Source organism: Enoplosus armatus, chromosome 4 (assembly GCF_043641665.1).
Source record: "Enoplosus armatus isolate fEnoArm2 chromosome 4, fEnoArm2.hap1, whole genome shotgun sequence".
NCBI lineage: Eukaryota > Metazoa > Chordata > Actinopteri > Centrarchiformes > Enoplosidae > Enoplosus > Enoplosus armatus.
Genome location: NC_092183.1, coordinates 3,010,065 through 3,129,802, shown reverse-complemented (window position 1 = coordinate 3,129,802; position 119,738 = coordinate 3,010,065). Strand labels below are relative to the sequence as shown.

The 119,738-nt window shown below is 43.1% G+C and overlaps 2 protein-coding genes across 5 annotated transcripts; one reads left to right on the top strand and one right to left on the bottom strand.

The window, feature by feature from the left end:
* Positions 1 to 4,347: 4,347 nt before the first annotated feature.
* rasgef1ba (RasGEF domain family, member 1Ba) lies at positions 4,348 to 114,029 on the bottom strand. 4 transcript variants are annotated; one of them, XM_070903900.1, is made up of 16 exons: positions 113,961 to 114,029; positions 93,949 to 93,996; positions 81,416 to 81,469; positions 24,316 to 24,498; positions 23,793 to 23,915; positions 23,547 to 23,684; positions 17,761 to 17,976; positions 16,640 to 16,714; positions 15,122 to 15,217; positions 14,522 to 14,624; positions 12,784 to 12,863; positions 10,936 to 11,031; positions 8,121 to 8,216; positions 7,361 to 7,484; positions 6,451 to 6,523; positions 4,348 to 4,493 (listed from the first exon to the last, which is right to left on the bottom strand). In XM_070903900.1, exons 1-16 carry the CDS (start codon positions 114,027 to 114,029, stop codon positions 4,469 to 4,471), a joined length of 1,599 nt encoding a protein of 532 aa, XP_070760001.1. In that variant the 3' UTR covers positions 4,348 to 4,468. The 4 variants fall into 4 exon arrangements, with proteins under 4 accessions (XP_070760001.1, XP_070760002.1, XP_070760003.1 ...); XM_070903901.1 differs by lacking the exon at positions 81,416 to 81,469; XM_070903902.1 differs by lacking the exons at positions 81,416 to 81,469; positions 93,949 to 93,996; positions 113,961 to 114,029 and adding an exon at positions 31,828 to 31,885.
* On the top strand, positions 68,487 to 69,636 carry LOC139283695 (M protein, serotype 5-like). Its single transcript, XM_070903720.1, has 2 exons — positions 68,487 to 69,460; positions 69,552 to 69,636. The coding sequence occupies exons 1-2, from the start codon at positions 68,487 to 68,489 to the stop codon at positions 69,634 to 69,636; spliced, it is 1,059 nt and encodes a 352-aa protein (XP_070759821.1).
* Positions 114,030 to 119,738: the final 5,709 nt, after the last annotated feature.

Below are 119,738 nucleotides of genomic sequence, written 5' to 3'. Positions count from 1 at the left end.
TTTGTCTGTGACGCCGGTCTGAGCTGCCCGGCCTGCAGCAGATTTTATCGACAGGCGCAGAACAACAATGGCAGGTGGCCAAACCTGATTCATCTGCAGCACTCGGACCACAACAAAATAATCCAGGTCACTGACTCCCAACATGAGCCCACGAGAGGAATCTGAGAGGCTGGCGGACGATCTGAGGACAGAGTTCGAATGAGCACACATGTTTACACTGAAGGCATTCAGCTCGACTCTGTCGCGCATGCCTTCTCCCGGTGGCCGAGTAGATCCTCAGCCACTTGCTCAAGGGCATTCTGGCATGACACGTATTCAGAGTGGAAGAATTGACTGTTTTGGCTGCTCCACGGCTCAGTTTTTAACCCTGCGACCTCGCAGCCGGCAGATCTGGGTCTAAACCAGCTGGCTTTCTGTTTGCATTTGCATGGTCTCGTGTTTACGCGTGTTTCCTCTGGTTGTTTACTGTGTTTACGTTCTTAAAGTGCCGGTTATCTGACAGGATATTACACTATATGGTTCGTTTAGTGGCAAGATGACATCATTGATTTATGGTGAGATTCTGATGAGGACACGTTGCTCAATAGTTTTTGACCTCCAGTTGCCAGTTTTCATATTCGAAATGTCTCTAATTGTTATAGCAAGGCATCATTTTAAAGTTGAGTGCAGTGGTTCCCCCTGAAACACACCAATGTCTTGTCCTGTGACCCATTATCATGTCTGGAAATGTAAAACTGTTCAGTAATTCACGAGAAAATAACATTTAAGCTTAGAGGAAGGTCTGAAGAGTAACAATATGATTCATGTACGTAAAATATACGTGTGTTTCTGAGCCCAGGTGGTTCCGAAAAACTGGTTTAGTGTGACTTGTTTGTTTAATGGCACTGTTGTTCTTCAGATACCGTATTAAAGTACTGCACGTGATATATTTAGTGGTATTTAGTAGAGGTTTACTGGTGTCTTTAATATGATACGTGTGTTTTCTAAATGTTACACACACTGTTTATATTACAGCAACTTTCTTTCTTAATAGTATTTGTTTATATATATGAGTACATCATAATGTATGTTGTCATGTTTAACGCTGGAGTATCTCAGTAGTATGATCGTGTACTTTATTTTGAAAACCATATTGTAGGATGATAGTGCTGTACAGGAGCATCACTGCTGGATTCAGGGAAACGTTAACGCTGAGCGCCATCGAAGAGGAGACGTGTTGCACGCTGTTCAAGCTTTAGCAGCATGTTAAGCCTGATGTGATCGTGACAGCTCTGCTTTTGCATGAATGATGGTTGATTTAATAACGATGATTGTTTTTCCTTCAGATCTTTGTGTATTGTCGACGTGTAGTTCAGGAGCCATCACTGTTGGTTGCATTAACTCCATTTGGTCACTTGGTGGAGCCAAATATGTATTTTTATTTTCTGCCTCTATGCAGAAAAAAACGACCACATCACATCACTGACTTCCTCAATTATTGATTGTGATTGATTTGTTTTCTAATTTTCTAATGTTGTCCCTCCGTATATTTATGATTTACCTTCAAGAAAGTTCTGTAAGTTCTGTCTTTTCTATGTTACACCTTCAGTAAGTCTGTTTCGCGTAGGTTTGTTTGATTAATACTGAATTATGTCGTTACGTCACTTTGTCTAACATTATTAATTAAGCTTCGGCTTGATTTGATGATTTGGTTCAGGCTTTATATGTCAGCGTTTAGGTAATCAGTGCACGGCAGATCCAGATTTTGAATGCACCTCACCAGCTTTCTGTCGTACTGTGTGTCTTTCCAGCAGCCTGTTCCTGTGTGTTGTAAAGTGCCAGAGTCCAGCTGATCTGTGGTGCTTCATACCAGAGGAACCAGAGAGGCCATCCACCTGTCTCACTGCTGCTCTGACAGGTTTGCAGTGTTGCTTTTAAACTTTTTGACACATGGCTTAATTGAAGAGCACCAGAAACAAACCTACAGTGTCTCAGCTGAGGGATTTTACAGTGTTTGTGACAAATAATAGTAGTGCTGAATATTAATAACATTGTTTTTTATCATGTTTGTCCATCTGTAGTATCCAGTATAACACAGATCAGAACAAACAACTCCCAAGGATTCAAAATGAACACATTAATTTACTGTGAAAAATTAATGGTATAAAGCCTTAAAGGTACACGTCTTAATTTCTGAGTTACGTTCAAGTGTCACTCCGCTGTGTGTGTGTGTACGTTCAGTCTGTTAAGTTTACCCTGATCCTCCCTTTTCCCAAACAAACACAAATGGGTAACGCTTTATATTAAGGTCCTTGTTATAAGCGTTGGTTAATAAGACCTTATAAGATATGCTTATTAACATTATTATGCATTAATAATAGCATTCAATATGTTTAATGTTAGATTATAAGACATTTATAAGACATTTGTAGACTGCTTAAGACTTAATAAAAGCCTTATGTTGCCTCATTAAGGTTAAAAATCTTTTATTAGGATCTATCATAATAATAATGTTAATAAGAATCTTATAAGGGCCTTATTATCTATTCACTAACGCTTATTACAAGAACCTTAATATAAAACGTTACCTACCTTTTTTTTTTGCAGTTTGATCTGTAGCATGTGATCAAAATAATTTTAAATACACTAAATTGACTCTGAGATGCGGTAGAAAGCTTCAAAAAGCTAGTAAGTGAACCCATGAGTTTAGATTTTAGTTTTCTGTTCCCACACGTCGAGATTAAAGTTAAACAACATTTAAAAACATTTAAAAACACAAGACATTTAACAAACCCCACAGAGTCACTCCATAATTTTAAACATTCTTTATTAACTCTCTCTTAAACACTACTAATTCATTCATAAACGGTTCCTCTATTCCATTTCAACAGTCCAAATACAAATGAATGAACACAGGGGGGGAAAAGAAACACAGTATGTACACAATAAACCACAACAGCACTCTGTGTTGAGGGAGGAGCAGTCAAGGCAAAGCAGACGTCAGTCAAAAGTGTTTAACTTCATACTCTGAGATAGTACCTTGAAAAATAAGTGTCTCATACAAACTTGTATAAAAAAAAAAAAATAGTTAAGCCAATATCTGAGTACTACTTAAGCATGTTATGTACCTAGTACAAAATTAAATAACAATAAAATAATAGTAAATATTGGCATGAGGACATAATGTGACTACACAAATAGATTTATAAATAAAACAAATATGGAGGAAACTGTACTTTTAATAATAATGTGAAAAATAAAAACATAAAAAGGATATTATTTAACATGTTTAGGGTTTAACAGAAATCCTCAGTTCACATTATTCAACCACACGAAATCCATTCACGTTTCTGACCGAACCACCAGGGGGCAGCGCAACCACACATCTTCTGCATGAGAGCAGGAACAAAAGGGGGAACTGTGAATGGTACGAATGGTAGCCAACAGCCTGGCTTATCTTCTCAGCAGCAGAGGGCTATTTTAACACTGATTATCAGGAACAATAGGAAACACACTATCATCACACCTCCCATTTAAGCTCACTGCTAAATGCCTCAGTATGCTTCAAATGGAGTGATGGCCGGGGCGTCCGACAGCGTCTTTACACCCCCAAATTCCTGCGTCAGAGATGTGGAGGGTTTCAGATGCTGCTCAACCACACGAGAAACACTTGGGTTGAATTAATTCGCTGGAAGCACACTGAGGTACTTTAATGTGTCAAAGATAAGAAAATCACAAAACTTTATACAACACCAACAAAAAACAAACAAAAAACAAAAAAACTCAATTACATCTTTAAACTGCAGCCAGTGCACTTTTTTTCTTACACGTCACGATTAACAAAACCTTCAGAAACATGAAGAGAGAGACACTCCGGTGTCGTACAAAAGGAACGAGACGAGACAGAACTACAAATAATGGCTAGCTTAACGATAAACAACAGTGTCGCGGGCGCGGTTTGAGTCGTCCATACAAAGAATTGCTGGCTTATGGAACCAGCAAGAGTAGCGTGTCTGTTGAGTTAGCCAACCAGCAGCTAACTTTGTAGCTTCAGTGGAAAAAAATGTGTTGAAAACTAGCGGGGGGGGGGGGGCGGGAACAAACAACCCCAACGACTCCATTTACTCACAGAAGGTTTGTCAGGGCGAAATGCTTCAGACGAGAAAAAGCACCGTGGCACCCCTTGGCTTTTACTTTGAAGGTTTGTAGTGTTTCTTTTTTTTAAAAAAAGACTACAAAGTCATACAAACAGATGAAAAAAACAGCTGTCCTGAAATATACAGCACAAAGAGCAAGAAGAGGGTAAGGAAAAGCACAGCTTAATAGAAATCTGAAGCTGGGGGGAACAAAAGATCCTCGCCAGCCAAAGCAGAGATTGTCGCTTCCCTTCCAACACGGGGATACTTCGCTTGGACACCAGCGGCGTCGACGGGGCGCGGCTCGCTTGTCCGGGGGTTTGTCTTTATTCTGGTTTCTTCAGTTTAGACGTTTAGACCCTGCTTAGCAGAGTGGATCTGTGGAGAGGAGAAAGAAGCAGCTGTTAACATCACAAGATAAACCTGAGACCATCAAATAATTCACGGTCCGCCCGCCACGGCTGCAAAATCCTCTGAATGAGTTGGTTTTTTTTAACGACAGAAATGGTTTTGATTTGTTTTAAAGACCTCTTCACATTGCAAGACTTGGTACGCTGTAAAAGATTAATTCTGAGGTTTAAGCCAGATGTGACAAATGTTCAGCATCTGCACAGATTCATGAAGTAATTCCACAAATATTAAAAAAAAAAAAAACACACAATAAAAGAGAAAATTAAACATTTCAAGGCAAATCACTTCATTAAGCCTTAGATTTCTGAGCAAAATTATAACAGATTTTTTACAGCGTACCAAACTGTGCCCAGTGTTGAAAATCTTTGACGACTGTAAAAAATGTCGACGACGTAACAGCAGAATCTGAGTGGCAGCAACAGTTTGTATTTAGTGGATTTCTGGAGGTGTGTGTGTGTGTGTGTGTGTGTGTGTGTGTGTGTGTGTGTGTGTGTGTGTGTGTGTGTCTGCAGAGCCGAGCAGCACATTCTGCTGACGCGGCTCAGCTACAATAAAATGACAGATTGCGTCGCAGCGGAGGGAAAGCTCAGGAGGACGCAGAGAGGGCTGGCAGACCACCAGGAAACGTGACCACACACACACACACACACACACACACACACACACACACACAGGCTGGGTTTAACCCAACACTCAGGGCTCTGGATCCAAAACCTGCTCTCACCTCTGACCCCTGCCAGCAGGTCTGATTCATGCATGTGGGTGGGGTCAGTTTTTGGCAACTTGCAGCATGAATCATGTGTTCACTGTCCATAAATAATATCTGTCTCTATGTATTTTTACATCCCAGTTTCCATGTTTTGGGGTTCTTTTTCCAATTTTCACTCTTTAGCTGCTGGATTTTTAAAATATCTTAAAAATGATTATACAGTTTCTGTAGGTGGCGACATTGTCTTTGTACAGCAGCGGCTGCTGCTTCTGCTGGCCACCTTAACTGCTGTGTTCTTCTTCTATTTCTTCCACATAAAATCATTAATGTTAAACGTCGTCACGTCTTCATCACTCTGCCAGACAGAGAGGTTAGGAACGTAAAAGCTTTCATGACCCGGTGAAACTACTGTTATAATATCATCTATATAAAAGACGAGAAACGCGGATAGTTTGTTGTTACACAGCTGGACTGCATTCTTGTTCTGAGGACTAATGCTCCAAATGTGCTGCTCATCGTCTGTATGAATATCTTGCAGCTCCTCTGTGTGGCTGGAAATCCACAACTCCTCGCACAAAAAACTTTTATTCCACTGAGTTAAAAAAAAAAAGCCTGAAAGCTTTTAATGGAAGTGATGCACCAGACAGATCTCATGATTGCGGGTCGACCCGCTCCGTCACTGCGGGAAAAAAAAAAACCCCCAACGCGTCCCAGACTCCACTTGTGTCAATTAAACATTAGCGTGTGATGCTGGAGCAAGAGGAAATATCACTCCGTCAGCTCTCCGGGGGCTTCCTTCAACCAGTTGGAGCCGACTGAACAAAGACGGGTGTGATAAGGGGGTACGGTGTGTGTGTGTGTGTGTGTGTGTGTGTGTGTGTGTGTGTGTGTGTGTGTGTGCGCAGGATGTAATTGTGTGAAAATGACTGATGTCCTTTGCCTGCGTCTTTGCAAGCGATGGTGTGACCAAGAAGAACGATGAGCACCTGTGTGTCTGTGTGTTTAATGCATTTATTGAATAGCATGCAGGTCAGCATCAGCGTGACCTACATCCCTCTGGGGCTGCCTGGTCAGCGGGGGGGGGGGGGCAGGAGGGGACGTTGGGGGTGACAGCCGTGATTGAAAGACTCCAAACCCCTGAGGGTGTGTGTGTGTGTGTGTGTGTGTTCAAAGCGGGAGACAGAGGGAGGGGGGGGGGGGGGGGTTCATACACACCTCAGAGACTTCCATCTGTCCTTCTCCATGTTGTTCTCAGGACCTTCGCTCTCGTATGAAGCCAGATACAACGCTGCAACGACAAAATCACACACCATCATTAGCTTAGAACGACTTTTTGGAAACGTGACATCCACCCTGAACGAGTGACTCCAGGCACGAAAGAAAAGTCTGTGTCTTATTGACACTTACACGCTCACGATATTCAGGACAGTCAGTCAAGCTGAGTGAAAAATGGAAGGAATATGTGAATAGACTGCTGTTACTGGAAGCACGTCATGTGATAAACTGTGTTTTCGCTGTAGGAAACACAAACTGTTTAAACTGCTGTGATCCTTTTCCCCGTAGAAGCTGAAAACCTGGTTCAATATTCACGACGTATTATTTTAAAACTCCAGTATTGAATATTTGTTATTGAGATAATGAGGTTTTTGGCTGAGACCCAGATGATGGGACTTCTTTAAAATTGAGTTGCAGGTTTCTGAAGATGTATTTTTCGTCACAGCTGATCGGTCAGTTCGGTCGGTGCGCTTCAACGTCAGGAGGATTTTTACGGACCTCCCTGTCTCTCTCCGATAAGACGCTGATAAGAGGCGGAGCCAGTGACACGCGACTCTGATGTGGATTAAAGCGGACCGAAGCTATCAGCGCTGAGAGGTGATAACAAGGTGTGTGAGGATTTGAGGCTTCGCAGCTAAAGAAAGTCCTTCTGTTGTCTGTGGTGGACTATATGTTATCAAGGACGGTGAACCAGAGGACACAGAGGACATCGCTGTGTCTGCCGTTATTTATATCCACACCAATCTGAACTGTTGGCTAGAGAGTGAAGAAGCATATTCTCCCAAACGTCAAACGACGAAACGGTCTCCTGCACAACCGTCCGCCATCATTCATTCACAGATAAACGTACCATCTTCAGTGAAGGCTGGAGCAGTCAGCAGGTACTGCAGGATCTTGCGATCCTTCTCAAACGGACACTCCACTTTCTTCCAGGTCATGAACTCGCTCACTTGTTTGGCGAATTCCCAGAATTTCTGCAAAATTAAACCAAAATGCAAGACAATGCAGGTTAATATTCAGAGGTCTGTCAATGTTTAAGGGTCTACACTACACAGTTTATTCATATTAACTTGACTATTACTTCTTTACTTCATGCTCCAACGAGCCAGGTGGTAAAACTGTATTACTGTCACACTGCTTAGTCAGGAAGGTGTACAGCCCTGTAGGGCTGAAGTTCCTACGCTGTGGTTATAGCCAGCTGTTCTGAAGTGTTAATGTGTTCAAACGTTCTGTATAAAAGTCACAACAGGGCAGGACAGAAAAAGGAATCAGCTGAGTTTCCCAGGATAGAATGAATCCTTAAAATAGTGTCTGATTCAGAGCAGTTGTGACCAAAGACCAGTGGAAACACTTGTGAGTCTTTGCTCACTGGTCAGTGTGTGTTTGTTCCATGGAAACACAGCTGAACTTTACACACTCGAGTCTGACTTCTTCATTCTCTAACACTCTTTAGGGAAGTGGGAAGAAATAGCATCAAATCCGTTGCCATGTGTAGTAAATACAGTGACGTTTCCTGGCGTGGAGAAGTCAGCTGTGTGTGTGTGTGTGTGGGGGGGGGGGGGATCTGTAGCCGAGGAAACTCCCTCTGGGGAGTTTAAAATTCAGTTTACCTCAAAGTTGATGTGGCCGTTCTGCAGCCTGTTGACACATCCCTCGTTGAGGAAGTAGATGTCTTTTATGAGCAGGCTGAAGAAAGGGATGACAATCTGCAAGACAACAGAGAGAGAAAGGGATTTAATTTCACTGAGAAGATGTGAGGGGGGTTTCCACACCACTCCCAGGTGTGTAAGCTTAATAAACATTGACTCAAAGGAAAAGGATTGCAATTGACAAACAGGATCATTTCCAGGGAACAAAAACAGACTCTCTTCTGTTCTGATCACAAACACATTTTCATCAAAAGACGCCCATTAGCTTCCCTCTCTTACAGGCCTGTAGCAGCATGTACGAATACAAAACAAGTGAGACAAGAGCAAAGAGGACGTTTTTCCAGAGAAGAAGAATTCCCCTTTAAAGTCCCTTAAATAATTCATCGCCACCCTCATACAATGATTCAGGTCACTGCGTATCTGGGCGCTAACAGATGTCGACTGAGAGCAAGAGGAAGGAAGGAGCACCAGACTCCATTCAAGTAATTCAGAAAATCAAACTGGCCGGTTACATCTGACATTTATCAGTTGCTATGGCAGATAAATAAACACACACCAACACTTTTGATCCGCGAGATGCCGCAATCTGGCACAGTGACCTATAAAGAAACCTCAGCGCGTCACCTCTTCCCGACAGTCCCAACACGTCCCCACCCGAGATTATCAAACATTCGTGATGGTGGAGCTCTTAAAAGTTGAGATAGCAGCACACGGAGCAATTTATCCAACGCACACTTTGAATTCTGATTGTGTCAGAGGTTGAATAAACCGCACACACCCTTTCCTCATTAGCTCTTTCTACAAGATAGCTGTGTTTCTCTTTAACGCCGTTCTTGGCTCACTTGTGTGAAATTGTCTTCACATTATCCTTCAATAAAATTTGAGTGCAGCTGCCAACCAGTCAGAAAGTCTGCACATAGTGTGCTCAGAGGGGTCTGCGGGACTGTTGTCATGCATGCACACACGTCTGTACACACATGTTCTGCTTTTAGAGGAAATAAGTGGCCAACAGGAGCAGAGAGGAAGTCGTTTTCACAGCTGGACACATCTGGGATGTTGAGGGTCTGGAGCCAGAAGGGCGCCGGGTCTGGACGTGAGGCAAAAATTACATCTTCTGTGCTAGTATCTATTTGTGTTTATAGATTTGATTGTTATCATCATCAAAAAGATGTTTAACAGCCGCTCAAAGTTATTGTTTCCTTATTTCCTCATAAGGATCCTCATTAGCCCATTTTTAAGTCTTCAAAATTGTAAATATTTTTTACTTTTCATTGTCATTTATGAAGCAAAAACACAGACGCTTTTAGAAGTTTTATATCATTGTAAACTGAATACCTTTGAGTTAGTTGGACAAAACAAGCGGCGAGAAGACGTCACCTGGAGCTCTGGCGAACTTGTGATGAGCCTCTCTCATTCATTTTATAAACTAAACAGTTAAGCAGCCATAATTCTCAGAAATCATATTTTCATTCCTGATATTTTATTGGCTCCTTTTTCCTGATTTTATTCTTGTTACCTGATCACAATCTTTAATCTGTTTAATCTGTACAAACCAGTGATCGCAAAGTGCTTTACAATAGGCACAAGTTCACTTTATTAGCATCCATTATAAAGTAATGATGCAGCAACTGGGTGTAAACTGGAATATTTTCTACATTCTTCTTCGTGAAAATGTTATTTCAAGCAAATGAATCAACAACTGTCAGATCATTTCGATGCTTCTGTCCTCACAGCAAAGAGCAAAACTACAGCGAAACCGGATCGAAATGGGGCATAAATGGTGGCTTTGTTGATCCTCAACAGCACAGGACAGGAGATCATAAACAACCCCCCCCCACACCACCACCACCACTCCCTAAGAGGAGAGGTCACAAGGGCAAGAACATACCAGACTTCTTGGGAACTTTCCGTTTCATGACCCCGACCTCTTGTCCGGGTATGTTTGCATTTCTGAGCTCCAAAAAAAAAAACCCATCCCTCACAAACCTCCGGGGGGCAGATACATATTGACGGTACACTCTGTCTCCGTACAAAACACACTCCTTCAGCATGTGACGTGTGTGAGGAGAGACTAACCACGAGCGTCTGGCAGCACACGAGCTCTGCGCTGGTTCACGCTGGGTCAGGACGGGCAACTCAAGGAGCAGCAGAGAACACTATGTGATCTGGCAGCCGACCGTGTTTTCTCTTTCCTCCCTTGCTCAAGAGAACACAACATGTTTGATGAGGAGGAAACCGAGACCCTCCTTGTATCTTGACCCACTTATAACTCGACCTCTGTGTTACACTGTTATGCAACCCCCCCCCCCCCCCTCCCATCCCCCCGTCAAAGTGGCTGCTGATGCTGTAAACACGATGGGAGCGCAGCTCCCAGACGATAACAAGGCACAACGAGTGGCAGCGCTGCTTTGCCTTCCTTTCCTTCAAGTTCGATGATGCAGTACGTGAAGATAAAGGCGGCGTGATAACCGTCTCAACTGTTTACATTTCAAAGTGTCTCCGCTGTAACATGCGTCACCATACTGTGTTCAGGGCGGTCCTGTGGTCAAAGTGCTGAGAGGTCACTTTCGACTCCTCCAGCAGCTGCTAGCCCTGATGGCTCAGGATGTTAGCTGCAGCCAAAGTCTGGAGTGCAGATGTTCAGACTTTTTGGGGTTTATATAAATGGTGGCTACTGGACGCTTCAGTACAAAAGAAATGTTCGCCGAATTTTTGGCAAGCTGCACTCTAAACGCCAGTATCGCACGGCGTGTGTGTTGCTGCGTCGAGGCCTCACCTTCTCTCGGCTGCTGTTGGCGGTGATCGATCTCTGCGTGGCTCCTCGCAGAGCTGTCCTGTAGTTGTAGAAGTTGCTGGAAGGATCCATCTGGTGCTGCGGAGAGAAACAAATACAGCGTCAGTTTGAGGACAAGCTCACGTCTGAACAAAACAAAGACACGAGGGGAGCAGCCGAGTGGATCTGAGGGGCCGACGAGATGCCGATATATTGAATCACGTAATACTGGTTTGTCAAAGACGGAAAAGCAAAGCTCATAGCACACAAACTTTCACGGGTTTTCAAATCTAAATTTTATATAAAAAAAAATGTGCAGTCAGTAGAACCTGAAACAATTAGCTGACAGACTAAAATAAATAATGCTGATTGATTAATCGTCATTTATCAATCAAAAATGCCAAATATTTGCTGGTTTCAGTTTCTCCGATGTGAGGATCTGATCATTTTGAAAAGAATGCTTTGGTCGGACAAAACAAGGAATTTAAGACTTCATTCGGCCTCTGAGACCTTTTAAATTTAGCATTCTACACATTACTTTGACATTTCTTACAATAAATGATTAATTGAAAGCGTAATCATTCATTGCATAATGAAAGAAAAAAGTAAATGTGTTACTTCCTCAAGTTTAATACCTCCATCCTCCACAAACAGACTAACTCCTGTCGCGCAATAATTCAAACCCTCAGTGTTGAGAAACCAGCGTGTCTCGAGTCGTGTGATGGAGGAATCAAGTCTGTGAGCATCACAGCAAACAATGACTCTGTGGGACAGAAAGTTCAGGACGCACCTCAGACGAGGCTCACAGGAACAAACAGGAGGGTAAAAGGAAATGAGACACGAAGGGAACCTAAAGATCTGAGTCTTTGAAAGCCTTCAGATCCCACAGAGGCCCCCAGACTCCTCTCGACCTCAGGTCTCCTCTTTCAAAAAGGGCCAGCTGATGGTCTGAGAGAGTCCTCCCTGCAGTACCTGTCCCTCCACCTGCCTTCGTCCCCGTGGACTCGTCACTTCAACGCGTTGGCTGTCAGATTTGCTCGTTTGTTACCATTTCTGACGCCTTATTCTGGGACACGTCTCTTTAGATTATCGCTGCTCTGTTTTGTTCACTTGTTCCTTTTTTTTGTTTTGTTTTGTTTTACTTTTTAATAAAAAGTGAAATATTTGGGGACTTAAATGCAAACCTTTGGCGATGGATCAATGTCAAAACAACAAAAACTCATCAACTATTTGGGCCAAAATGAAAGCCGAGAAGATTTCTCAACATCTTTCACTTTTCTTTATGAATGTGTTTTTTAATTGTCTTTGGAACTTGAAAGCAATTGAGAGGATGATTTCTAAATTGTTTATCATGTATTTCTAACGAGTAATCATATAAAACTGGGAGAAAGTTGTGCTTTTTGGGCTGAAACTAAACCCGTTTGTCGTACGTTTCCTATAAAGTAAAATAAATACTTCAGTACGGCCTAATTATTTGAACAGTAATGGCAGAAGTTCAGAATATCAGTGTCTTTACATGTTTAATTACGCCGTGTTCATCCATCTATGTGAGATCTGCGGGAGTCTCTGCTCCCCCACTCACACCCATGTTCACCAGAGCTTTCTGCACGGCCGTGTTCATCTCTGTCATTACATTTAACCCGACAGTTCGCTGGCAAAAGAAGAAGCTGCCCCTCACGCCCGCAACACAGTTAGTCATCGGTGTCGAACGCAACAAAACAGAGCTGCTAATGTGAGTGGGCAACCAGGAAAACACACACTTAGTCATCTATCATATCCACAGACATCCACGTTTGTTGAGTTTCACGACCACATGCGAGTCCAAATTTCAATCTCTGCAGGCAGACTTACTTCTAGGATGTCAAACTTGGCCGTTTTGACTTTACTCCAGGTCTTCTTGAGCCGAGACACGGGACTCATGTTCATCCCAGCTGCAGGACGGACACAAGAAGAAGAAAAGACAATGAGGGGGATATCACACATCCAAGGAAACACCCAAACATGATCGCATTAACACATGGCATTCTCCCATTCAGCCAGACAGACAGACGCACCCCCCCTCTCCACCTTTCTCCCACGACAGTCATCCTTTAACCCCCCCCCCCCCCCCCCCCCCCCCTCGCCATTTCATTCTTTCTACTGTTGTTTCTTCTGATGCAGCGAGGCAAAAGGCCGCAGGAACAATGGAGTTAACACACGCCTCGTTTCCCCTCCCAGCGCTCTGCTTCCCATATGGTAATCCTCTGTGTGTGTGTGTGTGTGTGTGTGTGTGTGTGTGTGTGCAGGTTCAGGCACCGAGGGTCACCATCAGAGCAGAACAACAACACAAAACAACCCCGGAGTAAACAAAAGACACACACAGAAATATAAAACTCTAAACCGCTGAACCTCATTTTCTTCCTGACACTTCGCACATGGCGACATGTGACGGCGTGTGTGTGTGTCTCAGAACGTGTCTCGCCTCGGAGACGACTCTACAAAGACACCAGTGTGTGTGTGGAAGGACAGGTGCTGGCTGTGGTGGACACACTCTCCTCTTTGTGAGAACATCAGTGTGCGTGTTTTTCCTTTAATTTAAAGGGGTTGGTTCACCGAAGTTACACACTCACTCAGTTCAGTGGCATCTAACCATGCGGATGGATTTGGTTTTATTTGCCAAGTTTTGAGACATACGTCTGATCTGGGGGGTCCGTATTGGATCAGGTCTGATTTGAACAGTGAGACACAGACAGATTCCTCAAACCAGCCTGGCCGGACACATCTGAAGGTGAATAAGAAAATGTGCTTTTGGTCATTTGGGTGAACTAACCCTTTAACAACATCACTAACAGGCTGTCTAACCCCGGTGGTTCCCTGGAGATGGGGCTGGTGGAGAAGAGATCTGCCTGTGGCGTTCTCGCTCTCTCTGGGGAGAAAGATGGAGAACAGCTGGCACTCCAATATCCACCGCTCTGCCCCCTCATCATCCTCCCTCCCCCTCCCTCCCTCGTGTGCTCTCACTCTCTCTGGTCAGTGTTGACCATCTGCCTGGATGGTTTGTTCTGCGTCCTCTTCCAGCTGCCCCCTCCCCTCTGCTCTGGACACACAGACCCCCTCCCCAGCCCCGTGAGGACGACCAGATGCCCTGTCCTCTGATCGCCGGGTCTCTGTCTGAGGTGCTTTAGCGCTCCTCTACATGGGTCTGGATTTTCTTTATTCGTTATCTAACCCGGTGGTTTCGCTTCGTCTAATGCCATCTTTGTTTTGTTTTAACCAGAGTCTGATCGGCTGGCCACTGAGCAGCTCGGGGGTTTAAGGGAAAGAGGCAAGAACTCCCCCTTTTCACTTTTCCCAGATTGAACCAGCAACCTTATCCTGCCATACGTCTACTTCTCTAAGCTTTAGACCACAGATGCCGCTGAAGGCCAAACAAATCAAATACAGCCAAATGAAGGCTCTGCACACTTGGGTTCAACTCACGTATTTAACCAGAGAACAGGTAGACTACGTTAAAACACGAAACAACTCCAGTCGCTGTCCTGTTTGACAGTACAATAAATCATATGTCTTATAATCTGAGAGGGAAGGAGGAAGAAGAACACCAACTCACATATGATGGCCATGAGGGAGTTAAAGTTGCCGATGTTGAAGCATTCGCGCGCCACGTCGATGAAGAACTCGATGACTCGAGCTCGGTGCTTCTTCTTCACAGGCTGTTAGCAAAATGGAGAACATTAAACAACTGCATTAGCCCCGAGGACTGACTGCTCTGTCTGGAAAATGGTGTTTTCTGGAAATCACTAAAAAGTGTATTATCATTACTTAAGTACTGTGCAGAAAGTACTAAAGTTTGCTGGTACTTTACGGGACATTTGGGTGTTTTGTGTTTATTGGTGATCAGACAGTGCAGCCTTATTGACCCACATTCTAATTAACAATACATGACTAATACTGTTGCTTTTAATACCCTGTTCATGCTGAATCAGTCAATTTAAGTCATTTATTAAGCAAAAATGACATTGAGGTGAAGATTCGCGGCTTTTCTCTGTTTTTAAACTGAAAATCTTTTGGTTTCAGACTTTTTAATCGGACTGTTTTATGGATTAAACTATTCACTGAAAAATAATTTGATGGAGACAATAATCAGTAATAGCAAAGCACTAAGGCTCCGTCTTGGAGAGTGAACCCGGGCCTCGTGTTCATTACTCACCATGCAGATTTCTGTCGCCACCAGATAACTGAGTCTGTTGAACCATTCGACATAAGCTTCCAGGTTGCTGGCCTTCTTGTGATCACTGAAGCAGCTCTGCAACAACAACAGACTTTCAATTAGCATTCAAGCTAATTACAGAGCAAAAAATTTAATACCGAACTGGAAAAATAAAGCTGATATTTGCTTCTTTTGTTTGTTTTTTTTTGTCCTGCCATCAGTCAGTGCATCACTGAGCATCGTAAATGAACTCTCGGCTGAGTGGACCCGTGCAGCCAATCACGCTCAACTGAACTGTTCTTCACATTATGCACGCTGGTCCTTTGTGTGGATTCCTCTTGATCTAATTCCACACATTCCTTTGGCCTTACGCCACCCGCCCCCATGTAGTGTTTCCCGCCAGTGGACACGTCGCAATTTAACATGCAAGCAAACACACACACACACACACACAGTTATTCCCGTCTTTTCCAAGTGGCTCGTTGGGGGTACGAGGGAGGCTAGCCTGAGGCACAAAGGCAGCCTTAACCCCCCCTCCATCACCTTGCTCCCTAAAAAGGGGCTGTTGCCTAGCAGCCGAACGCCAGACAAGAGAACCCACCGCCAGACACACACACACACACACACACACACACACACACACACACACACACACACACACACACACACACACACACACACACACACACACACACACACACACACACACACACACACACACACACACACACACACATCCCAAAACAAACCCTTGGCAGCAGCGGTTGCTAAGAGATGAGGTGCATGCATGCCCTGCCCGTCCAGACACCAGGATGGTTTGAGGAGATTGTGAGGGGTGTGTGTGTGTGTGTGTGTGTGTGTGTGTGTGTGTGTGTGTGTGTGTGTGTGTGTGTGTGTGTGTGTGAGGAGCAGATATTTGGTCTGCTGCTACAGTCTAGAAATCACCTGCCCTCACTTTGACCTGAGCCGTGACTTCTGTGTTGTGTAAACTGAACATCTGTCTGGAAGAGAAACTAAGCCGTCTCACTTCTAACCTATACCAGACAAGAACTGGGGGGGGGGGGGGGGGTAGTTTCTATCTTCATATTGTCCAGATCGCCGGGGGGGGGGGGGGGGGGGGGGCACCAGGGTTAGACAGTCTGTTAGTGATGTTATTAAAGTTAGTTAGTTCACCCAAATTACCAAAAGTATAAGTACGTTTTAGATTTCTAAGAATAAGTAAGTTACTTTGATCACTGTGAACCGTTTATGGACTCTCTAGGAGCATCTCTAAATGCACAGTAAGGTGCAGATTCTAGAGATTATTTTTATATTATTTATTTATTCTAGTTTCTAGTTAAAGCTGCCTTAATATCGGCGTAGGAAAAACCAATCGTCGATATACAAGCCTACACCGTACTGTGAAAAATCAGGTCTGCACACAGGATTCTAGCCACAAACAGACTGCATGACTCGTGACCACTGTAATATCCCTCTCTTATCTGGCGATTTATTCTTAGAACAGCGTGCAGACGTTACCTTATCGTTGTCCAGAGGGTCTTTCTGGACGAAGGCCTGGACGAATTCTTCAGGTCCGATGTAACTCAGTCTCTCCTGAGAAGGAAGGAAAAGGGAAAATCAACTCCCCGCATCTTTACTTGGTGAATGTTGATAACCTTCAACATCAGCAATTTAAAATGGCATGGCAAAACGGCACTTAGTGGATCCTTTCTATGGTTGAAACCTACGATTGATACGTGCATTTCCACTGAAATGTTGCAAAACTTTTAAACAAATTTCTGAAATTATTGCCAAATAAAAATGAGAGTCAGATCATCAACTATCTCTATGCGAATATATTCAACAGGACGTGACTAGAAGCACCAGTAACTCGGATAAATCATGGGATTTCATTGCCGCCTCACACCTAAGAGGGCGTGTGCGTCACTTTAAGGAATGGATTTGTTTCCTCTGATCATGTTTTTATCAGCTAGGATTTCATGCTACAGTCAAGTACTTTCTTTTTTGGGCTTTCTGGTGGAGCGTAGTTGCAGCAGGACGTGGATACTTCGACTACAGTAGAAGCAGCAGAAGATTACTCCAATGTGTGGAGGTGTACTGGACATTTCCATCAGTCTTTTTGATATTTGTTTGCCCTTGATCAACCAGTGTTTGTTTTTTTTTTGTTTGACCGATTTGTTTTTTCAATGGCAAACGAACATATAATGAATATAAAGCTGTGGTCAAACACCACTGTTTAAAATCAATGCTGTGGCGTTGGGTTCACCTCGACCACCACACCGATTTCTAATCCATCATACGTGTCACTTCTCTCTCACATGTTCTCCAGTATTGATTTGGTCTGTTCCCTCTCTGCTCATGTGCTGGTATGAGTGTGAGTCATTGGCAGGATTTCTGATTGTTCTTTGGAAGATAACATTTACGTCTTAATTTGGTTTGAAATACACAACAAATGATTGATATGATGTATGATTTTAACTGATTTTTATGATGAGACAGATGAAAATTGGCTCAATTACAGGTTTCTGTAGATCAATGGGAACTGTCCTTCACAAAAAGGGAGTAAAAATAACAGATCTAAATAAAAAAATAAACACAAATATGTAGAAGAAGTCCTGCAGCGTCTGGGTTGCGCTCACCAGTTCTATGTGCGTGAGCTGTTGGGCGACAGTGAATGGGTCGTTGCAGATGGACAGCATGTCTCTCTGGATGGACGCCTGGGGCTTCGCTTTAAGAGCCGTCAGCCGCTCGGACGCCGTGGCGTTGATCTTGACCAGCGCCTCCTCGTACTGGCTGAGCACCGTCAACCTCCTGATCAGGCCCTGGCTCATCTGGCCGACCGCCTTCCTGTAAACCTGGACGGGGGAAGGACAGAGCAAGGGAAGGGGAGAGAGTCAGTTAGTTAGACTTCGACGTTTAGGAGCTTCAAAAGAAGTTTTATTTTATTCTGCCATTACTGGGGGCTCCAACATGTTACTTGATGAACACCTTCAGAAAAGGGTTGATGATATTTTCACAAAACTCCAGCACATGAAGGTTCTCTTCACATGACAAACTCTTTGGGTTATTGAGCCACTTTGTTTAGCTCAGCTGTAGGCATTTTAGGTTAATTGCTAACCACTCATCTGTGGCAGAGAGTGGTAACAACCTCAGTGGAATTTACAACACACATGTTGACTACAAGTCAGCAGAACTGACTGCAAACTGATGCCAGCCCTCAGCCCAAACCACAGAACGACCCTCAAAATGTGACACCTCCGGGATTTATTTAGCAGAAAAGCATCCTTTAGGTCATGCACTGGACGGGTCACTCATAATGTTACGCAAGCCTCTTCCTGCCGGGCTCATTAAGAGCCTCTCAGCACAACAGGGGCAGGGGAGGGAGGCTCTTGGCTCCCTGTCCCCAGAGGTTGAGAGGTCGTCCCGTTTTGAACCTTCCCCTGGACTCAAAACGGGCCACGGTTAGATAATTGTTCCCTCACTGACACAGTTTAGCACAGAAGTTGCATAAGAGGGTCTGTAGAGGGAAGAAGGACATGTGTGTTTGATTTAGTGTGTGGAGGAGACTGTGTGTTATTGTATGAATGTGGAGGATCCTGTTCGTGGCCTCAGTCCATACCACCGGTATGAGCTGCCCAAAAGCTCTGGGGTGACGAGGCCCCTATTCTCAAGACCACATCCCTCCTTCCTGAACTTGCTGCCAATTCAGCCTCCAGAATCTGGGTTCTACAAACAAGACTAAAGTCCGACAGGGTGGGAAGAAATACAGCTAGCCTCATGATGGATGTGGAGGCCCGGTACCTCGACAGCAGTCAAGTGTGAGGAGTCGGCGCTCGGGCTCTCGTCACTCTGCTGGAAACAGCCAGGGCAGAACCTCTCCTGAAATTCACTTCCCAGGGCGTGACTAATGCGTCTGCGTCTGTCGGTGATGTGGCGGTGATCGGTGTGATGGCACACGAACACACACATTCACCCGTCAGCCAACGAACTGTGGCTCTGTGGATATCGCAGTTTTGGCAAGAGGTGAGTTCAAGAGGGCAGGACGGAGAGAAGAAAAATGTTGTAGAAGGAAAAACCAGGATTCAAATAGCAGTGGGCGTCTAGATGGACTGGAGATCAGGGAGAAAACTTCTTTTAAATAATCTCTGCTCCTGCACATTGGAGCAGCTGGAACCAGAAAAGTTTGGCTTGAAAAGTGACTTAAACGAACAACTGAGTGTCAAAATATTTGTTGATTAATCTGTCGATCATTCAGGCATCAGATCTTTCAGCACTACCAGTGCTGGAAATTAATGTTTAAAACATAAATAAATTTAGTTTTCTGATTCTAATAATTTAATTACTTGTTGAAGTCATTAAAAAAGCAAAAATGTCAAACCTTCTCTGGTTCCAGCTTCCACTTTTCTCAGTTTTATATCACTGTTAAATTGAGTATCTTCTCTTTTTGGGACTGTTGGTTGGAGAAATCGAGCAATTTGAAGGCATCATGTGATATACCTTTTTTTTTTTTTTTTTTTTTTTACTATTAAAGGATTAATCCAAAAAAAAAAAAAAAACATGGAGAGAAAATAATCATGAGTAGCATATTATACCATCAGTGTAAACACACTGTACACACTTAGCTAATGCTTGACCACGCTCCTGCACAGTTGGACAACAGCGAGAAACGCCACCAGTGAAAATCGCTGCAGTTGCCACTTCAAAGTCAGCCATCTGTCGGAGCTTCTGTCCCCACTACAAACAGAGGACGGGCCAGGGTTGAATAAATATAGTCACAGATCTTGGAGACAACAGCATGCCTGACATTTCAAAGCAGAGGGAGTCGCATTTGCTCATCAGAACTATTGGCGTTGCGAAAGAGGGGGCCTAGCGGGGGCGCGCTGTTCCCCGAGCTCTCGACCCTGGCAGCGATCCTGAGGTGGCAGACGGCTGCTCGGTACAAGTCACCGCGACTGAGGCGTGCGGTTGCTTCGTGCCATCGTATCACTAGAGGTCCTGTTTTTCTTGGCTGAGTGCTGTTGCTTCCTGTGGAGCTCCACCTGACCCACACGAAGGGCCGGACTGTTTTTAGCAGGTTAGCCGCGCAGCACTAATGAACAGATAGTAAAAGGTGCACCGCGCAGGATTATTGTATCTACAAACACGCACTTGTTGCCAAGTCACGATGCCAAGAACGGGTCACAACTGATCCTTGTCAACACTCACAACTCTGGATCAGTTAAGACCTCTGCTGCAACCCCATTGCACATTTGCACAATTTCTTATTTCTTTGCTTTTTTTATTGCTGTCTGGATTTCTATTGCGTTCATTTGTAAAATTTATTTTCATTCATCCGCTCCACTTCTTCTTCGGCTTGCTGCTATCCTGTAACACCCGAAAAGTTTGATCTTTTCTCATCTTATTAAGTCTCACGTCATTCCAGACAAGTCAACGTCAAGTCACTTGTAAGACTTTCAGGTCTCTGGCTGATCACTATTTCAAGTCAAGTCTTTAGAGAGTCAACTTTCAAAACAGTCTCAAGTTCTTGTCTCTTTAACTTAAAGGGTCTCAAGTCGAGAGAATAGCTGACTAAAGAGGAATCGGCCTCGCAGTCTTTTATTCAAAGTGCAATGAGCATTTACATACTTATTAAGTAATTACAACCCACACAAAAGACAAGTGTTTAATCTAATATTAAATATTAAAAGTTACTTCTATCTGCCATTGGATGGGACTGCTTTGTAGATATTGAACTTCCCAGATCAACTTTAAACATATATACACTGCAGAGGCACCTGTCATGAAAGGGTACAGTCTGCCTTATATCAAGCGTACCAGGCATCCAATCTGGACATATAATGTGGGATCTATTAAAATCAACCCAACTTGTCATAATAAAGCAAAAAAAAGAACTGCAAAATAAAAACTGCACATTTGGAGGGAAGAACTCGGTACCACCAAATGAGGTCAGATCAAGATCACAGCGCTTGTTTTCTCCTCGGCTGCTGCTTCCCTATATATCCAACCACATCCATAATGACAGTCTTACTACAGAGATCAAGGTCCTGGGATGTTGGGAGTGTGGTCTGGACACGACTTTGACCAGATGCTCAGGACATCTATTCTGGACTCAAACCCTTTCCCAGAGGGCTGCGGTCGACGCTCTGAAGAATCAGCAACTAACTCTGTGCTCAAGACCTGCTTATGGTCCCACATTTGTGTTTTGTTTTCTAAACATGATTTGGAGAATCTGTGAGAAACACGAATTGCAAATGAGTTCTGATCAAACCCCTGCTGTTGTCGTCAGATTACTTCCTTAACCTTAAACGGCTGGACCTCTTCGAAGAAGTGTCCCGGGGCGTTCGCACTACCCACAGCCATGAATCATGTTTGATTATCACGGGTTATCATCTACGGATACATGAATGAACAATATGACAACTTTACTTCCTCATCATTTGTTTGTGGCAATGTGTGAACCAGAGGCACCAAAGCTTCCCTAAAAAAAGAAAAACCGCACATCTGCAGGGTGTTCAAGTGTTGTAAAGGGCTGCTTTGTCAACACAGTACTTGTGTCTCATGTTCGTAACCTTTATCTGTTCACAGAAAGAGCTTTTTCTTAGTTAATGCCATGTGTCAAAAAGTCTGTTAATACGGGGTCAAGGCAAGGCAGCATCCTGCTCAGTTAGGTTTCCCACACAAATTCTTAAGGACAGTCCATGACTTTAAGGAAAACTTGTGGTGTTTTTGAGAAGCCATCAGTCCTATATGATAACATTTTAATAACCAGGTTTATTGCTGAGGTCCGAGGACTTCACACAGCTGTATTTAGTAGTGAAAATGATTACACAATCTGCCCGCTGCATGTAATGAGTCACTTTCACTATCACCTCTAAATAAGTGGGTTAGATAATAAACATTTCCTGGCATGGTTTGGATCCACTTGTCCACATAGAGGTACGGCTCACTGCAAATCAATACGACAATATTCTGTTACACTTTCTGTTGCCTTTTCCCGTAATTTCTACTCCATCTGAGGAAGAAATGTCTGACTAATTACGTTCCTTGTCGTGTTCAAACTTGTTTGTAGCGATGATCACTATTACCTATTACTTTTGTTAAACGTGCCGAGCATGATATCACCTCAAGGGAAACTACCAGGGGAATCTTGTGCTGAGTGGCTTTCTGTTGCCTCGAGGACAGAATTGATTTTAACCATCAACAAGATCTTTGGAGCGGGGTGGTGTCAATGCCAACTGCAGCCAATCTACTGTGAAATCAAAAGATGTCCGTGTGGCCAGCAAACGACCGAGAGAGCGTGTATCACTGGAGGTCTTTACGTCCGGGGGTTGCACAAGGAGAGTAGATATGTGAGAAACGTATTGATTTCTAGATTAAATCAGGATCAATACTCGTGCTTGTACTATTGATGAGTCATGTGAAACCTGCATTAAACACTGATGAGAGGGCCGTGTTTTTCTTGAGCTAAGCGGTGAAGGAGGGATGTCTTCTATCAGGACAGATGGGTGTTTGTGTCCTCCATCACTGTCTGGTCCTAACAAGCCCCTGCTGCCGTATCATTAACCCCCCCCCCCCCCCCCAAAAAAAATACACACACTTAACTCAAACACGCAACTCATTCCCCGGCAGAGCACATCGAAACACATGTGAAACCATCAGGACGTGCACTGAAAGACCCTGGCTCAGGAAAACTAACTAAATTATTTGTCCAGACTGAAGAAAATTGAAGTGGGAACGTTACCACTGGTGACATGGAGGGAAAACAACATTTGATATGTAGTCATTCTAACCTCATTGGAGAAGGAAAAGATAAAAAACTCTTTCTCTAATCTCTCTTTGAGTTTAAATCTCCTTTTTAAGAAAGACCCGGCCAAAAGGGCATGATGTCGATGTTGAACTATTCCATTAGGTGCACCATTTTATTGTTACATTAACTTGCGATTTACACCATGAGAGGAAACGCGAACATGAGTCACTGCTTGTAAAAACAACTTTTCTATATCTGACTGTCTACCAGTGGAGGGTCTGCATGTGCAGCAAAGATAACAGAGGGCGCAGGACAACAACAGATCTAGCCCACTAAAATAACTTTTATCCAAAAAGCGCAGCGATGGCTAATGATGCGCTAAGCCAGTGACATTCAGCTCAGCAGCGGTGGAACAATTCATATGCTGCCTAGGAAGGAGCGCCACAGAGACCACAAAAAAGCCACCTAGCCCGTGAACAATGGGGCTTTTCTCTCAACTCAGCCAGCCCCAAAAACTGCTTTGTTGCCAGAGATACCCCCTCCACCTCCCTCCACTGCTATCAGCAAAAATCTGCCTGTGCCAGTAGCTTTGCTGCATGTGCGGCCTTCAAAACAGCACTCTACTGCTTATATACACCTAAACTAAACATATCATCTCATCAGCAGGCAATGACTGACCTCGTCTCCACTTGCCAGCCGGTGGGTCAGCTCCTTCAGGCTCCGCATCATCCTCTCGTCCCTGAAGTCGTATGGGAAGGTTTCCGTCCACTCCGTCAGCAGCTGGAGGATCTTGGGCGAAATCTTCCTGACTCTCATCTGACAACGCAGGACAAAAAAAACATACAAGTACTGAGTAAAGGTCTAGATTTTGTAGGAGGCAGAAAGCTAAGACGGGATATATATTTTGGTTGTTGTTTTGCGTACCTTGTCAGCTTGGGGGTCGCTGAGTCGCTGCTGCTCCATGCACAGGTGACACACCTTCGACATGAGCTGATATGGGTGGATGAAGAGGCGAGAGCTGAGCAGAAAGGTGAAGATGTACGTCCTCTGTGGAGAGAAAAGAAAAGAAGTTTACTACAAAAGCAAAATCACAACATGACAAATTGATCATTTACGGTTGGAAATGGGCTTTAAAACCACATGAAATCAAAAGTCACAAGGGGAAATGATACATAAACAACAAAATATATAATCAGCAAGTAAGGGGAGTTTTTATCCCTTATGTGCGTAAAGATGAGGAGATGCAAGAAAGAAAGAAAGACGAAGACAGAAACTTAATCAGAATCAGATACTTTGCTATTAACGGGGTCTCAAAGCACCGGAGCTTCTCAGACACAACAAAAGGAAAGAAGGCTTTACCTCCTTACTTTGATGAAACTGCAAAGGAAAAGAAACCACCAGAGATAAATAAAAAAAGTCAAATGTAAACGTAAGAACCAATACTCACATCTGGATAATAATCGACACTTGGGACCAAGTGGTGAATGAGGGCCTCCAGGGACCCGGACACCAGGTTGTTGTCATGATAATAGAGGCCGGGGTAGCCTTCCTCCTTGGTCTGGTACAGGTTTTTGTTGTACCCGCTGGTGTTCAGCTGCCCCGTGAACGGTGGTGTCTGAGGCATGTTGTCCTGCAAAGAGACAGAGGACAAACAGTCAGTCAGTCAGGACTCTTGAAGTTCTCCTCCGACAGATATTTCACCGCAGACGCTGATGCAGGACGGCCAAACAAATCCAAAATAGCTTTCAGACAAAACACAGACGGCAAAGATTTGTTTGGGAAATGGTTTGGACGCGGTCAACACCCTTCCTCCTCTGGATCCCGACTGTCCATTTTAAGCTCTCTGGGTTTGGGTTTAGTTTATTTGAATGTACAAATGGTTGACTGAAAAAGTTGAAAAGCAAACTGTGGTTGAGACACAAAAAGTACGAGAGAAAAGAAAAGCAGGAGGTTTAAGAGTCACTAGGACGCTAGAACAGACGTCTCACGGACGCTGACCCCACTGGGCTTTACAGGGAACTGAACCCTTGACCCTGGCTGCGTTAGTGCCTTGCTCTACAGAACCATGGCAACTGCACAATAAGCAGCAACCTTTCACTGTTGGAAATAACTCAATTCTCAGAAAACGAAACCAATGGGATTCGGTTTGACGTTTGATACTTCTCTGACTCACAAAGAGCTTGTTTAATGTCCGCTCACAAAGAAAGTTCTGTATGTGCTTAAACACGCAGACATAAAAATGAAAGTACAACTAAAACGTGTAAGAGCTTGTGAGCGACCCTGGACGTTATGATCACGTTGCCTGTTTACTTCCACTGCTGCCGTGTGTGTGTGTGTGTGTGTGTGTGTGTGTGTGTGTGTGTGTGTGTGTGTGTCAAAGAGGCAGAACAAATCGTGATGCAGGGCAGAACATGACCAGTGGAGGAGCACGTGTGCAGCCCTGTGCTAAGGAGCTGGCGTCATGCTAACATGGATCAAAACATGACACTACTCCTGCAGCATAATCCATGTACCGACAAAATATCAGAAAACTGCAGAAAGTTTCGACGCCTGGTTTATAATCCTGTGAACTTATAGTTTCCAGTTTAAGTTTAAAATGTTCAGTCGTGTGAGAGTGACGCGAACACGAAGTCAGTTAACGTTCATCTAAAGTTTTCATTAGCTTCCAAAAGCTGGTCATACCAGAAGTATGAGCAAAGGTTTTACTGCTTGTGTCACTTGTAAGAGAACTCATTTGTTATTTCTACTTTAGAGTCGTACTTTAGTTTAGTAAAGTTACATCGTCTGGCTTTAACCCTCAAACAGCCCTTTAAAAGACCTGAGGACCATCGTAATGCCCCCCCCTCTCAGGTCTAAAACTCAAAACTGGTCCTCACAAAGATAGAACAACAAGCTCAAACACACTTTCCTCTGCCAGCCTCCTGACCTCTGAACCTGGCACTTTAGCTCCATCCCATGCCAGGCAGACTTATGGCTGCAGAAACACAAAGGGCCTTTTCACACTGGGAGGGTCGGTGCAGGGGTGCAACCCCCCCACCACCACCACACACACACACACACTGTCACAACCCTCCACAGCCCCACCTCCTTGACAATATGCTACCCCCATGGCTGCCTGCAGAGTCAGGAGGCCTTTATGGCTGATGCATTGCAGTGCTGCCAGGGACGGACACGGGGATGCCAGGAGGTGTAAACTGCACCTGCCCACACACACACACACACACACACACACACACACACACACACACACACACACACACACACACACACACACACACACACACACATAGCATTTCATGGTCTAACCGAGCTTAAGTCTTGAGTTTAACCTTTTAAAAAAAAACAAATCACAAGACACGGTTCTGTTTGCTTTTGCAGGAACACACAGCTCGATACAGCTCCCAAAACAAACCCTGTTTATTCATAAAGTGCACTTAAAGCCTCCACCCACACGAGGCAAAAACCATCCACCCTTCCCTTTCACACGCATGCCGCTCCATAATGCACGCGTGCACACACAGAGCATCGCTATTATTCAGCCAGACAGCCGAGGCCATTTCCATGAGAAAGGCGAGTGTGAGGAGTCAGAGCACAGCGGCCCGAGCATCTGCTGCACCATGTGGCTTCAGAGGGGGGGATCACGGGTCCGATGGAGGCAGAGAGGAGGGACGCCCTGATGAAACTCTACTGTTTTGGGATCTTTGTTTACTCCCCGGAGGGTTTGCGCTAAAGTGCTCTTTTCTTAGCAGTGCTGCACCGCAGACTCGCTTAGTTACAGTTTCTTACTTAGTAGCATCCAAGTACAACAACAGACATCCACTGTCCTCAGAGCAGCTCTAAACACTCCGCTGGGGTTCAGATGAAGAGCACATGAACAGCAGCAGGTGATCAGGGACTGAGAACGTGTCTCATTCGCTTTTCCCAGCTGGGATCTAAACCACCAACTCCCCAATCCCACGCTTGTTTTTCTTCCCATAAAAAGGGGGGGGGGGTCTCAAATGAATAGTCCATCAATATAAAATTAATCTATTTTAATACCTCACTTCATTGTTTTCAGTAATTTAATCATTTAATTTACTGATTTAAGTAAACATTTATAGGTTCCGGCTTCTCCAATATGAGGTTTTGCAGCTTTTCTCTATCTGACAGCATTATTAACTGAATCCCGTTGGGTTTTTAACTGTTGTTCAGACAGAATAAGGAATTGGAAGAGGACATCTGGTGCTCTGGGAAATTGCCATGGGCATGTGTACTTATTTTGTAGGCTAAACAATGATTTGATGAAGCAAAAAAGAAATTAGTTGCAGATAGGGATGGGGCCGATCCTCACCTTATTAAAGGGTTTGGGTATCAGCCAGATGCACCTGATCTACTTTAAATAGTTTCTTTGTGAATGTAAAATTCTGTACTTCCGCATTCTTGTACATTCATTCAGTCATTGCAGCTCTCAGCAGTCCCTGAACTCATCTTACCTTCCTTAAAAGTCTTAGTTTGCCAGTTTTAAATATGGGAAAAAGGAGAGCACCGGTATCAAATCGGGAAATCCGATGACCTGAGTTGAGGTATCGGAATCTGTATTGGGAGAAGAAATGTTGGACTGGTGCCTGGCTGCTGCCCTACTTGGATGCCACATTCAATTATTTCCACCAGTTTAGTTCAACCTTCGTCTACTAAACTACTCAAATCCACACATTCACATCCTCCACAGGTGCAACTGAAATGAACCTCGGATCACGGTGAAAGAACTGGGGTTCAAATCTAAGTTGTATTGAATCTTCAGAGTTGTGACATCACTCTCTGATGTCTTTGAAAAGACGAACAGTTTGGATTAATCTCATGCTGCCAGGGGCAGGTGGGCTTCTTTGAAGATTAAAGCCGCCTCTAATACAAAAAAAAACCTTCGACAGAGGACACCATGAGATCAGATGCTGCACTTTGTCCTCTTTTCTAATCTCTCTGTCTCTTCTATCAGAGCAGCACTTTCACCCACCAGCACAGGCAGCTCAGTATCCGGTGTTTTAACACATATTTGTACTTTGAGGCGTTTCATTGATGCTCTTGCTCTCTTATTTATATGGCGCTTTTCAAGACGTGAGCTATAAATGTCTTCTGAGAAAAAAAAGAAAGTAGGAAAGAAAAGAGAAAGTTTTACGTACTTACAAAGATTACTGCGACTACTCGAATGAAAGAATGCTAATTCATTTGGTTTTGTGCAGCAGGAGGACACATCTACTGTCACCACCATCACCACCAAGAGTGTCTGCACATGCCAGCTGCAGCCTTCACCACAATCCTAAAAACAAAGCACACTGATTTACATTTGGCTTCCAGGTGTCATGTGTAGGCTAGCAGTAGTTGTGGGGTTGGGGGGGGGGGGGGGGCACATGTCAAGTCCTTGGGGCTGACAAAAGCAAACTCTTAGCATGATGCTGTTGGTTTAGCGTGGCCGCTGGCTGGGTGGCAGCTGAAGGTAAACAAACAAAATGCCACAGCTCCCCAGTTTAGGGGGGGGGGGGTTTGTTTAGGTTGGATGGATGGTTTTAATTATAGCCTTGCTGGTTGTGTGTGTGTGTGTGTGTGTGTTTGTGTGTGTAGCCATCTGCCCCAATGTGTAAAAAGAAGTCTGGCTTGGACTTAAATTGGATTTAAAAACAGAGGACATTCAAATGTCTGTCTGTTTCTGCTCATTCGTGAGTTAAAATATGTTTTTGTACTCGGCTAAAAGCATCAAGCTGTAAACAGAAAAACACAAATTGTTCTTAGTCACCATGATATTCTTTAAATATTCAAACTCAAGCCTATTTTTACGCTCACGCAGACACCGGTCCCACTTTTTTTATTGGCTAAAGACTCGACTGCTGACTATCACATGGCAGTGAGTCTCTCTGGCTCAAGAGCTGACTTAGGGGTGTCTCGTGGTAGTCTTAGGGGGGGCTGGGACTTTCTCTCCTTCTTCCTAGTATGTACACAGGGAAGTGTAGTACACTCAGCTGTAACAGACAACTTAAAATGAAACTGAAAGACATCACTGTCAAACTGATCACGTGTTGTAGCATTTGGAGGTGAAGCAGAAGGAAAAAAGGGGAATTTTTAGTTTCAGGCCGTAATTCACTGAAAGGTTACAGCAATGTCAAAATATTTCCCTTTCTTTGCCCTGTGGGGGAATTTTGAAACAAAGCTTAAAAAGCACCAAACCTCCCCGGGGAAATGTCATATTGGGAGTAAAACCCCGCATTTACCTGAAATTACCTTCAGGCTGCAGAGCCATCAACGACACAAGCTTGCAGGTAATTTAGTCTCTAAACGTTTGGGTGGGGCCGCTTCCCCAGAGAGGGAATGATGGAGTCTGCTCAAAATACAAGCTATCAAAGAGCCGACGGAGGCTCTTCCCGCCCTGCCCACAGTGTTAACGACCGCTCCTGATGAGCGCCCATCAGCAGTTCAGAGGCCGTAAAGAAAGAAAAAAAAGCCTGAACACACAGAAAACCATTCCCGTGGTCCACGAGACGCACACAAGCAGCCAGACACGCACCTTTACTGTTTAAGCACTGGTGCTATTTCACTGAGACGTTTCTAAGATCTTCCTGCAACTGCTGAGGAGGACACGGGTCAAAGCAGTAAAGCCCTGAGATTCGTGATGTAAAGAATTGAAAGCTGAAAGTTTTGTTTTCGCTTTATTGGGTCTGGAGAAGGAGGCTATAGCAGTGGGGGAATGTGATGAAGGCACAGAGACACTGGGGGACCGGCAGTAAATCAACAGCCCCACCCCCCCCTCCCCTCCACTGCGTAAACACTGAAAGGCATGAGGAATCTCACTCATCCATGGCTTGAGGAAATGAGGGTGAGAGATAGCGGAGTGGCTGCACAAGAGGGTGAAGAGGCCACAGTGGAATAGTGGAAGTAGTCTAAATGAAGGCGGCTGGTTGGTCGTGTTGTTTGAAGCTGGTGTGTGGTCAGAAGTACTTCAAAACTAAACTAGGCTGAAGAGTATCGAGTAGAAATACACCCATCTTAGAAAAGGAGGAACGGGAACACCACATCCTCCCATCCAGCCCGTTAACACATCACCGCAGAGGAAGAAGTGACATGTCACAACTTTAGAGTGAAAAACAGCAGCAAGAACCTGCACAGACCAGGAGAGAGGGGGGGGGGGCGCACCAGTCTGACCCGCCAGCACGAACTCACACCATGCAGCTACACTTTGTTCAAACGTACAGAACTTTATTTTAGGAAAGATGCTGAATAAACATGGGCGTCTTGAGTTTGAATATTTGACTCTGTGTGAACATCAAATAGCTTCAATGAACAGCTGAAACATCAAATATGTGATGCTGTCAGAGAAAATGCTTGTTGTACACATTTAAAGACACTTCAGCGGGAATAAAATATAACAAAATGTGTGTAACAACATATACCCATCTGCTAGCCTGAGTAGCATTTACATGCTATAGTATCACCGAAAGACTATAGCTCCTTGTCTACAAGCATTTCCACAAAATGCTGCAGGATAAACTTTTCTTTTCTTTGCATCTTATGATGAAGAACACGAACCTTTTCCAGGCGCCTCCTCGGTGCAGTGCAGTGCAACATCCACACCGGTAATGAGCGTTGTACTACCAACTGTGTTTTGACTCGGGGTAATGTTTGCAGCTGTTGCACCGAGTGGGAAAAATCACAGCTTTCATATAGGATTCTGTCACCTGGCGTCATCCGTCCTTGACAGCCACATGAAACCCCCACCCCTCCACCCCCACCCCCTGCAGACACTAAAGCATCCTGCACAGAGGGACTGCAGCAGAAACAACACCTTCATGGCTTCTGATTCTGAGTCTTTAAGAAACTGAGTATGGAAACGTCAAACAGACAAATTTCGACTCGTCAAAAGACGTCTAGGCATCTATGTTGAAACTGGGCTAAATTAGGCTGAAAAGCGGATGTTTTTTTTGGACGTCCGTGTTACAAATCTCCACTGATTCACCACATTCACAGTCTGTATTTCAACTTGTAGTCAGAACCTGCTTCACAGTCACTTAAACACCATCAAAACAACAGTTCAACCAAATTTATAGTCCAGAAAGTGCTCTTTGAAACGGTGAAGATCATCAGATATGATTGAAATCAAAACAGCCACTTTTGTCAAGATTATCTTAGTTTTAATACTGCAGCTGGAGCACACTGTTTAATTCCCTCTGCAGGCGACACACATCAGGCTCCTGCGACCTCTAAGAGCCATATATCATGATGGGAAACTTCCCATTTCCCCAAAGTCTGTGTAGTTTGTCTGCATTTGGTACAAAGACCACCACAGCCACTACAACACAACCAGAGTACAGCAGCAGCCATGTAATCCACAGCAACCAAGTCATTCAAGTGTTCAGGGGAGGCCCCCCCCCCTCACATTGTCAGCCTCCTGCCAAATCACCAATAAACGGATTTAACTTGTCAGCACATTAAGGACAAACACCGATGCATGCTTGTAACACAGAGCAGTGGCACGGAAAGCCACAGAGAACCGGCCAGAGTTATTCAGGAGAGATGCGGGATTAACTTCCCTGATCCCTCACTGTCTTGCAGGGGAGGAGAAACGGGGGGGGGGGGGGAATCCTCTTAGCCAGAAGGTAGTGGGGGTTAAAAATAGTCCGCCATTGACACGGATTCCCCAAATCCCATTATTGGGGTACATTTCAGGGGTCACTTAGGCCAAATGAAGAGACAGAAACAGCTACTTCAGCACAGCACGCGCACTGCAGCACCGGACCAGTTCAAACACAAGAACCTGCGATCTTCACGTGCTTAACAGAGCCGCAGAGCATCCAGTCGGTGGTCGGTTTACTGACAGACACACAAAGTGCGCTCTCTCCACCACCTGCGCGCATTTCCGACTCCGTGTCTCCAAGACGCACAAACAACACAACATTCAATAAAAAGCCCCTCCCACAGAATAATCCTCACAGCTCACCTCAACAAGCAGTAATCCAGGTGTGAACTCCGCTCGTATCCTTTGCCAAAACCTGAGAAACTGCCTCCCAACTGCCGACACTTTCTCCCGTTTTACATGTGAATGAACCGGCGCGGTGAAACCCAGCAGACCCTCCCGCTCCGCTCCGTCACTGCAGCATCGTTCAGCTGCAAACGGACGAAGGTAAAAACGTGTGTTGTGGGTTTCAGAGCAGCAGCAGCAGCGGCGGGTTCGGAGGAGGAGGAGAAGAAGAAGAAGAAGAAGAAGAAGAAGCCGAGTGAATGAATGACAGCTCCGGCCGTGTCGCTCCGCCGCCGCCTCCTCCGGTGTGTGAGCTCCGGAGCCGCGAGCAGCCGGAGGACTTCACTGTGAGGGAGGCGGCAGCCAATCAGAGGAGAGAACGCACCCCCGCCACACCCCCCCCCCCCCCCGTCTCTCATCCTCCCCCCTCTTTTCACGTTTTCAATTTCATTTCTCTTTCCCTTTCTCCATCCGCACTTTCAGTTCTCTGCTCACTTCGCTTTATGTCGGAATTCCAGATGAAGTTCAGCCAAATCATCGAAATTCAAAAGAAAAATTAAAAACAGCATGAAAAGCACTTTGGAAACTTTTGTGTTTTCTCAGGCTGCAGACTGGTTACTGTATGTGTGTGTGTGGGAGGATGTGGGGTTCTTCAGTGTCTCTTGTGTTTTATTTATTCTTCAAATGTTAATAAGACGAGTCGACAGTCACAGCAGCAGCTCTCATACTGACGTTCAGCAGGTATAATGTTCACCATCTCAGTGCAGCGTGCTAGCATGCTAACATTTGCTAATTAGGATTAAAGCCAAAGTACAGCCGAGGCTGATGGGAATGTCATCAGGTCTGCAGGTTGTTCATGAACCGAACTACAGAAATGACAAAATTAAAAACTGCGACTTGTTGACGGCACCAGATGAAAAGTCAGGGATCACCTGAGGGGGGGGGGCACGAGAGTCTGGACCAAATATAATAACAATCCGTCCCATAGTTCTCGAGACATTTCACTCTGAAAGTCAACCTCAGGGTGGCGCTGGAGGAAAAGTCAGGGGATCGGCGAAGTCAGTAGGATTCATCCTCTGGGAACCATGAACGTCAGTTGATTCAGTCTGGACTGAAGAGGTGGAGGAGGACAAACCACCACTGCCATCTCTAATCACCCCCCAGCTCTAATCCAATCAAAACACGTGACAATATTAAAAACAACTGCAATAATTATAATGAATTTATTCTGTCCACCTCCCTCTTGAACCCCCCCCTCCTTTCTCTCATTCTCTCTCCTCTCCATCCCTCCCCCCACTCTTTGTCTACGTTCAGGTCATGTAAGTTGAAGCTTCATGACCGCAGACAGAAACAAATTATAATTGTATAAATGATATCAGTGAAAAAGCTGTCGCATTAAAATGAAGCCGAGCGGCTCAGTCCCCCCCCCCCTCTCTCTCTCTCTCTGTGTCCCCGACGCAACAAAACACCCCGTTCGGGTCTTCAAACCAACACTGATGTTCATTGTTTGTCCAAATAATTGGAGGTGACAGCTGTTTCTAAGTGGTCGACACATAAAAAGGAAGCTGCCTTTTGTAGGGAAATGAAAAACGTTGATTCACATTATATCAAAGTCCAGAATGAGACCGAATCATTGGATTTCTAAAAAAAAAAAATGTGTACATATTAAATGAAAAACCACAATCGTATTTAAATGTCAACTGTATGAAATCCTTTGACGCAGTGTTCTCTGGCAAACCCTAATCTTGGCAGGGTCCCCGTGTTCTTTAAGCTGAGTTATAGAGGGCCATTGTGTGATTATTAGTTCAGTCATTTTATGCATTTAGCTTTTATCTAACCAGGCGGGTTAATTAAGAAGGAATTCTCATCTCATTATGGTAACCTGGAAAGAGGAGAAATTGGGGTCAAAAGACAAAAAAAAAAAATACTAAAAGAACTCTTTTAAAGCTGCAGAAAATACGTCATTCTTCAACACAAAAGCCTATTTTCGTTTGTTTACAACAGCGGTTCTGTTCATCTTTAAACTGAAAATAGAACAAGACCATAGATATTTTTTTCCTCTCTTCTTTAAGCCTTCATTGTAGTTCAGTTACTCTTGACAGTGAAGACATGTGACTTATACAAAGTCTACATGCTGGATGTTTTGTTTTCGCCGTAGAATGGTTTGTGCTTGGCCGAGTAATAAGCCACGGTAAAGTAACGACAAATCATCCCAAATCTCATCAACGTCCAGCGGTGTTACGTAATCTGGTATTAGCGCAGATTTGCGTATATGCGCTAATCCAGCTTTTCTCTCGCTGAAATGACTGCACAGAGTTTGACCACGAAGATGAGGAGCGCAGGCATTACGCCGGACATCATGGGACACAAACGCAATGTGTGTCGTCGTCAGACAGCACAAACAAAAGGTCACGTCTGAACCAGGTTTTCATTTCAAGTGGAAGTCTTTTGGAATTCAACAAAAGGTTCAAATTTACGTTTAGAGCGGATGAAGAAACATCATAACTGTGTGTATTTGAGGTTAACAAGAATATCTTCTATATTTTCAGTTTGGGTCTTCGTCCGACTCTAAATAAACTGGACTGTGTGTTGATTGTAATGAAGGAACATGTCACCCAATGCAAAGGCGTGGCTCACTGTGTGTTTTTAATATTTGGACAACAATGGAGCTCTAAGGCACAGAGGAATAAGATACATCAGGCTTTGGACACACGGACAATACTTGTAAGTAGGATCATTTCATTGTTGGTTTCAGTCTTTTCATGGGGCGTGTTGTCACCAGCCGTATCCTTTAAATAGTCCTGTGTCTGGTGTCAAACATGCCTCTATAGCAGAACACCAGCCGGACCAGTGTTGGTTACAGTCTGGTTTCAGCATTTCAAATGCTAGATGAAGTGGGGCTTTGCCAATTCTGTACCTTCAGGGCAGCCTGTGTTGAAAGGCTGAGTGAAAGATTTCCAGTTTGTCTATTCAGGTAACAATCAGCATGGGGCAGCTACGGCCTGGAGGTTTAATAAATAGGATTCCTGTAAGTGTGAGTGCAAAGCAGGAAGTTGCAGGAAGAAAAAAAAAAATCCCCATCACGAAAAAGTGATATTGTTGTGTGGCTCACTTGATGAAGCTTACAGCACTGAGTGTTAGAGATTTAACCCCTGCAGCAGCCAGGTGTGCAGCTCATGGACACAAACACCCTAAGAAATGATAAGCACTATTTAGACGCTGAGGGAACTAAACGTGTGACCTCCTAGTTGAAATAATCACAAGCAATAAATAAACCTAATAGTCAGGATATTTAGATTTTACTTCACCCCATGAACTGAACTGCCCCACACAGTTGACTTGCAGTGACACTAACAGAAGTGATGAAGTCGTCATTTGAACAGATTCCAGCACAAAACAGGAACTGATTCAAAGTCAATGTTTTAATTTATCCAAAAGTGCCTGAAACAATTCCATTACATTTGGTACAATCAACTGACACCTAGGGGCTTGTGTCCATACGGCGTTGTTAAGCGTCCTTTTTCAATTGTTCCCAATGAGGAGAGAGCGTACGTGGCAGCATGCGGCCTAAAGAAACCCGGCGTCTTTTTTTCCAGAGCGCGGCCGCTCCGAGCGCTTCCAGTTGAAAATCTCTGAACTTCTCAGAAAGGCCCATTTGTAGGAGATCAAGCGGACGCTGAATGCTGCTGGTGAGTGCTGTGCTTTCATCACCCTACACGTTGTTAGCTTGTTGTTAAACCCCTTAACGTAGCGTTAAGATACCGTTGTCATGGAAACAAAACCGACATGCACCATTTTTTCTCTCACCACACGAGCGCTTCACCCTGCCAACGCTTCTCTGCCAGAGAAAAAACGCTATGTGGACACAGGCCCTAAGGAATCCCCTCACAGATGTTGTGATTGAGAACAGAGGACAGAGTTTCTTCTTCTAAGCTCTCTGAGTGTGACTGACCACTGGCTGTCAGTCAACAATCCTCTTCTTTCACTCACAGACTCTTTCAATCAGGTTTGAGGCCTAAACCAAGCCGCCCTGAATGTGGCCGTTTGCATGATCAGTTCTGTTATTTGGTTCCACCTGAGGATCTTGAATGCCATCCCACACTCTGGGTTAACCACTGTAAAAGTCCTTGGTGTGAGTGCGTCCTAATGTCCGTCTTTGTTCATGGCGTGATTTGGACCAGGAGGTGCCTCAGCTACAGTCTGGCTGCCTCCACATTTACACCTGTGTTCTCTAGCTAGACTGGTGAGGAGCTCCAGGACTCTGATCTCATGCTCCATGCGAGCTTTCTCCCTCCTCTCTTCCCTCTCAGCCGCCTCCTTCTGTCGGCGCTCCTCCCTCTGCAGCCAGTGGACCACGAGCTCCTGATGCCAGCGAGCCTGCTCCTGCCGCTGACTCTCCAGCTGCACCAGCAGGCCCCGGGCCTCCGACACCAGCTGCTGGAAGCACTCCGACAGGTGCTTGAGGTTGGGTTCCAGGGAGCCAGAGGTGGGGAGGGTGCTGGGGCTTGGATCTGGGAGTGCAGGCAGAGGTGAGGCAGTGGGTTGGGTAAGAGGGGGAGGAGGTGGAGGTGGAGGTGGTACTGCATGTGGGGAAGGAGTGCTCAAGCTGTTTTCCACTAGTGTTCCTATGACACAGAATATGAAACAGTACAGATTCAGATTATTACTGACAGGAACATATTTGGAGCTGAAACGATGAGAACATTTATCTGCAACTATTTTGACAATCGATTAATTTTTCAAGCAGAAAATGTCACATTCTCGTTTTCCAGCTACTAACATGTGAGTATTTGCTATAAATAATAAAATACCTGCCATGAAAAGTACTGGACAAAATAGTAATAGTGACTTTGCAAGTGGCCATTTGGTGTAAAGAATATTCTGTATTCATATAAAACTCACTCACTTATAACAATAAGGGAATATGTTTCATAGGTAGCAACACAGCAAAATCATGACACCATACACAAAATAAATCACAGCCATGTATCAAATTTTTTAACAATATTTAGCATTTGGTGGGTGTTATCTTTAGTCTCTAATGATTTATATTATAATCACAGTACATACCACTGATTTCATGATGGATGGGAGATTCCAGATACCCTTCATGCCGTCTGTCTCTCAAACGCTGCGAGAATCCTGTACTGCTGAACTCAAACTCATCTGTTGAATCTTCTCTCTCCTCCAACTTGACTTCAGAGTCAAACTGCCAAGACTGACGGCCTCCTCTCTCCTCTAGAGAGCTCAAACGTTGTCTTCCTGTCCTCTCCAAAGAACCAAAGTGGTGTCCACTAATCTCTGTACTAGAATTTAAATCTGGCGGGATACTTCCTGGCCTGTCAGCGGAGTCGAGGTGACGCTCTGCCATCCGTTCCGGAGAAACAAAATAGGGCCCTCCTTCTCCTCCCTCTGGCCTCCGGCCCAACACAGCATCCATCTCTGCAAAGTATTTAAAAGTGCATGGCTGCGAGCTGTCAACGCTCCTCTGCAGTTTGGCTCTCACATAGTTAGCCTTCAGAGTTTTGACCCGAAGCCGGCACTGGTGCGGACTCCGAGAGAAACCCATTTCACTCATGCGGGCTGAGAGGTGTTTGAAGACGTGGCGGTTGCGAAGGTTTTCCGCCAAACTCTTCTGGATGCGCTCGTCACTCCAGGCGCACAGTAGCACCTGAGTTTCCTCCACGGTCCAGTTAACTGAGCGCTCAGCTTCTCGCTTTCCTGTACAGAAACATGAACAACTTCACAGTTGATGCTGGTGTTCTGGGGTTATGCTTAATTCATATTTTCATGACAAGCATCATTAAATGAACCACAGATCTTCGATTTGATTTTGGAGGACCCCTTCCTAAGTAGATTTTCTTGCTGTAATGTGTCGCTTTGTACAAAACTATAGAAGAGGAAGTGTAATTAAATGCACGTTATCTGTAGGTGCAAGGTCATTGCGAAACAACATCAATGAAAATGTAATGCCTACATATTGATTCTAAACCACAAATTTAATCCAATCCAATTTAATAGAATTAGGATCAAACTGCGGCCCATTTAACTAAAATTTGAACACCTCAAAACAGCCCTGCAATAAATCCTCCCTTCTCGGAGGTTATAATGTTCAGTTTCTGCTGAAACTGTTTCAGAGAGGCGTTGGTTCGACTGTATGGTCATTATGTTGGCTGCAGTTTGTGCTGCTGTTGAACTATTTTCTAGTATTATTAGTCCATCCTCACTGATATAAAATGGGTGGGAAATATAAGAAATTTTCCAGTATGATGCATTAAGCAACGGTTTAAACTAAAACTTGCATTTGATATGGCTAGATGGACCAAATAAACTGACAACTGAGTGTACATCACTGTCTCAACTGCACATGAGGGTGCAACCACAGCAGAGTAGCAGCTATAAATACAACAGGCATCAGGCGGACTTTAACATTCTCTACACCTTTAATGACGTGATCCTAAATTAAACCTTGACTCATTTTGCTTGGCCGAACTCTGGAACCTTCTCATGGACAGTTTATGTTCCCCATACTGCACATTAGGGTCCACTGGACTGAGCATATCACTTTAATAATCGTGCCGTCATAAACTAGAAGCCTGCATGCATTTACTTCCCACTGATCTCACTAGTAACAACATAAGTTTAACAACAGTTTCAAACTAGGATGATTTAATCAACAGATAAAGACTTACTGATGTGCAGTATGCACCTGCAGATTTTATGTCACAATGATACATGATCCTGAGCAGCTTAGTTGTAGGAGTTTAGTGGTTTACCTTCAGTAAAAACACATGACATGAAGTGGAAGCAGTAAAATAAAGGCTGACTATTATTTAATTCCATTAATAAAAAGGGTTGCATGTCTTGCAGCAGTAAGGATCTAAGCTTACCAACAAACTTAGCAACTGGCTTCAATAACATAACATAACGGATTGTGCTCTTTATTCGGGGGATTTCAGGTTCAGACATGTAAATTCACGTCCATCGTTAGCAGAGATCGTATCCTCACATTACCCATGCTTGCTAATTAGCCAGATAGCAAAGCTGCTGGCTGACACTGGATGTTACAGGGCAGCAACCAGGTGAACAGTTGAGGGTTAGCCACCAAGCTGGTTCATATACACACAGAATAAAACTAGCCTGACATCACTGGCCACGGTTCCAGAGGCCCAGAGTGTCACTGTGCAAGCGGGACAACCAGCAACTAACGGTTCAACTGAGTAATAACTGAGTGAACCCAAACCAGACAGCCACCCTGCTCTCTGTAACAAACACAGCTAAGGTTAGCGGCTAACAGTTAGCTGACCTAGCTACAGGGCTGTTTGTCTGACTGTGGCTCTCTGCCGCCTGTTCAACAACAAACAAAACATGTCGGAGGCTTAAATGAGTCTTACTTTTAGTCGTTGAAACGGAGTTTGTCGAGTTGATCATCGGAGGATTCATCTTAACGGGCTGCAGGTAATGTAAACAATCCGCACACCCACCGACACTCCTCTCTTCCGGGTGACGGCGAGTTCAGCGCGTGACGTCACGCGACGTGAACCAGCGTTCAAATATCAAATAAATTCATATAGAAAATATGACAATTACGACAAATAACCAATTATATTTTTTCATATTGTGTCTCTATAAACTGTGCTAATATGCTAATTTTGCACACCCAAATAATGCTGTGAGAACCCCCCCCCCCCCAACCCTTTATTGACATATTGTTTTATTGTATTATTCACAAGTTCTTAAAATATTACAGATTCTTAAGTTATATATTGCCCTATATTTTATCTTTACAGAGCCTATAAGTATTGATATCTCCTCTGGGATCATTAAAGTTTTATGTTATTGTATAAGAAGGACTCTGTGAGTATGACATCACATATTCATTCCTTTTTAATATTCAGAGTATTCATATGATACTGTGTGCTGTACTTGACAAAGCAGTGGTGTGCAAGTTTAAAGAGACAAGTTTCCTGCATACCCAGTTAGTTATTTCTCCAACAGCTTCTGATCAGGCGTTGACACATAACGTGTATGAGAATCAACATAATCCATATATTATCTCTAGATTCATGATGGAAGATGGTGCAAAAGGAATGTTAAACTGATGCTGTCAGATATTAAAGAAATGTCAATCATTTTGTTTCTGTTTGGGCAGTTTAGGTTCATCTACGTATGAAGAACTGTGGGAATCAAAATTAGACTTTATTATTCAATTACAATGAGTACACAAGGCACAAGTTAGTTCAAAAACAGAATTGACATACATAAAAACAGCAGTCGGGGGCTGGGTTATGGGAGTGGGGGTTAAGCTACATGTCATATGGTATAGTATGGGTTATTTTTTGCTATGCCTTAAGATGTAAAATGATCTTTAAAAGCGAGTAAACTATGATTAAACCTTTATTTTTTATGAATCTTGTAATAAGCTGGAACATAATGGTTTGTTGAGCACACAGTGTACATGATGGAGGCCTGAGGAATGTTAGTATCAGTAAGTCAGTTGTTTTTGTTAAATCAAACATGATGCAAAGTATAATAGTGTCTGAATCAAGGGAGCACCGGTGAGCAGACAGAGTGCACACTCTCATGGAGTGGGAGGATGATATAGACGCCATTGTTTTCAGGAAAAAGGCCATATTGGCTGGAAAACACCTGCATTAGAGAAGGAGGTGGATACATGCCACAAGGCCCACAACAGGTGGAGCATCTTCTGTAGTATAAGAAAAGACACACACACACACACAGCCAGTTACTCTCAGGACCAGCTCGATTAATTGTACTCTGTTTTATTCTTCAATAAATCGACAATATACCAGACTCTGAGGATCTAGTAGGGGACCTGCACCCATCTGGCCCTGGTGAGGGTTCTCTGCCACAATATTACTAAGGCTGTGTTCAGACAGACAGCATTAATGCATGAATACAAGCAGCCAGCTCATTAATGTCAATGAGACAGCAGGCCACCAGGCAACAACACGCAGCGTCGTAAAGCCAATCAAACACATGCAAGCGCACATTCATTTGTACGTGTATGTGAACAATGTCGTTCTGCTGCTTACCTTGGAATCATCCATAGTATATAAAGTGTTTCAGCCCCTTGAGCATTTTGGGCACATTCACACCTGTATTTACAGCTGTCCACACGCAATCAGATCACCCAAGATGCTTTTTAACTGATAAGTGTGAACACGTCCCCAGAGACCACAAATTCACCTCGACTTTGAATAACAAGCGGGAACCATCCAGAGGAAACAGGAGGCTGTGAGGTGCTAATGGGTCGTCTTTTGCATTCTCTGGATGTCTGTTGAGAGCATTAAGATCTCTGGTGTCCCTCCTTCTATTTCACCAGTTCTCCTCCTCAGTCTTTCATCCACAAACACAGCAATTAGCAGGGGGGGTGGTATCCTAAAGTGCTGCTAATGCAGATTCATTCTGCTCTCCTGCAGATACATTTGCATTTTGAGCTTTCAGCCTTTGTTCTGTCATACAGTGACTTGGAATGAGTTGAAGAGTTATCTTAAAAGGGATCACCGGTGTTCTGCGTCTCCTCACTGTGTTGCAATGAGACGTGGACATTGTGGATACGTCTCTTATTTGCTGTCCTGCCAAGATTTATTTGCGGTCTTACTAAAAACTTTATGAGAAGATCAAATTTCATCTCTGTATGTTTAATACATTGATATTTATATATCGTTTAGCCTCCCTAAGCACTAGCTTAACACAAAGACTGGAAGCAGGGGGAAACTGCTAGCCTAGCTTTCTCGAAGGCATTACATTAACGTTAAATGTGTGAAAATTAGACATTTGCTTTAATGAGCAATACTTTATTAATTAGCTTTACTTTGTCTGTCCTCATAATTAGGCTTTCTGCACTTTTATAACTCTGAATAAAACCCAGCTTACTTTTGAATGTATTGGCGACGAGCTTAATAGCTAACAAGATAACGTAAATGTAAATAAGACAGTTGTTGGGAGGTGGGAGATGGAGGAGGTGTATTTTTTAACTTTTGACAAAGGATAGCTGTTTCCCTCTAGTTGAAATTGGCATCTTCTCATACAGCAGGCACATTTTTCTAATTATACAGTACAATATTCCTGTAACACTTTGACAAATCTGGTCTGAACTACAAAGACGCCCTAGATGGCAGATAAAGATGAAACAGATTTTGTACGGCGACATATCTCACATGTAAGATGAACTCAACTCAGCACCAGAAACTGAGAACAAAACATGATCTCCCCAAGAGAGGAAGTAAGAGTTGAAAAGAAAAGGCCATGGGGACTTTTTTTAAAGCCTTCAGGAGTACTGTACGGCACACAGAAAGAAGAAGATATGGGGGAATACAAGAGCACATGAAAAAGTACTCTTGTTGTAAAGGAAGATGGGCTCCACCGTAGAGCAGAAAGTATATTTCCAGGAACCTTTTTGGAACTCAGGTACTTTCAGCCACAGGAACCAAGTTTTAGCGGTGGGATTTTCCAATGGCCCAGTTTGTCACTGGTGTCTGGTATTAGGACTGGGGAAGGAATTACTTTCAGTGCTATTGACATTTAAATCACCACTGCACAGCCAACTTCCCAACTGTTATATATATATATATATATATATATATATATATATATATAGAGCAAGACCAAAAGAGAGGGGAAGCAAGCGAGTAACAAATGAAACTTAACCTTTGGTGGTTGAACATGGTTGCGAACTAAACCACAAAAATAACAGGAGCACTGTGGTAATTTGGGGACTCTTGAGCTTTCAGTCTGCCTTTGTGTCTCTGTGTTTCCTGTAAATTACAGAGAACAATACAATGACTGTATTATTGTCTTGTCAAGAATGACTGTCAAACAAAGCTAGTAGCGGAAACACGAATATGTATGAGGGACTTTAGGGACTCTGAATAAGTTTCTCCTGAAGAGCTCCTGAGGTCTTGGGACTATTTGAGGTCAGAAAGGCCACAACAGTGGGAGAAATGTCAGTGTGGCAAAAAAAATGTGACACAAAAAAATCTCTGCACTGATCAACAACTCCGCTAGCACTCCTGATCTGCTGGGGACATTTTGTGCAGCAGGCCTGAAAAAGTCAGATTTTGTAGTTTCAATCTTGGAAAATAGCTATAGGCCCTGGATGACATAAAGGTTGTTCTTCACAGCACAATGCACAGAACTGACACACACACACACACTAACACGCACGAATGATGAGCTCGCCACAGCATAGGTAATTACAGAGGAAGAGGGGAGGCGAGACAGTCGACTGGACATTCATCTCATTACTCATGCATGCCTCCAGGCTGTTCCCCGATGGCCTGCTGAGGAACATCACACACTTCTCTCACACACACACACACACATGCATTCACAAACAAAAGCTGGCAAATCCTTCCCAAAACACTCACGACACACACCTGGACAGTCAGGGTCAAGAGCTTGATGCAGATTTCCTAGTTACATCACTAACAACAGCAACTGGCTTATTATCATTAATGGGTACTCGTTTAGAGACAGAGGGCTTGCAGTAAAGCCTGACTGAATTACGTCTTGTATTTTTGCATATTTTTTATAATTTAGACCATTAGCTGACCAATTTAGCAAGAAAAAGTTGGTGCTACAGGGTTCAAACCTGTGATCTTTCTGGAATGGGAGAAGCTCTAATTACTAGTCTATGTTCTCCTGGAGTTTAGGGGGTGGACAATTTGCAAAAGAGTCTGTACACCCCAAAGAAAGAGCCAGGCTTTTGATATATGGCCGCAATAAATAAATAACTGCAGAGCCTGCACTGTCTCCTCTTCTGGATCTTCTTTCCCGTCCTCGAAGGGGAGAGACGGGCTGTAGATTTTCTCCCAGTGTGATTTGTAGTGCAGAAAACCAGGTCAGCGAGCACACAGCGAGGTAAGATGAGGTACAGACGGCTCACACGCTGGAGGTGGTTACGTCAGCCGAGGCTGGAGGAGAACTGAAGTATCCCACTGTGGAAGCTCAGGATCCCTGCCTGCACGCTGCTCTTTGGCGTGGCTCCATTTTCCCCCCTCTTTCATGTCTCCTGACAACCAGCAGAAGTCGTGTTGTTTAGATCAGTGGTTCGCAAACTTTCACACCAGACACAAACAAAGGCTCAACATGGGAGCAGTGCAGCAATTCGTGGAATCTGTGCTTCTTTTTTTTTTTCAGCTTGTGGCCCCCTGAGACTCAGAGTGATGTCAACTGGAGCCCTTGTTGCAAGCACTCCTGCAGACGAACTGCACCAAACTAGGAGATTCATTTCAAGTATTTATTAGCAAAATTCTGATGTCCGCATTCCACAAGTCAAAGCATCAACCATCACTGAGCCTTAACATAAAAAACACACTTGAACCATGTCCAACATTTGATGTTTCGTTGCTTCTGAAATTCAAGTGAAGCTAAATATCTGTTGAGCTCTTTGCAGTTTGTGTTGCCTTCGAGCCGCGAATGTCTTCACAAGTGGATGGATGTAAAAAAATACTGTTAACACATGAAATCAACCTCCATCCACGGCAGCATTTTCAGGTACTTTTTGGTACTCTTTTCATATCTGATAAGCTTCCACGTTTCATCTTCTCAGCGGCATCTGTAGACCACATCAATCAAGACCCTTGCATTCCTTATGTGCAGTGCTATTTTAGGCCTGAATGCCCACTTTTATTAATCTCGTAACCCACATATCCCTCATTATCACGACCCTTCTAGTGATCAATTAGGCCCATGTCCAACCCTGCAGAGACAAGACAGAAAAAAGACCTTTGTTGTTCACAGCATGTCGAGGGCTTTTACGTTTGCTCTCATCTGCAGATATTTAGATAGGGGATCTCATGTCTTTGGGTGGTAATCATAAGCTCATCATCGCCTGTTGATATTACAGCAACCCATGCAGAAAATGTCCCCCTACAGCTGCAAAGCATACGCCTCTGCACCAGGGTGGGATGCTGAACCACAGAATTTCAAAAACACACATGGAAGAACCATGGCAGGTCATTTATCAGCCATAAAAGTGGGCTTCAGAGCTGTTATGATGTGGAGTGGCGAGCCCCTCTGTTTTCAAAGCTTTGCTCCTGCCTCTCAAATGAATAACAGAACTCTTGGTCCCTTGCTTGGACGCCCTCTAATTTGCTTGCATTTTTATAGTAGCCACCAATTTGCAGAGGCCTCTTTGACCAACAGTGAACTTATGGCAGAGCATCTGCGCTTCAAAACATTTCCTACGAGCACCAGATGCCTATATGAGAAAAACATCATGTCCACTGTGATATATTCAACAACACAGATCAATTTGAGATGAAGTGCAAGAGGCCATCTGGGGAAGTGTGTAATAAAGGTTTGGCTTTGGGAAAAACTCGATGTGAACACAGATTTCTGCAGAATACACTGTTTCCGGCTCACCTTTCTGTTTATCAGCACGGAAAGCTAAAATTGTCTCCAGTCACACAACATACTTCCCGTGCACCTTATTTGAGTCATCTGCAAATCTGAGTAACTCTACGGGCATTTCCACCTTGAGCTCCTTCTTCCTTTGTTTGGATGGGCAGCAGCTTCAAACAGGAACTGAGCAGCTAAAAGTGGAACAAAGAATGAAAAGACTCCAAAAATACCTCACACACTTTGTCGTTGCACATATTTGCACTCGACAGGCAAAAAGTCACATTCCAGAGAATTTCCTACCCGACCAAAAAGGGTAGGAAATTCTTATGTAAGGGGAAAGCTGTGGCCGTTTACGTAAATGGTAAATGTCGGTCAGCGCTCTGAGAAACTGCCCACTGTCTCTCCGTGAGCCTGAGAGCTCGCTGGTTACATCACAGGGTCGGTCGGCGTGACGCCGCGCCGCCTAGACGAGGCCGACTAAAAGATTGAACGCGTAAACAGCTGAATGACTGATTCTCTTGTCGAGCTATCGTGGTGGTCTGTGGCGGAGAAAGCACATCCACTGTGGTTAATGATATCTGAAGTGTCCCGGATCAAGAACACTGTGGCCTGCATTTCACAATGAACCTTCGGTCATTGACCTTCAGACCAAGTCTGTCAGAATAGGCTGTTTTAGATATCTGCATCAATATCTAGATGGGAAAACATCCAGATATTAAGGTTAAAAGCTGGGATTATTTCAATTGAACAAAGCAGTGGTGGACAGTACTGTAACTAAGCACATTTGCTCAATGTACTGTACTTAAAGTTTCCATTTAATACCACTTTCTATCTCTACTTCACTGAACGTCAGAGAGAAATAATGTGCTTTATCTATATATATTTTTCTTATTTCTTATAAAATGTGATGCATTGTTACATATTACATTACATATTAAAGCATCTGTAAAATTACACCAATAACATAAAACATATAATATTATAATGTACATTGCTGAACTTAATGTTTAGGGCCTTTTTCTTGTAGCGTGCCTTTATATTGTGGTATAGCTTCTTAAGCAAGACATCTGAATACTTGATGCACCACTGGAAAAGGTTACCTGTAACACACGTAGAAGTGCTTCACGTTGAAATATATTCAGTTGGGATTATCTGTTTATCGTAGGGTTGGTGGTTCAATCCCTGGCTCCTGTCCACATGTCTGTTCTTGGGAAAGACGCTGAACCCCAACACGGTCATGTTTGTATTACGGCGGGTTGTCTGCAGACAGACAAGCTTACTGTCCTTGTGGACATGGGCACATAACAGACGTTCTGTCGCTTGGACCCTCACGGACCCTCGCGGCCAAGCAGATGGAAAGTATAATGTGGGTGTCGCTTTGGATAAAAGCATCTTGATGAACTTTCATCACTTTTGACTCAGTTTTAAGACGTCTTTTGACCTGCAAATCACCACATGAGTGCTTACTGAGAAATCATTCCAGATTTTCTGTTGTGGGAACCTCAAACTCCTTGAATTCAGTGCTCCAGACCCCAGCATCGGACCCCACCACCGCCCCCCCCTGCTCCCCGCTGCTTTTGGATTGCGAGGAATGCGTCCCACCTAAGTCACCGAGGCGACCCCCTTTTGGTGGCCGAGGAATGCCAGGCGTTTCACTGCTCGGAAAAACAAGCGTCCACATTTCATCTGGTAAACTGATCCCGACCACACAGGAGGAGCCCCTCTCCTCCGCACCTCCCCGTACAGCCACCTCTCCCACATCCAAGCCCCCTACTACTGTCAATCAACACCTAATACTCTGAGCACAGCTGATCGAAACCACGTGGAGGAACTGCTGGTTCCAATTGAACCAAGAATGTGCTTATATAACAGTAAAAACTGGGCCATTTCCACGGCTGTGGGAGTGGTAGTCCTATAGCTTTGAACATATAAGAAGCAGCCAGTTGTACAGATCAAAGACCAAGAAACCAGAGCAAAAGTTAACTGAAAGCATGAAGCAACATGAAGCATTAAGTAAAACCAGAGCAGCAGTTCTCAACTTTTGCAACGTGCTTTGAAAACCCAGCCAACATTGACAAACTCAATGATGAACAGTACGTCCTGTATGATGATGTTTACCTTCCTCTCTGAGGCGGTTTTACTCCATCAGCAAAAACAAGATAAAGGAGATTTAAAAATAAGACAGTATGTTTACATTTTGACGCCACAAATCATTAAAAACCCCGCCTGAATATTCTCGTGGTTCTCCTGGGGGGGTCTCTTCCCCTGGAACCACTGACCTTTCTGTGACACTGCTTCAGCACTGAATTTGAGCGATGCACAAAGATTTGCTCTGTTTGGATACGTCACCCGACACTGGTTTAACTGAAAGATGGGGATGAGGATGAGGAGGAAATGAAAATATTTTGGAGGAAATAAATATGTTTGACTGAGATGGAGTGAGTTTAAGTCTCATATGGGGGTAGTGTAGTTGCTGGGATTAAGTCTATGATGCCAAAGGTTATCTTAAAGCCTGACCAAAGCTTTGTTGGCAGTTCAGTTACATTAAAATCTCAGTTTGCAGTCTGTTAAAATTCCACCTACCGGGTTTTGGTGGTTTGGTGTTAATCAGCCTAAACTGGTGTTCAAACGAGGCTTTATCTCTCTGGATCGCTGGGTTAAAACTGATTACTCTCCCCATGTTTCTCAATTTTCTCTAACAGTGTTATCTCAGATCAGACAAATCTATCCGTAAGTGTCAGAGTGTTGAATAATGCTCACCACAAACACTCTCAGATACTCCTTAGCATACATACTTAGCATGTTAGAATGTTAAAGACTAGCTAACCTGAGCTGAATAAGGCTAAATAAATCCATTATAGTCAGATAAAAATGAAGCCAGGTCTACAATGTGGAACTCAAACTGTCTTCAGTGTCCAGTGACTGCAGAAGAGACATCTTTTTGTTTTAGGTAACATGGCCGCTCTCCACTAGTGGTGGAGGTCTGCAACTGAACCACTGGAGTGTTTTTACAGTTGATGTTTATTCATCACAAACAGCTACTGCGTTGAACGTACTGGCGTTAGCTGACGTTAGCCAACACATGTGTTGTTGTTTATATGACAGCAGCTCAGACTGAAAAGCAACAGAGGGTCCAGTTGTTGCTGTTATTTACCCTCCATGTCTGTGTACGCTCACGAGGTGGAGTCATAACGTGGAATAAAAAAATATTCAGTCTTGAGAAAACTTAAGCTTCCTTTTCATTTTCATTGTTTAATGTGCTTTACAACCTTTTCGAGGCAGTTTTGAAGAAAGGTGTGTTACTAATCTAACAATGATTCCTTTTGACTGTTTAAAGCAAATAAAACTACAAGGCTCAGTGAGAGAGAGCTGATCCTTTAGTGAAGCCTCTGTCAGTGTCTGAATGTGTCTTCACACACTGACTCAATGTTCTCTGCAGTGTTAACTGGAGCAGAGAGAGACAAGATGCAAGAGATAGCTGCTGTGGATATTTGAGTTTAATGCCTCTCAGTAGAGATCCCTGTAAACTTTAATATTTAGAGCTTCTCAAATGCACTTCTTTATATACTCCTCAAAATGAGTTCCCCTCCCTTATGTCTACAGTTACATCCTCAAAATATTGTTATATTTTAATGAGACCTCTGCGAGCAAACCATCTTAACTCTCTTATTCTGCAGAGGGACGCAGAAACTGAGAGAGTGACAGTCTGTGAATCAAATCTGTTTCCACGCTCGTCTGTCTGTGTTTCTCCAGCTGTCCTCACCCCCCGTCTGGACTGCGCAGACTGTCCCTCTGAACTGTCATAAACAATGTCTGTCCCACCCAGACACACTCGTTTCTACAGACCAGCCTAAGATTGTGTTTCTGGAGGACAAGAGTTCAGGCGTCTCGGTGCAGGTGTTTGGTACCACCTGAGTTTGAATGGCATTGTTCTCACCTGCCTGGACAAACTGAAATCAGTGAAGACTAAACACTCTTTAACTAAAGAGTAAACACTTTCAGTTCTGCTCCAAACCTGCTCAGTGTGAATTCTCTGTATGTATGTAATCCAGATTGAAAGGATCAGGAAGAAACGGGGAAAATAGACAGTTTTTTTTATCTGCAGCTGATGACTAAAATATACTGAAATTGTAATTAGGGTCAGGCAACTAACACCATCTCTTCAACTAACACCGTTGTCTTTGTTAAATGTGAATCTCTGCTACAGAATAACTGAATTTTGTTGTAGTAGTAAAACCCCTCCTGCATCTCGTCGTCTGGACAGGAATAAGAAACATTCAGCCCAGTTCCTGATTACGCCGCCAATAATACATTTTTTCACCTGACGTCAGCAGTGTTGGAGGAAGCAGGTGCAGCGGCACTAAGAGGAGCGGTGAAGACCCAGCAGCGTCGCCAAACAATAATATCATTAAGTGCATAAAAACACAGAGGAGCTCGGCTGGAGGGACGGGGGTTACTGGTCTGGGAACGCTTGTAATTAGCCTGAGCAGCTGGGAGGCTGAGGTGTGTGTGTGTGTGTGTTCTCTCCCTTTTTGTCATTTTAGTCCAATTTAATTCACTGAAGGCTTTATTGGTTTGACACAATGATACAATACAATGTCGGGACAGAGGGCGCTGACTGAATTATTCACTGAAGAATTATTTATCTTTTGTTATTTAAAATATGCCTTCTCAAATGAGAAAATGAAGTTGTTTTTTTTCAAAGATTTCATTTGTGATTATCAGCTTATCAGTTTCAATCACATTTGTTTGGATCGAAAAACCTTCCCGACCACAACCTCAGAAAAATAAGCCATCATTATACATTTAAATTTTTTAAGTAGTTGTTTTCGAGCACAGCATAAATCTGAAGGGTCTTATTTTAAGCTAAATGTTTTTTACATCCTGTAGTCAACGATATTAAAAGTTAAAAAATTCAAAGACGTTTATGACATAGGCCGTAAACATCTGTAACGCGCCCCAGTGTGCTGGCCTGGATTGTCTTTCCAATGAAATTCAGGTGAAATAAAATGTTGTATACATGTTGAGGCCAGATTTAAAGATGTTGAACAATACCAACAAAATAAAAAACAAAACAAAAGACAAAACAGCTTGACAGCAACTCCAGCAATATTTTGCTCTGACGAGATTCCTGACGTCAGAGAACATCTGACTCCCTCTCTGTCTGTGCATTTCATATGTTTTACATTGTGGGGGAAGTGACTTGAGGAAACCAGGGAAACAATGAGCCACCGCCAACACAAACTGCCCCACCCAACTCAACCCCACCTCTCCCATTTCCTTCCCTACTGCCCTCCTCCCTTCACAAGAGCAGCAGGATGAGAGAGGAGACCCCACCCTGGATCAATAAGAAATCATCACCATATGTTTACATGGTTAAATAACCTGACTTATGTCTTGATGTGTAAGTTTATAAAAGGTCTGACATTTTAAAAACATTTAAAACCTCTTTGCCAGGCAGGTCCCTTTCTTATTCATTTATTAATATTTTAAAAGAAATGTATGAAAAGAATTTGGCTAATAATCAAATGTTAGCATCACTCAGGCCAGCATTCGCACCCAGAACTGGACCAGTGCAAGTCTTACATGAATCTGGCAGCCAGGTGTGCTGGATTTCATTCAGCCAAGTCATTTGGGGTACGTAGGAAATGTTTCTTGTCCAGGATTACAAGCAAGTGGCCAGCAGAGTTAGACCAATCCTGGCTGAGTATCGGCACACTCTGCTCTGCTCTGGCACTGGAGGACCAAGCGTGAGCCAGCTCTGCCTGGCCCATATATGGTTGCCAGATGTGGGTAGATTTTGGGGTTATGGGCTGAAAATCAACTATTAGTTAGCAGTGCTTGAGCCAGCTTTGGGGCAGCATTGGCACCCGGAATTAGACCAGTGTACTCGAGATGATTCAGGCAGGGTCAGGCATTAATGTGTGGTAACCTGGCAGGATTTTGGGGGACTGTTAGTTCAAGCCATTTTGGCTAGCTGGTTTTCAAGAGCCTACCTGGTTTGGCAGGTTTGTCAAGAGTCAGAGTCTCACTGGCCTGACAGCAGCCTCGTGACTCTAATGTGATCATAGAAGACAGAAGTGATGAGAGAGCCAAACATGAAGCAAGATGAAACAGAACTGGAGTATTGGAGGAACAACCAGTCAAGTGTTAGAGAAGTGACAGTAACAGGAGTCATTTCTTGAAAAATGTGTTTCTGGTAAGTGACAGATGATGGGAGTGCTTCTGTTCCATTACCCAGACCTTCAGTCAGACTGCTGGCTGAAGGTCAGTCCAGGTATTAGAAGAATGGCTTTTCCAATTTTCTCGTTAAATGAATCTGAAGGCGCCCAGTTTATCAGGGAGACAGTTTTTGAAGGCTCCATTTTTCTCGGAGATGGAATGAATGGCACGAAGCCTCCGTCATGAAGCTGCGCTCCGACCTCTGCCTGAACATTCCTCCACAATGGATCAATAAAATATTACAGAACTTCAAACAGGATGTACCACGAAGAAGAAAGAAACAACTTTGGTGAAACATTTAATCCTGATGTGGCCAATCAATTGAAGCGGCACATCAAGTTCACACATCAAGATCAATTTACTTTTACGATTCAACCTGTGGAAACAGTTGTATTAAGTCTTCTGTGGCCTTCAAGGAGCTTCCCCTGATGATGGAAGACTGGACAGATTGGAGACTACAAGCAAGCCTGCTTTACAAACTGGGGACATGGACATGGCGCATGGACACGCGTCAAAACTTAAATGTATTGGTGAACCTATCAGGATACACCACTGTTGACACACCAATGCTCAAGAAAATGTTTACCAGATTTGCTCCCCGGACTCTGGCTACTGTATCTTGACAACTTCTTCTGTCCATGTAATGCGTCATGCGTACTGCGGGCGGCAACTGACGTGCATCGAATGACGCAATGCTATACGTTAACTCGTCGACCAGAAATTATGTTTACATACGTGCAAATACATCTAGTTTCTTATCAACATAATGAAGAAATATTAAGTCGCAAAAGGTTTATACTGAAACTAACTGCAAAATATAAACTGAAAATGTGTTTCATTTGTTTTCCCTACAATGTCCATTCTTGCAATTACAATACCTGCTTGAAATATATGAAAACAACATATATTTTGACTTTTCCACCAAGTTTACAAAAGTGCTATACTAAATCATCGGAGAACCCCTTTAAAAAATGGTGTAATCATGGTCAAACTTTGCCCTTTAAAGTAGATGTACAACCACTCCCATGCAGGAGGAATCACTTCATATTTCCAATATGACATCAGGAGGTGGACATGCAGCACATAATCTAGTGGGTATTTATTGCTGGCCAGATGTGGTTCAAGTGTTTTACATTCTTGACATACATACTTTAAGGGAAGACATGGGGAAAATGTGAGAGCGATAAAAGCCCCCTCCCTCACCGTACTGTATCTACCAGACTGATAACTGACATGACGTAAACTTGCTCTCAGAGGCCTCCCTTGTCTTTGAATCACTAATCTGGTGACGCACAGAAGGAAACAATGGGTAAACAGTTAGAACCAGGGATGCTCAGCATGGTCACGTCTCCAGTCTTTGTGTTTGCAAGTGTGTGTGTGTGTGGTGTGTGTGTGTGTGTGTGTGTGTGTGTGTGTGTGTGTGTGCAGTATCGGCATCACAGCTAATGAGTCTCAGGCCCAGCGGGTTGCAATTCCAACACACCCTCCAACAAACACACAAACTGCCATGCGTGAATTCTCTCTCTCTCACACACACACACACATATGCATTCACCCCTGCCGCTTCATCGCCCACTGGCACTCATTTGTTGATCTGGAGGAGATCCCGTGGTCCAGGCTCTTCAGTTAAGGGCCACGCTGAGACTTGGGGCTGCCACTGTCCGCTACAGCTGCAGAGGAACACTACTGTCCGAAAAACAAGCGCCCACTAATCTGCCTGAGTCCGTGCTGGACGGATACACACTCTCTACACCTCCTTTCATCCCACTATCCAGCCCGGAGAGATGGAACCACCCACACAAAGAAAAAGGAAGACTGGACAAGATGTCCAAGATTACATAATTTGGAGGCTTTATGTAACAGCAAGGGCGAGTCAGTCAGTCGGAACAGGCCTTTTTAGGGCTGTTTTCTCTCTCCGACTGTCTTGCTATTTCCTTTTACGAGAAGACGGATGAACGGATGGATAGACGGATGGATGTGTGCCACTGGCGATGCCCCATAGCGGTACCTCTGTGACAAAGAACGGCACAGATGGTGGCCCAGGGCTGGCCGGCGTTCAGGGTACCAAATGGCATGCCACAACAGGTCCAGATGGACTCAGGCTCTCAGTTTTATTTTTGCTTTTGAATAGATACACAGTGAGAAAGATAGGGGGGGTAAAGAAATAAAGAGAAAAACAGTGAGGCAGGAGGGCAGAGAGAGAGAGAGAGAGAGAGAACAGCCTGCCTACAATGTGAGAAAAGTACAACAAAAAAAAAAGATCTGGAGGAAAAGTGGGAGTGTGAAAAACAAGATAAACAAATTGATCAAGCTAACTTTCCATCTGCCCACTTTTTGTGTTTTACGCTCAAAGAAATCCACCAGCTGCAGCTTTAAATGGCCACCAAGCTCTCAGCTGCAGAGCTGAATCACTAAAATGACTCCAGTCAATCCCTGCAAAGGGAATATGACAGACAGCGTATCCGCAGAACAAGAGGAAGGTAACTGAGTAACTAACCACAGCTTGACGTGTTTTATTCTTTACTTTACTTAAGTTTTTTCTTTTTAAATCTTCCCTTTCTCCTCGGGTACCTCAAAAGCCCCGTCTCCCCCAAAATGTCATTTATGTACAACTAATCTGCATTAGCAAATACGTTTTAGAAGAAACATGATGTCATCCAGGTTAAAGGTCTCGTGTCCCCCTGATGAGACAAGTGTGTGACATGATTGATGTAAAACTGAAGTTTATTTGGAAAGCTAGAGGAAGCTTGCACTGCTTGTTCCGATACCGGACTCTCATACAACACAAAGAAATGATAGAACCCGGCTCACCCTGTTCCCAAATCTCTACAACAGAGGTAGCAAGTGCAAAGTTAGCAGGACTCATAGTCAAAAGGGCCACTATGTCTATAAGATTTGCACGTGAGGCGGCCAGTAAATATTAGAGAACATCTCTGTACGTGTGAAAAATAAATACAATTATATAGGGATCGGGACGCAAATTGTTCTGGAAAATTAACTTCCAGAAACAGAAGCGTCACTCGCTCTTTCTTCTGCGCTCATTTCCATTTCACCCAGATGAGACCTCTGATAGCTGCTTGCAGTTCAAACCTGAGAAGCCGGCAGCGTTCACAGAGCGCGGGAGGGAAAATTACTCCTTTGACAAAATGAAAGCAAGTCCGTCTCACGCTTATTATGAAATATAATTGTCCGAAGGCTGTGAGTGATTGAGTGTTATTTCACAGATCACCCTTCAAGGCAGCGTCCGGGGGATAGAGTGCTAAGAAAATATTTTCTCCTGCAGGAAATTACTCTAGAGAAATCCACATTTTTGACAAGAGAAGTCTTATACGAGTCTGGTGTCCTTAACATTAAAACCAGCAGGAAAAAACTCAAATACATCGCAGCCCTGGACTTGACCTGTGACGACCTGAGCCTGCGTATCAAGGGCAATGTGAAATTTGAGGATATTATGGTTTTTCTGCAGGAAGTCCAAGTGATTACAGCACGCAGCAGAAAATACTGGGTCATGTTTCATCAGAACCTGAGTGGAGAGACTCTGGGAGGTCTGTCTGGTTGCACAACCTTTGAGAAATAGCAGAGCGGTCTAAAGGTTACTTTGCTCCACAGCTCCCCAACGACCATTCACAAATTACAATACAGAGCAGCTCGTTCTATTCTACGATAAGCCAAACTCTCCGTCTCTGCAGTATGATTACAAATGAATGTTTATTCTGAGGGCAGCACAGTTTCACGTTGTTTCTTTACCGAGAAAAGCTGAAAAAAGTGGAATTAACCACAACATGAGTGGAAAAAATACAACACATATTTGAAAATATATAAACCACAACGCAGCCAAAGCAGGGTCGTCACAGGTCTGTACCTGGGCTGATTCTCAAAAGTCACCTTTAGCCCTCGACTCTGCACGATAATGTGTTCATTCTTCAAATGCAATCCAATCATTCCGGGAATCAGTTTGACTCCCAGAGGTCAATGTCATTATCTACTGACGATGATTGACAGTTGGGTTATTTTAGCAGGTTCAACTTCATATTGGAACACATTTTTTTTTTATCGCCCGCGAATGAAAGCCAACCCCAGATTCACTCTTGTTTTGCAAAGAGCTTTGTCCGCTCGGTGTTTCGCGTCGCTATATTTGTGTTTTTTCGTAGCTTTCTCTTTGATGTGTGCTTTTTTTTAGTAAAATCCAACTCACTCTGCCTTTAAACCAAACCAAACCTTAACCTGGTGGCCAATCAGAAAACCCTCACAGGAGTTTGAGTTGAACCCTTCATCACAAGGTGTGAAATCTGGAGCTGCTCTGTAGAGAAGGATGTAGGTACCACCGCCTGAGTATAAAACCGATGCTGTAGCTACAAAGTACAAGTAAAATCACGCTATGTGTCTTTTTTTGTCTCTGCAGCTGCTCCAGATTTGCACATCTTGAAGGCATCACTCTCACTTCTGTGGCGCTGGATTCTGGAGCGGCTTGAACATGTTCAGAAAGTAGACCACGTGGAATAAGCGATGAATTATTAAGCTGCAGTAGTATTCCTTGCAGATGAGGCAAAACTAGGACACATTCCAGCACTGAGACTGGGGGCTGCTGGGGGTTTTAAGGTGGAATGTGTAGTCTGTCTCAGCAGAACACACTGTACTGCATAATGTACCTGACTGTACTGTAACGTGCTGCCTCCTCTTCCTCTGCATCCTGTTTCAACCCTGTTCAAGTGTGTGTGTGTGTGTGTGTATTTTAGGTGTTCCCAGTCTTGTGGAGTGAAAAGGAAGCCTGGCCTGCACCCTGACAGCAACAACTTCCCATACTCGCATATATTGTACATGTACATTCACACAATAGGTTTTTGACACAGGTGTGTTTTTAAATCCCAAACTAAAGAGAGAGACTATATCAACACACAACTGAAAGATTAAGGTATTTTTCAGACCGACAGATCTACAATTTACCTCAAACCTTTTGAGAATAAAATGATCATTGCTGTGGGAACTTTCCAGAGTTGTAAAGTCCTTGCCGTGTGGGATCTGTTGCCTAAACAGATGGCTTCTAGGATCAGATTTCATCTTTTCACCAGCACCTGTGGCTAAAAGTACCAACCATATACGATATAATCAATCATCCTGTAAAGACGACAGATGAGAAAGAGGATGCAGGAGCTTTATTTGATGGATTTATATGAAGACTTTCGGGGGACGGGAACAGCCAGTGGAAGATCTCCGTAGGGAGCCGCAGATGGGGCTGTGACACTGGTGGTGCTTGGGTGGTGTAGGGGTGAAGCTGTGAAGTGGCAAACTACAATGAGAGAGAGACGTAAGTAAATCTTTTTTGGTTAAGATTATCACTGGATGTTAGAAAAGCCTGCAACAGATCCCGGTGAAATCACTGGAAAATAATTGAGAGATGGAGCCCTGATTCTCTGCCACAGATATTTACCTCCATTGTTTTCAGGACGGGTGGGGCAGTTGTCTTAATAAAATATCTTCTTTCTTTTCATCCACTTTATACACTGCACTTCTCCTGAGGAAGACTTTCAAAGGAAATAGGTGGACTGCTCGGACATCATGTAAAAAACCAGGACAGGTCAGTTCATGAACGCCTGGTTGAGGCCAGTGTCAGCATCAAGTATTTGACAGACAGCAGCTCTGAGAACAGATGTGCTGTTTAAAGTAAAACAGATAAGATTTCCTGCTCAATGCAGCGACATGAAGGCTACATCCTGCACAAACAGAAAAAACAACTAAAAACCAACAAACAAAACTGCAAACACCATCAGCCGTCCAGTAACTGCTTTGTGCAAAACAAATTCACGCTTTGTTTGTTCTTCTATTTTTTCCTCTTTGTAAGAATTTCTTCACGCCAAAATGCACACTGAAATTTGACAGTTTATTGTTTTCCTCACTCACACAACACAAAACACACACACACCTCGTTGAACATGGCTTGAGATTTTTGGATTCATCATATCCGCTCTGCACACTGGCCCACATCCAACCTACCGGGCAGCAAACGCTGCCGTAAAAGTTCCACTTTAAAAAAACAGGCTCACCACAGATGTATCCTTGTTTTGAACAAACAAAAGACTCCGTGGGAGGCGACTGCAAGCTGCGACGACCAGTTTAACAAACCAACACGAATGGAAAAAGCACAAAAGATGAGCTAAAAGCACTGCGCATCATTTTCAAGGCTGTACATATTTTGTGTTGTCAAAATGCAAAGTCAAGGTACTATTTACAGTTGTATGACCTGATGTATAGAGTACTGTATACTGTATACACACATACAGATCATGTTCTTCTCATATTTCAGCCACACACACTCCTGTAAACTCCCTCGTCCTGTGGTCTGCACGATGTCACAGTCACATTTTAATGCAAACTATGAGCAGAAGACAAGACCCAAGACCAAGTGTGGTTATTTGTTAATTCACTACGACACCTGAAGTTTGCTGATAAAAATGTCTATCAGAAAAACTTTTCACGCATAACTAGCACAGGACTGTAACCAGAACCCCCAGCCAGGCTAGCCGTGTCCCCCTGTTTCCAGTCTGCTTCATATTGAAGGCATAGACATGAGACTGGCATCAATCTTCTCATCTAACTCTCCCAAAATGTCAAAATAATCCTGCAGCAAAAATATGAGTCAGTGTGCATTTCCATCAGGAGACGATCACATAAAGAATGATTTTGTTTCTTCTGATCCACGTGTACGTGTTTTAATCCGCTCTATGGTGACATGCACCGAGGGCTCCTGTCTGGTCCAGAACCCAGGACCTTGTGGTCTTTACTTTCAGTCGCGGTGAGTGGCAGCATGACATTAACGTTTTGTCGTCAGTAGAAGAAGGAAATACAGTTTCCCTTTAGGCACAAATTGAAAATGCACATAAAAACAGGTGAATGGAACCGTATTTAAACCTCTGAACGGGGTCTAATAAACAGGCTGTGGATCAGCTGAAGCAAACAAACCAAAAAACTGTAGTTGGACACCATCAACCAAGGAAATCATCAACTTAGAAAAGCCTGACCAGAAGTAATAAAACTCACAAAGCTTGAGAGATTTTACAGTGTTTTACAGTTTTACTTGTGGATCATTTAAAGACACATTTCTGTCTAAACAACTAAACTAAATGAACTTGTCGACTCGTCAGCGTGACTGTGACGTATGACAGAATGTTAAACTGGTCGATGGGCATTTGAAGAGACGTCTTCTGCAGCAGGTTAATCCTTGGTAAGTTACATAATCGTCAGCGGGAGCACTTTAAAGAAAGACCAGTGAGGAGGATCCTTGTGGATTACTCCCCGCTCAAAGACCACAATCTGCCTCTCCACATATAGAACTGTGTGTGTGTGTGTGTGTGTGTGTGTGTGTGTGTGTGTGTGTGTTAAACAGTGTTTTAATGTAATGAAATGAACCTAAATCGCAAAGTAGTGCGAGTGCAGTAAAGAAAACCATCCCTCCTCTCAAACACCCGAGTGAACTTCCAGGCTGATTATCACATCCAAGAAAGCCGAGTCAATACTCGTGCCCTTGTGGGAAGAGTTTATCTGAAGTTGCCTCAAAGAGAACAAACTTCTTGTGAGCAAAGAGAAGTTTCTTTGCAGTCATGATGATGCATTGACGTGATGCATTGACGTGATGCATTGACGAGTTTAACAAACTGGGTCTGAACGCAACAAAAAGCTGAACTCTCTCATACAAAAGACTCAAATCATTTCATCACAAAACATTTGCCGAACAAATGAACATGGGTTTTATGAGGTCGACTACTAAAAATGTAACAATGGGAGATGACTGATCTTTGGAAGTTATTCACGCTTGAGTAAAAGATTTTTGTTATTATTTTCTACGTCCACATTTACACGAGTAGTATTTTACCAAAGATTACAAAGACGTCCGCTTCTTTGTACACAACAAGATTTTTTAAGTAATCAGTATTGGTATCAGGATCTTAAGTATCGGATCAAAAAGAAAAAGATATAATCCCGTACAATTGGACAGCTGACTGTCTACATGTCCTTTATATGACTGAAGCTGACCTCACTGGTCAGTTAGTTGACTGCCAGTGTGTGAATCAGTTATTTAAAAGATTTATACTGTAAGGTTTAAGGATCTGTAAAAGTTTAATTTGGTGAGAGAGAACATTGAACATTTTTATCAACGTGCAAAGCTTAACATCACGAATGAAAAAAAAGCCTTAGACAATATTAATAACAGAGAAGAGGACGGATAATCTCCTCTGCTCTTCTTTAAATATAGATTCAGGAATAGAGGCCAGTTACAGAAACAGACAGCAGGTGCTTTATCACGAGGGACGTCACACTGCTGGAGACGGACAGCAAAACTTTCCCAGGAAGCCAAACTGCACCTAAAAACACGCTAGACTCATGATGAACCTGGTCTGGTCTGATGCCAGACAACGACGAGCAAACTTTGAAAATGGTTTATGCTTTGAAAAAGACTCTGAAAGTCTAAGCTAGTAGAAGCACTGCTAACACAGCTTTGACTTCAGAGCTCAGGCCACAGCTGTTCATCCCTGACAAAGGGGAAAGAACTCAATCCTGCGCCGTGAAGGAAGAACATGTGATCATTTCAAAGGAAGCGCAGTGAACCAGCGTTCCTTGTTCGGAAAGATCACGATGGCGCGTGCCACTCGTAACCATTGGATACCGGCCTCCAAAGATGCAGTGACAGGCCTCTAATTGAGAATCTGTATTCCAGTTTCTGCTGTATTTGTCATATTTTCTCTCTCTCCTCATCATCTCAGCGTCTCTTCTTTGCTCACCAGGGAATCATATCCTGACAAGCCCCCCCCCCGTAGAAAGCCAGGGGAGACTTCTGCTTCTCTGCAGGGAGAATAATTAGTCTCATCTTCCTCTTCCTCCTCCATACCCTCTCTCATGCCTGTGGCAATGTGCGTAAATGAGCTGCTTTCTACCTTATGTGACTGGGCTCCTCTGCTCGAAAGCTCCTCCATGCGCCGCCTGCATAACGAAGAGTTCAGCTTTTGTTCTGTGAAGGAGTCACACACCGACGCGCCCCAGTTTTCCAGCCTCCTCAATGTCATCCTCAAAGAAAACCAATAACTCTTAGAAGTAATCAGACTGTGAAAGTAGCCAGGAAGTTAGAGAAGTCGGGGCTGGCAGTTCAAATACTGGCTGAGAAGTTACAGTATAGAAACAGAACAAAAAGGTTTTACGTGTTCTTTGAGCAGTGTTTTTATTTAGAAATCCACTATAAAATCCTCTAACATTGTTTTGAAATACAGCAACTGACGGTGTAACTTACTCCATTTCTTTTCCATGGATAAATGTAAAAATGAAGATGACACGGGATCGCACTGAAACATTTCCTGAGCAGCTAAACTTCAGTTGTTCAGAATTACAGAACGAGGGCAAAGGTGTTAGAGCGAACAGAAAACCACAGCTGTAATCTGACTGCATGCACATGACAGGAGCTGAGGAAGCCTGAGGAAGTCCTGTCAGACGGTTCAGCATCATCTCTCTCTCTCTCTCTCTCTCCGAGGGGAAACTGTGGCTCCAACTGTTGCCGCCGGTCAGGCGCAGACCGCATTGGGTGGAACTGAACTGGAGGAACTGAAGCCATTTTCTCATGAAAATGATTCAATCAGAAAGTGTACAATAACTCCAGGAATGCACGGAGACGAGCAGGAATTTGAGGCTCTGCAGGAATAAAAAAAAAAAAAAAAAAAGAGAAACTGGACTTTCTTGGTAAGTTTTGAAATCAGCAGCGTGAATTTTTCCACATTTCTCCTGTGGAACTGCTCGGTGGGCTGAACCCCTCCTGTTTGAATGTGAAGCAGGCTGAGAAGAGCAAACATGCTCAGTCAACATCACCGGGATAGATAGAGGAGGGAATAGACAACGGTGTGTTTCACTTTGTTCAGAGAACCAAACCGTCTGATATCTGAGGAAAGAGCTTCATTTTCAGTGTTTAAGTGTTAATATAATTGTCTCAGGTTTAAACTCATAAAAACAAAAGCACAAGACTGCAAGCCCAATTATTTCAGCCACAGGTGGCAACAGCGAAGCATGGAAGTATACCGGTGCCATTTATCTTATATTCTATTAAGTATTTCCCCTTATAGATCCATTATTTCGTTTTATGTAAAAATGTCTTCAAGGCAGTCAATCAAACAGTAGACCCTTGTTCAACTTACTGTATACATTTTCATACACTTCACTATTTCCTCTCCACAGACAGACAGAATGGGGTTACGGGGGCGGCATGTGTTTTCCCATCATCTGGGTCAGAGAAATATATACAGCAGACCTCCTGGCACATATTATTTAAACTGCTGCAAGGTTATTAAAAAGTCTGATGCTGCACTGCCTGTTTCTCCTCACACCCCAAAATTGGTTTTTACTCATTTGCACCTGCCTGAAAGAAATTCAGCTTCCATTAAACCAGGTTTGGTTTTGATGAGTCAGTTTCTTTATATTAGAATATTAATTTCGCAAAAACCTTCACAGGATCGACACGTCCACCCTCATCCCTGAATGTGTACTAAACATCACATACAGTGCAGGCTGATCCTCTGGCAGGGCAGCAGCTGTGGTCAGCTCTTCAAAAGCAGCTTCGTGGGATGATTGTGCTTGAAGCTGACAGCAGGCGGTTTAAATGTAGCCTTTGCAGATCAAACGGCTACCTTCGCCTCCGGGCATCGAAGGCCAGGCGCGCTGAACCGTGGCATTTTGAGCTCGCACAGTAAAGGTATGAATATGTAGCGAGTGAGTTTGTAATAGAAAAGTACTCGACTTCCAATGCCGGAGAAATAAAACGGGGTGAGAGCTGCAGAAGGGGCAGCGGTAGCCCAAAGTCACAGAGGCGGACTGGTAACTGGAAGGTTGGACCGGCCAGGAAAATCTAACTGGGGAGAGAAAATGACAATTCCCTCCTTCAGCGCTGCTCTAAAGTTGCCCTTGAGCAAGGTACTACATCCTGGCCTGCTGCAGCTTTAGTAATTGTACTCAGCAGTTTCCAGCTGTGAGTGCAGTAGGAAACATTTACTATGAGGATGGATGTTGCAGAAAAAGCAGTTTTAAAGTCATGATCATTTTATAAACGTTTTGCTGCTCTTTATCGCTGATTGATGCAACCTGAAGCCAGTTTACGGAAGCGTTTTCAATCGCCGTGCTGGGACTGACAGCATCTGGCTGTTAATAAAATAATTACAGCAGGTAGCTAATGTGAGCAGTGATGGCCATCATGTATAAAGAAGCTCAAATCACCAAGTCAAGTACATTTTGTTTATATAACCCAATATCACAGATTTGCCTCAGGGGGCTTTATGATATGTGCAGCATACAACTCCCTCTGTCCTCAGACCAGAAAATCTAAACGTCACAGTGCCAGCTTCAACATTAGAAGAAGCAGAAGTAACAGATCTGGGAACAGCTATAGCATTGAAGGTGGGGATCCAAGAGAATCAGTTCTCACTTTGGGATGGAAGGTGAAGGACTGACTCATGCTGCGAGAGAAGCGAGAGGTTAAATGTTGAAAAATTCAATTATAATGACATTTACTTTCTCTAACGTGACGTTGTCTCTGCCTGCACTCTGAGAAATTTCCATAATATCCTTTAATTCCACGCATAGTTTTGAGTAAAGACAAGTTAAACAAAAATCTAAAATATAGCCAGTTAGGTAGAACTTTGGTCTGTCAGTGTCGCCACACGCCATCTGTCCTCCAGTGAGTCAAATTTAGAGGCTCCATCAAATGGATGACATGCCAGAGTGTTGTGTGTTTGGTTTGGATGCTGTTTCTCATGAACAGTGACCTTTACTCATCCTTCTCGTTGCGTAACGACGCTGTCTATCAGACACGATCTCCCGACGTCCTCCCGTCCTGCATCAAACACTATGTGAAGATGTGAGGAGCAGGCTTCAGAGTGCCTCAGGCTGCCCGTCATCCATGGCTGCCATCAAAGGGCCCTTACATAACAAAAGTCTTGAACCTGCACAGCGTGACCCACAACTGTTTATGTAACCCTTTTTTCCAGGCCAGAGTTATGAAGCGGGACGCCACATCTAGGTAACATGTTTGCATGTCAGAGTGGGTCACTTCATGATGGATGGTTGTCTGGCTGCTTAGTTCCACAGCAGTGAGGAGTGCACAGCGTACAGCTCAGCAGCGCAGTATTGTACAGTTTCGCTTTTTCTTGGATTTGTTTTCTGGCGCGTTCTTGGTCCACGACGGACATCAACTTGTTCCCATCTATCACAGCCGAAGTATAATTACTGTGTCTTTAACTTCCAGCCAGCTTCTAAAAAAAAAAAGCACTTTCTGGCTTTGAAGATTGGAATTGTTCAATTTACAAAAGGCATCCAAAGACATTATGTACCGTTTGGCTTCATACCAAACCAAAACTTCTTCCCACTCACAAAATCTCTTGTCCTTTTATATCAGCTACTTAAGTCAAGTTATACTGTATGTATAATGATAACTATATAACATGATGTGGGGCAGCTTTGAAGCCAAATCCCAGAGAACAGTCACATTACAGTAAGAAAACATAAAAGTTATATATAAAATAGAGCACAGGAGTAATATAGAAACTTTAGAAGCTGGATGGAAGTCTTTGCAGTACAAGATATGACAGTGAAAGAACTCCAGACTATTAATAAAAACTCTCAGGCAGAAGTGCCACAGATGTTTTGGTACTGGAAGGCAGGTTGTGCTTTATTCATGAATGTATTATTGGCCCGGCGGGATCAAAGCGCCGCCTGACAATAGTGGTGTCAGCAGAGGGCTTAGAGGCTGTCAGCCAGGACTGAAGGCTGGAAGGTCCTGACCAGCTCAAAGCAGGGAGGGACGACGCGAATCAGAAACATTCTCCTCTCCGTCATTAACTATTGCTGCGCTGGTGCCTCTGAGCAAGGCATTTCCTCATGAACTGCTCCGGTGGACGACAGCGAAGTATTCGAAGCACAGCGTGGCTGTCATATAGTCAAACCCCTGGTGGGGTTGTTGGTATGCAGTATACAGTATATAATATAGACCACAGGTCAACGAGGCTCGTGTCTCTTGCCGAGAACCTTGCACCTTTAGGTAAATACATCACATGATCCGAACCAGTGACAAAGCCGCCACAGGGTGTAAATAACAGGAGGCAGGTATAAACCGTCGTAAGAAGTTAGATTTGAATATTTACCATTAAGCTGGTTTGACAGCTCTTCATCACGTGCTGGGTCACAACGTCTTCATCATGAAATCCAGTTTAGTGCTGGATTAGATGCTGGATTTATTCTGTTGACAAACTCATCTGTAGAGGTAATTATCATTGTTATAAATCATTGTTTTCTGCTTTCCTACACTGTTAAATATCTGGTGACCCCTTGTGGGGGGTCCTGACCCCCAGGTTGGGAACCACTGCTTTAAAGGACACACGTTTCCGGGTCCTGTCCTTCAAAGGCTCGAGTCCCTGATGGCCGACAGTATTAGCTTCGTCTGCCGTGAGGGTTGACTTGCATGACGGCTCTTAACCTCACCAGCTCAGTGTCACGCTAACCCACAGACACACCAGCCGTTAACTTTAGGCCAATCGAAACCTTTCCTGTTCCTTCGCGTTGCACTGGGCTCACTCACCCTGTTATTGTATAGACAGTAAAATGTGTGATGGTGTGGAAGGGCGTGCCGTTATTGATGACCTGACAAAAAGGAAAATAAATTGTTGATTGGATGTTCGTCTCATTTCTGTCTGATTATTCTGTAACGTTTCACCTTTCTGGAGGAGCCCCAGGTGTTTACGCTTCTCCCCGACACCTAATTGGTCAATTATCATTATTGTGTGGTGGGTTTCAGCCACACACACACACACACACACACAAACACAAACCCCTCCATTATTCATTCTGCTGTGGAGGCAGACGGTGCACTTTCCTCGCCACAGTCCACCTCAGGGAGTTATTAGAGGTTTGGGAAATGACTAAATCTCTTCCTGTTTCTATCTGTGTTTTTCCCTCTGCCTCATGTACAGCGTACCCAACATCCATCAGGAATAAAGAGGAGAGGAGTGGACGTCAAGACAAGAAAATGTCCTTATTTCACAGGAGAAACTATTAAGAGTAAACCTGGGAACTCATTTTTCTGCCTCGTCTGTCTTCATAAAATAAAAGAAGAAGAAGCAACCTAAGAATGTAAAGAAGCAGCTACACAGACTGCACAGAAGACACTTCCTGAATATATTCCAACGAATAACTGCGTTTTGTTTATAACTTTACTGAGGACGTTCTGGCAGACGAGGGTCATGAATGTTGTGTCATTCTTCTATAAGAATCCAAAAATGAGACGAAGCTCAAAGCAGTTTCTGGTGTTTACTGAAGGAGATATGTTGATATCTAACTGTAAGGACAGACCTCAAGATATTCCCTCCTCCTTGGAAAGTTCTTCGCTGACAAAATATGTTTGGCGATGTCCTCATTGAAAGGAATTTCAAAGACATCAACTTTTTTTCGTGTCCTTTACTCCCCTAAAAGACATCAGTGGCTCCTCATTTGCTTTGTAAAGTCACTGAGCGTCAACAGAAAGATGCTGCTACTGGATGTCTGATGTGTGAGCTGCTTCCTTCCACGTCCTCACTCTCGGGAAAACTTACTAATGTAATGAACAATAAGCATATATACATTTCAAAGATCGGGACGTTGAGTTGACACCTGCATTATTTACATAATCTTGAGGCTCCATCTTGTAGAGGGGCCCAGAGTTAAAAAGCTGTTATTATTCCCCTTTATCTTGTGTTTACAAGGTGTGTATTCCCATAGAGATCAGTGCTTAATCAAGTTAATACAAGTGAATTACTAATTATTAACGAAGACATACACAATGCACAGAGAAACAGAGACTCAACTGGAGTCCATTTGAGCCCCTAAAGGGTTAATCCAGACCTGTTTACTACTGACAGCAAATAACTGTTGGTGAGTTTAACTTTTTTATATCTTTACAACTTTTATTGATCTTTCTTGACAAAGTGTGCATTAAAAATCCATAAATAATCCTGAAAAGACCCACCGGCTTGTTTAGAGACAGCGTTTCTCTACATTTCAACATGCAGCTTACAGCACACCACGAGTCTCCACTGTCACGGATGGCATGCGAGGGCGGAGTAGACGTGTTGCATAAAGGACGCTCACGTAATCCTGAGGCCAAAGCACAACTATCAGTGGTATGTAAGCATCCTCTGGCATGTAAGCTTCAGCTGCTGCCGAGTGGTCTGCATGCTGAGATAACAGGAGGATTTTCTAACATCACGGCTGAAATAGTGATGAAGTCTTTTCCTTCCAACACCGATAGATTTGTTAGAGCAGAATATGTCAAACAAACTCATTTCCATGATTGTATTGCATTGCATTTTATAGATGCAAAAATGCTGCAAACACTACAGCTGTCAGTGAGGACGCAAGACGACGATTCATAAATGCCAATAATCTCAATTTACTGCTTTCCTTGCTTTCCTTACTTTCAGACGCAGCGCTAGACTTCTTGAATGTCCCGTATTTTCTACATACATACTGTACATGATACAAAAAAGTCATGAAGTAGTTGATTAGCAAAACAGGTTGGTTGATAAATACAAATACTCTTCTTCTTACTTTCTGAAGTTTGTGATCATTCAGCTCATATTTCCCCGATTTAGCAAAGAAAACCTTGCTAGCTGTCTTAACAACAGCATTCAAAACCTTCCTCTGGAGATTCCACCACTACGTCCTTTTTGCATGACAGATACACATAAATTGTTGAAATTAACAGCCAATAAAAGAGATTAGTATCATCAGTGGACCTCTCTCTCCACCCAAAATAACATCAATTACTCCAAACAACCTCCCATGTGATCTGTGGTAATGTTATTCTCTGAACTCCAGTGCCAACTTTTTATAACTAGGGAGCTTGTTAGTAATCAACTTACTTTTCTATTTACATTTTGCAGCTGTTTTTTTTTTTTATATCTTTGATGAATGATTTGGTTGATCAACGCTGGGAATCATGTAGAGGTTCATAAGTTCACGTATAAATGTGTTTTCACGCTGCTTTCACAGGTTTGACTTCATCGCTGGGGCTTCCACTCTTTCAACTGTCAGCCAAAACATTAAGCGCCTTTGAATAATCGCAGTGAGAAGAAATATGTCAGTTCCTTCCTGCTGTCGAACCACAGGACTGTTGGACAGAGAGCCGTCTTTTATGTCACTGAAGATGCGCAGTTTTCCTCCCAAAGCCGCAAATAAATTAATAAATATTTTCCTGCTCTGGAATATTCAAACAAATAGCAGAGCTCAGCTGGAGGTCATATGAATATTGATGGCATCGGGTGCCAAAAACATCTGGATCAACATGAACGGGTCTGAGCGAATAAAAGCGCAGCCCAGTTTGTGCAGCTAGAGAAGGCGCACAGGAAATATCCAGGACATTGATAACCACTCACATAGCTCTGCACTATGTATAAAGCTGGGACCAGCAGGCAATTAGCTTAGCTTAGCATAAAGACTGATGGCGGGGGGGAAAGTACAAGCCTGGCACTTCAGAAATACGCCTACCAGCAAGTCTAAAGTTTAATGTTGTTGTTTTTATGTTGAGTAATGCTTTGACTGTTTCCTGGTGACCAGCAGCTGGGCGCAGTGACTTCCTGAGGTCTCCACTTGTTGCCTGGCAACCTCACGGTGAGGACAAGAAAAGATGACAGAACATGCCTCGCTACTGAGGCTGGACACTCACTTATCTGCACGACCGCAAGAGGTCGCTTATCAAAGAAGACATACATGTGGGTCATTCCAAGAGTACGAACAGCCAATGCTGACGTAACATTAAAACATCAATATTTAACCCAAACTGAAATGCTGACTATATTGTGTGGAGATGCACAGACGCCACCTGAGGGAGTAAAATGAATGTAAGCATTTAAAACTGTGGAAGTCTGGAAGTCAAAACAGTTCCATTCTCTATGTGTTATGACGACAGCACATACAACACTTCAACAGAGACAGAACTGTTCTTCAGCGACAGACTATCTACACGAGAAATTTGGAGGATCAAGCAGCTAAAAATGGAGAACATCAGGAGGCCCCTGGGCCCCTACAGGTTAGCCCAACGCTTGAAAGCCTCTGAGCTGGAAAAGGAGGCTCTTGAAAAGCAGGTGGAGGAGCTGAAGGCTCAGCTGCAAAGTGTTGAAAACCACAGCTCCGGGAGGGAGCGTCAGGAGGAGAAGGTGCAGCAGCTTTCCACCAAACTGGAGAGACAGATGATCCAAACAGAGTCTCTGCAGAAGCAAGTGGAGAAAAGCAGCGGCATGCAGGACGAAGTGAGGGACCTGAATGATTTGTTGGGGCAGGAGCGTGCCATAAACCTCCGAGAGCATAATATGAGGCTGCAGCTCAGCAAAGAACTGGAAAAGACTAAAGAACAGCTGGATCATCAGAAGACCCTAAAAGAAATGTTCATTAGCAAAGAGAAGGAAACCCGCAATGAACTGGGGAGGCTGAAGAGGCTCTGTGACCCGGAGACCATGGACACCATGAGGATTGCCACTGAGACTGAAAATAATACCAAAAAGAAGCAAAAGAAGGAGCTTCAAAAAGACTTTGAGAAGCTCAAAGTGGCCCACGTAATCAGCCAAGAGAGGCTCTCAGCAGAACTCCAGGAGGAAAAAGATAGAAACAAAGCTCTTCAGCAAGAACTTGAGCAGCTGCAAGTTTCGTATCAGATCCACTGTAGAAATTTAACTCAGCTCCAGGCAGAAAGAGAAAAGAGCGACAGCCTTCAGAAACAGACTCAGTCTCAAGCTGAATGGGTGTCAGAGAAGCTGGAGGTCATAAAGCAGCAGAGGGATGCTCGTCTTCAGCAGATGGAGGAGGAGATCCAGACCCTGAAGAAAGACGCTTCTGAGAAAGAGCAGTCATTTTCCAAAGAGTTGGAGGACCTTAAAGACAAACTGGATAAACAGACCTCAACCAACCAGGAGCTGGTCTCTAAGCTCCAGGCTGAGCAGGAGAAGAAGACTCCCTCCATGATTTCCCAAATGTTGAGCTTCTGGAGGAGACCGAGGAAAAACTCGACAAGGAAAACAAGAAACACTCAGCCTGGAAGAATTCAGACACTGTATCGATTTAAGGATGGAGAAGAAGAAGAAGAAGAAGAAGAAGAAGAAGAAGAAGAAGAAGAAGAAGAAGAAGAAGAAGAAGACGCTGGAGGACTGAAGTTAAAATCCACCTGAGACTCTGAGTGGACTTTTCACATTCACACTCAAAATCTTTAAAAAGTCAATAAAACACAAAAAGAAATACAAACTGTTGCCTGTTTAGTTGTGTTTTAACTGTTCAGTTGAGACAAAACATCTCATGTCTCACATGTGTCGCTTGTTTTTAAAGAATCTGCCATTAGAAATAAAACCGTTGAAGATCAGCGCTACGCATTCTAGTCTGCTTGTCCTAGTTTGTCTTAAAGATAGAAACAAGTTCACGTTTGTAAACAAGTTATAATCCCTCACGTTAACGTGAAATGAAACCCCAATTTAAACACTATTCATTGTCAACATTCTTTCAGCGAGACATTCAGTGTATTAACATTCAGTTATTACGTCTCTATACAGTAGGTACTTGTAGGTAATTGCTGCTGGGGGAGTCCGCCATTCCCACCCTACATTGAAGTACGTACATACGCACTGGGGATTGACAGGAAATGATGCCGAATAAACATTATTGTTTGTAATTTGATCTAATTGACTGCAGCTTCACTGTTCATTGATAGCTCCTCTGTGGTAAATGGCAAGTTACTATTTATTTATTATCCTTGCTAATGCTTCGATCAACCGGCGGCGAAACACTGTGGCTTTTATTGTGGAGCAGCCACAGGAAATGAAAAGCATTCGACAGCACTGGGTGTCCGCCATCAGCTGACCTCTACACCAAATGTTATATAAGTTATTTACATGACTTTTTACACGTGATTTAAAAAGGACCCTTTTCTTTACAAATGTAGAAATAACTCTGCAGCACCTTCTTCTCATTAAAACTCACAGGTTTGTGGATTTGGTTTGCTAATGATGCCCCCCCCCCACACACACACACACACACACAGTAAAATGGCCTGTCAATCAGAACACAGTGAAAAAGGAAAGTCAACCTGCAGTGACATAATGGATGAACACAAACAATAAACCTGCTAATTACCGAGTCATTAATTATCTGGCAGCTTCACACTGCGGCCCTTTGGATCAGAGAGCTGAAAACAATCGCTCTTATTGCGCCTCTGCGAACAACCGCGCACTTGACCTTTTGAAATCAGCGACGGCAGCCCGCTTGGCATTTTGCAGAGCTGCCAAAAATAAATAAATAAATGAATAAATAAATAAAAAATGTTCACACCTCTGGGAGCTCTGCGAGAAGCAATTTGGCAGCTGTGAGATCATTATGGGTTGTTGATAAACCAAAAACATTACAGTTAGATAATATATGCACATACAGTATACCTTAATGTAGAGGATCCACTTTTACAGCTGGCTGAGAAACACTACAACACTACGGTTATAGAAATACCATGACAGTGTTAGCATTTACGCGTAAACGCACGAACAATGACGCCTGCAGCGGTCCCCTTTGAAATGACTGGAACATTATATTTGTTCGGTCGCGACGTCGCTCAGTTTTTGTGCTCAAAAAACGATTAACATTTCAGTTTTGCCCACAGCCGCTTTAGTTGTGCCAGACAGAGCGTGCACATTCACACAGCCATACCCTGTTGTACAATTTAACAAATGACTTAAATGTAATCTCACTTAACTGAATAAAAAGCCACGGGCCAGGATTTATCATGAATAAAACATGAATCCACCCCTCCGCCCCCGTAATATTGAGACATTTGTGCCTCCTTACAGTACAATGGCAAACAAAGACCAACTGCTTATCATTTGACCTGAAATGCCATTTGTTTAATATCTGATGTATGCACAGTGCAGCCTAGAGCGTCTTTAATGCATGAGTTTAAAACACATAAATGTTTTCTGAGGCTTTGTGTTCAGACATGATAAGCGGCGCTGCTTCTCTCGTCTTCACCCCCGCCGTCAGACGCATAGGACAGAAATAAAGACATTCTGCTGCCTGCAGGGCTGCAAACCAGTAGAAATTACAGTAAAATCTATTTTCTCACGGATGTAGTACATGAATGAATTGATATGTCTGTATGTCACACGCTGTCCTTTAATATTAAATATCATTTGCCACCAATACAGCAGCACTCATAACACTCAAAATGACTTGTGGCTGAAAGCATTTTATGGTTTGTCTCATGGGTTCGAGGCGCCTTTTGAAAGCTGCTGACAAGTCAAATCTAGTCAAACACAGAACAGCAGTGTTGGTGAATATTTGCTGCTTTTAGTTTGATTTATTGCCGCTTTGGCACCATTTTCCTACGGCAGCGTCATGCAGTTACAAATGTCGCGTCGTCACAAGATATATTCATGTTTTAATCGTATCTTTCTCTTTATTACAACATACCAATGTATTAGTCTGTTTGTTGTTATGACAACATAGCAACTTTTATGAGATAAAACTGTAAAGAGATGTTTGTTGTTTAAACAGGATCCGTTAAAAATAAGTTTTGCGATATAACAAGATCAAGTGTTCTGATTTGACAAGAAAAGTTTCTTGTTATAACAACAGAATTTGGTAATAATGACAAAAAATATGTCACAGCAGGAAAATCTTGACATAATATGAAAAGATCTAGTTAAAAACAAGAAATATTTCACATTATAACAAGAAAATATGCAAATATTGTTTTTTGCCATGGTGGCAGGGATACCCCTGCAGTCTTTGGCTTTTCTTTTCAGCTTTACCGAGTACTTCTTTTGTCTCACATTTTCCTTTTGTTATCATCACTTGTGCCAGGCCTTTATCATGGAACACTGCAGGAAATACATCAAACAAACAGGCACGTTCAAAGCCACAAAACTGTTTACTGTTCTTTTCTTCTTTTGCATGCAGTAATCTCACACACAGCCAGGATTCAGAAGGAAAAATAAACATATTTAATGACATTGCTTTGATTGTTTTTCCATTCAAGTGAAAGAAGCAGGAGGTGAAGCTTGGCGTTTCCTCCCATAATGGCCGGGTACTAATATGAGCACTTACGGATCACTGCCTAAACTCATTACCCTCACTGTTTCTACCACACTACTGTGGCTGCTCATAATTAGAGGTGTCTGATGGCTGGCATCAATTTCAATGATTGTCAAAGTACACAAGGCTGCCATTGTATTAAATTGTGTATGTCCATGGTACAAACATAAAGGCACAAAGGGTCGAGGAAGTAAGAAGTGGTGGACATATGGACGCATATGGGATATGCTAGTGTATGTAAAGGACTTCTATCTTATATTTCAAGTCAAATCTCTCCTGGTTCATTCAATCCATGCACCTAAACCTACCACCCTCCCCATTGGACAGCCAATCACTAATTAGCTTGTTCCTAATTAATCCAATTAGCTGCACCTGTTGTGTTTTGTTTGTTGCTTGTGACGCTCATACCAACATCATGACTCCAGACTAACAGCGCTTCTAACTGCGTGTTCACGTGACATCCTGTGTTTCCTCTGAGCATCACTTGTGCGTGTCTTCAGAAATGACTGATCCAGCTTTCTACAGAGGCGGCATCACCAGGCGAGGAGACTTTTGTGTTTGTTCAAAACATGACAAATCTATGGCATCTCAGTTGGCAGGGATTCTGTTGCAATTCTACATAAAAACTTTGCTTAATGCAATTTTAACTACTCAACTTTGCAAAAAAAACTTCACCAGTATTTCTTAAAACTGTGCTGCTGCTACATGTCTATAAAATAGAATAGAAAATACTTGTCTTTGCCTGCATGTGCGGAAACCTGCTCAATTAAAACATATCACTTCCAGACAGGACACGTTTAAAACACAACAGAAGCTACATTAAAGCAGCGCCAAGCACTCGATGATGAGGACCGAAGGTTGGCTTCAAAAAGTGTCTGTCCCTACTGATTAAGATGTTTTGTGGCAAACGGGGACAAACAATTTTCTATGGACGTTTTTCTTTGCTCAGGGGACTCCGTACCTTTAGGGAAGTCGCTGAAAGTTATCAGATATTTCTAGAATTTGGTCTGAGCTGAAAGTTACATAAGCTTTTTTGAGCCATCACTTATTAATGAAGTCCCTGTTTTCACTCATATTCATAGAGTCAAGCTTTAATAAGATAACCCTCCTTATTGGGGTTAATCAGCTTAAACTGTTCACTGCAGTTCTGTGTGGCGTTCCCTCCCCAGACAGGTCGGAAAGTCACTAAGCCAATTTCATTTCCTCTTGGATTACTGGATTTGGAGAGGGGGAGGGAAAGCAGAGGAGTGCAAATCTGAATATTATCCAACGTAGTTATTTGGACCCTCTTTGGAGGAAATCAAGAGGAGGGGAGGTGAATTACTATTGGTCAAGTGTGTGAGGTGTGTCATTTAGCCGTTATGGTAAATCACAGAGGGCAACTCAGTCTGACTGGAGAGGAAACTTCAGTGTGCTTCGTCGTTTGTACTCGCTCCATAATTTAAAATCTGCTTACTAGCTAAAACGAACTAAAAACAATCATTATTACAATGCTATTGATCTCCACCAGCCCTGCAGAATAATGTACCAAAAATGATGAGTTGCTGTTGCTTCTGTAGACCGTTAATAAAGTTGTAAAAGTCAAGTAGGAGTTCTGACACTGCCTCATCTCCCTGCAAGGTGCTGGAGAGGAGAGGTAGTCCAAAGGACAAAAGCCTGCAGGAACGATTTATTATGTGACCAACACACTTCGGCCTGTGGTCTTCAACGGGGTCAGTTCAGGGATTAGATCCATCGGAAACCACGTGACCATGTACGGATTTGATTCATGGCCTATCGCCTAATAGGTATAAATGATGTGATTGTATTTTCAATCAATCTGCCAAAACTAACTTAACTTAAAATGTTTGTCTTTGTGTCCGCCTTCATCGGTATCACAGTTAGCCATCTGCAGATGTTTGGTTGAAGATAAGACTCTAAAGGTCATGAGTCAGAAGGAGACTTGATCCTTGTCTTCAGACCAGGAAGTTAAGTGGAAGGAACTGATGTCGAAGTGTCAAGGCCAAAACATCACAACACCTCAAGCTTTGCATCAAAGCAACCAATTCGTCAAGTCGCAGGACAAATATTCCCAGAGGAAGATCTCTGTGCTCATCTTTACCGGGCAGCAGGTTTCCGGCACATGTTTGGTGGAGATTGAGGTTTTCCTGCCTTTTTTTTTTAAGATATGAAACCCACAAACATGCACAGAAAGAAAGGGAATGTTCAGCTGTTGTTCAGTTTTGAAGTTGTGTTAGTTAGCTAAGAAATATGGACTCATTTGAGGTACAAATATATTTAAAAGTTACTGTATTCAAAGGTGAGTTATAAATAAATAAAAGAGGACTGACACATTTTGGCACACATTTAGATATTTTCTCATTAACTGATAGCTAATAAATGTCATCAGCAAGCTGCATTAAATCATCAGCGGTAATGAAACTCTCTTTTGAATGAGACATCATCAAATTCAGCTGGATGTTCAAAGGAAGAGCTGACACTGTTTTGGCATCAGCAGGTCATCATTCACCGACATTTACAGAGCGAACAGTCAGCACTTCAAGCAGAGATGAACGTGTGTGTGTGTGTGTGTGTGTGTGTGTGTGTGTGTGTGAGGTAGTGTCTATGAAATATAGGACAGACACTTCCTTCCCTTGGTTCAAAGCGCAGGCATGTGGAGGATAATACAGCATGTCATTTAATACCAGGTATTAAATGAGCACAGCAGGAACACACACACTCTCACACACACACACACATTACATAGAGGACAAGCCGGGCTCGAGGCCAATGTTCGGCCCATGACTGATAATCACAAGACCAGCAGGCCCTGAGACGCGCTTGCAAGTAGCTAACCGTTCAACAAAAACACATCTAAACACATCCACCCGATAGTCCCACTGCTAGCCGGCCAGCTAATTTCATCCCTGTGGCTCAGTGTTCATCAATGTGTGCATGTCTGCGCGAAGAGGCAAGGTTACGTAACATCTGAAGGCATGTCGGCGTGTGTTTGTGTGACACCGTCCAGTCTGATGCCAACAGAAGGTTACCAGAGATCACACACACACACACTTATAGAGGCTTAGAGGCGGCAGCAGGTGGTTATGCAAGCGGTCCGTTGTTGGTGTTGACTTAACTGATGGCAGATTGTCAGAAAATAGAAACAAGACAAAGTCAAAGCTTTAAATAAAGCCTGAGCTCGGACTGGAAGACCAAGAGGGAAAATGTTTTTGAAGACACACATATATATATATATATATATATTACCTTCATGCGACAAAGCCATCTAGAGGGCTGTAATGTTTATGACTCTTGTCCATCGGGAGCAAAGGAGAAAGTAAGGCGACGTCGTCCTTGAGCTACAAAGTCCGCACAGGGAGCAGCTGCAGGACTTTACCACAACTGACAGTCGAAGTTAATTTCTTTTAACCATGACCACAGTGTTCCCCAACTTTAACCAGATGGTTATTATTGTAACTATGATGACGAAGGTCATTTTAACCAAAACCGTGTTGTTTCCCAACCTTAACAATGTACTTATTTGAAGCCAAACCAGGTTGGTTTTTGTGCCAAATGTGTGAAATGAGGTGGTGTTTTTGAAATACAGGGTAATACAGAGGCACTGAAGCGATGCAATAGATGACATGAAATGAAAAAAAACAGCTGGTGTGTCTGTGTCTAATCAGCTAACAGCAGTACAGGTAATGCCATTCTTTTTAATAATTAATTAATTGACGAGAGTGGGTGACAACGTGTCATCACGCTACACTGTGGAGCAACTCTGGGGATTCCAAGCTAACCATATGACATCCCGCTGTATTTTATGAACATCTGCCATTAATATAATTAATTCAACAGAGCCATGTCACCAACACAGCCTGGGTCAGGAGTTTCATTCCCACCGGGACCACCAATGTCAAAATGTCAGTACTCATGGTACTGTATGGTGCTTTGGAATAATCTGTTCTCCAAATGGCACTTATCACAAGTGGGATCTAACAGGATTACATGCTCAATGTGACTAAAATGTCAGTGGCGTGTCAAAAGTTTTTAATCTCAGAAGCATTTTATCGACAGCTGCCTTCCTGCATGCTGCTCGTCAGTACTGCGGACCGACGGAGCATTTCTGGCTGTTGATATCAGTTCGAACTTTTCAAATCAATCCGCTTTCCGAGCTGCTCTACCTGAAATATATCTGTTAACAAAGTGGAAGGAGTCACTCGTCTTGACAAACCCACAGAGAATGACTACTGAAGCTGCAGTTCCCCTCAACTTCTTTAGCGTCTTTCAGTTCATTGTTTTGGTTTTATGACCCGCAACATTTCCAGCCGCAGCAGGCAGCTGTTTTCACTGTGCACTACCTGCCCAGCACCAGACAGCAGACAGACACAGTTAGTAAGCAGCTGGTGAACATGTTGGAACATTTAATAGCTAAAGAGTCAGGTGTCCAAGTTAATGTTGGACCACAACTCCCAATCAATGCTAATGTTGCTCTGTGTTAACTGTTTGCTAACAAGTTAGCCATACCTTTATACTGTGGTCAATGTTGTGTTTACAACTTGTTGCCCTGTCTCCCAAAAAGAATAATAACAACCAGTGAATGCAGCTTTAAACTCCATAAACTCACAGAAATTGACAAACGTTTAACATTGAGTCTGGGCTGCTAATATATTTTAATGCAGTACAGAAATGAATGGACACAAATAGGTGCATGGAATTGCAGGAAAAGCATGCATTCAAAAATGCTCAGCAAAAATATACAGAGGTAGAAGCTACAACTTGCAAACACATAGTTCGATCCTTCATTGATTAAATCTCCCTCGATGAAAAGATCTGAGAGACTTTCCAGTCTGATTGGGTCCCGTTGAATTACACTAACTTCCCCACGGTGTTTATATGAGGTCATGACGTCTGAATTAGCCATGAACTAACCCCGTTACTGGTTTATTAGGCTGCACGTAAACACAGGGTGTGTTTGTGTGTTGTAACCATGACTTCTTGGCCGATGCGGGTCGAGGTCCAGTATCTGGGGCGCATCACTTTAGCTGACCGTACTTTAATACACTCAGTGAGCGTTCTTGGCTGATTCCTGCTGCCAACTATTTGTGGAGGAAAAATGCAGCACTCTGGTTTTGGCCAACATCCATGTTCCCAGCAGTGGGTTGCTGATGTTGGAGGAAGATCAGGCCTCTGAAGGAACACACTTTGGCTTCAGATTTTTTGAGAAACACGTTTACATAACCAGTGCCCTATCAGGCTTACGCAACCACCCTGGATTTCAGCGTTAAATACACATCGTTCATGTGCCATGTACTTACTGCTCCTTTCTCAGCATGGTTTAGAGTTATGGGATGGATGTTCTGGGTCTGTGACACTAGCAAAAGGGTGAAAAGACCAAATGTTAAAATGAACTATGAGTGAAAACAGGAGAATGTATTTTGGCAGCAAGGTGGCCTCACGATCGGACCGACAGTCCTGTAATTTAAAAAGGTCCCGAGGTCGATTCCCTGCAGCAGACATTGCTTGTCTATCAACAGGCATTCGTCGAAGTGCCCTTGAGCAAGATGCTGAATCCTACCTGGCAGGTGTGAACCACTGCAGGTATGAAAGTGCTGAAACAATGGGTCGATCAGTTGACAGTCGACAGAAAATTACAAGTAGATAATCAATACGTCAATATGCTTATTCACTTATATTTTTGCGAGTTGGATTGACTCCACGTCAATGTCTGCATGTTTAGTATGGAGATAGAGCTAGAAGGTGATTAGCTTAGCTTAGCATGAGGACTGGAAGAGGGGGCGAATAGTCAGCCCGTCTCCTAAGGCCAAAGAAAATCCACCTACCAGTATATCTAAAGCACACAAATGAACACAGCTGTATCTCATTTGTTGAATTTGTACCCAAACAGAAATGTTAAAATGACATTTTGTGATTTTATTTCTTGACCAACAACAATTTATCCATTTTCCCAACACTTCTGTGCAGCAGCAATAAGATTCTGAAAACTCACTGCTAAAACCACAAATACTCATTTATACATTTCCGTTTGTGTGCTGATTAAGATAAATCATGTTAATTTGTGATTTTAGAGGTGTTTATAGGCCTGTTTTGAATTCTGGACAGAGGCAGGCTAGTAGTTTTCCCTGCTTCCGGTTTTTAAGCTAAGCTAGGCTAATCGCCTCCTGGTTCTGGCTTTGTGGTACAGAGCCTCTCATCTAACTCTTAGAAAGACAGCTAAAGCGTGTATTTCTAAAAATGCCAAACATTTGCTGCTTCTAGCTTCGTTAATGTTGTGATTCGATGTTTGTCCCTGTTTTATGTCACTGCAAACTAAATATCTTTGGATTTTGGACTATTAACCAAACAAAACAAGCTATTTCACCTTGGGATCTGTGAACATTTTACATTAAATATGTCAGAACTACAGTAGTCTTAACGGTAGAGGGCTGTAAACACAGCTCCTAGGTGGTTTAATAAGAGACACTCAACCTGCTGCCAAAACCCCACCTTCATTAAAATTCACAGTGTTTGCTTCCTGCTTTCGTTGTCATGGGAAACCCATCCCTATTAACGGTCAAAGGCTCCCGATCAATTATAAGCCTTTTGGTGCTGTTTTATTCATCTGTTTATTCATCTTTAATTAAAATCAAAGAGCTACACGACTGTCGACAAATGACTGCAGTAAATTACCCGTCTTTAAATTACAGCAATCGTCAAGTTAATGGCAGTAGCGTGAAAGACTTATCCGTATCAGGCTCCATATTAGATGTTAAGATTTACTTTGTGATTACGTGCATCTTGAGTCTGAACACAACGTGCAGAAAACCTCTGAGGAAATCTTGACGATAAATTGTGAAATTAAGGCTTTTTCTTCCTGTTCTACTTTACAAAATGTAAAAACTAATAGTGTTCTTTCTAGTTACACTTCATGACCAGAGTCAGACGCAGCTGCATGTTGGATACATCCTCTATACAATGACGAGAACAATGTCCATATGCGTGGAAAAAAAAAAATCAATTAGGATTTAGGCACAATTCTGGCTTTACTATTAGATTAATCCCACAAAGCCTCCTGATGCATGAGCGTTAAGCCGTCTGTGGTGATATCACGGCGGCTGTCTTCTCTGGCTGCCTGTCCCACTGAGAGTGCTATTCTTCGGTATGCATAACGTTAGCATAATCCTCGGCCAGTGTTTGCCCCCCGTTCCACCTGTGCCTTCACACTTTTGAGGCCAACGCGAAATCCAGAGGAGATTTCAGCCCGGGAGGAAGAGAACACCTCCCCTAACCTCGCGGCTCTTCAGAAAAAGGGAAATGAGCCCTGAGTGGATTATGTGCAAGACTTAAACCAGCTAAAGCCTGGTATTATCTAATGTGGTGGTTCTCAAGAGTTTCAGCCCATGAACCCTAAAGAGTCTGATTTCTTACCCCCCCGATAGGTGCACATATGCAGAGTGGGGTGATGAGTGACAGGGATATTTTTGCCTTCTTTTTAAGCCATTCCACTTAATAAATTTGAGTCCATCTGAATTTGCTGGATTTACTTTAAAGGATTAAGCACGAGATAACATTCGTTTTCTGTCATAAATAAATTACCTTCGCATACATCAAACACAGCTACATTGTGGGGACTCAAACTGGTCCCCAGAAGGTATAGAAGGGTTAGAATAGGAATCAACAACATATAAATGTGGATTCTGAAATTATTATTGTAGTGGCTTTAAAGTCTTTAAAGTTTGAAAGGTATTTTGTGCCACTAGTGTATAAATTGTAAAGGTTTAGTGAAATTCCTCAAACACAGGACTGGAACTTCCTTATTTACAATTTCTCTTGAAAAGCAATTATCGGTCTCACATAATGGTTTAACCTGAGAAAAAGAAGTCCTTATGTGTTGAACTTGTATCAACAGAGGTTTTCGGGTTCACACCTTTCCTCACATTAACAATCCAAACCTTAATGAAGACTGAAGTTCCAGACTTTGTTCCTCAGAGCAGCTGAAGAACTTGGACACATTCCATCAAATGCCACCAAGCATCAATAATCCAGTCTGGCTTTGGAGCAGGTTTGGTTCTTCACACTCTCAAAAAGTCTCCAGTCTTTCATGATCAGGCGCTCCAAAACATAATGTACCTGTGAATCAACACTGGACCGCCCACCCACCTGCTGCCGTCCATTACTTAAACCAGACTGAAAGAAGGCAGAGGCCAATAGACAGAGCAGGGAGATCCCGCTCAATGGTCATGGGGCCCAAGAGTGCTTTGGAGACGGAGCATAAAGGGTGGCTTTTATTGTTTTCTCATCAATGGGAATTGGACAAATCCATAAATCTGCTGGATTCATTCGGTGCCGCAGGGCTAAGTAATTAAATAAGTCATGTGCCAGTTGGCACAGACTCACCACAGACTCTCCTCCTCCGATAGATCTAGCCAGGCAAACAACCGGGCAGCTTAATAATTTCCTTTGTTGCTGGTTAATTGGCTTTCTGTGGCGTCTGCCGTCGCCATTTGCATTACACAACAACAGATAGACCAAGGAAGTCTTTGTGTTCCACCATGTTATCATCAACAAAGACACAAGATTTTTACCATCTGTCATGCAGGGAAATACTTAAAAGACATTAATTAAAAAATGTAATAATATGAACAAAAACTCCACCAGATTCCACCATGTTTCAGCTCTGAAAACAATAAAACACACACACAGCAACAGACATCTGTTGCTACTTTTGGGAATTTTTATCCTCAGGAATTTTAGGTTAATTAAAATTCCCCATTACTCGCTGTTTTTCAATTAAAACCAACTTCACTCTTACACCCTCAAAACCCAAATGTCCTCGATGTCAATCATTCACTTAAAAAAATAAATAAAAAAGGTGACTCACCAGTCTGTTGTCAAACAGTGCTCTCTCATTGGTTAACGTCCCAAAAATTGTTGGCTGAAGACAGGACAGAGAGAGGTCAGTTACTTTCATGCACACAACAAAACAGGGTAAGAAATCATGAATCACTGGTTTTGATCAGCAACACTTTGCTTTCACACAGCGAGTATGTGGTACTCATTTTAGGTAATGATGCTAACAGCCTCCAAATCACTTAGTCGTAATTAAACTTGGACTTGGGGTCGGTCATACAACACAGGTTTCTGAAGGGACTTTTTGAGGTTTCTGCTTATATCCTGGGAAACCCCCATTAGGCCACAGAAGTGATGAGGCTTTGTGGTTGAAAGGGAAAACACAGCAAGTCCAAGTTCCTTTGAATTACACAAACTAGATCTGCTTTTACATGGAAGAGCCATGAACATCAAAACAGACAGACGCTATTTTCATGCATCTCCATCTTATCAGGTTTTTGGGGGGGTTGCCTTGGACACCTGTCAATCACGTTGTCCAAGGCCTTGATTGACGGGAGTCGACCCCAAAAACAGTCCTTTTGCTTTTCGAAGCATCTGGAGGTGGTCTGGCTCACACTGTGGCTGGATCTCAGCCTCAATGCAATCTGTACAGTACGACCACATTATTAAGAAAGAAAATCCACCCAGAAAGTTGAACGGTTACCTAACTCCGCCTCTTCCTGCAAGCTTAAGCTGCCCAGCAAAAACTACAAGTAGTAGGAGTCACAATGGGGGCAGACTCAAGATAACAAGAATGCTTATTAATACCAGGTGTAAATGCAAAGGCCCGTGGATCGGATGCCATTATCCAGACAATGTATCCAGAGACAGATCAGATAAGTTGTTTTTTTCCATAACTTTTCTTTTAGCATTTTTCCTTTTTCATTAGATGGAGACAGTAGAGAGCCTGACAGGAAATTAGGGAAAAGAGATGAGGAGGGCAGTCCAGGCGTTGTAATTGCATGGTCAGCGTCTTAAACTACCGGGAAACCGTGACACAGTGAGAGGTTTTTGAAAGCCGCCATCTAGTGGCCACCTTAAGAACTGCATTCAAGAAAATTCCATGTTAACTCAGATTTAAAGTTTCTACAGTCCCTGCTACAGTCTTCAACCTCGCCTTTTGCTGTAGCTCAGTTTATTAAGGAGATGTAATACGTTTTAAAACAAAAGTATTTGATTGACAATGGGAGCACCTGTCTTACACAGCTATATTATTGCTGCATCAGCCAAGTCTGTCAACAAGGTAAAACAAATAAATAAAGAAGCGACCGAGCAGAAACCTGCTGAGCTGTGGGCATTGTAGCTAGAGCAAACTGACGGCATAGGGGAAAAATAATGACACTAATAAAATATCCAAATTTATTACGGCGGGACAGGTGCCTTTGCCGAGAGTAACAGCAGTCATCTGCGTTTAACGTGGACCTGAATGTGGGCGGCACGTACAGGCTAATTAAAGTTTGAATACAGAAAGAGCCGACAGAGCAGAAATAAGTGCTTCACTTTGCAAGTCAGATGATGATCCAACACTAAACAAAGAGACAAACACCAGCCAGATATCAGGGTGTCCCTCCACACAGTCATATAGTCTCTACACGCAGAGTAATAACTGGATTAAAAGAAACGAGGCAGGCTCTCCAAACCAAGCATATAATTAACAGTGTTTGTCCCAGCATTCAGAGGAGGCAAGGAGATGAGACAATAAACAAATATTTCCTTTCTGTTTGCATGGAGGAATTATGGAGAGCAAACAGAAGTGATTTCACATACTCTTGGTTCAGCTCTCTTGTGATTAGCATCCACAACGCTTCAGTTTTACAAATGAATCACTGAGAAAACTGCAGCCAGAGTAAGTAAAAAAAAAAAGGCACATTCTTCTGTAAGTTATTTTGTGTTTAAGCATCTTTTGTACACCTTAAAACCACAAAAGCCTAACTCTGTATCTCCCCGAGTACGAAGAAAAAGTCAAAAGTAAAGTTTCAGATCTCCTCTCTCTTTTCCAGCAGAGTGAAAAATAACTGAAAATGACCCTGCAGCGCCCACTTCCATCGGCTGCTGTCAGGGCAGGCATTCGCTCAACTTTAATCTCCTCAAGTTGAGCACTGGCAGGGATTTATGGGTAAAAGCCTACAGCTGCATGATGTTGCATAACTCAGCCCTATTAGCCAAACCTGTTTCTCTGTGACACAGAAACAGGAAATCAATGGGAAAGGCCACTTTGATGCTGCCACGCTAGATATTGTTGTATTTATTCTCCTTTTGGTAGCGATAACATGCGAGTGTGTGTTCGATTTAGTGTAGGTGTGTGATACTTTACGCATTTGTTTGTGTGTAATCAGGCTTCTGCAGAAGAAGAAACCTTGAAGATAATTTTACTGGATAATAGAGTCAAACATATGATGGGGAGATAAAAAAAAAAAGAAAAAGGAAATGATCTCTTCTGACTTGGCTGATGCCATATTAACGTATAGAGGAAATCCTCTTAAACCATATTAGTGAAAAGAGGGATTAAACCGATTAAATCCTGGAGGTTGCCAGCCGTTTGCATTATCTTGCCAGAGGATCAAGAGATCAACTCATATTTCACTGAATACAGACATCTTTTACTGTACGAGGAACTGTACGTTCCACAGAGCTGCAGCCGACCAAACTGGCAGGAATAATTCCCAAAACCAAAAGGCACATAATGACCGATATAATTTACAAGCTGCTTGGATAATACCTGCAGAACTGGTCCATTTCTGCTCTTGATCAGATGGCCTCCCTGCGTTGGGAGCGGACATTTTGTCTCGCCGTGACCAGTGTAATCGCAGACCTTTTGACCCTGTGCTGTGCCAGCACACTAGCTGTTCCCTCATATTACTTATCCTTATTAGTTATTAATACACGCTCGGGCTGAGTTCTATGAATCATTTATGATGTACTGCAGAGACTAATTGAAAAGAAAGAACAGATTATGGTAAAGGTCATCTGTTCAGTGTGCTTTTTAGGAATTACAAGGGGGGGGTGCAGTGAGGGCTGTTGCAAGAGAAGTCACAAGGTTATTTTTTCAGACTGCAACTGCTGGCAGGGAATCCATAAACACCCTGAATATGAAGTAATCCTATTTGAGTGCTAAATCCATTAGCACGGTTACAGAGGAAAGTGTGCTTCTGTGCCACCGACAACGTCTGTCTTCAGAACACCACAAACTATTTCCTTGTATGTAAGTTTGTGCAGTGAGAAGAAGTGAGAAGTCTTGTACTGATTGAACTCGTGATGGCAGCCAGCAGAGCTGGGAGCTGTGCGTGAAGCCACGTTAAGATCGACTTGAGCCCTCGCATTCATTTGAATGTAGTCTGGCGGCGCGTGACTTTCTACCTTGTGATCGACCTAACAGAAGAAAACGTGTTTGTCTATGAGTAGTTACCTTTCCACAGCATTTTGTAACCGCTCCCAACAGTGATGTCCAGGTGTCTTGGAGAACACCTGGACACAAGGTGAGTACTCACTACTGGAGAATTATCAGGGATGTCAAGTTACTCTTTAAAAACTTGCAAAGGATTCTTGATACAGCATGTGTATCTCCATCTGAACACGGACTTGTTTCCATTTTAAGCTTCTGTGACACACCGAAGTAATTTCCGAAACAAGTTCCAGAAAGACTCATGGAAACAATATTACACTGTGGGTTATTTGAAAGAGCAGAGCATGTCATCCCTGGCCATTTCAACAGTAATACCACTGCAGACAAATGTTCATTGAGAGAAGAAATGAGAGAAGAAATGAAAGATGACATGGACCGCGGCGCCATCTTGGACTTGATGGCGCCGCGGATGGCTGCCTCGGTCTGTTGGAGCGCATTGTTTTGCCTTGTTTTGTTTGTAAACAGTGTTTTTTGTTTTGGTTCACGGAGCTCTTTCACCAGAGAAGAGCTCATGAACATCAGGGGAACATCTCCAGTGGATTTGTTTCCCGAATTTCTCGCACCTTTAACTGTTTTATGGGACATTCTGGTCAAAGGTGCTCTCACCTTTGCAGCTCTACGTCGACGTAGAGGGAAACGTGCCGGTGCGCTCGTGCGTCTTCGCCGGCGAGGACAACGGACACCGCTGCCCGGAATATTTCTCTCTAACGTGCGCTCACTGGGGAATAAGATGGACGAACTCCAGCTGCTGATGAGGAGAAACAAGGACTTTTATTCATCTGCTGTTTTGTGCTTCACGGAGACATGGCTGGGGGAAAGAACTCCCGACGCGGCGCTGCAGCTGGACGGATTCCAGCTACTCCGAGCGGACCGCGACGCGCAACTCTCCGGCAAAACAAAGGGTGGAGGTATCTGTTTCTACATCAACAGCAGCTGGTGTAACGACGTGACAGTGATCCGACGGCATTGCTCTCCTTCCCTGGAAACTTTTTTCATAAACTGTAAACCCTACTACTCCCCCCGTGAGTTCGCTTCATTCATTCTGGTCGGTGTTTACATTCCACCGGAGGCCAACGTGCAGGACGCACAGCGCGCACTCGCCGATCAGATACTGGAAACGGAGCGGACCAACCCGGACTCCTTAGTTATTGTCCTCGGTGACTTTAACAAAGGTAATCTCAGACACGAACTCCCCAAATACAAACAGTTTATTAAATGCCCCACCAGGGAGGGGAACACTCTGGATCACTGTTACACCACAGTCAGTAACGCTTTTCACGCCGTCACCCGCGCTGCACTGGGACACTCCGACCACGACATGGTCCACCTGATTCCTGCATACAGGCAGAAATTAAAACTTTCTAAGCCTGTTGTGAGAACTTCGAAGAAGTGGACCAGTGAAGCTGCAGAGGACCTGAAGGCGTGTTTGGACTGTACTGACTGGGATGTTTTCAGGACTGCTACCAACAGTCTGGATGAGTACACAGAGGCTGTGACTTCATATATCAGCTTCTGTGAGGACTGCTGTGTACCAACTCGGACCAGGGTGAGTTACAACAACGACAAACCCTGGTTCACAGCAAGACTGCGACAGCTGAGGTTGGAAAAGGAAGAGGCGTTTAAGAGTGGCAACAGAGCAGAGTTTAAGGAAGCCAAGTACAAGTTTAGCAAGGCGGTGAGGGAAGCTAAACGATTGTACTCAGAGAGACTACAAGACCAGTTCTCCTCCAACGACTCTGCTTCTGTGTGGAGGGGGCTCAGGCAGATCACCAACTACAAGCCAAGAGCCCTCAACTCTGCTAACGACCGACGCCTCGCCAACAGCCTCAACGACTTCTACTGTCGCTTTGAAAGACAATGGGACAGTCCTGACACCATCCCCCACACCATCACCCACCAGCTCCAGCCCAACAGCCCCAACCCCCTCATCACACCTGGGGCTGAACTCTCACACCTCCTACCACCACAGCTGCCCCCCACAGCGCCCCCCACTCCTCCAGCATCGACACCTCTGTCTGTCCTTGAAAGAGATGTGAACAGGCTCTTCAAGAGACAAAACCCGCGTAAAGCTGCTGGACCAGACTCCATCTCCCCATCCTGCCTGAAGCGCTGCGCCGATCAGCTGTCTCCGGTGTTCACGGACATCTTCAACACCTCACTGGAGACATGCCACGTGCCAGCCTGCTTCAAGGCCTCCACCATCATCCCCGTCCCCAAAAAACCAGGGCCCACAGGATTAAATGACTACAGACCCGTCGCCCTGACCTCTGTGGTCATGAAATCATTTGAACGCCTGGTCCTGTCCCACCTCAAATCCATCACAGACTCTCTGCTGGACCCCCTGCAGTTCGCCTACAGAGCCAACAGGTCTGTAGACGACGCCGTCAACCTGGCTCTACACTTCATCCTCCAGCACCTGGACTCCGCAGGATCCTATGCCAGGATCCTGTTTGTGGACTTCAGCTCTGCCTTCAACACCATCGTCCCGGCTCTTCTTCAGGACAAGCTCTCCCAGCTCAACGTGCCTGACCCCACCTGCAGGTGGATCAGAGATTTCCTGTCTGACAGGAAGCAGCACGTGAAGCTGGGGAAACACGTCTCAGACTCGCGGACGATCAGCACCGGCTCCCCTCAAGGCTGCGTTCTTTCTCCACTACTCTTCTCCCTGTACACCAACAGCTGCACCTCCAGTCACCAGTCCGTCAAACTCCTGAAGTTCGCGGACGACACCACCCTCATCGGACTCATCTCTGGAGAGGATGAGTCTGCCTACAGGTGGGAGATTGACCACCTGGTGACCTGGTGCAACAGCAACAACCTGGAGCTTAACGCTTCAAAGACAGTGGAGATGGTTGTTGACTTTAGGAAGAGCGCAGCCCCACCCGCCCCCATCACCCTGTGTGACTCTCCAGTGGACACTGTGGAGTCCTTCCGTTTCCTGGGCTCCATCATCAGCCAGGACCTCCGGTGGGAGCTGAACATCAGCTCCCTCACCAAGAAAGCCCAACAGAGGATGTACTTCCTGAGGCAGCTGAGGAAGTTTAACCTGCCACAAACAATGCTGGTTCACTTCTACACCGCCATCATTGAGTCCATCCTCACCTCCTCCATCACCGTCTGGTACGCTGCTGCCTCCACCAAGGACAGACGCAGACTGCAGCGTATCATCCGCTCTGCAGAGAGGGTGATCGGCTGCAACCTCCCATCTCTTCAGGACCTGTACTCCTCCAGGACCCTGAGGAGAGCAGGGAAGATCGCTGCCGACCCCTCCCACCCCGGACACCATCTGTTCGACCCCCTCCCCTCTGGCAGGAGGCTGCGGTCCATCAGGACCAAAACCTCCCGCCACAAAAACAGTTTCTTCCCCTCTGCAGTCAACCTGACAAACTCTCACTGACACCCCCCGAACACTACCACAAGCTATACGTTATATTAACGTACATCACCCCTGTCCCCACTGCGTTACATTAACGCACTCACCCCCTACTGGACACTTTATCTGGACACTTTACTTTACTTTATTCTGGTCACTGCACTGTTTGTTATTTATCTTATCTTATTTTTATTTTTATTCTTATTGTTATTTTAGCTTTTATATTCTACTTATTTGTTATCAAAACAATAGCACCTTCAGACCACAGCAAATTCCTTGTAATGTATGTTACTTGGCAATAAACAGTTTCTGATTCTGATTTCTGATTCTGAGGAAGGAAGCAATAAACAAGCACACATCTAGTGAACAACACCAACCTTAACAGGAACCCTTTAGACCATCCGCTGTGCTACTCAGCACTTTCCTTTCCACTCATAAGATAATTGCTTTGGGGACTTGGACCTCAAAGCGGTACTACTACGTGTGACCTTTGACCTGTGACATCTCACAATCACAAAGCTGCTGATAGAGGATGACCACCGGGAGACCTCTGATCTACGACATCTGACGAGAACTGGGTTATTATCTTGATGAAGGCGACCGGGCCTGAACCCGAGGTGAACCGCAAAAGTTGCGTTTCCATGTTTACAACCGAGTGGAGACCCACAGCCTTCGACCCCGCTGACCTCTCCTCTTCATCCTAAATGATTAATCCTGCGAACTCAAGTTGCATTCTGTTGTACACGTACACTATGTCTAATTAGTAGTCTGTGTTTTTCTGATTTCTCCACTAACACTGTAGTGTGAATTAAGAATTTCACAACTGCTTTTGTACACCAAGAATTATGTCAAGGAGATCCTGTAGAACTTGTTACCTGTTGAAGTTCATCAAAATGCAGTTGAAACATTATATATATATATAAGCTACATGTCAAAAAAACTTCTCAGTTTTAATAGACGCCAAGATCCTCTGACCTGCAAATAACCAAAGCCCCTTGAGTTTTAACTGAATTCCCCAATGCTAGTCTACTGACCATTGTTTTTACTGTAGCTAAGTTGCTGTCGTATGAAATGTGATATTTTTCAGGTTTGCCAATTCTAATTTAAACTTTTAAATAGTAGTCAAACGTATCAGCTGCTCCAACAGCTATAAGACACATAAAAAGCTGCTGTGTTCAGTCAGGTGTTGTACGAGAATGTTTGGAAGCAGTTCAGTACAGATTTAGACAAGTGTCTGGAGGACCTTTCACTACAAAGGAACGTCAGCTTATGTAACAACAACCATCTCAAAGAGAAACGGGCAGCCTCTGCCAGCACAGATTAGGTCAAGAGTACACACTGCAAAAAATTAAATCACCATCTTTGTCAATTTTAAATCTTCATTTTATCCCAAAACAACTTCAGTTTTCTTCAACTTGTCGACTGGCGTTTTTTTGCAGTGCATGAAATCCTGAGGTGTCCAACAGCTCGCGACCCTTTCTGTACAATATGTTGACCGCGAGCCTTGAGAGGGTGTCATGTGATGTTGTTACAAAACCCAAAGCTTATGTAATTTCTGGACAGCTGCCCCTGCCCTAGTTTGAAGACATGTGACCCGGCCCGTCATTCACCATGAACCAGGTCATGAGTGAATCAGGCCACACTGCTGCTGAGTGATTGTGTATTCATAGCCAGTTGTGTTATTTTGATATCAGTCCGAGAGTCACTATTGTATGTTTCAACAGCCATGTGGAGCATGTTGCTCTTCAGTGCAAACCACAAACGTCTCACGCAGCATCTTTCGATGTTTAAATCACAGTCTAACTAATGAAAGTGTCCCTGCGCTCTCTGAATGTAACAGGCAGCAGACTGAGGATCAGCTCTTTCATCTCAACAGAAAGTGTTTACCTTGTGCTATAAAATGAAAACAAAGCTGACCACACAATATTTAAATTGGAAAATAATCTTGTGGGCTTTAATGCGGAGACGACACGCATACTGTAGGTCTGGGAGGAAATTAAAATGGAATTAGGCCTCTGCAGGAAGCCTTATAGGAAGCAGACTTGTCAATCGAGAGGGAAAAGATGTCACCCAGCCGACCAGTCGCCATGTCATTTTTCAGCAGTTGCATCATCAATATTGGCTATATCAGAACTGTTTCACCTTTTAGATGTAAAGGAAGGAAAGCTATCACGGTGACATTGACTTTAGCTGATGTCGCAACAATTGCTACATAAACAGTAGAAATATGGCGTTTACGTTGTACAGTAAGTCAGATCCTTTCGTGTTGGCAGCTACACTGCGGAGACGGACCCATAGTATAGTTAAAATCCAAAGTTAGTTCCTGCGGAGACGCTGTCAACTACTGTGAATGTCTTTATAATGATGTATATCATGTTCCTTTCTGCTTCACGACTGTTAGGAGATTCTCCGGGCGATAAACACAAACCGGAGGAGGAGGACAAACTCAGACAGACCTCAAGTCAGCAGAGACAGAAGATATTTCATGGGAAAATACCATTTTTCACACCAATGTCCTGGGTCGATATCACAAGACACCTCCTCTGGTTCAGGTTGTAACGTTTAGCCATCAGTCTTCACAGCTGAACAGTAGCAGTTCTGTATCCACCCCCCCCCCCCCACACAAGTCTTTACTAACTCCATCCATCATGGAAAGGTTAACGTCTAAACATTATGTAACAGCTGAAATGTCAAACCTGCATTTTATTCCTCCACCAAAACAAACGAACACATGGACTCCGTGTCCCTGTGTGTCCAGCTGACAGTTTAGGTGGGTGGTGATTATCATTCTCATGTCTTTTGGATCACAAACTCAGAAAATTGACCCACTGACACAGAAACTCGGGGGGGGGGGGCACATAGGAAAGACACAAACACGCATTTTTAGACTTCTACATTCACATTTATCATTTGGCCTGAGGCATGAGGCCTTTTAACGAAGTACAACAGGTTTCTTTGTGTCCTCCCTAGAGCTCATATTTGTCTCTTTTGAAGTTCGTATTGCTTTCAGCTCAATTATCAGTGTATGGCTGATGAACTAAACCTAAGGCCTGCAGTGTAACATGCCCCGCAAATGCAGATGAAAAGTCAATTTCGTGCACTCGACCAGGTACAGCCATCTTCTTTGATCTGTGCTTCCATTCGGTCTTTGATAACTGTTACGGCAGTCCAGTCTCGACCAAATACTAGAAATGTATTAATGTTCAGTTTAAATATTAAAAACATACTTTTATGAGCTGCTCTTGACAGTAGATTTCTGATGATCTAATGTAGTGTAGACAAATACATTAAACAACTTTGGGGTGCTTGGCACATCAAATCTGTGTGAAAATCAGTTTAAATGAATCTTCGTGTTTGTGAAAGCCACCACTGTCATTTATGTTTCTGTACACATGAATATGTACTTTTACATAACACATACTCCCCTAAAACAGCTGGGCACTGTAGTTTGTATCAAACTGTTCCCAGGAGTATAGTGCATTTTTGGGGGACTATTTTCAGAGGTGGATTAATACATATTTGGTGCTATTGGTTCTTGTTGGTAGGATCAATTCATACATTTTAGTTTTAGTCATTTCATGGGTTTGTTGACAATAAGAAAAATGTAGAATATCAACATGCAAACAGGTTGAGGCTTCACCATCAACATGTATTCAACATGTTAACTCGGCGCAGGAGAACCAGCATTACAGAATCATCTCCTGCCTCCCTGTGTTGGCAGCACTCCTGGGCTTTCAGCAGACCTGGCCGGAGAAAAAAAAAACAAGCCGAGTGCTGACCTCATGCTTCTCAAATGATCAACGCAGGGAGTCTTTCCTCTGCTTTGATCCCGGATGAGGTAACTGCGAGCGAACACCTCCGAACCCTCGATGCCCAGCGAGCTCGACAGGGCCGCTCAGTGAAACACAAACCACCGGATTACAGACTCATTCCTTCAAAACGCGCTACACTGACAAAGGGAATTAGGGCAGAGTGTGAGATGAAAGACGTGTTTGGCTGCATTCTCAGACGGCCTGCGATTAGCTGCGAGACACAGAGAGAAGAACGAGGGGGAATTAATGTGGTTAGGTTGCACAGATCACATGACTAATTTTCCTGGTTAATTTGGTCTAAACTAAGATGAACAGATGAACTAGAAATGGTTTAAAAAAAGTATAAGAATGATCTGTTTCTGCTAATGAAGGTTTTCTGGATTTAGTTACGTGATGCGATGGGTAGAGGGGATGACATTGAACAAGAAAGGGTAAGAAGAGAGAGAAAGGGGGGAGGATGGCAGTCAAACAGAGAGAGAAGATCAAAGCAGTGGCCTCCAGTGTTCAGTGTGTGTGTGTGTGTGTAAAAGTGTGTTATACCATCTTCAAAGATGTTGAGCAGTTGCCCACTGTCCCTACTGACGCCATGGAGAGCCATCTCACATATCAGGTATGTCTTTGCTAACACTACTCTGTTTGGCTGCGGACCAGAGTACCTTTAATAAACGCAAATATGACTTCTTATATGGATTAAAAAGAAAATTGAAAAGTTTTAACAAATGATGCCATTCACCAACAGACCTGTTTAGTGACAAGAACATAAACACCTAAATCAATAATCGTCTCTGTTAGATATTTAGTGTTGCAAGCTAAAAGGCTACATTAGCATACATTTATTATGAGTTACAGCAATTAGCATTCTTCTTAAAAAGTAGTAGTACACAATAATAACATGTAGTATTCCGTTTATACAAATTATCAAGTATTAAAGCTTAAAACAGCGTAGCCTAAAATGCTAGCTTGGTACATGCTATTGCTAAATTGAGCCAATAATCTGTGTTTTTTTACACCAGCCTAAATTAACCAACCTAAACAGGTTTGGTGTGTAAGCTATCAGTCTAACTCTGATGTGGACCAAACAACCGGACCAAGACCGCCTGAAACGGTGGGTCTCGGTCCGCTTAAGAAGACCCTGCTGCGGTTTGTTTGTGGTGTGAAAGCAAACAGACCAACCAGAGCTCTGTGAGATTTTAGCATAATTTCAAAAGCTTAATTACAGCTGAATCCATCTTCTGGCTGTAATCTGTCCAGAAAACAATCTCCTAATCTGTATAAGAGATGCGCAGTGCACAATTGTACAAGATCGTTTTGTAACCATGGTAACACGTATGCGTTTGGATTTACATCAGAAAATGAAGAGACATGTTGTGCTCGTGTCCTACTCTGAGTATTTTAGCAGCCTCCCGTAATATTTTGATACACATCGTCTATTTTTCGGTGCGTTTCTACCTCATTTATTAGTAAAAACATATGCAATCTCGACTAATATTGCTCATAAATAATTCTTTTTGTTCTTGAGCTCTTTGTGAGACCAGAGAAGATAAATAAAACACATTCAGTGAAGTGCAGAAGATCACAAGTTCCACCTTTATCATCCTTATTGGTGAGTTTGGTGACCTAATCTAACCAGTATGAGTACAAGTAAAACTACCTGTGAGCGCATGCAGGGCCTCCAGACTTTAAGATGTATGTTGCGTAATGCAGCATCACATCCCATCTGAATACACAACATTAGCTGCACGCAAATCCTCTCTAATGTTGCAGCAACACAGATCCCCAGTCAGCTCGATCACAGTTATCATGTGATGTTTTGATCCACGTTATCAGCACGCAGTGTTTTGTGTACTGTGTGTGAACATCCTGTTCCTTCAGCGTGGAGGACACAGAGACACGCAACACAAACACAAAGTCATTTGCAGTCTCGAGTGTTTACCTACCCGCTGTTTGGACGAAGGCCTCAGCCCGAGATGAGGTTGGCTCCGACACTGCAGGGAGGGGGAGGAAACAAAAGTATTATGGAGAATATCAAGGAAAGAGAAATATGTAGTGCTTCACATAACTGAAACACAGTATTTTACTGTATTTGCAGACAGTTCTGTCAGCGTTAAACAAACATGAGGCCTGCAGTTCACCCACTCGAAGACATTACACCTTTTTTCCCCACGTAAAGGTTGAGCGAAGAATATGATCGTTTGAAACAAAAAAAGAAAACAAAGCTCTTAAAATTGGGATTTCGGTCTATATTGGTGGTTGTGATATCCTTGAAGCCGAGGACCAGGGGTAGAATTTATGTGACTATATCATTTTAAACTTATGGTTGCATGCATTTAGAAGGCATTGCTGTGTGCCATAGTGTCATTTTTTAAACTACCACTAGAGGTCACCAAGGTAAAACTTTCAAATACTGCACAGAGCGCCTTTAATCTGTCCAGAGGTTTAAGATTCCAGTAAGGGGTAAAACTGACGGTTTTGTTTGAAGGTTTTAAACACACTCAGTGTTTCATTATATAATGTTTCATTTGAGACACCAGACGCAGCATTTAGACATATAGAAGTAATAGTCCAGATACAGTAGATAGAGTGCGCCAACGAGGGGACCAACCAACATACAACTGATGCTTTTTGCTGCAACAACAGTGGAAAATGGGACGGTGTCGTATCCAAATGTGAAGCCCGCCGGAGTGTGTTGCATTTCACTTTGTATTTTAAGTAGTTTGGACTTCGGGAATAAAATTTATTTCCAGTTTTTCTAGTTCCTTGTTTATTGATTGAATGTAGTGGATATATACGGTATTTATAATACTTATTTTGACTAAATATTATTGTTAAACTGTTGTTTAAACAACGTCATCCGTTTAATACCATTGGTTCTGCTGGTTTGTGCCTCATTGATTTTATTCCTGTAGCTTTGTTTTTAATAGTTTGTCTTGTGTAAAGCACTAACACAGGTTTTGAAAAGTGTTGGTGGCACTGCAACTTCACACACTTTGACACTGGCTTCAGCTTTCATCCACGTTGGTGGCCGCTTGGAGGCTCCTAATAATAATAATAATGATAATAATAATGAGGCCAAACCCTCGTTATCGTGGCAACAGATCTAACAATATGAATGATTTTGATTCTGTGATAGAAAATATCAAGAAAAGAAAATAACATCAGAGAAGAGAGACGTATGGTAGATCACTGAGCTTGATTCCCTCCTGGTCGCCCTCACTCAAAGTTGTTTTGTTGCATTAACGTTGCATAAATGCTGCAAATGCAAAATGTAAACGGATGCATTTAAACTGCGAGCATTAAGACGAATGGAGCCATTAGTGGCATTCAAAAGATGAACATGTTACACAGGAGACGACAGAACAACGAATCCTAATGAGTCGTTAAAAGGCTCAACATGAAGCTCCCAGAGGAGTTATTCACAAAGAAAAAAACTCTGCAGAATGGTAATGAATTCCCACTTGGAGAGAAACACACACACACACACACACACACACACACACACACACACACACTTTGAACACTGGCAAAGACATTATTTGATCTAGAGATTCTAAGATTTCTACATGCAGCACACACACACACACACACAATAAACACCACATACATGCACATATTCACACACACACACACACACACACAAAATAAACACCACATACATGCACATATTCACACACACACACACAATAAACACCAGATACATGCACATATTCACACACACACACACACACACACACACACACACAATAAACACCACATACATGCACATATTCACACACACACAATAAACACCACATACATGCACATATTCACACACACACATACACACACACACACACACACAATAAACACCACATACATGCACATATTCACACACACACACACACACACACAAAATAAACACCACATACATGCACATATTCACACACACACACACAATAAACACCAGATACATGCACATATTCACACACACACACACACACACAATAAACACCACATACATGCACATATTCACACACACACACACACACACAATAAACACCACATACATGCACATATTCACACACACACACACACACACAATAAACACCACATACATGCACATATTCACACACACACACACACACACAATAAACACCACATACATGCACATATTCACACACACACACACACACACAATAAACACCACATACATGCACATATTCACACACACAAAATAAACACCACATACATGCACATATTCACACACACACACACACACACACACAATAAACACCACATACATGCACATATTCACACACATACACACACACACACATACACACACACAATAAACACCACATACATGCACATATTCACACACACACAATAAACACCACATACATGCACATATTCACACACACACACACACAAAATAAACACCACATACATGCACATATTCACACACACACACACACACAATAAACACCACATACATGCACATATTCACACACACACACACACACACACACACACACACACAATAAACACCACATACATGCACATATTCACACACACACACACACACACACACACACACACACAATAAACACCACATACATGCACATCTTCTAGTGTAGCAAAGATATTGTTTGATGTAGAGACTTAAACACACACACACACACACACACACACACACACACACACACACAAATGCACTCTTGCACTCAAACCTTAGATGATTTTATGTAGACTTTTTCTCACCCACAACACACAAATAACCACAAAAACACACACACACACACACACACACACACACACACACACCTTCTTCCCTAACAAAGATATTATTTGATCCAGAAAGAAAGAAACCAGGAAGCAGCAGTAAACCTTCAGGAGGAAGCAGGCTTTTATTTTACGAGCTGCACCATCTGGAGTTTTTTTTTGGGGGGGGGGTATGGTGGAGCTTAGGTGTGAGATTGGGGTATAAGGGGGGTGGGCAAAGGTGACAGTTGAGCAGGTGGTCGTACGCTGGCCCACATTTCTGCTGTGCACCGATGCAGCAGGTTTCAGCTGACGGGTCGATGGCTGGATGGAGGTGATTCATTTATCCCAGAGGTGATTGATGGAAACTGTATCAAAGGTAAATAGATTTTTCTCCCAAAGAGGCTGCTGGGTTTCTGTAACTCAGCGGGTTTTCTTTCATGAGAAGCTGAAAGAGTTTTCAAAGATAAACTGGATTCTACAACTGAACTAGACAGAAACAATAAACCTCTTGTCATTTTTTTACAAACATATTAAAATGATTTTATAAGCATTCGACAACTGCAGCTCCCCTGAGGGCTCGTGAGGGTGTTTTATCCACAGATTCTCTTCTATTCAAGTCTTAATCAAATAATTCACTTGAATTGAGTGTAGAAAGACATCACTGTACTGTTAGAGGCTACACTGACATGCTCTCCTGTGTAGTAATGACTCTTCCAATGAAGGACGTAATTATTAGTTATCAAATATTACCTTCATTTCATTTGTTTGTTTGCTCCTCAAAAACACGTTGCCTGATTTCATTTGGAGACAAATAGTAAAATGACTTCGCAGCTCACCATTTATATACCGAAGGGGACACAAATAAATAAATAAACAAATAAACAAAACACAGGCGGAGTCGCTCCACGCAGCACACATGGAGGCAAAGACGAGGATGTTGCCACCACAGGACAGGTACAGAAGTGTTGGCTTCTGAATCATGTACATGTGTATCATGTTGAATTACTGCAGCTTATTATATCTTAATATTAGAGAAAACATACGTCAGAAAAAATGCACCACGTGGCTCAAATTCAATTTGCACAACGTTAGTATCATCAGTATGGGAGGTAATTATATATCATATAAATCACTAGATGTAAAATCAATATTGAACAACAGGACGTATTTAATGACTTGGTTTTCTAGGAATCGTGCAAATATCTCAAGATGTACAATCACATCTTTCTTTTCAACCTTGACGTCTCCCAGGAATGTCGAAACCGCCGACCTTCCTGCCACAAACGTACGTTTCTAACCTGAACTCACTGAAAATCAAACACATCATCCATAATTTTATGGTTCTACCTGAAGCTCGAGGATCTCTGTTCCACACTTTATTTTACTGGCATCACCTTGTGTGTCTCGCTCTGACAGAAACACGATGTCCACAGTTTGGAGCTACAAGATGCGAAACAGAAGATCAGATTGAATGTGGTGGAAAACAAAAAGAGGAGCGTGGTTTTCACCTCTCGTCGCTTTTCTTTTTGTTTTACTGCAGCAGACAATTGCTGTGACCTTTAGAGGAATATTACACGGCGGAGAGGAGAGAGTCACGGTGGGTATGAGTGAACGGATCTTTGATAGGAAGAGAGGGACGAGGTGAAGAGACAGCGGGGCGAGGAAAATGAGAACGGGGGGGTGAGACAGAGAGAATGTCTTTCCCATCTGATCACAAGCACAGCGGGACACTTCGGTTCTGACATTTTAGTTTCAGACATCTCATCCATCTTTTGGGTTTTTGTCATCTGTCAGCGGCAGTTCATTTTGGAAGATTTGCATCAAATGAGAAGGAAAATAGCTTTCGGTGTCTGCTCACTGTGTGCACAGACACGCACAAAGAGAACGAATCACAGGCAGAGCGGGAGGCAGATAACGGAGGGGTGGAAGTGTTTGCTAAAAATATTAGAAAAGACATTTGTTGCTTGGTTACTGCTAAACAGTGTACAGTGCATATCCGGTTTTAAAGGTTGAGTGTGATCTCAAACAGCCAGGTCACAGCAGAGGATCAGATCAGCTCAGGCTCCCCAGACCTTTTCATTTTACCTCTATTTTGTCTTTAGGTGTAGTTTAAAGCAGTCATGTCATTCTGTTTCATATACTGACTTTATTTATCATTAGCTCTGAGTCAAGATGCTCGTGGCCGCCTCAGTTTCAATGCATTTCTTCCTGCTGTTCGTGCGAATGTGCGCACCAGGTCCTCGGCCTCTACGACCGTCAGGTCAGGTGACGCGTTCGTTACAAAAGTGAAAAGTGGAGCAAAAGTCACAGCATCGCTGAAATCAATTTCTTTCTCTGGGGAGCCTGAAAGTGTCCTTAGCTTTTCGATATCGGTCAGAGACAAACAAACAACGAATCGAGAGAGAGAGAGAGGTGAAAACTAACTGCTTCTTTCCTTTTCTCTTTTCTTCTCTCTTTGTTTGTAAACAAACTTTCATGTTTCCTTTTTTCGCTTTGAGAAATATATTTGTTTATGACATTCATTTATTTTGTCTTGTGGGTATTTATGTCTTATGTCTGGCACTGAGCAGCGGCTGATTAGAAAAGATGAAGCGTGTCCATGATTGTTTTTGAATAAAATAATACAGAAATTAAACCTTGGACCTTGTTTGGCAGGTATGAATTGATCAGTTTCTCCACTTGGCTTCTCAAGTGGCTTATAGTGTAGATGTGATGATTAATGCATTGAGGAATTTGATAATTATACATATGTAAAAGAAAAAAGGACCACCACATGACCTGAGTTTGGGTTCAAAATTGTGTGTCCTCTATTTAACAAAAGGTATATTCTGCATACTGTTACATAATATATTCTGTCTGATTCTATTACATTTAAATAAACCGAAAACAAACATTTCATCCACTCCAGCAGTTTGTCTGGGAACCTAGAGCAGATAAAATGAAGTCAATGCCCGTCTTCTTGAATCAACCAATCTACCCTGCTAAACTGTGACCCCGGTGACCCCGCACTGGTGAACCCCCTCACCCCTGCTGGTGAACCAGTTCAGTGGGTCACACACTCATCGGGAAAGGTGCTCGCCCGCTGTGGAAGGTCAGAGGCAGAAACGTGTGTGTGAGAGAGAGAGTGAGAGTGTGTGTATATGTGTGTATAAAGGTCACATGGGACCTCAGTGCATCAGTCGTCCTGTAGTAATGAGGTATGAGGCGTCAGCGGGGTCACAGCGGTCCTGTGGGGGGGGGGGGGGGGGGGGGTCACGGTCAACGCGGTGACCTCTTAACAGTGTTGACTAACAGCATTAACGTCAGCGCTAATGCGGTTTGGTCACGTGGGGTTTCTGACACAATTAGACAAAGTGGGAAAAAGTGTTGTTGTGTGTGAATTGATGCAGATGTGCGCCACTGTCAAGGTCACACTGTTCAGTGGGGGGGGGGGGGCTGTAATACTCGACATCTCCAAAAGGAATCGTTTGGAACAAGACTAATGATCTTTCTTAACACAGAGTACGTCGAGTTCAGACTCCAGAAAGATTTCCTTTGTGTGGAAGAAATTGTTTTCTCTGAATTTACAGACAATTTTACAGATGTGCTCTTGACTCTATTCCCCATCTTTTCTGTAATCAAATCAGGCTCGACAGATGTGCGACCTGTTCTCCAGCCTAATGGAATAACTGTGCTATAACTAGGGATGTTCGATTAAACGTAAATTTAAATTTAGACTCGTCTGAAAGTAAATAACAGCAGTTTAATCAACAAGGTTAAACAAAGTTAAGAGTTAATCAGATTCTATTTCAAATGCCGCTGAAATGTGTGGCACTCTGCACTGTACATTACGAACATTGCACATTATCCTAGAGAACATGACAACAACTCACTAAATAAAGGTGAGCAGGTCTAACGTTAGCACCAGCCGCCTGCTCTCCACATGCCTGTGCTGAACGTGGTTATATGGCAGTTTATTCTGACACAGCCTACGTACGACCTTATTTTAATTTTCGGAGATCAAAATACCGCCACGTTCCACCTCACTGTTTTACAACCGACTAGTATTTCTGGTGCCGACTATTTGAGGGTAGAACTTTTAAATCGACCGGTGGACTAATCGCGCACTTCCTCCAGGAGTTCCTTGCACTTGTTGCCATACATTTTTTAGTCTTTTTCTTTCAGTAGTTCAGTATCAACATCCCGCCTCACCTGCAGACAGTCTCACACATCCACACCTGGGAGCAGTCCAGTAAACCCCTCGACTGCTGACAGGAGAGGCATGCTTGGAGAAGGTTCTACCGTTTGCTTATTAGGACAAATAAACGTCAGAGAATCGTCTGTAGCCTCATCTCCTAAATGTCAACAGGTATGAGGGTTATGATCTGTTATCTGATCTGGGTGCAGAGTGCGTTATGTTGTTCTGCACTCCTCTCAGCCTTGAATCTGCAAACTTTCAGATTGTTTGCACTGAGACTCAATCTGTTATTAATATGCACATATTGACACCCCCCCCCCCCCCCCATATGTGAGCATATGTATGCAGTAGTTGTGTCTGCAAATGAGCCTGTGTGCGAGACACTGTTGTGTGCATATGAATGGCAGGGGGTCTCCTTTTCCTGAATGCAGAGTGCATCCAGAACATCTCATTGCTATTCATGTGAATGAGTCTCCTTGAATCAAACAGCAGCCAAAAGCATATTTGCACAGTTAAACTGCATGCTGTGCTGGAACTAGAGTTTCCTCCATGAAATGAAATCTGCCTCACTCCATCGAGTCGCCTAATGTTTACAGTGTAACTATTGAACAACGCAGAGAGACCTTCCCAACATCTTTACACAGTATTTTTAGCATCTGGCTTTTCACCAACTTTACTTTTCTCTTTTGAGCTACAGAACTGATTAAAAACATCAAAGCAAACTGGGAGCACAGATCTCCACCAACTCTGCAAAGAACTCTCAAAGTTGCTGTCAAGTTGTTTTTACTGTAAGTTGATTTATTGACTCTGCAAACGCATGAACCTACGAGTTGCAGTCAACTCTTTCAGATTAATGTTAAGAAAAGTAAATCAAGAAACTTAAGAAAATGAAGTAGGAGGTTTCCATCTTTTTGTTATCTTTTCTGTTAGCCATGGCAGCAACGGCAGCTAATGCTAACTAGCCAGAGTATCTTTTTTTTTCTGTTTATTCTCAGCAAAGCAGAAAATGTGAAACACATCCTTTTCTGTACTCTGGTGCATTTGTAACGTGTGGATGTCATTGTAAAAGCTTTCGGGATCTGTGAGAGAAAACTGGGAGGTTTTGTTATTGTCACAAGTCAGTTCTGTCTTCATGAGACAGAGTGTCCAGGCTAATGCTAACCATAACTATCCCAACTACATGCCTAACCCCAGCCCTAATCTAACCGTTACCTGAGTCCTCTTCTTTTTTTTTGCTTTTATTAAGACAGATCACAGCGAGGAAACAAGAAACGTGGGAGACGGGGAGACATTATCAAAGGTCCCCAGCCAGAATCAAACTGGGAACATTGAGATGGTCTCTCTATATGTGTCATAACCAGCAGGGTGCCCAACCTAAATCAAATTCTGACCTAAACCCTTAAACCAAGTCTCAACCCTGTGAAGACGAGAGGACAAAATGACCTAGTCTTCCAAAGATGTCTGAAACCCAACGTCCTCACAAAGATAGAAGTACAGGAGCACACACAGTCAGGGTCCCCGATCGATGACACAATGAAGGTGACGTTTATTTGACCTTCCCTCGCAGGAGGGTCGAAGAAATGAAACAAACATGCTGTTGAGCAAAGCACTGAACCTCCAGCTGACCAGTGACTGACAGCTGGCGACGCCCCAAACTGCCGTGTGAAACTCCTCCTCACTTGGTTCCCTGCAGCGCCCATCGATGACTCCCAGTGTTTCCTTCCCTCTGCCCTTCCCTTCCTTTCCTCCTCTCCTCATCCACTCCCTCTCATGTCCACACATGACGATAAAAGGTTTTTGTGCATGTTTTACAAGGCAAGCTGACTAAGGACTAGAGTTTTGACAGCATCATATTACTATTGCATACATATTATTAATACATACTCTTACTTAATTATTTAGCATGTGTTATGAGCCAGCAGTACAATTGGGGACTTTTTTCTTTTACACCTTTTAACACATTTTCTTCAACCACTTCCAGGTATGATGTTCTTAATCCATCCTAAATGGTCATTTTGTCAATAATAATACATGAAAATGACCATATTTTTGAAAAAGTAACATATACTCTACATACGCTACCCTCGATGGAAGTCTGGTTTATTTTCTTTGCGAGTGCAGTTAAGATTAGAATGTTTTTATACTTGATGAATGTAGTTAAAGATTTTTTAACCCCACTTCAAAAGAGTCCCCTCCTGGTTGCACTGCATTGTTTTTTTTTAATCAATACATGGTAGATGACTAGTATATATACACGTATTAAATAAGTAGTGTCACATACAGTATATCATGTACAGATAAAGACCACAATAATTCACTTCCTGTCATCATATGAGGGGTTGATCTTTTCCTTTTCTTTATAGGATCAATAATAATAATAATAATAATAATAAGGTAATGCCATAGGAGTATTAATGCTCTGACCACATGCTGACATTAGTTAACCAGTGAGCTGCACTTATATATGTTGCACACCGCCCCCTTGTGGTTGAAGTATCAGATGCACAAAGACAAGTTGCATTACATATTGACTTAAGCACGATCATACTAATAACAAGAACCAGCAGCCTCTCAGTCACCACCACAACATGCATTCACCATCGTATATACATACATACATACAAACAGAACCACGTGCCTACTGTGGAGAACCACATCAACCACACAAAATACATCATGTCAGGAAGTATGTTCCTCACAGCTATGACTCATTGTGACAAGATTATGAGAAGCGATAGGTTCAGCCATTGACAGCCTATGAGAAAGTGTCTCATAACGTACTTGTTCTAACTCAGTATCTTGTTTGTCATGACGAGATATATACACACAGTATTTATGACTTTCTCATATCCCACAGAACAATGAATGATAACTGTCAGGTGTTTGGTTTGTTTATCGTGGTGTGATAATACACTCCAAGATATCCTGATACAGAAAATAACAATGGAAGAAATGTCATTCTTTTCATATATAGAGGACACCTCCTTGTGTTTTTGTCCTTCCTTCTTAAAATCGTAAAACAAAAACGTCCAAAGTGGCAGAAACCTGGATTTGGGTTTACCGCTTGCCACCATCCTTGTCAGTTTCTCCAGCCAGAGAATCCAAAAGGGGAGTAAGATGGTGAATCATGTCTGAAGCTGAGGTTGGCCAGTGTGACTGCCTGAGAGACACACCAATCAAGGCAATCATATCCTAAAATATACTTCTCCTCAAGCCTTTAATATCCCCTTAATGGAACAATAATTTTCAAAATTGCTTCCAAGACTCACAGTAAAGAAGTGAAATTAGCCTTTGAAAGCCTCGTCTTTGGAGAGGAGTTATTTCTTCTAGGAAAGTTGGGGTTTTATTGATTTCTGTTCTTGGAGCTGAACTGTATTTTCAGGGACTTCCGGGAGGGCTTCATCATTCAGCCGTGGTGGTTGATAATTCATCACAAATGCTGTGGATAATGGGGAATGTGTTTGGCACATTTAGAGGAAGCACAGCTGTTTGTCATGAAGGGGAAGGAGGCTCTGATAACAGTCTTCATCAACACAGTCATCCCTCTGCCAGGAAGGAGAAAAACCTCCCTGATTAGCAGTTAGGTTTGACCGACAGCTCGCTCTAAAGGGACCCTCCTCCGCTGAATAACTCGCCTCTGCAACTGGTGTGGCTCAGACCAGAGGCTGTGGTCCTGATTAACCAGACTCACATACAGGGAAACCACACACCTTCACAGAAACCCTCTCACACCTCTCTCTCTTTACAAAATGAACAAAAAAATATTATGAATCCATCCAACACCAAATCTTTTCAACTAGACTATGTGTGAAGGTGTGCGGATGCCTGTATATATCATTACATGGTGGATCTTGCTGTTCTTCTGGATTCTCCTTCTTACTCAGATCTCCTGGTCACAAACCCACAGAAACCGCTTTTCTCTTGACACATTTCATGACAGGTGAGACAGCTGCGGCTATAAAATACACTGTAGACCAGGAGACACCTTACACACACACACACACACACACACACACACACAATGAACGGCACACTGTCTAGACCTCCATGTCACATACACAACCACACCTGAGGCTGCAAAAGTAGAAGGAAAGCAAGAAAAGTGCCTTGCAACTAGGAGCCGGTTAGCTTAGCTTAGCACAAAGACTGGAAACAGAGGGAAACAGCTAGCCTAGCTCTGTCCAACAGTCTCCAAATCCACCTACCAGTAAAACTCACTTATTAACACATAGAAATGACAATTCCCCGCTATAAGCCTGACCATTTCCTGCTCGGCCCCAGTAAGTTCCTGGAGTCTCTGCTGGTTGTCTGGCAGCTGCTCAGAGCCAAGAAATAATATTGATGCCACTTCTAATGCAGAAGGACATTTCCACAGCTCCATCATATTTAAGTTAGGAATTCACAGTTTGCTTCCGGTTCACTTATACATTTTGGACATTTGACTCTTACTTTCAGTGTTTTAATCATTTATTTTACTTGTGATTTAAATATTTTGTTGCTCCTCTACTCTCCTCTGACTTCCTGTCTCGTCTTCCTCCACATGACAGACTGACAACAACAACTGTCTGTTCCTCTTCATCCTCACGCGCTCTTTACGTGAAGCATCGGCTTCATACAGACGAAGCTGTCAGTGTGACGGATCGACTTCCTGCGATGATCTCCCCCTCAGTAACAGAAGAACTACAGTAAAACATGATCTCTGTCTGTCCACGTTGATTCACGACAGAGAAACTGTTTTTACGCTGCAACACCTGAAAATAAAACTAATTCAACCGCTGGAGATTATCCAGGTCGAGTGTCCGAGGACAGAAGGTATCATTTTTACACATTTTAAAGCCCTGTGAGAAAAGACTTGACGTACAGTGTTATGCCTCCGTTTTGCAGGCTTTAATTTGTACCTGATAATGTCGCAAACTCACATTAAATTGCTATTTTATTCATGCTTTAATTAGGTGACTTAAATGTACCATGACCTTTGTTGGAGTACCACACGAAAAGAGACGTTTCTGTTTCTTTTAAAGATCATAAATGTGCACCGTCCATGATGAATAAACAGTGTCCACACTGTATAACCATCTCACACTACTGACTATCTACTGTATGTCCTTGAGAGGACATTTACAGGGAAAATACTGAGGCATTGTATTAGACCAAGAAACACCTGACACAAGATGATCTGATCTAAACTAGGAAAGCTGACAGCTATTCACCGCTTTAGTTTCCTCCGTCTTTCATTTGGAGGCAAAGTTCAAACTCAACCCAAATGAATGTGACATTTCCACAAATGTGATATTATGACTGCAGTAAAAAAAGGTTCTAATAAAACACAACTGTCAGAAAGATATTTAGCTTCTGCTCCTTTTAGTCGATTTAATTCAAATTCTCTGTCGGCGTTTCCTTTCCTTATCGTTAGAGATTACGTTTCCCTGCTGTCATGTCATACAGTTCAACTTCCATTTCTAAGATCTACGGTGGCCAATAAGGACAAACGCACGACAACAGCCCAAAACTTTTCCATTAGGAGGAACGTGCTGCAGCTTCAGAAACACAACGGAAGTTTCTGGAACAGCTTCATTTCCGACCCGAGAGAGAGAAAGACCGGACGAGAGAGTGTGTTTCTTCGCGTTTGCCGTTTATGCGTTTATGTTTTGGCTTTCTGCAGCACGTTTCCGTCGTTATAATTGTTTTGGGTTTTCGTATGTGTTTCTGAAGTAAATAACCGTAAAGATTAAGATAAATCTTCTCTACTAAAGTTAGTTTCAAAAGTCAGCGCAGTCTGAACATGAAATGAGTACAAATGAAAAAGCATGTTGTCTTTCTGCACCTGGAAATGATCACAAATAGAATCATTTCTAAATCTTTGTCACATTAAAGAGGTTACTGTGGCTGACTTCGGCATTAACGCAGCTAAGTCAGGGTCAGGTTCAGGTTTTTCCTCTCCTGAATTTGTCGGAGACGAAGTTAAAGGGAGGCATTCTAGCTGTGAAAAGTTTAAATTCAAAACCAGTCAACTGACAAGGAAACATCAACTCACATCCACTGTTATCTGAGTGGAAGCTGTGCTGCGCCTTTGCCTCGTTCGGTGATTTCGACGGTTGTCATAGCGATGGGAGCTTTTAAAATTTTCATTTTTGAGATTACCTTGGCTCCCTTTATTCCTTGGCTTTCTTTTCTGCTCGCCAAACACTTTCCCCCCCCACTCACTCTCTCTTCCTCCTCAAATGGCTTCGCAATGAAACGAGACAAAGACTTGAACATTTGCACCTGACGGACTGTTTTGACCTTTTTTCTCAAATACAAAAGGGCGATTGACACTCATCAGGTTTCTACACACACACACACACACACACAAAGCAGAGGTGTAAGCTCACATCTCGTCATGACAACACATATCGTGCACACACTCACACAGCCTGGTGTACACCGACAGCAGGAATGAAACATAACTAAACCCACTTTATGCATTTGTGTTTCTTACACACTGCAAACACTTTTCTCATCCAGTTGGTGATCAGCAGTAACCAAGTAACTTAAGTTAGCAGACCATTCAGGCTGAGAGGAAAAGCCAAACTTTACACATTGAATGCAGTGTTCAGCGGGCGCGCATTCTTCTTTGTCAAAAAAACCTGGCTCCTACATTACCCACAATGCAACACGTCCACCAACAGTTTGGTCAGAGATTAAGGTGAGACGAGGAGCACACCGGAGAGGTCTTTCTAACGCCACACCCTATGAATATAATGTGAACGGGTTTCGTACAGCTGCCCAACGCAGGTTTTAAAACACCAGATCACCAAGCAACCAGAGAGGAACGCTGCAGTAACACGGGAACGGATGCACCAAAGGATTCTTTCTACTCTAACATGCGTCACACTTTAGCCTTGAAGTACAAACCTCTGCTGCAGTGAGATATTTCTGGCCTCACAAACGCGCACGTGAACGCGTAACACACAATTTGTCCCCTCAGTCTGCGATTGTGTATGTAAGGCTTGTTGAACCGGGTGTTTTCTGCAGCAACGTTGCAGTGAAACGAGGTCCTCTTGTGGCGACGCCAGCTCTGAATACGCGTTGTGAAAAGTGAAGAAAACATGTGAAATAAATGGTTATACGGTTAAATATCGATCTACACATCTGTATCTCTATGGCAACGTGAAAGATGATGCGAGTGCAAGGACGAGAAAACAACGAATATATATATATATATAATATATTCAATATTTATCAAACAAAATCCACACAATGAATCTCAGCAGATGAAGCATTAGAATTTAATTACAGGGAACATGATGCCCTGTTGCACTGAACGTCCTTGTCTTATGAACACACACACACACACACACACACACACACACACACACACACACACACACACACACACACACACACACACACACACACACACACACACACACACACACACACACACACACACAGGAAAAATGTGATAGTGTGTATCATGTGTAGAGTGTGTGTGCCTGTGTGTGTGATAGTATAGTGTGTATGTGATAGTGTGTATGTGATAGTATAGTCTGTATGTGATAGTGTGTATCATGTGTATAGTGTGTATGTGATAGTGTGTATCATGTGTATAGTGTGTATGTGATAGTGTGTATCATGTGTATAGTGTGTATGTGATAGTATAGTGTGTATGTGATAGTGTGTATCATGTGTATAGTGTGTATGTGTAGAGTGTGTATGTGATAGTGTGTATGTGATAGTATAGTGTGTATGTGATAGTGTGTATCATGTGTAGAGTGTGTATGTGATAGTGTGTATCATGTGTATAGTGTGTATGTGTAGAGTGTGTATGTGATAGTGTGTATCATGTGTATAGTGTGTATGTGTATAGTGTGTATGTGATAGTGTGTATCATGTGTAGAGTGTGTATGTGATAGTGTGTATGTGATAGTATAGTGTGTATGTGATAGTGTGTATCATGTGTATAGTGTGTATGTGATAGTGTGTATGTGATAGTATAGTGTGTATCATGTGTATAGTGTGTATGTGATAGTGTGTATGTGATAGTGTGTATGTGATAGTATAGTGTGTATGTGATAGTGTGTATCATGTGTATAGTGTGTATGTGATAGTGTGTATGTGATAGTATAGTGTGTATCATGTGTATAGTGTGTATGTGATAGTGTGTATCATGTGTATAGTGTGTATGTGATAGTATAGTGTGTATGTGATAGTGTGTATCATGTGTATAGTGTGTATGTGATAGTATAGTGTGTATGTGATAGTGTGTATCATGTGTATAGTGTGTATGTGATAGTATAGTGTGTATCATGTGTATAGTGTGTATGTGTAGAGTGTGTATGTGATAGTGTGTATGTGATAGTATAGTGTGTATGTGATAGTGTGTATCATGTGTAGAGTGTGTATGTGATAGTGTGTATCATGTGTATAGTGTGTATGTGTATAGTGTGTATGTGATAGTGTGTATGTGATAGTATAGTGTGTATCATGTGTATAGTGTGTATGTGATAGTGTGTATCATGTGTAGAGTGTGTATGTGATAGTGTGTATCATGTGTATAGTGTGTATGTGTATAGTGTGTATGTGATAGTATAGTGTGTATCATGTGTATAGTGTGTATGTGATAGTGTGTATCATGTGTATAGTGTGTATGTGATAGTGTGTATGTGATAGTATAGTGTGTATGTGTATAGTGTGTATGTGATAGTTTGTATGTGATAGTATAGTGTGTATGTGATAGTGTGTATCATGTGTATAGTGTGTATGTGATAGTATAGTGTGTATGTGATAGTGTGTATCATGTGTATAGTGTGTATGTGATATGCAGTACAAAAACAGGTATTAGCGTTGTTTTGTTACTTTTTCAGGTTTCTACTGAACAAATAAACACGAGGAACTGAAGAACTGTATATGTTTGTTTCCATGGCAACTCACTGAGCACATAATACCCTCTTGTGCGTCACACACTTCAGTATTCCTGCAAGGTAACTTATTCTCAGATGTCACAAAAAACATTGAACTTATTTTCCGTATTTTTCTTAAACTTTTCTCCCTTGAAAAACCCACTTGGATTCTTCTGGAGGACCTTGAGAGTACAGTAACGTTAATCTTTTTTCTTTGCCTTTTGAAAACCGCATACCGCTTGAAAAACAAGCTCCCTGCCATGAATGAAGCCTCGCTTAAAGGCTGCAGAGAATAAAGAGAGAGGAGAGAGAGAGAGAGACGAGGCCTGGCAGCTGTAACAGACAGTACGTGAGCCTGAAAGTGCAACGAAGAAAGAAAGCTCAAGACAAAGAAATACAGAGGAGGAGAGATGCAGGGCATAGCTGGAAAATGAATTAAAGCAGACTGACTTTGATGAAACAAAAGCTTCCTTTCTACAAGCTTCCAGTGTTGAGTGTCATAAGAACAAATATGTGACATTTAGGTGTGACGGTTTTTATTCAGAAATGATTGAGTGAAATAAAAACGCAAATAAACCTCGCGACCGATGTTTTTTGCTTTGATTTGATTGATTTCTCGTTTGGGACACATTTACTGATGCGCAGGTACCACAGTTCAATTGCATTCAAGCAGCAACACATGTTTAACTTTGCGACAGCTGCAGCTTGATTCTCTAGTTAATAATTTGTGAATAACTAAACATGGTTTCACAAGGATTCACGATCATAAATGCAACTTTAAGCTCAGGAGAAAAGGAAAAAACTGCTTTTGGATAAACAGTATGATACTTAAGACTCGATAAACTTCCCAGACCAGGAACACCATCACTGGATACCACGTAGGACACCATGTCCTCACTAACTGCCCTCTGCCTCGCCTCGTGTTTACATGACATCGGCTCGAGTGGTTACGTCTAATGTTGACGATTCAGAAATATGACAGGATTATGTTTCCTTCATGAAGTTAAAGGGGTACCCCGGTGATGTAGTCCTGCTCTCCCAGACCGAGTAGTGCCCACCATGACAAGTAAACCGTTCTTCAAATCAGTGGAGTGCCCCTTTAGATAAAAAGTGAATTACTCAAATCTGCTGCACTGAAACATTCAAAGACCACCAAGGTGGCGTGTTGTTTCAGGTACCGGGACGGTATGAGATACAGTCCAGAAGTCCAGTCCAAGTAACAGATATTTGCAGATGCCAGATGCCAAAACACTTATATATTTTATCTTTCGTCACAGCGAAGTAAACATTAGAAATACGCTGTTCGCGTCACAAAGTAATCCACCACGAATGTTCAATTGTTTTGCTGGACGATCTGCTGCGTCGACCTCTGGACTGTCCTCATCACTGCTGTGTAGGTTCGTCTTCCCTCGTTCTTTGCTTCTATCAGCTTACAATTACACCAGGAGTCTGAATCCTACGAGCACATTCGTACATCCCGTTCTCTACACTTCTCTACACCTCTGGGCCTTCTCGTGCCATCAGCCTGCAGCTGCTGCTTTTGGGAAGAAGCTGTAGAGGCCAGAGCTGCTGTTCTTCTTGGTAAGCTGGCATTTAAAGCTCAAGGTAGAGTTTTGTTTTTACTGAAGTTTCTCAAAGGCCAAAAGGCAACAGTTGGTTTAAACCTTGATGAGCGGGGCTAACGTACAGAAACATTCATTTGAAGATAATTGAAAAAGGCTCTTGCAAATACTATGAGATGTAGCTGAACCCTTCAAATTTATCTGGCAACCCGTTTGGGAAACATGTCCCCCGGAGCTCCTACATGACAGCACCACAGTAACTGGGAAGCATTTCATGCATTTATAACCAAATATTATGAAGTATAGCGTAAAAAAAAGGACAAAAACCCAAACTGGTTTCTCCTTAAAGCACTAACACGCTGCCCGCTGTGTGCTGTGTGCAGTCAGCAGTGCATTTTATTCAGTAGACTTTAAGGTGGAATTGGAAATACTGTTTTACATAACAGCCTGTGAATCTAATCTCTGTCCCCTGCAAAGCTGAACAGAGCAGGTCATCATTTCATTTTCCCAGAAGTCTCCATGATGATCCTCTCTGACACATTTCTGAGATGATTTTAATACATGAATCGCACACAGTGTGTGTGTGTGTGTGTGTGTGTGTGTGTTAGGCAGATTGAGATGATGCCTGATGGATTAACAACCCTGTGGTGGTTGTGGATTACGGCTGGTGTGTGTGTGTGTGTGTGTGTGTGTGTGTGTGTGATGAGAATAAATCTAAAACTGTTTTTCATTTAGAGCTGCAGTTATGCAATGCCTGTCAGGTCCCATTTTAGACAAAAAAGACCAAATCACAGATGCAAAGAATGTATTTCCCTTTTTGGAATATTTTCATCAATGGAGTCGGACATGAACGTCACATCATTACGCAACATCATGCGACGCACCTTAATGTCCTGTGTCCCATCACCCACATGCCTCCATCCTTGGTAACAATCTGTGACTGTAAAGTCATTAAATGAATAGATAATCATAAAAAAATGGATCAATATATTTCTTCACTTGCAGGAATGCATAGAAAATGATGAATAAATGCCATTTCGGTGGCCCAACACGTCCTAATGTTTGTTCAGATGTCCAAACCGAAGCTTGTACGTTGTTAGGATGCTTTTGTTTTGGGGGCTATCTTCCTGTGTTACCTTCTTAACAAAGGCAAACTCGTCACTGCCTTTCCTCAACTCACAAGACAGAAGATCAGCGCGTTTCTAGTTCTTTAAAACACAGTTGTAGCTCAGATCCAGATGCCGCATCTGTGGTGAAGTTTTGTTCGACTCGTGATCAACTCCCCACGCCACGCGGTACCGTGAGTGATCCTGATCACGGTCTGGCTGATGGTGGTGTTTGATACATCAGTGCAGTTGGAGGCCTCAGGTTTACCCAAACTGCAGATCAATCCCTCCTTTGCAATAATAAAAAACTGAAAACATCAAGAAACTTGCAGTCACTAATCTTGGCAACAAACACTAAACATCCTTTAAGCTGCGTTTATCCAGTAATCCACGAGGAAAAAAAGCTTCAGTTAAAGAGGAGTCAGGGAAAATAATCACAATTTTGAGTAGCAGAAATCTGATTAATCATCTCATGACCCCCAAGGTGAGACCCTCAGCTTTACAGCAGCTTTACTGAGAGGCCATTCTCCTTTAGTGGCGAGTAAAACCTCTATTGACGCACGTACAACAATTCATGAAAGGTTACTGTTACTGACAGCCGGTTTACAAAGATGAGAAGTCAACAGAGATGGAAACCACGAATCACTTCGATCAGTTCAAACGTACGAATCTGTGTGCTGTAATGATCTGTCAATTCACTACCAGCCCTTTCAGTACTCGTTCGGTGTACAATTATACTCCTACAGAGTACCCGTCTGAAAGGGGACAAAAAAGTTCAGAACATTTTCCAGTAAAACCAGTTATTTCACAGCAGATTTACCCATGAATCCATGTAGAGTTGGAAATACGTGACAGGAAGAACAGAACAGGTGCAGTGTGTGAATGTGTGTGTGTGTGTGTGTGTGTGGCACAGTGTGTGGCACACTGACCCAAATAGGCGCAGCATTTGAGTCTCGGCCATTTCTTACGAGACACCGCTCAGTGGCACCACGTGAAGCTCGACTTATAATAATCCTAATAATCATCCTAAAATATCATGCAAACATCGTGACATTCACTATGGCAACAGCAGAAAACCGCCACAAAGTAAGACAAGGTCATGAACTCATTATGAGCCCCGGAGATGAACCAGAAGCTGATATTTCAGGAAAATGGCAGCGATGTTCCGTGAGCGTAAAGACGCAAATAACGCGCATTAATGCGCAGCCTGCAGCACGCGGGATAAACATCTTGTCACCGCGTGAAACGGTGAGCGTGCAGAGAGCAGCAGAACCCGCAGGAATCACTGTTACTGAAGTGCTTTACAGCAGAACAACTGTCAATCACACGGACGAACAAAGCCTCAGCCTCCTGTTGCCATAGAGAATTCGTGGCGTTAACGGGCATCCCGTACCTTTTTATCCCTGAACAAAAACTCAGTGCTGCTATGAGATGTGAGTATCCGATCAGAGGTCTGTTAAGTGCATTTTAAAGTATCCTCACCTCGAACAAAGGTGGAGTGCCCTTGTCTGGAAGTGTGCATCCCAGTAATTCAGCCAGGAACTTTGCCATATAGAGGAGAGAAGTGTGCCCCCGGTGTGCCCCCGGTGTACTCCCGAAATGTGCGGGCTGAAGAGCAGAGCTGAATCAACAGGAGAGTCCTCTTCCCGTCAGCCTCGTCAACTTATTTGTGGCGTTCAAGGACCCTGCGCGCATCCCTCCTTTCTGCTCCTCCAGCTGCCCGAACAAACCCCGCAGAGGAGGCGGAGACGTGCCGCTGGATGAGAGGCACCAGAACACCGCCCAGATCAGCGCAGGGCGGCCGCTGGACGTGGAGGAGCTCACGGCTTGTAGCTCTCAGTGAAGCTCAGTCGGTGAACCGTCTCTCCATCAGCAGGTGGGGCCGGGCAGAGGGGGTGTGGGCGGGCCAACGAGCTGTCAGGTGGTTTTCATCGACGGGGTTCCCCCCCCCATTCAGAGATGAAATGGAAGGTAGACCTGCACCTGGAATCACTTAAGCTCGATTAAACCTGAAATTCATCACGTGTTTTATTCTGATTGAGAGACTGAAACCAGAACTTTTAGACCCAGTATCCTAAAGTGTGACCACAAAATAGCCCAGTATAAATATATTTTAATATTTCATATTATTCGAAATGAATAATAATTTGATTTCCTGGCTGTTTTCAAAACCAACGTTATATTAGGACCACCGGGTAGAAAGACTAGCCCTCAGAGGAATCAATTCACAGGAATAGGAGGCGCTTGGTGATGTTGGGACTGTGTGGTAGCTAGCTGACAAGCTAACGGCTAACACATTTTGTTCTCCTCTGGGTTATACAAATTTTAATTCTATAAAGAGTTCGAGGGGGGGGGGGGATGAGGGTAAAGAGGTGGGAAAAATCCATTGAGTGTATATAAAGATGGATGACATGACAGTTCCCTGAAAGTGAAGCCAAAACGCCCCCTGGTGGCTGCCTGCAGTATAGGTCGTAAACCCCGCCCCCTCCAAACCAAACTAAAAAATAAAAGTACACATGAAAGACGTTTTTCTCAAAAAAGCTTTCTGTCATTTAGTTCTTATCACGCTGGCGTTTGTTCAAGTGTTTTTCCTGATAAGTTTGGTTTTAATTAGTTATTCAACGCTTTAAAAATGTTGCACCTCGTCTATCTATTTTTGCACTTTGCACGATGTCTCAGTTTAAATGCTGGAGCCTTTATAGCAGCATATTAATGCCCAGTTCATAATCACATGTGGGTTTAATGTGCGTCTGTGTGTGTCTACATATATTTGGCGGTGAGAGTAGTATTTCATCAAAGTGTTGGCATCAGCAAATAAGTCAAACTGCAACAGTATTTTTATGTCTTTCATCCATCAACTGAGGATTTTTTTTTAAACACCTTTCTATGTAAAATAACATCACAGCCTCGCTCTCCTGCAGCTTCCCATTGGGATTAATAAAGTACTCTGCCTGGTTATCTATCACTTATAATGCTAAATTAGTCTATCCAGTGTGCACAATGAGCAAATTAAACTGTCACTAGAGGTTTGGGGGCTGAGTTGTACTTACTGAATATTCATGAGCTCACAGGACACCTGGCTGGATTCTGATCTGGAGGTATTGCCATGAGCACTCGTGGGGTTTTAATATTCTGTTTCCATGTTTGCATCTTATTAGATTGTTCTTTCTCATAAGTTGTCTGTTATCATGTGAGACAGTGACGCATATATTTGTCTCCTGTCGTTTTTCTAAATATTCATCAAAAGCTCGTGATTCATTCACAGCTTTTGTTTTTGTCCCCGGGTCGGGACGCCTCGGGAGGAGCTCGGCGATTTTGGTTTAGGTTCATGAAATGCCAAAAACACGCTTTTTGGAATGAATATTTACAGCCTCTGTGATTCTTGCACGAATTAATCTAAAAGCCTGTAAATCATTTGGTTCAAATTTGACAAATGTTCACATTTAGGCACTCAGAGGTTGGGAGCACCGCGGTTGCAAACTGGAAATGTTCAGAGCAAATGACAAAGGGCTAATTGAGTGACCAACGGACAGCATAGCGTGACGGAGGCTGCTAAAATGGTACAAGAGGTTTGAACCATATTCAATTTTGTGATTCCGAGCATTAGTGCCAAAACCACTGAGGCAGTTTTTAGGGGAGACAAGACCACATAATGGTTTTCATTTAAAAATATGCAACATTTAGAGGGGGGAAAAAAAAAGATGTATTTAAGCTCATATTGAAGTTTAATTTCATATTGATAAAACCTTGGATTGGAAGCTGCAACAAAAAGCAACGTTGACAATTCGTTAAGCTCGTTGCTCAATAATATAACATTTTTCGGGACTGTTTACACTTGATATTAACAGGAAGGCATGAGAACAGGGTGACATGCAGTCCCACAACAAGACATCTGGCTCGTAGTTTTATTCATGCAGTCCACCTTATTTAGGAGCTAAAGCATTAGAAACGGTTGTAACAGGACTGTTTAATTGGATTACATTGCTGCAACGTAATGGAAAGGTCACTCAGGGTGTATACTGTACCAACAGTGTTGGGTCATTTTATCTCAAACTTTTCTTCTTTTTTTTTTGGGATGAAAATAGGTCATTTTTTTCAAATCAGTAACCTTCTCTGACCTCCTTTTGCAATTTGCTCCTGATCCTCCAGCATGAAGCACTACTCTGAAATGCAGCCGGCGTCTGTTCATAAGCCGCTCATGCTCCCCAGGTATGCTCTTATTCTGTCAAACATCTTTTCCTTTATTCCCTCTAACCACCCCCCCACCCCTCTCTATCTCTCTCATGTCTGTCAAGGATTCTCAGTTTGTGTCCTCCGCGACGTGGGATTCGTACATGTTTCTTGTCAGACGGAGAGGAGGTCAAAGGTCAGGCTGCATGATGTCAGACTGAATAGATGTAAGAGAATAAGACGCTGGCGCCTCTCTCCTCTTCTTACGCCGCAGAGGACAGTGAATGTAACTGTTGACGGGGATAGAGGAGGAAGACGAGGGATCATGAAGGCTGAAGAAAGGCAGATTGCATGCGAAGGTGTTTGTGTACAGTGAGCTTGAACAAGGTCTAACATGCACGTTGTGTTGATTATGTGAACATTATGCTCCATTGAACAGCAGCTGGATTATGTCACGATGCCAAAAATGCCTTTTAACCCTTTTAGATCTCATCCTCGGTCACGTTGTGCTACCTCTTTAACAACATATGCCCCAAAAAAAAGGACAAAAAAGTTTATTTCTTTATAGTTTTCTATCAAAATCCCATCAATAATTTTCATTCTAAGAGGACATGATTGACAACCACATGATAATTCACATATTTTGTATATAGGTGTGTATATATATATATATATACAGGTGTGTTTACACTTTCACCAAGAAGAAAATCTGTGGTTGAAATGTTGTCAGTCTTCCTCTTTGGTGTTTGTACGACTGTAGTTCTCCCAAGAAAGCTTTAGTGAGGGTGAAGCTAATGCTAAAACTGGCTAAATGTGACAGAAGCAGACTCAATACTCAGATATATTCAGAAGCAGCTTCTTAAAAGGCAGAGTAGTGTGTCTGCCTCTCTCATGTTTTTGTAAATGCATTACACTTTACCCTTTTCAGGTGTAATGAGGATCCTGTTGTCCTTGTACCTTGTCTCACAGGCTCACTCGTCAAAATCACCGCACCAGTGTCCCCAAGACAAATTGCAGGACAATTAGTGGAACCATTTTTTCTAATTAAATTGAGCGTGATTAAGATTTTTGTCTCACTTCATGCACACTTTTCTTTACAGCGTCTGCAGTGTGTTAGTGTTTCCGTCTCCATAACCCCGCAGTAATTGGTGGACCTGTAATGGCCTCCATCTATCACGTCTATCTAGAGGGAATCTCCTCCACCCATTAAAGGACTGTGGACACTGAGCCAAATGACTCCAATAGACATTTCTACATAGATTACAACCCACTCAACACGTACATGCTGTACACATGCAGGGAGGCAGGTTCACTCTATCCTAATTTAATTTGTGCAACATCTAAATCCTGTGGGTGCTGGAGAAGGAGCAGAAGACTTTTCTTGAGGATCTTTCTACGAAGAGAACAGACAAAGGGACTCTTCTTACCTGAAGTACTCAGGTCATTTCAGCTCATCCACCGAAGAGCATCAAAAGATTTCAGATCTCAGATTTTTCTTTAAAAAGGAAGAGAAAAAAGATAACGGTTGATATTACCAATTAATGTCATCTGGTGAAATAATATTTAAACTACTGGAGCCACTATGTCATTCGGTTCCTTTACATTTGACCTTTTATCCTTCAAGCTTATTGTCGTAAAAAGCAGCTGTTTGTTCAGCACCCAGTTGTGGAAAAATCATTTATGTCAAGCATTAAAGCAGCATTAGAGTACCATGCCACAGTGTAAAATCAGACTACAGTAGTCCTGGATTAAAACATACCAGCAGTCAAGTGTACTTCACAATGTCCCTTTCAAACTATTGTAGTGTTAACTTCACCTCTTCCTCCCCAGCCCCATCTTTTATTCCATCCTCCACCCTCTTTGTTTTTGGGGGGTTGGGACATTGAAGGCAATATGTGTCCTGGGAATGGTCCTGGATACTTTCTGGCTCATAGCCTTACCAACATGCTAGGCTGAGCTGTTTGCTACACGCTAACTTTAACTCGTGTCATGCACTGGTTGCTAATTCTACAACCACTACCTTTGCATGACATACTGCGCAGTAAGCTGGATGAAGTCGAGGAAAGTCTTGAATTTAGCCTGGTACATTTGGAACCTGGATAATACTTGGATTTAGCAGAAGCTGTTGATGAGATGTTTGCTAATGGAACATGTACCCTACATTTTATAATTTAGTTTGATATTAGCCATGTGATGGCTATGTTAGCAGCTAATGTTACTGATGTTGTAAGTGGACATTGTCCTTGTCATATATAGCCACCAATGCAGCTAATATTATTCACATGATATTTTAGTTGCTGATGGTACTGACATTTTATAATTTTAGCTTAGATTTAGCCTTGTTATGACCAGGGTTAGTTGATAATGTTACTAACTTTTTAGCATTTTAAATTCACATTAGCCTTGTGATGGCCAAACCTGTCGTGTATTGATTGGTATCATTTTAGCATTGAAATGTGAAACAGTTGAACACTTTGATATATGAAATATATGTAGAGTGTATGAAACATTTGAATTAAGTGAATTAGAACAGTTCAGTATGAAGAATCAGTGACGTTAGCTTGATTACATCACCTTGGTTGTTGTGAAATTGATTTGATTTAAGTGGCTTTTACCTTGCTGGGGTAATCTCATCCTTGTAACAAGTGTACAGCGACAAGCTCTTCGTCTTTTCAGCTGTTGTGGGGATCAAACCTGCAACTTCTCAGCTCAGCATTCATCTCTCAAACCATTAGAGCACCATGTAGGTTTGGCATGTTTGCATTAGTGTGACACAAATGACTTTGATGTGACTACCTGCTGTTCCACCTGCTGCCCCGATCGAACCACATTACAGCACACAAACACACACACGGAGAAACCTCCCACACCCCAAAACCTAATTAGTCAATTTTGAGATGAATAAACCATATTCATCATCTCACCTCTGACACAAAAACGCCAAACTGACGGCGTGCACTTCCCGTGAAACAAATTGTTGACAAAAAAAAACATAATTAATGAAGCAATCAGCCTGCACCAGCCGAGCCTCTCATTGACACCCCGCTGTTGTGCTAGATTTTAATAATGCTGTTTAATGACATGCTGCAT

Bases quoted from the DNA above. Each gene is read 5' to 3' on its own strand.
- LOC139283695 (XM_070903720.1), top strand. From the start codon at position 68,487: ATGGAGAACATCAGGAGGCCCCTGGGCCCCTACAGGTTAGCCCAACGC. The intron at 69,461-69,551 runs GTTGAGCTTCTG...TATCGATTTAAG, and splicing joins CCCTCCATGATTTCCCAAAT to GATGGAGAAGAAGAAGAAGA.
- rasgef1ba (XM_070903900.1), bottom strand. From the start codon at position 114,029: ATGGCAAAGTTCCTGGCTGAATTACTGGGATGCACACTTCCAGACAAG. The intron at 15,218-16,639 runs GTAACGTCTGCA...TTGTTGTTGCAG, and splicing joins ACCCTCTGGACAACGATAAG to AGCTGCTTCAGTGATCACAA. The intron at 8,217-10,935 runs GTGAGGCCTCGA...GTTGTCTTGCAG, and splicing joins CCAACAGCAGCCGAGAGAAG to ATTGTCATCCCTTTCTTCAG.